Source organism: Bidens hawaiensis, unplaced genomic scaffold (assembly GCF_021521415.1).
Source record: "Bidens hawaiensis isolate Kalapana, Puna unplaced genomic scaffold, B.hawaiensis_p1.1 tig00012610_1, whole genome shotgun sequence".
Taxonomy (NCBI): domain Eukaryota; kingdom Viridiplantae; phylum Streptophyta; class Magnoliopsida; order Asterales; family Asteraceae; genus Bidens; species Bidens hawaiensis.
The window spans coordinates 385,215-518,565 of record NW_027492036.1 but is presented as its reverse complement, the minus strand read 5'-3'; the positions used below and the strand labels follow the sequence as shown (position 1 = coordinate 518,565).

At 37.1% G+C, this 133,351-nt stretch overlaps 2 protein-coding genes and 1 pseudogene across 3 annotated transcripts; 1 reads left to right on the top strand and 2 right to left on the bottom strand.

The window, feature by feature from the left end:
* Positions 1-22,479: 22,479 nt before the first annotated feature.
* Positions 22,480-91,120, top strand: LOC143541532 (uncharacterized). Its single transcript, XM_077034338.1, has 13 exons — positions 22,480-22,632; positions 34,139-34,211; positions 38,819-38,903; positions 38,974-39,022; positions 39,105-39,125; positions 39,208-39,261; positions 48,962-49,012; positions 65,954-66,016; positions 66,292-66,354; positions 90,314-90,352; positions 90,467-90,583; positions 90,683-90,775; positions 90,866-91,120. The coding sequence occupies exons 1-13, from the start codon at positions 22,480-22,482 to the stop codon at positions 91,118-91,120; spliced, it is 1,116 nt and encodes a 371-aa protein (XP_076890453.1).
* A 4,588-nt stretch (positions 91,121-95,708) lies between these two features.
* On the bottom strand, positions 95,709-104,008 carry LOC143541547 (plasma membrane ATPase 1-like). Its single transcript, XM_077034347.1, has 19 exons — positions 103,929-104,008; positions 103,720-103,839; positions 102,988-103,086; positions 102,759-102,896; positions 102,539-102,673; positions 101,066-101,245; positions 100,776-100,982; positions 99,932-100,171; positions 99,728-99,850; positions 99,186-99,290; positions 98,955-99,099; positions 97,994-98,155; positions 97,668-97,906; positions 97,539-97,571; positions 97,380-97,461; positions 97,144-97,304; positions 96,831-97,043; positions 96,560-96,742; positions 95,709-96,104 (listed from the first exon to the last, which is right to left on the bottom strand). Exons 1-19 carry the CDS (start codon positions 103,980-103,982, stop codon positions 95,826-95,828), a joined length of 2,898 nt encoding a protein of 965 aa, XP_076890462.1. The 5' UTR covers positions 103,983-104,008; the 3' UTR covers positions 95,709-95,825.
* A 20,493-nt stretch (positions 104,009-124,501) lies between these two features.
* On the bottom strand, positions 124,502-126,849 carry LOC143541520 (uncharacterized; annotated as a pseudogene). Its single transcript, XR_013136764.1, has 4 exons — positions 126,827-126,849; positions 126,031-126,148; positions 125,678-125,968; positions 124,502-125,186 (listed from the first exon to the last, which is right to left on the bottom strand). The product of XR_013136764.1 is annotated as an uncharacterized LOC143541520 (transcript).
* Between the last annotated feature and the right edge of the window lie 6,502 nt (positions 126,850-133,351).

Here is a 133,351-nt window from a genome sequence, read left to right as displayed (position 1 = left end):
CCAGTGTGACTCAACTAAGGGAAAACGTATGCTTTCTCACAATTAACAGGTCAAAACAATCCTATAAGCAATTATCATAGCAACTGGCACACTAATCGTTCTGATCGAAATAAACCTAAACTGACGTTGTGTACAATAATACTAGACATCAATACTCATAGATTAACATCAAGATAATTACAATCAATCGTTCTAGTACATGAGAAAATAACTGTTAAATACAATACTCTACATCCCGGGTATGACTCGAAGGGTCTAGCCGCGTCTCGGCATCTCTCGGTCTTCGATTCTGATGATTTGGATCATATCTATGGCCTTGAGATCAATGGGAATGAAGGTTTTCTCCTTTTGATGCCCTAGAAACTGCCTGGAACTGAATGGCATCCATTAGGGTCGTCAAAACATGTTTTAAACAAAAACCCTAACTTTCCCGTCTATGGGAATCATCGCGCCTTCCTAGGCCATCGCACTACGCGATGGTCCAAGATAACTTTATATTTGGATTCCTTTCGTCGAGAAACCCAAAATTCATATATTATGGGTCCCGTAACTCATTTTCTACCTCAAGATATGCTCGTTTTACTTCCTGGTCGCTTTTTGTGAACCCATCTTGTTCAGTTTTAGCATCGGCTTTAGGTTTCTCATCCAAACTCCCGAATCCTTCTAACACTTCTTAAGACTTCAATTTATGCTCCGGTCTTCCCGAGATATCATTCCATGCTCGTACAAGTCTCCAATTTAGCATCTTTAACGATCAATGACCTGAAATACAAAAGCACGTATGAAGTACCAAAATTCTAACAATATACTAAACAAAACTATATAATTAACACACTAATATATATACAAAATACCCGAACATCACATCCCCACACTTATCTTTTGCTTGCTCTCAAGCAAAACTCTAAAGCAAACATTAACCGCCATCATAGGTCAATCAATTATCACCATTAATACTAGCAAGGTTTAAGGTCATACCCAGTTTCCTAGACTGACACTTTCTAGATTGACAACCCACAAATAAAGTTAATGCTACAATAAAACTATATAACTGCCCAGACAAGTGTACTTTGTTTCCGGTTAGGGCATACATGTTCATACCCCTCACATTATCAACACTCCTCTCGGTTTAATATCTGGACTAGCAAAAGATATGCCAGTATATGTCTCTGCCATCAAAATACCTAATATGAGTTACAACTTAATACATTTGCAGGTCAGTCTTATCTCCACCCATTAACCACCGGTTGCATAAAGACTCGGACTAAGGTTTTGCTGAGGCTTAGGTTCGGGAGCGGATTGGGCTTATTTAGTGACTCAGGTGGATGAAACCCAGTTAAACAACCCAATATACAGACTCACAAATACAAACAAACTATTTACATACTTAACTGCTATTTACAACTGGAATACTAAACTGATAACTTCTTTTTGTCTTTTTTTTTTTGATTTTTCAATTTTTTTTGACATCAATAACTGATAATTACAACTCTGAACTTCACAACTTTACAACTCGTCTGACTAAGTACAACTCGATATATATACGACACGACAGCGAACTGGATTTCATCACACGGGTTAAAATAAAATAAAGGCCAAGGCTGCAATGGTATGTAATGTTCAGTTTAGCAAATGAAAAGGGAATATGGTCCAAATGTGCTCCTAAGGGATAATGTCGGGTAAGGAATTTATTTAGTAGGGAATTATGTACGGAACGGGTTTTCTAAAGTCCTAATCTCCATACAGGTGATGGTATTAAGATCTCGATAAGCATGTGACAAGCAAGTTCTAATTCTGTAAAACATACCGGTTTCCCTCAATAAATGACAAGACATGTTTTATATATATTATATAATAATATGGTGTATTAAGTATAGGGGGGCTAATCTCACAATATGTCTAGAAATAAGGGCTGACGATATGAAACATGTATACCCGTCCCCTTGACTCGTTATCCCCGCCTAAACGATTCCATTTTCAACTTTTCATTTTAAAAACATTTGTTAGGAAAACTATCGAGAAGCTGAAAAACTAACCATGACCAAAAACCTCTAACTTAACTTAGGTTTTTGAATACTCTTCGAGGTACTATTGGGCTAAAAATTTTCAACTTTCCTTCATCCCCACACTTGAGGTTGACATTGTCCTTAATGTTAAAATTTTAAAACAATTAACGAACATTTGAGGGATGGGGTTGAAACTGACTGTTTAACAATTTAAAACTCGGGGCACTAATGTGATGGGTCTAAAGCTATACTTATACAATTACACTTCTAACATTTAAACTAAAAATAACAAAATAAATTGTGAAACCGAAAGCACCTGATATGAATGATAATGCAATGCTAATGATGCTAGACTGTCACTATCTAGTAAAAAACAATTAAATCAAGGTCCTAATCACCTAAGCAAGCTAGGGTAAGTAGGGTGCCGAACCACGAGGAGTATGTTGTCAGTGTAAAGTGTAAACGATTCCTAACATTATAAAGTAATTTAATTAAAGTGCTGATCACACTAGCAAACAGTTTGGTTTTATAATAGCTAAACAAATAATCAAAGATTCAATCAATCAACAAAGCAAATCACACCCGGGAATCCAAGTACGTAACCTAACAGCAAACTCATGCAACTTAACAGATAAACTATCTTGTGTCAACTACAGACTGACTAACCGGTTAAACCTTAGGCATCCACGCTCGCTAACACACGGCACTGGTTATCAAACGGTCCCTGCTAGTGTGACTCAACTAAGGGCAAACATATGCTTTCTTGCAATTAACAAGTCAAAACAATCCTACAAGCAATTATCATAGCAACTAGCACACTAATCGTTCCGATCGAAATAAACCTAAACTGACGTTGTGCACAATAATACTAGACATCAATACTCATAGATTAACATCAAGATAGTTACAATCAATTCGTTCTTAATACATGAGAAAAACTGAAAGATACAATACTCTACATCCCGGGTATGACTCGAAGGAACTAGCCGCGCATCGGCATCTCTCGGGCCTCGGTTATGATCTGGTAGGCCATGTATGATGCTTAGAGATGATTGGAAGTGATGGGGGCTCTCTTTTCTGCTCTGAAAATCGCCTGGAAGGTGAAGAATGGCGTTTAGGGTCGTCAAAACGTAATATAAAACAAAACCCTAACTTTCACGATTCTGGGGACCATCGCATTGCGCGATGGTCCTCTCTCCTGGTCCATCACGCTACGCGATGGACCAAAGTCAACACAGTCATTTACAGGGCATCGCGTAGCGCGATGCCCCACCTTCAACACCCATCGCGCTAGGCGATGGGTCACTTCAATCAGCAAGTTCACATGATTGCCTCAGTAAGCATGCTGGACATATCGGGTCTTCATTCCATGCTCGTACAGGTCCAAATTAAGCGCGTTAAGTACCTGTGACCTGAAACACAATAAACATGTATGAAGTACCATAGTTCCTAAACTAAACGAGTAAAACAAGTAAGTTAACACACATAAATATGTACAAATAAACCGAACATCACATCCCCACACTTATCTTTTGCTTGCCCTCAAGCAAAACTCTAAAGTAAACATTAACCGCCATCATAGGTCAACCAATTATCACCATTAATACTAGCAAGGTTTAAGGTTATACCCAGTTTCCCAGACTGACACTTGTAGATTGACAACCCACAAATAAAATTAATGCTACCAACAAACTATAGAATCGCCCAGACAAGTGTACTTTGTTTCCGGTTAGAGCATACATGTTCACACCCCTCACACTATCAACCCTCCTCTTGGTTTAATATTTGGACTGAAAAAATATATGCCAGTATATGTCTCTGCCCTCAAATACCTAATATGAGTACAACTTAATATGCTTGCAAGTCAGTCTTATCTCCACCCATTAATCATCGGTTGCATAAAGACTCGGACTAAGGTTTTGCTGAGGCTTAGGTTTGGGTGCGGATTAGGCTTATTAAGTGACTCAGGTGGATGAAACCCAATTAAACAAACCAATGTACAGACTCACGAATACAAACAACTAATTACACAATCGACTGCTATTTACAACTGAAATGATAACTTCTTTTTGTCTTTTTATTGATTTTTCAATTTTTTTTATTTTTTTATTTTTATTTTTTTTACAATAATAACTGAAATGACTGATAATTACAACTCAGAACTTTACAAATTTACAACTCGTATAACTAAGTACCACTCGATATATATACAACTCGATAACGAACTGGATTTCATCACACGGGTAAAGATAAAATAAAGGCCAAGGTTGAAATGGTGTGTAATGTTCAGTTTAACAAACGAAAAAGGAATATGGTCCAAACGGGCTCCTAGGGGATAATGTCAGGTAAGGAATTTATTTAGTGAGGAAAATATGTACGGAATGGGCTTTCTAAAGTCCTAATCTCCATACAGGTGGTGATATTAAGATCTCGAAATGCATGTGACAAGCAAGTTCTAATTCTGTAAAATATACCGGTTTCCCTCAATAAATGACAAGACATGTTTTATATCTATTATATAATATGTGTATTAGGTATAGGGGCTAATCTCACAATATGTCTGGAAATATGGGCTGCTGATATGAAACATGTATACACGTCCCCTTGACTCGTTATCCCGGCCTAAACGATTCCATTTTCAACTTCTCATTTTAAAAACATTTGTCGGGAAAACTATCGAGAAGCTGAAAAACCAACCATGACCAAAAACCTCTAACTTGGCATTAATAGCAATAAGTGACAGTTAATAACTTAAGTTTCCGAATACTATTCGAGGTACTATTAGGCTAAAAATTTTCAATTTTCCCCCATCCCCAAACTTGAGGTTGACATTGTCCTCAATGTTAAAATAATAATAAAATAATTAATAATCATTTGGGGTACGGGGTTGAACTGACAGTTATACCACTTAAAAACTCGGGGAACAACTGTGATGAACTTATGCAAATTATACAAATACAATTCTAAAAACTAAAATAAAAATTGACAAAATAGTTTATGAAACTGAAATCACCTGATAGTAAAGACAATGCAATGCTAAACTCGGCTCACAACTCTCAACTCACTCGTGACACATGTCTCCCCCACTGACCAATTCTGTCTAACCAAATCTGCACAAATCTCGAGACATGTATAAGCAACCACTCACAAGTATAAGACTTAGGTCTTTCGAGAGTTAAAATTATTATTAGATTATAAAAACATTACCGAGCCGAGTTAATCAATTTCATAAAAAAAATTTGTTAATTAATTAACAATAATAAAATAATAAAAGACCTAACTCACTTTTGTAGGAATCACGGTTGTATTTAGCATATGCAACAAGCCCTTTAAACCCCCCGGTAGCCCGGGTGGACGAGTGAGGTCTCGTGAGGGTTTATAGTGAGCACACCTACAAAGTTCCAAAGCAACACAACCAAATATACAAATATATACAAATATACATATCAAACACAGCAGACAAACATCACAAGATATATACAAATGTTACCCAACCGGTTACCCATACATGTTTCCCAAATATAATATAATATTATACAGACCATATGAATAAAAACAAAATAAATGGAAAACAACCAAAAACGACAACCGGCGTCTGCTGAACTCCTGTCCTAATCTTAGAAAATCGAAACCCGACCCGGCACCCGAACATTTAAAACTTAACCCGAGACAAAATCCAATCCCGCCATAACTCAATAACACTAAAACCCGGCAACCAAAACCAACGCTCAAACTTTCGAACCTACGTGTCATAAACCATAACCAATCGACATCAAACCCGAAACACGACAATCAAAATGAACCGCAATTCCCAATTAACATCAACAGAAATATAAACTATTATGCTTACCTCGGAACTCGGAATTTAAATCAGAAAATGATGGTGGAAAATGATGACGGTGACAGAGACGATTGGTGGTAGCCGGCGGTGATGTGAAATGGTGATCCGCGGTGATTGATGGTGAGCAGTAGGTGGTGAACGGTGGTGGATGGTGAGAGGTGAAGATGATGATGATAATCGTTGGCCGACGATGATGGTAGAAGAGAGAGAAGAGAGAGATACGGTGATGTTAGAGAAGGGGAGGTGGGAAGGCGGTGGTGAGGGTGATAAATATAAAAAAAATTTGGATTATCCACGACCCATCGCGTAGCACGATGGGTCAAGCAAGCGAGGATCGCGCTATGTGACCCAAACATAATCAAATTAGGGTAGGACACCATCGCGTAGTGCGATGGTGTCTGGTCTGGCGTCATCGCACTACGCGATGACGCCAGACGTCAAGATTGCCCCAGCCACCATCGCGTAGCGCGATGGTGTGTTGTCCAGGGCCATCGCGCTATGCGATGGTCCCCAGTGAACAGAAAGTTTTTGCCATTTTTGCGTCGGGCATTTTCCGACCCGGTCACTTTTCGACATCCTGACATCACCGCGAACACGTTTCTGAAGTTGAAATTTGCAATGCGTACCTGGATTGACGTGAAATTGACCAAATGCTTACCGAACCTCCATGATGCACACTTCACCAAAAGCTTCCCCAAACTTGGGATTTGCTACACATAACTCGAGACAAAAGTAAAACAACGACTCAACAAACAGAAAATAAAATGGAACACACTTATAAACCCCGGGTTGCCTCCCGGTCAGCGTTGAATTGGGTGTCTACAGCTCGACAATGCTTCGAATGCTTCAAGTAGCTTCATAAACCGGTGAGGTCACCATAGAACTCACCGTTTTCTTTTTCTCTCAATCCCTTCCTTGCTGTCGGTTTCTCTCCATTTTTCATTTTAACGCCTCTCTCATTCCAACCTTTCTTCTCACTGCTACCTTTCAGCTCGTTCATGTCAGTTACAAAACATCCCTCTCTTGTATGATTTGTGCACGATGGTACACACTTGTCAACAAGAGGGTTAGTAGCATTTTCAAACAATAATAACCGCTTAACACGGTTCCCACACTTAATGCCCAAAAATCCCTCAGCACAATCAATTACCGCATGTGCTGTGGCAAGGAGCAGCCTGCCCAGTATGACTTCAGATTGTTTAATATTACCCTTAGCATAATCAAGTACCAGGAAGTCAACTGGGTAGCTAAAATCGTCCACTTGAACCATTACATTAGTGACCATGCCCCGAGGGTGTGTATGAGTTTGATTCGCCAACACCACAGTGGTGTTTTCACTCTCAAACGGGCCAAACTCATACTGATCATATAAACTGCCGGGCATGACACTAACACATGCTCTAAGATCTAGAAGTGCCAATCAGTTTTGAAATCTCCAATTTGAATTGATAAAAGTGGCACTCCCGGGTCTTGGAGTTTACTTGAGGTGGTATTATCCTCCACCGCCTCATCATCCGTGTTGGTCAATTTGACATTTATACACTTTTAACAAATCATTTTCACAAAAAGTTGATTCATTAGAGTTCGATTTCAATTCATTTTGAGAAATTGTTTCCTTTTGACCAACACATTTATTCTCATCATTAACATCATTCACCACCGCCTCAACAAACTACGGTGGTGACTCAACTTCAACACAAGTAATTTCAAAATGAGGTAAAAGACTTACCGCGTTGATGTGCACAATGTTACTCTTCTTCGAGCTTGAGCTGGCATGCTGTGGGTTTTCTGTGGTATCGCTTGGTAGCTGACCCGCGTTCTTCTGAAATCTTGCCACGTTTGCGGCGAGCTGACCAATCTGTTTTGACATCACTTCTGCTGACCTGTCTCTCAACTCGAACTGTTTCTGCGTTTCCTTCTGATTATCAGTCACGAGCTTCAACAACGCATCAAGTTTTGAATGAATTGACTCGTCTGAATTTCCTGAACTACCCTTCTGTTGGTCCTGATTTTGATTACCCGACGAACTGTTACCCCAGTAACCATCTCTGTTATACCCCCGACTGTTATACTGACTGTTCGAACCACCCTGACGGTAGCTGTTCTGCTGTCGGTTCTGACTGCACCCCTGGAAGTTCGGGTTCGATTGATTCGACGCGTTCCCGTATTTGAAATTCGGGCCGGGTGATAAGTATTCGAATTAAACTTTTGGCCCTTGGACTCCCCATACGCGTAACTGACTTCCTCTTCATCGGTATACTCGTCATCATCAACCCCGGGGCAATCTTCAACCTTATGCCCCAACTCGCCACAATCTGAACAAACCGGGAATTTAACCCCAACTTTACCAACCTCTTTCTTCTTCTCTTTTCGATAACTCGTGAGTTCGCATTCCAATTCTGCAATTCTGACTGACTCACTCGAAGCTGATTTAACTGTTCGGGTAACCCTGACTTTTCGACTTCGTTCAGCTGCTGCTTCTGACTTGGAATCCTCACACATAAACTCAAGGAAATCCCAGTCATCCTCTTCTGGTTGGTTCAACAACATCCCATTACATGACGATTTCAAATACAATCTATCCTCGTTAGTTAACCCGTCAACAAAACACTTCACTAACTCCCACAACTCAATCTGGTGGTGCGGGCATATCCTGATCATCTCCTTATAACGAATAATTGCCTCATGAAATAACTCACCAGGTGACTGTGCAAAATGTCGAATCTCCATCCGGGCTTCGTTAGTCTTCGACTGCGAATAATACTCGTTAAGGAAAACCTGCTGCATCTTGGCCTAGCTCTCAATACTGTGCATCGGTAGTGAGTTGAACCAGTGTTTTGCTTTGTCTTTTAATGAAAACTGGAACAACCGCAACCAAACCTCATCTTGATCATAAGTACCATCACCAATAGACCCGACAATAGCTGAAAAATCTGACAAGTGTGAATACGGGTCTTCTGATCCCAGTCCGTGAAAATGGGGAACTATGTTGATGTAGGACGGACGGGATTTAAATGTCGGCTGTCCCTGAACACGCACCTGTGGGACAATCGGTGATGCACCATCTGAAATAGCCGGTCTGAACCGACTGTTAACACCCTGAACCGGAGGCCTGTAATTCCTTTGTCTAGCCCTCGGTTCCTCAAAACCTCCCCGATTAACTTGAATCGGCTGTCTTTGTTCCTTCCGATACCTGCCTATGCCACCTCGATCAAGATTTTTGTTCTTCCACCTGTTACCTCTCACCTTAACCGGTACCTCAACCTCATCAACCTCTTCAACACGCAAACCCGCATTTTCATTTCTCGGGCCAAATTCCTCCTCATCTCCCTCTTCTTCATCTTCAGTGTGCATACTGACATGGTCAAACTCTTGAATAATCGTCTGTCGGTGACGAGGGGTATTGTTCGGGGCTGATGGCCCGGGTCTGTTCTGGTTTCGGTTTCGGTTTCTGGAGTGTCGGGCTGAATTTTGGGGTTGTTGATTGGTGTTTATTGGTGGTGGTAGGTCATTATTTGGTGGGTTTTGATTATTCGGTGGGTTTGGTTCGGGTTGGAAAACATTAATTTCGGGTGGTGGTTCTTGGTTTTGGTTCTGGTTCTGACCTTCCATATCTGGCTGTCTAATCTGAGCTTGGTTCTGCCGAGCTAACCGTTCAATTTCTGGCTCGTAAATCAATGGAGATTTTCTTCCTGAATAGCAGGTGTGCATAAACTTGTTACCTGGACAAATAACACACCCCGGGTAAAATGGGAAAATAAAACTAAACTAAAAATAAAAACAAAAACTAAATTAAACTTAACTAAACAAATAAATCAATTAATCACAAAAACACTAAGCGCACTAACTCCCCGGCAACGGCGCCATTTTGATGCTAGACTGTCGCTATCTAGTAAAAAACAATTAAATCAAGGTCCTAATCACCTAAGCAAGCTAGGGTAAGTAGGGTGTCGAACCACGAGGAGTATGTGGTCAGTGTAAAGTGTAAACGATTCCTAACATTATGAAGTAATTCAATTAAAGTGCTGATCACACTAGCAAACAGTTTGGTTTTATAATAGCTAAACAACTAATCAAAGATTCAATCAATCAACAAAGCAAATCACACCCGGGAATCCAAGTACGTAACCTAACAGCAAACTCATGCAACGTAACAAATCTTGTGTCAACTATAGACTGACTAACCGGTTAAACCTTAGGCATCCACGCTCGCTAACACACGACACTGGTTATCAAACGGTCCCTGCTAGTGTGACTCAACTAAGGGCAAACATATGCTTTCTTGCAATTAACAAGTCAAAAAAATCCTACAAGCAATTATCATAGCAACTAGCACACTAATCGTTCCGATCGAAATAAACCTAAACTGACGTTGTGCACAATAATACTAGACATCAATACTCATAGATTAACATCAAAGATAGTTACAATTAATTCGTTCTTAATACATGAGAAAAACTGAAAGATACAATACTCTACATCCCGGGTATGACTCGAAGGAACTAGCCGCGCATCGGCATCTCTCGGACCTCGGTTATGATCTGGTAGGCCATGTATGATGCTTAGAGATGATTGGAAGTGATGGGGGCTCTCTCTTCTGCTCTGAAAATCGCCTGGAAGGTGAAGAATGACGTTTAGGGTCGTCAAAACGTAATATAAAACAAAACCCTAACTTTCACGATTCTGGGGACCATCGCGTAGCACGATGGTCACGCGATGGACCAAAGTCAACACAGTCATTTACAGGGCATCGCGTAGCGCGATGCCCCACCTTTAACACCCATCGCGCTACGTGATGGGTCACTTCAATCAGCAAGTTCACATGATTGCCTCGGTAAGCATGCTGGACATATCGGGTCTTCATTCCATGCTCGTACAGGTCCAAATTAAGCGCGTTAAGTACCTGTGACCTGAAACACAATAAACATGTATGAAGTACCATAGTTCCTAAACTAAACGAGTAAAACAAGTAAGTTAACACACATAAATATGTACAAATAAACCGAACATCAGCTAACGTGGCCCGTAAACTCTAAACAACACTCGTCTCCGCCAAATACCAAAACTGACTAACCAAATCTGCAAAATCTCGAGACGTGTAGAAGCAAGCTTCTCACAAGTGTAAGACATAGGTCTTTTAAGAGTCATAAAAATGAGTTTTTATAGAAAAACTAATTACCGAGCCGAATTATGTAGTTTCATAATAAATTTTGTTAAACGAGTTAAAATGTTAAAAGACCTAACTCACTTTTGTAGGAATCACGGTTGCATTTAGCTTATGCAACAAGCCCTTTAAAACCCCCGGTAGCCCAGGTGGACGAGTGGGGTCTCGTGAGAGTTTATAGTGAACCACACCCACAAAGTTCCAATACAACAAAATATACATGTACCTAGATTAACCACAACAAAAAAGAACACGAAAGCACTTTGGGTAGCTTAACCAAAACCTCGTTTTCTGACATAAATTTACCGCACACATCAAAATCCCAACTTTTTCCTTGCAGTATCCCCACACTTAGCTTTTGCTATGATGGTACGCTTGAAATACAATTAGTAATATAAAAACAAAAAAAATTGCAAACTAAAAATATACAAAATGTACAATTACCGCCATTTTGAAAATTTTATGACATTCAAGGTGGGCGGCTGGCCCGCTCCCATGCGGCCATTTTATTACTTGCATGGTCCTCCTCAAGAGGTTGCTTCCAACTTTTTGACATGCCATAATCTGGCCCAAACCTTGTTAACCTCCATTTCGCATCACATTCAGGTGGTTTCTTTACCTCTTTCATTTTCTTCTTATTTCCCTTTCTTGTTGTTACTTCATCACCGTCTCTAACTCCATGCAATATCTCATTCTGTCCTTTCACCTCCATGCTACCCTTTAGCTCATTCCTGTCAATCACAAAACATTTCTCTTGTGTGTGATTCATGCATGATGGTACACACTTGTCAACAAGAGGGTTAGTAGCATTTTCAAACAATAATAACCGCTTAACACGGTTCCCACACTTAATGCCCAAAACTCCCTCAGCACAATCAATTACCGCATGTGCTGTTGCAAGGAATGGCCTACCTAGTATGACTTCAGATTGTTTAATATTCCCTTTAGCATAATCAAGTACAAGAAAGTCAACTAGGTAGCTAAATTCATCCACTTGCACCATTACATTAGTAACCATCCCCGAGGATGTGTATGAGTTTGACTCGCCAACACCACGGTGGTGTTCACACTTTCTAACGGGCCAAACTCATACTGATCATATAAACTGACGGGCATGACACTAACACAAGCTCCAAGATCCAGAAGTGCCTGATCAGTTTTAAATTCCCCAATTTGAATTGATATAAATGGCACTCCCGGGTCTTGGAGTTTAATTGAAGTGGTATTATCCTCCACCTCCTCATCTCCGCTCTCGGTCAATTTACCATTTAAACATTTTTCGCAAGTACAATTTTCACAAAAAGACATTTCATTCATTTTTAGTTTCGATTCATTTTGGAAAATTGTTTCATTTTGACCAACACAATCATTCTCATCACTAACATCTTTCACCACCGCCTCAACAAACTGCGGTGGTCAATCAACTTCAACACAGGTAATTTCAAAATGAGGTACAAGACTTACCGCATTGATGTGCACACTATTACCTTTCTTAGATGATCAAGATATGAGGTACAAGACCCAAAATTCATATATTATGGGTCCCGTAACTCATTTTCTAGCCCAGGATATGCTCGTTTTACTTCCTGGTTGCTTTTTGTGAACCTATCTTGTTCAGTTTTAGCATCGGATTTTGGTTTCTCATCCAAACTCTTCCCGAATCCTTCTAACACTTCCTAAGACTTCAATTTATGCTCTGGTCTTCCCGAGATATCATTCCATGATCGTACAAGTCTCCAATTTAGCATCTTTAACGATCAATGACCTGAAATACAAAAGCACGTATGAAGTACCAAAATTCTAACAATATACTAAACAAAACTACATAATTAACACACTAATATATATACAAAATACCCGAACATCAGTAGGTAGATTTGAGACAGTGAAGAAGATGATGTACAGGGAGACGTGAATGGTCACCATCGATTATAGTTGCTGCTTTCCTTATGCGAACTGGTGCTTCCTATTTCATAACATATCTCATGAGTTCTTTATGCCATCAATGGAGGAAAGTGGTTGCCTAAAGACCCTAAATTGTGAACTTTGAAAAACTAAAAGGGATCTCCAGTTTCCAACCCATTTAATAAATGCATTAATAAATTGTTATACAGTAAACATGCAAATTTGTAGAAAAGTAGGTAGGTAACGATTTTTTTAATATCGTAAGGTGTAGGGTGCGTATTTTCATGTTTCTTCAGATATTTATACGTATTTTGTTTGAAATTTAAATTTTAATACTAACCTAAAATATTGATTATTTAAGTTATTATTAAATTTAACTAAATTTTACATTTTGCAGTTTGATTGAAACTTAAAAAAAACTAAATTTATTGATATAATTAAACTTTTAAAGTAAAATATTAAATAAATGTCATCATAGTTATATAACTTGAAATGAAGACAATAATCCTAATTTATTATTAAAACGTTTTTTTCAATGCATCTAAATCATAGGCCTACTTACATTATTACTATACAAATTCTATTGGTATATCAGCATTTTTATTTAATATCAATGTTCACATATATTACTATTCAATATTTATTTTTAATACATATAGAAGAAGACAAACTCTCAAAAGCTGAGTGTTATAGAATCTATAAGACAATGTGGTGGAAGATGGTGGTGTGCTTGGAGCACCCATGACCCACCATTCTCCTCGCTAAGGAAACAGAAGAGCATGCCTAAGTTGTAGATGTAACACTATTCTTCTTCTTCTTATCATCTGCCCCACCAAGATTGTCGGTCTTGGTCTTATCTTGCTACCCGAAGCACCGATTTCGACAAAGACCGATACCTGAAAGCAGCTCACCGGTCCGGTCCTCGGTTCTGGATAATGGCGTCATCTCGATTTCGGGTCGGTCTGAGTTTTTTCTGTTGCACAGCCCTAGGACTTTGGGTGGATTATTGTTTCCAACCCATGTAATAAAATGAGACCACGCTTCTACTCGTTCTCGAACACGTATTTCTCCATGCATTCCCCCCAAGAGTTTCAAAACAGTTATATGAAAAAGGGGCCATGAGACTCACCTGATTCTCGAACATGCGTTAGATAATTTAAAGTCCAAGTCCCGACCTACGAGTGTCCTATAACATGTACATACAATTTAGGTCTAATATTTCATTTTCAACACTAAATCATTTCATGATCGCGTTTCACCCAACTAGTTAAACATTTTTTAACAGTGTGTCAACTTAAACTTTTTGACAACCCGTTGGTGATCAGTTTTGCGATTCTTTATTTATATAAATTGTATATTAAATATTCAAATACCTTTGTTGTCTCATAACACTATGCCGGGTTTTCATATCCGAGCACGTTTACTTGTGGCGTTAATATATATATATATATGTTGTTTATAGAGATTCACTTAACGCAAGCCTCATAGAATATAATATAAAACTTTCTATTATTTTAAAAATTCCGTTTCTGTTTGTTGAAGTTTCATAATTTTAACACCTATTTTATATATTTTCCATAAAAAAAACATATATGTATGCTTTTAACAAACTAATGCATTTTCAAATGTCTTTAACTCTTCTACACATATTTATACTTTATAACTATTCCTATCCATCCAAGCGAACGTTTTCATAATAACTATCCTATTAAATGGTTTATATGTTTTCCAAAACATATATATGCTCTTACATACCAATTCTTTTAAATCTCTATAAATTTCCAACTAAATTTTATAAGTCATGTTACTACACGAGTAATACCTAGGTTATGTTTTAATATAACTCCTTGAGGGATTATGGTCATGAACAAGGTATAAGATTTATAAAAATATGTTCGTATGGGTTTTACTTACTAGTGCTAGGTGAAGATAGAAGAAATGTTTCTTAACTCCATATGGCTTCAAGCTTGAGAAAGGGCTTCTAGTTACTTGTTTTCTTGAGTGATATACTTATGGAGTGAATAAATATGAGTCTATATATCTTTATCTTTATATTTATAAATTATTATTATTATTACCCTTTTCTCTCCGTACAATTCCCAGCCGTTCCCAAACGTTCACATCGTCAAGCGTCTCCGGCCGTATCACCGGTAGAGCTCCCCGCACCAGGTAAGTCTCTCTCTTCTCCACCCCTATCTTACCTCCATCACAGGTCTTCACAAAAAAAACCACCTTTTATGACCGCTTGAAAACCGAAGGAGCGAGCCAACGGGACTCTAAGACGGCCGGCAATTTTTACGTAAAGCTACTTTCAAGCTACCACCAGATTCCAAACAAATAAACCGTGACATCCCTAAACTCAGTCGCGACCACAACCACCATGACTGCACAACCACCGCGACTGCCACAACAACCGCTCGCCACCACCACCGCCGTCAATAATCTGCAGGTTAACATCTTCAGCAGCAGGATCTCTTTCTCTCTCTCTCCGACGGCTGTAACTCCAGCGACAAATCTCTCCGCTTGACTCTCACCACATATATACATATTTACATATATATATATATACACACACAGCTAGATCTATTCAATTACCTCAATTCTACCTTCACCTAACACTGTAACTATACTATACTATATCTTTCCAAGCCCTAATTTCATCAATTCCTCATTTAAGCTTATTATATATATCAACCTATCCGTTCTTCAATCACCGATCTGAACCTATTCATATTATTATTATATTATTCATTTCACCTAGGGTTTCTTGTAACCTGGCTGCCGTTGAGCTGTATCTGCCTTCATCATCTTCACGGTATACTCGTTCCTTTCTCACTATTATTATTATTATTATTATTATTAGTATTATTATTATTATCATTAGAACATACGTGATCCGGATCTTTGGAGTTTATTTTCATTTTAAGATCTCTTGACTATTATTGTTATTGCTACACACTATTATTATTATTATTATTATTATTATTATTATTATTATTATTATTATTAGTTTTTGTTACTATTATTATTATTATTATTATTATTATTGATTTGGTGTTCTATTGCTTGTGTTTGTGTGATTAGTTGCAACCATAGAGCGTAGGAACCATGACTATTACTTGAGACCATGTCCTGAAACGAGGGGTGTAGGAAAGAGTAAAGATAGGGAGCGTATATTGCGTTTGGCTTCTTGGAATGTAGGAACATTAAATGGTAAGTTGCTAGAATTGGTAGATGTGCTTAAAAGACGTAGGGTTCAGATAGCATGCCTCCAGGAGACTAAGTGGAAAGGACATAGAGGGGCTGAGTGTAATGGGTATAAGTTGTGGTACTCGGGGTCTGATGGAGCTAGGAATGGAGTGGGGTTTCTAGTGGCTAAGGAAATACACACTAGTGTGGTGGAGGTGATAAGACATAATGACAGGATTATGGTGTTGAAATTAGTACTAGGAGAGGAAGTAGTGGCAGTAGTCTCCGCCTACGCGCCTCATGTAGGCCTAGGGGATCAGGAAAAGAGAGAATTTTGGGATTGCCTAGACGCAGTGGTAGGGGGCATACCTAGGGGGGAGAGGATTTGCATAGGAGATGATTTTAATGGACACATTGGTAAGGCTAACGATGGTTTTCAAGTCGTACATGGGGGTTTCGGTTTTGGTGATAGGAATGAGACCGGAACAGATCTTCTAGAGTTTGCGGTGGCACATGACCTAGGTATTATAAATTCTTATTTTAGGAAACAAGATTCTCATTTAATCACTTTTAGCAGTGGCGGACGCGACACGCAAATTGACTACCTTTTGATGAGGCAAGGAGACCGACGTTGGTGGAAGAACTGCAAAGTCATACCTGGGGAGGCAGTTGTGACTCAACATCGACTACTAGTGACAGATATAGCCTTCAGAAATAAGCTGACTGTTCGAGAGAAGAAAGGTACACCGAGAATTCGATGGGGAAATTTGAAGGACGAAAATCTCCTATTGTTTAAGGATAAACTCATACTGCATACGCGGGCTCGACTAAATGGGGACTCAACTCATATATGGGAAGCTATGGAGACAAAGATCATCCAAGTAGCAAAGGAGACTCTCGGGGTCACAACAGGAAAGACAAGTGGGCATAAGGAGTCTTGGTGGTGGAATGACGCAGTGCAAGACAAGATAAGGGACAAACAAGGATGTTTTAGGGAGCTAATGAGGTGCACGAATGAGGAGGAGCGAGTGGAATTGAGGGACAACTACAAAACGGCCAAGATAGAGGCGAAGAAGGCAGTGGCGGAAGTAAAGAAGGCGGCCTTTAAACGGATGTATGAAAGTCTAGAAACAAAAAAGGGGGAACATGCTATGTTTAAGATTGCCAAAGCCAGGGAGCGTAGAAGGCAAGATCTAGGACAGGTGAAATTCATAAAGGATACAGATGGGCATGTACTGGTCAAGGAGCAGGACATCAAGCTAAGATAGCAAACCTACTTCCACAATCTTTTTAACAATGGGAGAGCTTACCAAGAAGAACATGACAACACATACTTTCAACGACAACAATCGAATAACTGCTACTGCCGACGGATCACACGAGAAGAGGTGAAGGATGCACTTAGGAGGATGGGAAGGTCTAAGGCGGTTGGCCCAGACAACATACCCATCGAGGTGTGGAAGTGTCTGGGGGAGGAAGGAGTCATGTGGTTAACTACTCTGTTCAATAGTATTCTCAAATCAGGTAAGATGCCAGACCAGTGGAGGAGCAGCGTTGTAGTTCCTATCTATAAGAACAAAGGAGACGCCCAATGTTGTGGTAACTACCGAGGAATCAAACTACTAAGTCATACTATGAAGCTATGGGAAAGAGTGATTGAGGGTAGACTTAGACGGGAAACTCAGGTTACGGTCAACCAATTTGGCTTCATGCCGGGGCGTTCCACCACAGAGACAATACACCTTATAAGAAGATTAATGGAAAAGTATAGGGAGAAGAAGCGTGATCTACATATGGTGTTTATTGACCTAGAAAATGCCTACGACAGTGTGCCACGACAGGTGCTCTGGGAGTGCTTGGAGGGTAGAAGAGTACCCAGGAAATACATAGAGATAATTATGGATATGTACACCAGGAGTGAAACAAGTGTCCGTGCGCCAGTGGGGGATACTGATTTCTTTTCTGTAGAGGTAGGTCTTTACCAGGGGTCAGCGTTGAGCCCGTTTCTTTTTGCAGTAGTCTTGGATGAGTTGTCAAAGTCGATTCAGGGGACTCTCCCGTGGTGCATGATGTTCGCAGACGATATTGTGTTACTTGCTGAGAAAAAACAAGATCTAAACATGAGGCTTGAGGAGTGGCGAACAACCTTAGAGACAAAAGGTTTAAAGATTAGCCGATCTAAGACGGAGTACCTCCACTGTGATTTTGGTGGGATAAACGACAATGAAGACGCACAGATCACAATTGAAGGGCAGGTGGTCCCGCAGGTAACGAAGTTCAAGTATTTAGGATCATTTGTACAGAGCGATGGGGAATTAGACAGTGATCTGACCCACCGAGTTCAGGTAGGATGGTGTAGATGGAAAGCAGCCACAGGTATATTGTGCGACAAGAGTTTCCCGAATAAACTAAAGGGAAAATTCTATAGGGTGGCAGTTAGACCTGCAATGCTATATGGAACAGATTGTTGGGCCATCAAGAAGGCACAAGTGCGGAAGATGGAGGTAGCAGAAATGAGAATGCTACGTTGGATGTGTGGGCACACAAGGCTAGACCGAATAAGAAACGTTGTGTTTCGCGAGAGATTAGGGGTGGCGAACATAGCAGACAAGATAAGAGAGTGGAGATTGAGATGGTTTGGACATGTAAAGAGAAGACAGACGACGAATCCTGTTAGATCCGTAGAAAACATTACTATAGAGGGGAGGAGGGGTAGAGGACGACCGAAATTGACTTGGGATGAGAGGATTAGGCATGATTTGATAGACCTAAACCTCTCCGAGGACATGGTTGAGGATAGGAATTCGTGGAGAAGTAGAATTAAAGTTAAGGATTTTTAGAGAGAATTGATTACCTTAGGGCTTAGACTTAACTTATTTAGGTCACATACCATAATGGTATTTCCCTTACATATATTATTATTATTATAATTATTATTAGCTTTTATATATCTGTTAAACTGTGATCTTATTATTAATATTATTATAATTAGTAGTAGTTTTTATATAACTGTTAAACTTTGATTTCCTTTATTTTGCTTCATACACATGTACTTAGAGCCGAGGGTCTCTCTGGAAGCCACCTCTTTATTCCTTTGGATAGAGGTACGGTGTGCCTACATCCCACCCTCCCCAGACCCTACTTATAGCTTTGCTGTTGGTGGGATTTTACTGGGCATGATTGATTGATTGATTGATTGAAATATGATTCTATATGTGTTGAGATGATGATAATGGCCAAGAGACCAAGGGTTCGGCCTTGGCTCTCCAAAATAAAAGAAAGAGGAAATGGAGGAATGAATGAGCATTTGATGTATGTTTGTTTACGTACTAGATCTCTCAATAAATGGATGGAAGCATGATATTTGTACTAAAAAAATAAAGTATGATGAGCTTGTGTGTTGTAGAAATCAAAAGATAAAAAGGATGGTGGGGTGGATCATGACGTCGGCCGAAATCAAGAGATATGAGAGTATGGTTTAGTTGATAACTTGTCTCCTAGGTTTGACTAACATGTTGTTGATATTTTTGTTGGTTTATATTAATTTTTTTAATAACTTGGCAAGTGTAAATTAGGTGCAACGAATGAGGTTCGGATTCGGTCTAGTGGTAGTCGGGTGTCGGTATGATGTTGGGTGGCGAAGGTTTGTATATTCTATAATAATCCATACATTTTACCGTACCTGTCTTGATAATCATCCCTACATTCTATCATACGTGCATACTTTACATATCTTCTAGTTATGCATATAATATCATCATCATCATCGTACTCAGTATATCCCACCAATAGCAATGCTATGGTAGGGTCTGAGGAGGGTAAGATGTAGACAGCCTTACCTCTATCCCATAGGGATAGAGAGGCTGCTTCCGGTGAGACCCCCGGCTCGATAGTAGTTTTGCATCAAGCCTTGGACGTAAGGCACATAACACTCAATCATCGGGACACCGGCTGATTGGTGCATGTGCCCTTGTCTTTCGGCTATCAACGCCACCACATGATGCCTGATTAACCTACCGCCACTTTTAACGTTATTTTCACGTGATTAGTAAAATAACGTCAAAATTAGTGCAATTTTACTTTTGCCCACCCAAGGGTTCACACATACATACATTATATGCACGCACCGCAAGCAGGGCGTAGTTATGCATATAATATATATATACATATTCATTCATATAAACATTCTATAATAATAACATTCAATACATAATCGTATACGTATCATACACTTGCCACTCTTAACTATCACATAGGAGTATGCACAAAGCCCTGAAAAACGTCACAGAGTAAAGGGGCTAGAACTCACCTGTAGTCGGTTTCTCTCTGAGTTAATGGTAATGCCCCTTCTTAGCTGTGCACGGCTAACTGTGTAATAATTATAAGTATTAATTAACTACTTTTAAACAAATCATACTTCTAGGTTAATGAAGTCCCTAACAAACGGGGGTCCGGGGACAGCGCCCCTGATAGCGGGGTCTAGGGGCGGCAACCCCTAGCAGGGTCCAAGGGGCAGAGCCCCTGGCTGGGGTCGAGTTGCCAGGTCAGCTTGGAAAAATTTTATTTTCCTTAATAAGCCTTTGTTAAAAATTCATCAGAAAAATGGGTCGAGTTAAGTTTTACAACAATTCGGATCGCATGTCAAACCATTCACATCACATGGCTAAAATGAATCGCATCGCATGGATGCAAACCGGTCGCATCGCATGGGAGCAACCAGTCGCATCACATAAGCAACCAATCCCATCGAATGAGCAACCAGTGGCATCGCATGAGCAACCAGTCGCATTGCATGAGCAACCAATCGCATCACATGGAAAATGATTCGCATCGCATTTCTTAAACGAATCGCATCGCATGGCTATGCGATGCGATTCTTCTGTGTGCGATCAGTTTTGGAGTTTTCTTCATTTTTACTATTTTTCAGCCATTTTCCTACGTGACCCTTCCTTATGACCTGATTTTACCCTTTTAATGGGTTTTAGGTCGTAACAACTTTGTCTACCTGCTTTTTACATAGCCCAAACGTCACTTGTTTGTTCCATATCGAACCTGCTAACTCGCGGCTTATCAAGTTTATATTTTTCTTGCTTCTTACAGCTCGATCTACTATTACACCATGTTTCATGGCAAAGCAACCCTAAATACTTAACCTTTTTACTTAAAACGTACCTTGTTGGATCCGGTTTTGCATCGGATCTGACTGGATACGGGACCAAGGCTTCGTTTCTTGTTCTTTGGATGAAGATATAACACAAACTTGCCTTGGTTGGATTCGGATCTTGCTGAAATAAGGAGAGGGTGTTTGTGTGTGTTTTGAGTGTGTGGAGGCAAGATGATATGAGGGTTTTAGGATTTTAGTGAATGTTTAGGACCTTAAATACTCTAGGCCCATAGGCTTTTAGGTTCATAATCACTCTTAGGCCCATGACATCCCTAATCTTATTCTTTCACATCATTATTATTTAATTAATTTAAATAACATTACACAACACATGCTTATATAAAACTTTATATTATTTTATTTAGTACTTTCTCAAAAGTGCGGACGTTACACTCCGATTGAATCTGTGAAGGTGAAATAATTGAATATGTGAATCTGATTACAAATGTTTGATAGTTACTTTGAGTACTGATGAATTTAAATGTAATAGGTAGATAGTGATTGTTAGGGTTAGAACATGTGAATTGGGATGAAAAAATTCTGAATATGATTAAAAATAATTGTTAGGCATCGCAAGTTTGATTTTGAAATTGAATTAAAGTAATTAAAAATAATTAAGAAATAACATGTTGCACTTTGAAAAAATTTGGTAAAAAATAAAAGGAGAATTTGATGAAAAACCCAGTTACCATGTGTCACTTTGAAGACTCTTTGTTAATTTAAAATAAAAAAAAGATACTAAGTTTTGAATTAAAATAATTAAAAAATAATAGGAATTGCAATATGAACTTTGAAGAATCTCTGTTAATTATAAAAAAAGAAATATTTCTTGAAAACCTAATCTTTTATTAGATAGATAGATATACTATTTGTTCTTTGGTGACACCAATAAAGTGACACGTAGACACAAAAATATTAAATACGATGTTGCTTTTTCTTAGCAACATAGTCATCTTTATTTATTAATGACAATAAAAATAGAAACTGAATCTCATACTCCTAGCTCCTCTCCTCCATTATTCTTACCTAAAACTTCTTATATCCTATCCGCATTCTTTGTGTGGCCGGTTAATTTATATATGTAAAAGGAAATGAAAATGTTTCTATTTTATTTTTATTAGATTAATATGCATGCCAAAGGAAGAGAAAAATGATAAGAATTGATTGTGTTTGGGTTGTAATAATGCTCGTGATCATCGTCCCGCTTGTAATGGCAGGACAAGATCGTGATCTAGAAAACGATGGAGAAATTGATGCTTATTTGAAAGAACGGGCAGATAAAGTTATAATCGAGGCCATGAAATCATATCAAACACACCCAGAGGAAGTCACGAGGACCTTCACGGAACAAGTTAGCGAGTGGGTAATTTTGTCCGAAACTTGATTTGCATATTCATTGCGTTGTGATTATCTTGACATAGATATGATCATTTTAGTAAAGGTCGCTGAAAAATGATCAACAAGCAGCGAGAAAGCAACTTAAAGAACCAAGCAACAGAAAGTAAACATGGAGAAGCCTCGCATGGATATTGTATTAATTATAGAAGAAAAATTGTTATAAGAGATGGTCAGTTTTTGTTGTAAAGATGATATTTTCGTTACACGCAAGTTCAAGCCTGGATCATTTTACTACCAAAATGCCATAAAGAAATCCTCTCAGCATCTGTCTTTTCCCAATATTCTATAAGAAATGGTCAACCAACTTGTTATTTTTCATTTATAATTGAAGGTGACGTATACAAAAGGATAGCTAAGATCAAGGCATAATTTATAGCCAAGATAAAGGAAAATAAATACAATTAATACAAGGAGGTTACATATTAATAAATGTTACGAAATTCAAAATTTGAACTTGGGGAGAAACCAAGTGAACTGCGGGTTGGGTATGATGTTAATCGGGTTATGTCTTAATATATTCATCGCCAATTGATTAATGGAACCTTGAAGGAATCCTGATCCAAACCGTGTTTACATAGACAAGAGCATGAATATTCAGTAAGGTGCTGTTTGTTTTTGCAGACATAAACTGTCTGCAAGCTGATTTCATCTGTTTTCATGTCTGCAACTGAAGATGTGGTCTGAAGATCTGCAAGCTGAAAATATAAGACTGTTTGTTTTTATAAGCTGATACTGTCTGCATAACTGTCAAACTTATCTCACAAGATAGAAGTCATTTATTCAAGTTACATAGAAAATATAATAATAAAATTGTGGCGGCGGACGGTGGGTAGTGGCGATGGATGGTGGTGGTGGACAGTGGGTGGTGGTAATGGACGGTTTTGGTGGGTGGTGGACGGTGGTAGTTGACGGTGATGGCGTCCGACAGTGGGTGGTGGTGGTGATGAACGGTTGTGGTGGGTGGTGGACGGTGGTGATTGGTGGTGGCTGTGATGGATGGTGGTGGTGGTGGTGGTGGCGGACGATGGGTAGTGGTGGTGGATGCTGGTAGTGGCGGCGGACGGTGGGTAGTGGCGGTGGATGGTGGTGGACGGTGGCAGTGGGGGATGGTGGTGGTGGCGTACGGTGGGTGGTGGTTGCGGACGGTGGTGGAAGGAGTGGATGAGAGGGTGGCTTCAAAGGGATAAGAGTATGATTTTTTTGCGAAGATGTTTTAAGCAAGATTTCTTTGCTTTTCTTTTAAGATGAAAGAAGATAACTTAAGATCTGTTTTAAGAAAAAAAACAAACAGTCTTCAAGGGTAATGTCTGCGCGCGTGCAGACATTAGCTCCCTTGAAGATGTTTGAAGAAAAAACAAACACCCCCTAAGATGTGCTTTAGGAAACTGCCAAGCATCACATACGACAAAAGAGAGCTTCAACTTACTGTTGTTGAGAAAGTATAGAAGTTACCAACTAACGACATACAACTAATTATATAAAGTTACCAACTACGACGTACAACTAGTTATTTTCCCCTTGTGTTAGTTTTGTCCTCCTTAAATGGCTGAGTAGCTGGATCAGCAAGACTAGGTAATCTTGAAACACTCCACTCCTAGTCAATTTTCATGAGCCTATAAGTCGCATTAGGGGTGTTCAAATTTCGATTCGTATTAGAAACATTCGAAATTTGATTCGAATTCGATTATTAAGATTCGAATCTGGTTTTTAAAAAATTCGAATTCGATTCGATTCGTATTCGAGTATATTAATCGAATACGAATTTATGATTTATTATTCGATTCTATTCGAAATTCGAATTCAAATTATATATATATATATATATAAATATTATATATATATATAATATTATATATATATAATATTTTTATTTTATTTGTGTCAAATCCATAAATAATAGATGCCATTACAAATTATTAAACCCAATATGCCATATTATTGTTTCCTAGCCAATATGGGTGTTACTTACCTGTCGTTTTGAATATTTTGAATTTATACTTTTTGTAGTTTAGTTTTGAATTTATTATCATGTGGTATTGTAGCTACTTTAAATTTATATGTTTCATTTGCAGTTATGATTATGGTTTTCGAATTTTTGGCATAGGTAAACTTGAGGTAGATTGTATTTATTCAAATTAAAATCGAATTTATTCGAATTCAATTCGAATTCGAATTTCAAATACGAATTCGAATCGAATTTTGAATTGGGCATATAATACGAATCGAAAAGTTCAACCTTTTAATCGAATACGAATACCGGCAAAAAAAAAACAATTATTCGGATTATTCGATTCGATTTAACTTGAAAATTCGTTATTCGATTCGATGAACACCCCTAAGTCGCATGACAATTTTAGCTAAGGCTCGTGTACCCAGGTATTGGGCAAAAGAACCAAAATTTTAAAGGACTCAAGGGTTAGGTCCAGGGCCTTCTCTTTGTTCCAATGCTACCTTAAGGTACTAATAGGGTCCGTAGACATCTCATAGTCAAGTTTCATGAGCCGATTCACAAGACCGAATCATATGACAATTAGCCAAGGCTCGTGTAGTTGGGTACTGGGCAAAAGTACCAAAATTTAGAAAGACTCGAGGGGTAGGTCCAGGGCCTTCTCTTAGTTCCAATGCTATCTTATAGTATTAGTAGAGTCCACAGACATATCCTAGTCAAATTTTATGAGCCGATTCAAAAGCCCGGGTTATACGAAAATTTTTAAATAAAGCAAAATATCCAAATCTTAACTCTCAGGTCGGATATGACTATCACGCAATAGAGAATCCAAGATTTGAATAAAAATAAAGAAAAAATAAAGTTGAATTTTTTTGCAAAATAAAATAAGAAAATAAGCTGGATTTCTTTGCAAAATTAACGCATGCACACACAGTAATCTTTAAAACTTTTTGTATTTCAAATTAGATATAGAACTATGCTTCTAGATGTTATACCATTAGATTCGAAAATTCTTTTATGTTTATATCTTATCAGCACCTATATAGTCTGTCAAGCTTATCTTACACATCATATAGCTGGTCTTACGGAAATTTTCAGTCTAATTTATTCATGTGTTAGGCCTGTTAGGTCAACGTACTATCATTTCCCCTTTATGTTTCAAGAACTTATTTTGAGGAGCAATTGTTCAATGTTTTTGGATTTCATCTGTACAAACAGAAAACACAATATTTTTGGATTTTTCTCGATTTTCTCCCCCTAAAACAAAAATAGAAAGTAAGAAATAAAAACAAATGAAAAACTGTACAAAAAAAATTGATTAACCAAGCGATTGAATTTCTTTTAAAATTTTTAAGCCATTTTTTCCAAGCAAATATTGAAAACGTGTTTTGTCAAATGCTTTGGTATAAAGGTCAGCTTTCTGAAAATCCGAGTGTATCTTATCAATACTAGTTAGTTTCTTTTCAAAACAGTCATGGATGAAATGATATCATATCTTGATGTGCTTAGTTTTCGAATGTTGAACGGGATTCTTGGTTATACTTATTGCAGCAGAATTATCAATATAAATAGGAGTAGTAAGAAACTTTAAACCGTAATCCTACAAGTGTCGCTGGATCCACAAAACCTGTGAACAGCAACTCGAGGCTGCCACATATTCGGCTTTGGAGGTTGATGTGGAGACCATTGTCTACTTCTTACACTGCCAGCAAACAAGTCAGTTTCCTAAGAATTGACATCCTGATGTTGTTGATTTGAAGTTGATTTTGCATCCTCCATAGTCCGAATCGGTGTAAGCGGTAAGATCAAAACTATCATCATTGGGATACCATAACCCAATGTCAGGATTACCCCTCATATAGTGCATGATACGCTTCACAGCGGCCATATGAGTCACTCTGGGACTCGACTGATATCTGGCACACAAGCAAACAACAAACATTATGTCAGGTCGAGAAGCAGTGAAATACATAAGAGATCCGATCATCGCTCGATACAGGGTCGGATCAAAGGTATCCTCTAATTCATCCAGTGATAAATTGTGACCCACGGGTAGAGGTGTCAAGGCGACTTTTTCGGCAGTTATCTTGAATCGGCTCAAGATGCTGTTCACATATTTGGTCTGATGAATGAATATTCCCGAATTAGACGTTAACCTGCAACCCCTAGAAGAAATTCATCTCCCCCATCGAACTCATCTCGAATTTCGTCTGTGTCGTTCTCTTGAACTCCTTACATTTCGTGTCGTTTATTGAGCCGAAAATGATATCGTAAACATAAATTTGGACGAGGAGCAGATCGTCACCAAGATTTTTGTAGAATAATGTACAATCTGTAGCCCCCCATTTGAAACCGAAAAAGATTGTCAGCAAGTGTACTGTACCAGGCTCTCAGGGCTTGATGCAAACCATACAGAGCCTTGTTTAAACGATAAACACACTCGAGATAGTCCGAGTCTTAAAAACCAGGAGGCTGCTTCACGTACACTTCCTCGTGAATCTCATCGTTCAAAAACGCACTTTTCACATCCATCTGATACACTTTAAAACCCGGAGGCTGCTTCACGTACACTTCCATCTGATACAACGAACTGTGCTTTAGTACACACGATCACCCCACGGTCGTCTTTCTTACCCTTATAAACCCATTTGGTAGGTATTACTTTCTTCACCCTATCAGGTTTATCAATAAGATCCCATAACACCTAGTCTTACAAACTGTTGCAGTTTCTCCTGCATCGCTTCAACCTAAGGCGGTTCCTTCAGTGCCATAGAAACACTGATAGGTTCTATCTGAGATAGAAAACATGTGTATTTGGTGATGTTAAGGATGGCCGTTGCATGCATGTCCGCATCTCACAAAATGCGGTATCATCAAATACTTTAACATTATCACTTAAGTTATCATCACATCATCACTTAAGCCAGTTGTTTTGATTAATTCACAATAAATGACTCATCAATTGGTATCAAAGCCAGTTGTTCTGATTGCAGCTTGATTCTTGTCCTAATCGTATTGATTTCAGTATTAATTGATTGATTAATTGGTCAATTGATTGAGTAATAGCATTCGGACTTAAATGTAATAGTAATTGATCAATTAACTTACAGATTGTGCTTAATTGACTTTAGAATTGATCTAGGGTTGATTACAATCATTAGTTAATCAGTTTTGAGTGGTGTATGTTTAGGTTGTTAATTGGATGAACTGTGAAAATGGCGGGAATGTTTTGTGTTTGTATTGAGGTTTGAATAGTGGATTGAGGTTTGAATTGAGGATTCGGACATGTTCGTGTGTGCCCGGATTGTGATTATGAGTGTATCGAATAAAATGATATTGTATCTTTGATACCAATTGAGAAACCATATGAGCATAGATGTTCATGATCAACATATTGTTATGGATCTAGTTCTTAGATATGTAAGCTTGATTCGTGTAGATATAATACAGTTATGGAAGTATGATATCTGGATTTGGTAGAGTAACAACGTCATTCTCAGAATACCTAACTTTGTTAATTTACAATAATAATACAGGGGTATATATTGGAAATGAGCTTCATTCGTTAAATAGTCCTTAACTAATGAACCCTCATTCGTTACACATACTTTAATGACTAACGAATGTACTCATTCGTTCCTCCTATACGTTATAACTCATAACGAATGAGATAATATATTAGCGAATGGCCACATTCGTGAAGGACTTAATGAATGTGCCTTACATTACTAACGAATGAGTCACATTCGTGACTATACAATTACCAAAATGCCCCTATACATTTATTCTAATATAATAATACATTAAACAAAGACGGAGACGGAAAACAGTGTACTAACAAACTCCCCCTCGTCTCGAGCTCTTTGTGTTTTCAAAAATACTTTATCTCTTGAGTTGGCATGTCTTCAAATCGTTGCAGCTATGAATCCCGAACGCATAGCAAACACGAACTACACGTTGGAAATGCATTGCCAAATCATAATCCTTAACGTCAGCCCATCTGATCTGATACGTATATAGCGCGTCGTTATCAGACTCAGATAAATTAACAAGCCACATCGGATCTATTACGCGAATAAATTCCGTCTTTAAGCCTAATCCTAATACAATAACAGCTTCTCTAGTTCTGTTTTCGTAATACCACCTGTTGAATGTAGTGAACAGACCTTGTGGAAACGACTTCACCGGCACCTTCTTCAAAGTTTTTGGTGGCTTGACCTGCAGAACCAGTTTCCTCCACCCAGTGTGAGGATAGATCTTAACCGTACCCGAAAAATGAACCTAACCCGAAGCGACCCGAGACTCGAATAATCCGACTCGAATTCATCAGAATCGATTAAACTCATAACCCGAACCCAAGATAAAATATTTGGGTCAGTATTTGGATTGAAATACCCAAATTTGAGTTAACCCAAATAACCCGAAGTATAATACATTAATGCATGCTTCCCTATTTTTAAAGGGTAGTTTAGCGGTGAAGTAACGCAGTGACCTTATGTATTATTGTTCGGCTGTCTCAAGACTCCAATTAATATTGGATGTATCACATCCCAATGTATTACTTACCATAAAGCATGTTGAGAATGTATCTTCAATTCAAAAACATAAAAAATAAAGTATTTAAACCAATATGTATTAAGCATGTTTCTTCAATCTACACACGTATTGATCCACAGGCTACAACACTCCTTCATCCCGTCTAATGCATGCTTGTATGATAAACTTCATGTTTTGCTAAATAATATATGTTATTGTTGAATATTGCGATATGTAATGGTTTTATAACGACTTGGAATATGGTTTTTTAATTTATGATATTGTTAAAGGTGGATAATTTTTTTTTTCAATTTGATAAACTCGATAGGCGATTAATCAACAATTCGAAGTGCTTTTCTTGCATCTTCTTGATAAACTAGCGATCTCTTTCCCTCTTTTTTTCAATTTTCTACTCTAATATCACTATCAATGTTGTAATCTTTGTTTCTACCCGACCCGAATTTACCCGGCCCATTCAACCCGAACAAACCGAACTTATTTGGGTTAGTTCTTAGGTCAATTTGTTTATAAGCTCAAATTCGAACAACCCGGAACCTGAATAAATAACCCGAAAAGCATCCCTATTTAGCATCAAAATACAATGAGTCTAGGACCACAAAAGATGCAGTACTGAATTGAATATTGGATTTAGTGTGTGCCAACAACTTTTAAATTTAATATATATATTATTGCCATGCATGAGTTCACCAACCCAAAATGAAGAACCATCTCCGTAGTATTAGATTATTTATCACATGTTAGTGGGCAAATCTCATAACAATAGAATGAGACGAGGACCACAAATATAGGATTTTGTGTAGAAAATAAAACACAACTAATTTTGTAGGCCACCACAATTTGTTAACATAGGTGATCTACCATGCATTATTGACGGGGAAATATTATCCATTTTCTATATTACAATTTTAAATTTTACAGATGAGTTCATTGCATGTGGCAATCAAGAGACACATGAGTTTCAAGAAATTTTCAGATAGACGCATAAATTGACAATAATCACTTGAAAGATGAAATTTCTGTAAAGAAACCCACATGTTTTGCACCTTGTGACATAACATAACAATTTAAATATAGCAACGACCCTTCTTCCGACCTTAAATGCTTTCCTCCCCCAATCCTATTCATTCCTAGGTTATCAGCATGATGCATGGAGGTGTTCGTATTAGCATATTTTAACTTATCCGCTCTTTATACGTCTTCTATAATTTATTAAAAACAAAATATTAAAGTGTTAGTTTATATAAATATTCAAAAACACTATTAAGAATGAGTAATCATAATACATAAAATAGTATATATTGTGTAGAAAACTGGAGGAGGTGAATAGGTTTTCTTAGATTTTAATACAGTTTTATTGAGTTAATTACCTTTTAAACTATTTTCACAACTTTTAAAAGCAAAAGCAAACAAGTAAAGAGTTTAGGGATAGATATGACACAACCGATTTATAGAGGTTCAAGTGGATACTATCTAATCCACTCTACGTCCTCTCCTGATCCATCAGTCGAGATTTTTCTTCACTATCGTCTCCCTAAACGGTAATTAAGGATCACCGCTACAATTGCCCACACTTAAAAAATAAAAATGAATTACCCTCTTCACTATATCAAGATAGTGAATTTTGTCGATCACAATATCAAGATAGTGTATTTCAACAAAGATAAACTTCATATCAAGATAGTGTTCCTCTCTCAAATCATCAACAAAATGATGATTCCTCACTTGCCAAAACACTAGAATAACATCTAGTGTTGACCCTCAAAATACAAGTAAGATGGTTGAATGATAGCTTTATAAAAGCTCTTCTTTTTGCTCGACACTTTAATCTCTCTTCTAGATAATTGAAGCTTTATTAGACTTAAATAATGGAAGAATTAAACTGTAAGTGTGTGTGTAAATGTTGTGGATAAAAGGGGTGAAGACTTAGTTTGAATAAGCCTTCTATTTAATCCAAGCATGTGAGATTCTAGGATAGGAACTGGGCACTCGACGGTCGATCCCACAATCGCTTCTAGTGATCGTGGACGCCTAGCCCACTTTGCATTGGCTTTCCAATATAAACTTTGTGTGTGATCATTGTCTTTAATTTTGGTTTCTTTAGGTTGACCAACACATGTGAAAAGCTATCCTTTTCACTTCCAATTCTTCATAGAGTGAAAACCAAGTTTTGCACCAAATTGGTTAAACATGCTTTAATGATTTAAAATTTTCAACCAAAGCTACATGCTTTGCCATCCGTTGATTTTGAATTCTTCGTTTGAAGACAAGGCAAGGTTTGAAACGAAGACATACCCAAAGGGGAATAAGCCTTTTTAAATAATATTTAAATTTCAAGTGTTGTATATTTAAACAATTGTGTTTAAATATATTTTTATAAACTTATCCTAAGTTAATAAAATCTAACAACTTAACTTTGACTAAGTTTGTAATTTATCTTCAATGGATTAGTCTTTTAATTTCTTTATTTTTATGTTGGTGTAGAAATATTGATTTAAGCCTCTGTAGACATAGACTTGATAATTTCAATAATCTTTGATCTTAAGTGTGCATTGTCTTGATTAAGTCATATGATTCTTAATTGTGACTAATTATGATCAATCAAGTGTTAAGGGACATGTGTGTGGCATATAGCATCAATGATGAACTAATACTATTTTATGTCGCATTGTTTTTTTTTTTTTTGGAACAACCAACTAAATAACGCCGGGTACTTCGTATGCGGCCCATTGGCTAAAGGTAGCCCGAGCCGGCCATGAGTCCGGACGGACGGAGCCCCTAGCGGTCCACCTATTGTGGGATTCCCTAGATAAAACCCGACCCCCACGTCCGCCAAACGGCACGACAGCGAGGAGCCGGTAAAACTGGGTGAGATCAGGACTCGAACCCTGGCAAGCCAGGGTCATCCCTCATATCTCCCATATAAATTGGTGATACTAAGGTTTGAACCCCTTACCTCTCACTAGTAAAGTGAGTGCTCAACCATTGAGCCACATCCAATTTATATGTCGCATTGTTTTAATTATATCATTATCAAAACATTAAGTTTAATTAAAGTTTAAATCATTATTTTCCCAACAATCTCCCCTTTTAATAATGACAAAACTCATTTAAAGACATTTTATTAAGAGAAATAAATTAGTTAAAATTTAACTACATTTATGACTATGTTAATAGTGTCACACACCTTTGATCATTTGTTATCATCAACAATCACAAGTCTTCAAGTGCTTGCTTTGAGTCTTCAAACTTCAACAAGTTGATCTTTGAACTTGATCTTCAAATCTTCAACATTGTAGATCTTGAATCTTCAATCTTGTTATTCTTTGTAGATTTAGAAATAATCTTCAATTCTTCTATTTTCTCCCCCTTTTGTAATTATCAAAAAGAAAGAACACCCCCCCCCCCCCCCGCGCAAAATATATCAAAGCATTACAAGATAACACAAAAATAGTCAAGCAATCAAGACAAATAACAGGCATAATAATGAAGCAAGCATGATAAGCAATCATACTAATGGTTAATTTCATAATCAAATTTGATCTTGAAACTCATGATCATTAATCATCACACGTCATAAGTTTTAAAACGAACTAAACATAAATGTCTTAGTCGGCCAGCATAAACCACATACATAAACATAATAATACTGTTTTTGAAACCTAAACACCAAACCATCATGAGCATGCAAGAACAGCCAACTTAATCTCGAGTTGGCGACGTAGCGCAATCCAGAATAGCCTTCTTTAGATACCCACAATCTTTTTCAACATATTTGTGTTGCGAGTAACCTTGTTATGATTGGGAAATTATCTGTTTTCTATATTGCAATTTTAATTTTACTGATAAATTTCATTACATGTTACATTTTGAAATATCGTGAAGTATAAACGTACAGCGTAATTTGTATTACACTAGTTAACCTTCGTACAAGGACGTTCATATTTCTTTTCAAAAATGATGCATGCATAAATGGTGGTCCACAATCAACACATTATATACCAACCTTGACTTGTAAAACTTGCACCGATTATAAAAGGTCTTTAATTGTTTAGCTTTTGATCATCTTTAATTGTTTAGCTTTTGATCATCCTCGTTTATACAAAGTTTCTAGTTTTATGGCTTCTGCTACACTTGCAAGATTCTTTATCATCTTCATTTTGCTCCCCCTAATCACGCATTGCATCCCCTTTGTGGTCTTTCATGGTAAGTCTTCTCTCCCCTCTTTGGTTATCTCCATGTATGCAAAGCCCGCAAGTTGTTCTATTGCTTGTGCTTGACATATCGTATTATGATAGCTGATTTGAGAGTATTAATAAAAACTTGTGGCACAAAGTTAGAATAAAGGCAAATTAACTGTTATTGCCCGATAATAATTCCAACTTTATTTATTGCCACTGGTGGCCCCAAATTTAAGAAAAATTGGCTCTTAACGGTCCCAAATTAAAAAAAAAAATTAACGACGTTAAGTTTTTCCCGAATTTAAAACTTATATTTTAGGGATTTTGATCGGAAGGAGGATATGAGTCGATTGATACAAAACGTAGCTTGAAACGATGCTCCAAATGGCTTGATTAGTGCTTTAAATCGGGTTTTTGTACTTCCAAATTGACAAAAATTAAGTTGTTTGGAGCATCGTTTCGAGCTATGTTTTACATCAATTGACTTGTATCCTCCTTCCGATCAAAAGCCCTAAAAAATAAGTTTGAAATTCGGAAAAAACTTAACGTCATTAAGTTTTTTTTAATGGGCGACAATTGAGAGCCAATGTTTTTAAATTTGAGACCACCAGTGGTAGTAAACAAAGTTGAGATTATTATCGACTAATAACAGTTAGCTGGGATTATTAAAATTCAATTTGCCTAGAATAAATCCATATTAGGGGTGGATTAATTAGGCCTAATAAAAAACGAACAAAAAGTTATGTCTTTAAATAATTCGTGTATTGCAAGGGTGAATAAATCCATAGACAGGGACAGATTTAGGCTTGGCTAGAGCGGGCCAATGCCCACCACCTGCCTACCGAAATGCCGTGTTTGAAGGTATGTGTTAGTATATGATGAGTCAACAATCAGTTAGCGCCCAAAGTTCGTTAACCCTCTGGCTGACCAAATGCCATACCGAACCGACGTCTGATGATATCACGACAAGATGCTTTTTCTCTGGCTGGTGCGGCGGTGGTTGGACTTACAACGTTCTCCGATAGCTGTTGTTTGGAGCTTGAACGATGAAGATGAAAGAGTAAAATAGATGTGTGCCCATTGCACGGGCTTTTAAAAGTTTATTTCTTGGCCCATCTAAATCTAAAAAACTAATAAAAATGGTTCTTTTTTGAAAATGTTGTTTGGCTTTAAATATTTCAACACATCAACGAATATCACTTTGTGCAAACTATATATATATATATATATATATATATATATATATAAGAAATCTTTAACTATAACTTACTAGCTTTTAATACGTGTATTATATGTGATTTGTCAAATAATAAAAATAAATAAATTCGTTATTTGAAATAAATGAAAAAAACTAAAGTTAAAAAAGAATTAAAATATATAGTATAAACAATAAGTCTAGAATTCAAATATATAAATTGAGAAAATCTCTTTATATATAACATTTTTTGTTTTATCACAAGTATTTCCATCGTCATCCAATATTAAAAATTTTAGACCACGTTTGCTAGTTACTCTGAATAATGCAACATATAGTGTCAATGGGATAAGACTGGACATCGAAGAACAAACCAACCCCTAGAAAAATGGTAGATTTTGATTTTTCAAGTTACTATTGATGGTTTGAAAATTGTTATACTTTTATTTATCAACAACTTAAATTAAAAAAAAAACACCTCTACCGGTTAGAAAATTCTAACCGGGAGGGAAAAAAAACAAGGTTATATTAAGTAATGAGTTTCTTAACCACACTACCCAATTAAAATTAACATTATGAGAAGAAAGCGATAAATAAGAAACTGAAAAAACAGAATTGAAAAGAAAATCGTTCTTATCAAGTTTCGTACCAAAAATCGTCCCATTTCGAGTATTCCATATAAACCACCAAGCAGTGAAAATAATCACCTCAATCGCATCCTTTTACTTCATCACCCATCTAGACGAATCCAACAAGTTTATAAGGTTTTTCAGCTCAAAACATGTAGAAAATCTAATTCTAATCAACGACCTATTGCTTTCCATAACCTGGACGCTATGAGAAACCCACCAAATACATGATCCAAAACCTCCACTGAGTTCAAGCAAACATGACAAAGAATGGAAGGAATATCCACACATTTGATCGTAAGGTTATATCTAGTTGGTAATTTATCCATTAACAATCGCCAACATAAAACGTTAACCTTTTCGGGAACAAATTTATTTCATCTAGTACAATAAGAGTGTAGGACGCACCCGGTAACTCTCTCCAATAAAGAAACATTCTAACACTTTTAAACAAAAAATTATTATCATGGTCTAATTACCACACCCAATGATCATTTAAGTTTGATAAAGTAATTACATACAAAACCCCGAGAAAATCATTTAGTTGCTTCAACTCCACCCCACTTCTCGGCTCTCTTCTCCAATTCAAAACCCAAGAACAATTAACCAACCTCTCACTTAAAAAACAATTTTCGTTAACTTCTAAGTTGAAGATTCTCAGAAATCTCGAAGATGAGGGTTTTCCAATCCAGATGTCTTTCCAAAACAATGTTTTATTTCCATTTCCCACCATTTTCGAATGACCGAGAGGGGCAAAAGTTTCTTATCATTTAAACTAGGTATATTGGTTTTTATTAATCCCAACTATCGTCTTTTGGTCACTGTCCTAACTAGTGAATTGGATGCTGACGGTCCCAACTTTTAACGTATTTATTCCTAACGGTTCGCGACTAACAGAATCCTAACGTCGTTAGTTTCAGGTCGCCGGGAAAACGTTTTTGGTCACAAAACTTAAATTTTTTTCCCAAAAACTCAACATTTTCGTCCCAAAACATCTTGGTAACTTTTTATCGGACCTTTAGGAACCCTTTTCTAGTAAAATCCCTAATTATTGAGGTCACTGGAAACTTAGAACCATCATCGGAATCGGTTGATGGTGCTCAAGTGGGGGTAGTTGGTTGGCAGTGGTTGCGGTGTTCAGGTGGTGTTTTCCGGAAACAAATTTGACTTTTCCTGCCAAAAACATTTTTCTGATGACCTGAAACTAACGACGTTTAGGATTCTATTAGTCGCGGACCATTAGGAACAAATACATTAAAAGTTGGGACCGTCAGCAGCCAATTCATTAGTTGGGACCGGCAGTGACCCAAAGACAATAGTTGGGATTAATAAAACCAATATACCTTTAAACTATTCATCTCTTTAATAATGATAGACCAAATACCACTCCCTTTCATATTACAAGACATACCATCTTGCTTAAGTTTCGAGCCATAAATCGCCTTTAAAACCCTCACCCATAAGGAATTTGGATTGTTAACGAATCTCCATCTACATTAAGGGAAGATTAAAATTCTTCAAACTACCTACACTCAAACCCCCTTTAGATTTATCGGCCAAAACATAATTCCACTTAAACCAATGCCATCTCCGTTTTTTCTCATTCCCTCCCCCAAAAAAACCTCACCCATAAAGATTCTATTTTTTTTTGTAACACCAACAGTTAACATGAAAAGAGATAAATAGTAAATCCCCAAGGATCAAAGTACAGAAGTGATTAAGGTCGATATGCCCACCGGATAAAAGATTAGCCTTCCATTTTGACAAGTTAGATTTAAACTTCTCCACAAGAAAATCCCAACTCCGAATACTTCCCATTGCCCCCACGGGAAGACCTAAATACAAAAAGGTAGATTATCCGGTTTCCAACCTTTAAAATTTGTAAAGGAGACCACCTCTCTCTAATCCAACCCCACCACATAAAGCTTTATTTTATGAATATTTAGCTTTAAACTTGAAGCCAAATAAAAACAATTTAAAGTCATAACCATATTCTTGATATTTCTTAGAGACCACTCTCCAAGAATAATAATATTATCGTCATAAAAAAGATGAGAAATTTCAAACTTGCATTTGCCTATCCGGGCACCTCTAAAAAAGCCATATATTCAATTGCCACATATAAACCTTTGATTGGTAAAATAAACAAAAAAGGAGATAACGAGTCTCGCTTATGGAGACCTCTTTCAAGTGAAAATTCTTCAGTAGGACTCCCATCTATTAGCGTAAAAGCCCTTGCAAAGAGCAAGCAAGCCCGAACCCACTTCAACCATTTGCTCCTAAAACTGAGGAAGTGCATGATAGAAAAAAGATAATCCCTATTGAGAGAGTCATGAGCCTTTGCGAAATCAAGTTTCAATAAAAGAAGATTACGATTTATACGTTTATAATCATCCAAAACCTCATTTAACATAAGTGGCCCATCAAGAATCCTCCCCCCCCCCCTCCCCTAATATAAGCAGATTCATTAACTTATATATAAATATATGTATGTTTAAACAAAATGAATCTTTTGTGGCCTAGTGGTAGGAGGTTTGGGTTCTCCAATGGAGACCCAAGTTCGAATCCCACTTGTGTTGCTTTTGGATGAATATTGGCAAAGAAGGATTTGAGCTAGTCCTTGTGCAAAGGCTGTCAGTTCGAACCCAGAGCCCACCCGGGTTTTCGTCCCTACGTGTGTTACGCTAGAGAATTCTGCTCTTGTGGTGGCTAGGGGTATTCAGATTTCGATTCGCATTCGAAACATTCGAAATTCGATTCGAATTCGGTTTTAAAAAATTCGAATTCGATTCGATTTGTATTCGAGTATATTAATCGAATATGAATTTATGATTTATTATTCGATTCGAAATTCGAATTCAAATTATTTATACATATATGTATATATATATTTTTTCATTTGTGTCAAATTCATAAATAATAAATATCCATTACAAATTATTATATCCAATATGCCATATTATTGTTTCCTAGCATATACTAATATGGGTGTTATTTACTTCTCGGTTAGAATATTTTGAATTTATACTATTTGTTGTTTAGTTTTGAATTTATTATCATGTGGTATTGTATCTACTTTAAGTTTATATGTTTTTTTTGTAATTATGATTATGGTTTTCAAAATTTTAGCATAGGTCAACTTGAGTTATATTGTATTTATTCGAATTAAAATCGAATTCGATTCGAATTCGAATTTCAAATACGAATTCGAATCGAATTTCGAATTGGGCATATAACATGAATACGAATATGAATCGAATAGTTCAACTTTTAATCGAATACGAATACCGGCAAAAAAAACAATTATTCAGATTATTCGATTCGATTTAACTTGAAAATTCGTTATTCGATGAACACCCCTAGTGGTGGCACAACGACTGTCAAGTGGCAGTCGGCAGTATGGTTTCCCGGGAAAGCCCAAGTAAAACTCTGAAGCCAGCGTGAGCCCGGTTAAGACAACATAGTCTGGCCAGAGTGTGACAACAGGGCTTTCCAAATTTGGAGAGTGTGGTAGCCTATATATAAGAAAGTCCCCCGTTCTAAGAAAAAGAAGGCAAATCTTCTAAATTGTATTATACAATTTGTATAATTAATGCAATTGCTTCAAGTTTCTAATTTGTCATGTTACTATTTGTTATTGATAGGGCTTGGAGATAGGTGCACCGGAACAGTAGCCACAATTTACACTGATCTTTTAAGCGAGTATTCTAATACTCAAGGATATTGCATGTATGCTTGTTTTTAATGTGTAATCCTAAAAATCTATTCGGAAAAGGGAAGGATGGATGAATAAGCAGAGAATTGGAAATGGTGAGTGGGATTCTTGGTTTATGCCCCTTGAGGACCAGGTACAGGTTTATGTTTATCAATATTTGTTTTGATAATATTTCATGTAATGAATAGTATTTGACTAGGGATTTTTGTGTTTAGGTTGAGATAGCTTGTGAGAAGGTAATGAAACTTATCAAAGTAATACATTTTCAATCGTTGATCCGTTTCTAAACTATGCACATATACTTTCTATGGTTATCAGGTGAAGAACATGGGCGAGCTCAGTCAAGGTTATAACATAGTTGGACTTTCCCAGGTCAGAATGATCAATTTCTACATATAATTGCATTTTTATAAAAAACTGGCTTCTCCAAGTACAAAAATGTGATCTCATTGGATTTTTTCAACAACAGAGATTTATAAAAGAACATAGAAATAACGATAAAAAGGTGATTAAAATATTTATTAGAAAATTAAACGCCTAAACCAAAAACACCACCAGCCCTGGAAGATTTCACACAAATTATGACTTCATTAATACAAGTAATGAACCAATAGTTATAATAAGAAGATTTAATCAAACAAGCAATAACAACGAATCTCGGATCAATCCTTAAACTTGGTGAGCGGAAATCACTAAGTTTATTCGGATCTCGGACCAAGAAAACAGACAAAACTCACACACTTTAGATAGAGAAATGGGTAGAGAAGATAGAATATTATTTTATTTAAAGTTGCTTAGTGTATGAAGTATAACATGATATTTATACTCCAAGCCTAGGTTAATTACATTATGGGCTCAAATGGGATTGCCCATTGGCTTGTTACACCCATAAGTGTCTTGAACCCATACAATAATTAGACGAAAGCAAAATTAAACGACATACAGTTAAAAACTATTTAATACATAAACCTTCTATATTTAGCCCTACAATCTTTATCTAGGCTTTTGTATAGATAGGTTCTTTCGTCTCTAGACACGCTTGGTTTTCATTCTTAGCATCTGCCATCTCGAAGTTCAATGGATCCAAACTCCTTTGGACTCGGGTGCTTCTCTATTTTCCATTCTTGGTGACTTAGTTCTCAGCCTTATTTGCTTTCTTATTTTCTGGGAAAGGTTAGCAGTAATAGATTTATGAACATCAGGTGTGGAAGGCTCGACATCCTATTCCCTCCTTTTATTAACTTTCTTGAGCCGAGTGGTTTTGTTTCCTTTCGTATCAGCGGGTCTTCAGGCACGATAGATCATCTTTAGGTTCAACCACCAGCTTTTCACATTTCGTTTTCTTTTGCATGCTTTAGCATCAGCATCTGCAACTTCAACCTTTTCAAACAGATGCTTGTTCATGATCTGACTAAACGGTCAACTGCACAACACTTAAAAGATAAGATGCATTCGCTCCCTATCTTAGGGTCAATGAAATTTTAAGTTTTCAAAACGCACCCTTTGTTTTTAAAATTTTAAAAAATATCCCATGTTTTTCAAAAATTTGCACTTTAGGTCTCTAAACTTTGTAAAATTAACTTGTTGACCTCTTAAGCTTATAAAGTCTTTAAAATCCCAAAAGTTCTAATGTTTAAAAAATAAAACAAAATTAAAAATAAATAGGATTCTTTAAACCTTTTGATAAAACATAAATATTTACACACAATTTCAGAATTTTCTAATTTGCCTACAATATTGTGAGATTTCCAACAGAGAATCATATTGATTTTGACGAGTCAACACATGCCAAATTTTCATATATATATATATATATATATATATATATATATATATATATATATAAATTTACACAAGAATGAGTAGTCTACGACAATCATTGATATTGATGTTCGCTTAAGCTTACGAATCCAAGTTTGCTTACCGGCATTAGATATGTTAAGATATAAGTTTAATTAGACTATCAAGCTAGTGTTCCCCACATACATGACATACCTCCATAATCAAAATATGCGCAAGCTTTCATCATACAAGGTGAATATACATGTTTGTTATATGTAGGGTCTACATATGTTGTGTCTCAGTTTGGATCCGACGATTCTCTACAAGGGACAACATATGGCTGATAGCGGGAGTTGTAACACCCCGGCTTAAAGCGGAAACGCCCGAGTGTGACGTACAGATTGTTCAAACACACGTGACACTATTTGTTAACAATAATAACATTAATTCATTTAAAGCATCATGTAACACAATGTTTGAAAGTAACCATACAAATCCAAATTACAATCAAAATGATAATTTTGTTTATTAAATAACTTAAATATTCTAAGTGTTTTCTCGTCTTCAGCCTCTAACAATGGTACCTATAACATATATATAAAATACGGTCAACTAACTTAATAGTTGGTGAGTTTCCCACAAGTTTGAATAAATACATAAAAACCTTGCAATTCCATGAAACTTGTGATAATTAAACTAATTCGCATGCAATGTCCTTTCCAGTTGGCAACAGCTAACGTACTTGGATCGGGGGTCCCTTTTCCACTCATAATAAAATGGTCTTGAGTGCAAAGGGGGGCGTATGATCATACTTATTGAGGCAACCACTTGCTGAGCACATAATCAAGTAAGCACATATAACACACAAGTCCACGATATGAATTTCAGTTTAATAGCTGAGTATAAAATCGATTTGCGTTTAATAGGATATATATGCTACCCCTAAAAGTAAAAGCTTTAAAGGGGGGGGGGGGTGTGAGGAACTCACCTTAGTAATTGAGGTAAAAACGGAAATCCGAAAACGTTGATAAGATTAATAACAACCAAAGAACCGAACGCGTCATGAACTTCGAGATGAGCGATCCGCACTAACTATGATAAAGAAATACAAGACTTAATCGCTAATCTTACGGGGTTATTTATTGTGTAAACTCATATCGAAAATTAATTAGTATTATAGCTTTTGATTATTATATTAATGTTTATGTTTTAACAGCAACTTGATTAATATTATGGTATATATATTTAAACGACAAAGGTACGAGGTTTGCATGTTCGAATTACTTAAACTAAGGATTGTAAGTTGGTATTAAAATTATTGTTTAAGTGAAATGAATTTTTAAAGAATTAAAGTTTACTTTTATCATTAAGAAATGATTTTTAATTACGGTTTACGAAAACGAAAATTTTGGTTTTTAAGTGTAAAAAGGTGAGATATATTTTGTATTTAATTTATATAATTTTTATTTAATTTATAAATAATTTTATAGTTTTATTATGATTTTTAATTGATTAATATAAATATTAAATTATTGTTTTATAGTATCTAATAAACAAATGGTGTCTGACCCGGGTTTCGAACCCGTGTCTCTAGGTTACAAGGTCCAAGTGTTAACCAACTGTTCTGAAGCTTATATTCGTTAAAGTTATGGTTTTTATTACTTAAATATAATAACACATCATGATATTTTGATTAATTATATATAACAAAAAAATATGTTTAAAAACCGTCTGACCCGGGTTTCGAACCCGGGCCCCGCGTATAGCACCAACATAGTCTAACCAGTGAACCATAATCTTAATTCGTTTACATTATGAAAACAATTACATATATATGTTACTACAGATTCATCTTCAAGGTTAAAAAACCATATATTTTGATTCTCTGATCTGGTTCAATGATCGATCAAATTATGTTAGGGGTTTTGATCAGTGGTTAAACGCCGTTAATATACATATTTTACTTACCTTTAATTATCTCTAATTCGCCGGAGTAGGTCTCGATGGAAAACGAACACCAAGAGATTAATTACGGCCAACAGAGTGTGATAGAGAGAAAAAGAATGGTATGAGCAAGTTTAGATGAACACAAAGGTCGTATTTATAATGATTATTGGAGCGTATGAGTCTTAATTGTTTTAATTTGATTATCATATTTTTCGGAGAATGTCAAGGGGAATAAATCGCGGCTACATGACGTTATAACGTAATTAGTCGGTTAATTATAATATAATAATGATGACTTAAGGCCGTTAGAATGATTATTTGAGTTAATTTGCGTGAATTATGGCTTGAATTGGGTGGCCGGAGCCGCCGGACCTCCATCGCCGGAAAAACGGGAATCTAGAGGGGTTGGGGCTAGGTATAATTAAAATAATATAATTTTAATTGAAAATATTCATTTTAGTCCCTGGAGTATTGACTAACATCAAAGTTGGTTTTAATATTTGATTTAATATTTAACAATTTCGTTTCTACCCTAAACTTTTAGGATGTTATAATTTCTGACTTAATATAAGACTTTTGAGTATTTACGTGTTAACCAGTAAGCTTGATTAACGATTAAGTTCGGGATTCCATAATTGAATATAGAATTAAATGGACGAACGTTGAACATAAACTTCGGGGAAACTTTATTAATGAATAAAAAAATAATAATAATGATAGTATATCAACATGACCCAACGGGTCGGGTTTACAAATACAAATACAAGTCGAAATTTGACGAATGTCACAGGAGTGATCTACTCAAAGTTTAAGATTATCGTAAGATATCTTGTTGATCATTAATGAACACATCACTATTTTGAATTATTGAGTTTTAGCAATGGTGATTGCGGGATTAGCACACGGCTTTAATGAAATATCTGTTATGCCCACCTAGAATGGACAAATGTGATACCCAGATAAAAAACAGCATATATACCCGGAATTTCAGAATTTGGCAAGTCTCTCAATACAAGATTTAAGACCATGAAATCATACGCCGATAAAGCAGTAAGCCACTTATGTTTGTAGCTAAGAGAATTAAGTTTATATAGCAGTCTAGCAAGCATACTTAAACGTTATACCTAATGCATCATATAATAGGTCTACCCAGATTTTCCTTTTTAAGAGCATAAAATTAACATAGGCAAGGTTAACCATCTAGTCAACTATCATTTTCTACTTAGGCCAGACAAACTCATTTTCTAACAGCTTAACTTGCATTGGTCCCTCTAAAACCAAGAACATTAAAATCTTTTTGGAGAGTTATAAACTCATTTTAGTTTTTGTTAAGAACAAATCTAAAATATTTTTGGTGAGTTTGACAATTCATTTTCCCTCTAAATTTGTGAGATATATGAAAATATTTACAAATTTATATACAAAAAAATGTTTTTGTTGGGATTTCAAACACTAATCATGTCAAGCTATCCAACAAAATAGTCAAATTGGGCATGATCAAAAGATTTAGCGAAGAGGTAAGCAAAGTTGTTGTCAATATTGACCTTTTCAAACGTGCATTATCATAGTGTATAACTATGTTGAAGAAATTTAAACCGAACCCCAACAGCTGATGTTGGATTCATCACTTGAGAGAAGCCGTTGGATGCAGTGAGTTTGAGAAACACCTGAGGAGTTGTGGTTGAGCCAACTAAACCTGGCAGTCGTTGAAGCACAAAGTAACCTATGAAACCTTTCCTTCTTTAAAAGTTGTCCTCCCATGTTGCTTGTGAAAGACCGGAATCCACCATCGACTGGTTTAACATCAAACATCAAGGATTCCTCCCGCCATATGCCGGGTGCAGCCACTATCTAAGTACCAAATAATGTTGATAGTCCTCTTTAACTGACCCTGCATGCACTAAGTAATTAATTAGACATGGGTTCCTGAGACATCTCTGTCTCGAGAAGGTCAACAGTATATTGACCAAACATGATTTTATTTTCATGGAATCATTTATTTTTAGCAGATGAGTCACTAGAATATGAATAACCCTTGGAACACGAACCAAAAGAAACAACCCTTGGAACACGAACCAAAAGCTTGTTTCCTAGATTTTAAAGATTTAGGCCTCTTGATCTTCCCTTTTGAAACTGTTTTTGACGGATTTTTAGATTTTTCAATCTTAGAATCCTTTTTTCATTTTATATTTTTGATTTCCCCAAAAAGGATTTCTTTTACGGTTGATTTTATTTTCTTTGAATCTCACATCCATATCAACGGCCATGCTGCTAGCTTAATCAGTCCAAGAGTCGGAGCCACTTAAAGCTCCTTTATGGGTGCGATTAAGCTGCCTTTTGAGGTCAAACTGTTGCTTTGACCAGTGCTTTCAATGCTCTGCAAAGTGAGAAGGGTGACTACACACATAATAACACTTTGTTTTGAAGTGCCCATAATACTCATCAGCACAGTGAGACTGACAAAATGATGACCAAGAAGGGGATGAGAAGTTAAAGAAATTGCCATGTCTCACGTTTGCAAAACAACCATGATCATCAAATAAATTAGCATAGTATGTCTCAACATTTCCATATCCATAACTCATGTTCCCATAATAGTTCCTATCTACGTAATTATAAGACTGAGGATGATTAAATTGATTTGTTGTTTAAGAAAATACTTGTCTATTATGAGGTGAAGCATACTTACTAGAAGTACTTGCTTGATTAATCTTTTCAAAAATGTTGGTTTTATTTAAATCATCCCCGATCTCACAATTTGTAGCCAAACGTTTCCCATTATCAACATCAACATTCAAATTATCACAAATATTTTCAACCAAACCATCACAATCAATGGCATTCAAAGAGTCACAAACATTAGCAACTTGTTTTGGTTTTTGAAAATTTTATTTTGTTTTCTAAAAAATGTTAGTTTCTTTATCGTTAAGTTCACTATTCACAACCACATCACAAGTCCTTCTGCCAGTCTTATCTAATGAAGACTGTCCAGGATGCAAAGAAATAACATCTTTAACAGAAGGAGTTTGATCATCAATTGCCGAATGAAAGGGAACAAAATCAACAGAGTCAGAAACATTATCCAAATTATTACAATCCAAAACAAAATTAAAGTTTAATGCATCAAAGCATTCCACAACACGAGGACCACACTCCTTAGCCTCACCACTACTTACTCCACTGGCTTCACAAGATGAAATATTGTTAGCACTGATGGTCTCAACAATGGAGTGAACATGACAAGATGATTAAGGATCAGATGGTTTTTGCATAGGTACATGACCAATGCCATAAACCACAAGAAATTCATTTCATGCAAATATGGGATATGGAGTATAATTAATATTAAACGGAAGTGGTATAGTTGCATGATTAAATCCAATCCTCCTTTTTTGTTTGACTCCCAAATGAGAGTCAATAATTCCTCCTAGAGTCTTAGAGGCAATCTCAAATTTGTCAACTTGGTTTATCTTGTCAAGAAATTCTATCTTGAGAGTGTCTAAAATCATAGCGGGTAGTTAAACGAATATGTTTTTGTTTAGCTGGTTTGCTATTGTACTAAGGCCATAATACCAATATGTTAGTTTATATTAAACGCATATCACTTATAGATGGCCCCCTCGGTATATCTGGGTCATAACCAGACCCGTTTGGTTATTCGTTTGTTCTATACGCTATAAGCGGTTAATCGTTTAATCGGTAAATACATATTAAGATGTACCTGGTTTTGTCATGAATATCACAAATTCCCTTCTAGCAATTTTGATAGGAACCATAAGCTCACTTAACTGAGTATCCCAGTCCGGTTCTCCAATATATGTCAGCATGGTCTTTCACCCAAAACTTGAACTTCCCTGCTCAATCCTCTTCGTTACCTGATTCTTCACCATCTTATCATCATTTACATCCACCATTTTCAACTCATTAACAGGCTTGACCACATTTGCATTCATAAATTTCCTACCAATGTGCCGTGGTTCATTGCAATTTTAACACCTCAAATTTTCTTTGTTGAAGCCAATTGAGTTGTTCTGCCCTGTTCTCTAGATGTTGTTTTTGCCATACTTTTTGATGAATTTTGTGGCTTTGTGGACTGCCATAGGCATTTGATACTTGATATCCATCTCTTCTAGGCCTTGCTGGTTGATCTCAGGAGGATCACCTTATGTGAAGTTAGGTGGCATTAAATTTACTTTCATCAACTCCTCATGGCAAGCCAGGAAAGCATGGACGAGACTTATGTGACAATCATCAACAGGAATGGTCCGAGGAGTAACTAGAGTAGCTATACCATGAGAATTTAAAGCTTGATTCACCATGTTCTGTACTGATCCCTAAAAAGTCTTATCACTATAACCTGCAGATGGCATAAAGGCTGATTACCGGTTTCCTAAACGGTGGTGTAAAAGTCCTTACGACCGTCAGCAATGTGGACACTCGGATGTGCCGGACTAAGAAATGTTGTCCTATCTTGGTTCCATGGACATGCCTGGTTGATTCAATGATCTAACATGATTGGACATTCTGAGTTTATCATCCATAGCATATGACCAAATGATTGAGATCAAATAAGTGAGAGTGTGGTATACATATCTCTGGTATGCTTTATAGTGGTTACATTATTGTTCCAAGTGTAAAGAAGGAATTTAGTAGTTTCTTGTTAATCTCTCCAACACAGTTTATCCCCTCACTTCTCATTTTTGTGTTCCCCATTTAGCATTTTTCTCTTGATTTTCTCATGTTAAGGTTTCCTTCAAATTTTTTGATAAGTGCATTCCAAAGATCTTTGACTGTGGTGTACTCTTTCACAATTTGAGTAATCTTTTTGTCAAGACACACTGTTAAGTACCCGGAAGCTTTTTGAACAACCACCATGTTTTCAAGTTCATCAGTTTCAAAGTGCTTAATGGCTTTTTGATCTCAACACCGGCATCATTGTGAATCATTGGTTGATAAGGGCCCTCTTGTACAGATCGAATCATTCTCATGTCTTGAATACGAGCAAAGTTCATGAAACGGTACTTTGAATCGTTAAATACCTTAAAACGGCCAACTTTGGTTGTTTGTTGTTTGAACCCGATTAACTGTCCATAAGGAGATAGTGTTTTAGAAGAGACTCTCCTTCGGAAGCCATCTTAAAAGGTGTACAAAGATGTGTCAGACGCTTGAGAAGTTTCTAAGTGTTGGAACTTGCAAAAACTGTTTGCAAATGAGAGAATAATCACGCGATTTGAGAGTTTGAGGGTTTTTGCAAGTTATTGTAGTAATTTACAAGACGGGACATATTTGAGAGATGGGACTGATTTGCAAGATGGAACAGATTTGCGAGATGCAACTGATTTGCGAGATGGGACTGATTTGCTAGATGGGCTGATTTTGCAAGATAGGCTGATCTTTAAATCTTCAAAACTTAAAAACTTCAAAAGCACTAACTTTCTTGATCAAAACCCAAAGGAGAAATATATGAGAACCTTAATAGTTGAGCCGATGCTCTAATACCAATTGTAGGTCTTGTGATGGATCTAACAACTAATCCCGGATCCCCATAAACTTAGTAAGCGGAAATCACCAAGTTTATCTAGATCTCAAATCAAGAAAACAAACAAAACTCACACACTTTAGAGAGAGAAATGTGTAGAGAAGATGTAATATTATTTTCTTCAAAGTTGCCTAGTGTATGGAGTATAACATGATATTCATACTCCATACCTTGTTTAATTACATCATAGGCTTGCCCATTGGGCTTGTTACACCCTTTAGTGTCTTGTACCCATACAATGATTGAATGAAACAAAAATAAACGACAAATTGCATTTAAAAACTATCTAATACATAAGCCTCCTATATTTAGCCCTACAAATCCATATAAAAATAAATCAACACAAATAATACCGACCAAAGATGATGAGTATCAAATAAAGATGATATACATCACACCAAGTGAAGACTGATCAGATATGTTACTGAGCGATTAAACCATTGATACATTGAAGAAGAACAATCATAGAAGAAGCTGTCGTGTACTTGACAACGCACAGATCTTGAGTGAATAGATTAGCGGGTTAACAAAAAATATCTTCTAGTTCTTCACAGTGATATAAGAACAGATGAAACTTAAGCCCATAAACATTGCTCCAGATCCAATCCTCTATCTTGCATCCAATCCTAATTGCACCCATTCATCATCAAACAAGCCCAAATGCAAAAATACACAAATAAGCGAAAATATATTTTTGAATACAAATTGAAAGAATATTAAGAATACTTGACACTTTTAACAATTTCCTAACAATATTATAACTTCATGTAACAAAATCTTTGAAGCGTCGTGGTCTTTTTGCAGGGTAACATGATCGGTAGAGGAGTTCTTGAGTTTTGTGATGGAGCACCTCCGGTAAGTCTCTTTTTATTCATTTATTGAACCCCTTATTCAAATATCGCTTTGTTTAATAAGAACATCTACAGACTTTTATGAACATGGATCTTTATTAATTTAAAATCACAACCACAAGGGAAATCGTTGGCATATGTGTGTGTATAGATTGGCTAATTCTGAACCCACATGACTTTTGGGATATGACGGTTAAGATGAAAGTCTCAATTTTTAAACGAACATGGACACGCACACTTAATTAGATAGAAATTTGTTTTCATCTTCATTCGTTTTAAAAAAGGAATATGCTTGTGTTCGTTTGCTACAAATCTAAATGAACGGTTTATGAATATAAATGAACACAAATGAAGAAATGTAAATGAAAACAAACAAATATAAATGAACACCATTTTGATTATTTTCTAGTAATAAGTAAAATAGAGTTTGTAAAACATAAATACTGCTTAATTTTTTTATTAACATGTAAACACACACACACACACACACACACACACACATATATAAACCTCTCTATCCTTAGGAATAGAGGTAAGGTTTGTCTACAGATAGCTTTAGTTATTTGTGGGATATGCTGGGTATGATTGTTGTTTATATATATATATATATATATATATATATATATATATATATATATATATATATATAGGAAGTATAAAATGAAAACCCACTTGAGTTGTGAAAACCCGTGAAAACCCTATGTAACATCGTTTTTTTTGTTACACACGTAATATATGTTGTAACATTTAATACAAAACATCGAAAACTAAAAAAAAAATTGTTTTGCTATTTTTTTAACATTTTTTTACTAATTTTTATATATGTTTTCAGGAGAGAGAAAAAGTTATATTTATATTTACATTTTTTATTAACTTTAATTGTGGATCACAAGTTTCAAACTTTAATTAAAAACATTTGGTTGAAAATGAGTTTCTAGAGTTTTCACAACTCAAGTGGGTTTTTATTTTAACCTTAACTTATACATATATATATATATATATATATATATATGAACATGTTGGGTTTCAGTGGCGATCATTCAAACTTTATTATCAAAACCGGTTTCGATAATAGTTACTAAATTAATTAATCCGACTGATTAATATAAAATGCAGCAGAATAAAACGAGTAATCAACACCGAAAAAAACTGACAGGATCCGGTTATATTCAATACGAGCACAGTAAATATAATAAACAATTTATTATACTATCTACCAATGAGAAAAATTATACCATGGTTAATGATTAACCAACTGAGACACCAAGATATACGAACTTTGCTAGGTGACTAAGTGAGCCAAAACCTCGATAGTATGGTGCATGGTAGCAGCGATAGCAAGTGCAGCAGCTATGGAGGTGACTCTCACACCCTAACCTACGGCGGAACATGTCGAGGAGCGACATAATTTATATCATAGCTCAAAAGACACTAATTAAACTGCACATGTCAATATCTAAATTATTCATTTCAGATCTCAAGTACACAAAAACAAACATTTTTCTCAAAGAAAATAAATTGACAATACAAACAAGACTTAAAAGTAAACTTTGTTAATTATTCGTCATGCAACCGAAGGTCCAATCTATTCTTGCTTTATCCCGTATAGCTACCTGTGTCATGCATGAAAGTTTAATAGTTTATCAATATAAAGTTAAGCAAATAATCACAATTTTTGTATATAATAATATTGAAAATGACAATTCTTGCAATAAACATGAATCACTAAAACTAGCATAATAATAAATAACCTCGTCCCAACGAGTCGAGTTAACCCGGCGGCGTATGATCATACTAAATGAGGATGAGGATGAGACACCACCAACCATAATTCAAAAATAAACACATAGTCACATTCACACACATCACTAATTGAGCAATTGCATATCTATGCAAATAGTGGAATTGCACCATCTAAAACGAATTCATTTAACTTGCGAACGCATACGCCCCCAAAACGTAAAACGGTAATAAAAAGGGGATGCGAATTACTCACCTTAACGAGTGGGATTATGTGATGAGACGGGGGGTAAAAAGTTAGGATAGAGACGGTCGAGCTCCTCGAGACACGTCGACAAAAGTTCCTAATTGTTAACGATAATATTCATCAAGTATAAACGAAATAATCATAATAACGAGACTACGACGGGCTTGGGATTCGGTAGGGTTTTAAGTAAGATTAAATCAAAATATTATTAACGTAATTATCATAATTATTGTGGTTATTATTATTATTATTGTTACTACTATTAATTTTCATTTATGTTTGGTAAATAAAATAAATATTAATTATTGATAAATAAATAAACATTAATATATATATATATATATATATATTAACGGGAAAGTTAAAAGAAAATTTATTTTGGACATATAAGAAAATTTTGGTTTGTTAAGCGAGTGGAAAAAAAATATTATTTTTGTCTTATTTATTGAATGTATGTGTGTGTGTGTGTGTGTATTAATGAGGAAACAAGGGTTCAAAACAAGAAGGAAACAAACCGGGGTTCGGTTTGTCAAATTAGTGCTTATCCAAGTTTATTAATAAGAAAGTTTTTTTTTTTAAAAAAACCCAAAACCGGTATGGGAGACTCGAACCTGTGCCCCAGGCCGGCTCTCAAACCTTAATGAATCACGCGCTAGCCATCAGGACAGCGCCTTAGCTCGTTTGTAAGATGAAAACGGAAAAGGATATGCATAATAGCTCGTTCATCCCTAATTGCAAAAACAAACCCTAGATTCCCAATTCGGGTTAATTGATTAGTATGGATCGAAATTAGTTTCGGTTTTTGATTAAACAGTATAAACCGACCAAAAATCACATGCCAATTACTTGAAATGGTGGCAGGTTGAAGGTGAATGACGAGTTAGGGTTCACGGTATGAACTTTATATTCAACTGATATGCACGACTTTGTATAGAGAAATTGAGTTAGGGCTTAGAGTTGGCTAGTAGTAGGGATGGTGTGTACTCGTTTAATTGAGTTATAATGTGTTTATATAGTGTAATAAGGTTGATTAAATCCGTGGTTTGTTAAGTTTTAAAAACGAGTCAATAGCTGTCAAATCGTCATAGTTTACCATGATAGAGTATCAGTGTGATTCGTTTAAGGTAAATAAACGACTTGGTAAGGTCGATTCCATTGATTTTGGCTGAGAGTTGAGGAACAAGAAGGAGGAGGGGGTAGGGTATGGCGTCGTGAAGGGAAGAAAAGGAGAGGAGGGAAGGATTTTTTCTATTTAATTGCAACATGGTCCACGGTCTTTAGTTATGGGTGCAAGAGTTGGAAAAAGGTAAGTTAGAGGTAGTTTTTGCACATGTTCATAGTTTTATCAATAAATAAATAAAACAATTAAATTTACTTAAACAAATGTGACGTTTTTATTAATAATATACCCGAATATAATTCGGGTCGGGTTGATAATACAATACAAGGAAAAGAAAATATGAAATGTTATAGTGACCGGCAGGCAAGGGTGGCGACGATGGCGGGACTACAACGACGGTGGTGACCAGCGGGCAGAAGTGGGCCGATAGCGGCGACGGTTGGGTGAGTTGAGAGAGAACTTCTTTGGTGGCTAGGTTTATCTTGTGATTAGCCTATTTGATTAGGTTAAATAGATTAACTAATATGCTAGTTAATCCAAGCCGGGCCAAAAAAGCCCATCTCTAACTCAAAAGGCTGGTCCATGTTTATTTGATAAATAAACATTACTATCTCGTTATTATATGCCAATACCAGTTAACTAACTTAAGCGGATTTGATGTTCGTTACCCAAGGTGTAACTCTTATGTGTCATGACTCGGTCGGCAGCACTGACATAGCTGAACTGGTCCATAATATCAATAGTCTCCCACTTGGACGGTTTCTGATTAAGTTCCTTAACGCTAATAGCCAGCGGTGCTCTAGCCACACATGGCTACCCCCCACCACCAACAAGTTATGATACTTTAAAGTAATTAACCAAAACATCTTGGAATACACTATTGCAAGATAATGAGCTTATGGTAATCGTTGCCATCTATTCTTTCTGTATATGACATCAATTGAACAATGAGACATGAATCAAATTCAATCTCACATGGCGTTCAATTATTATTGTTCTCGATATAGAATCAAAGTTATCAATCAAACATATAGTAAGTTTGGGTAAGGCCTCACATTTGACCAGTTTAAATCAACGAGAGCGCCACGATGTCTACCTGTTACATATAAGGTAAGAGTACAGAATCCCATCTTGAACACATACAACTCACAATGAACTTCAGAATATTCCAAGCCAATGCCTTTATGACTTGCAGTTACGCGACAACGATTGATACTGATCAAAGAATAGTCTTTGGTAAACGAAATTTCTAATATGCATTTCAGGTCTAAGGATACTAAATGAGTATACATATATCAAAACATCTTATGACTAAGATCCATGATGATGATTTGAAGCGAGTTACATCCAACTTCATTCAAAATGAGGTCTCATTGAGTCCAAAGTCATAATAGGCTTAGTTCAGAGTCGTTCCCACGAGTCTGACCGACAATGAATAATTTAGAATACAGTATTCATCGATTAAACGCATTAAAATTGAACACAATTACAATATTCAGCATTTACATTTAACCATTAAATTAAAAGTGAACTTAAAAGTATAACCATTTAAATGTTCGTACATCCAAATACTAAATCAAAACAAATGCCTAGCTAATCTAAGACCAATAGCATCCTTGTGTTGGTCATGCTTGTCTTGAGTCATCGGCTTAGTGAACGGGTCTTCTAGGTTTTTATCTGTGTCTACTTTGCTTATAATGATATCTCCTTGTTCCAGTATTCCGGTATAAGGTGTAAGTTCCTTAGAATGTTCTTGGCTCTGTGATGAGATATGGGCTCTTTGTCTTGAGCAATGGCACCTGCATTATCACAGAACACCTTGATTGGTTTATGAATACTCGGAACCACATCGAGGTTAGTGATGAATTTCTTCATCCAATAAGCCTTCTTAGCAGCATCTGATGCAACTATATGTTCAGATCGGTGTAGAGTTCGCCACTACACACTGCTTGTAGCTATTCCAATAAATATCTACTCCATTGAGAGTGAATACGAAGCCTGAATATGAGCAAGAATCATCTCCATCCATTTGGAAGCTAGCATTAGTGTAACATTTCACAGTGAGATCTTCTTCCACTCTCTAAACACTAACAACATATCCTTGTTCCTTTTCAGGTCCTTTGAATGTTCTTTACTGCAATCCAATGGGCAACGCCCGGACTTTGCCGAAAACGAATAGTCATGCTTAAAGCATATGAGATGTCAGTTCTAGTGCATAACATAGCATACATGATAGAACCAATCGCTGAAGCATATGGAATTGCTTTCATATGCTTAGCTTCAATGTACGTTGATGGGGATTGTCATTTGTTCAACATGGTTCCTTTAACAATAAGAACTCCTCCTTTCTTGGAGTTATCCATCGAGAAGCATGCCATTACTTTGCCTATGTATGTACTTTGACTTAGCCCTAGAGGCCGCTTAGATCTATCTCGGTAGATCTTGATTCCTAGAATACAAGAAGCTTCACCGAGATCTTTCATTTGCGAAACAAGATCCCAACCGGTGATTGACTTCTTTAAGCATAGGAATGTTGCTTTCAATGATCAGTATATCATCCACATACAAGATGAGGAATGATATAGTGCTCCCACTAGCCTTTCTATAAACACAAGGCTCATCTTCATTTTAGATAAAACCAAACTCTTTGATTTTCTCATCAAAATGAAGATTCCAGCTATGAGATGATTGTTTGAGTCCATAAATAGACTTATTCAGTTTGCACAATCTATTAGGATATTTGGGACCAACAAAACCTTCAGGCTGAACCATATAGACATCTTTAGAAAGGTGTCCATTAAGAATACGCGGCTATGGCAAGCAATATCCTTATCGATTTGATCATAGAAACGGGCGAGAAGGTTTCATCATAGTCAATACCCTGAGTTTGAGTAAAACCTTTCACGATAGCCATGCTTTATAGGTCTGTACATTTCCATGAATGTCGGTTTTTCTTTTGAATATCCACTTGCTCCCCACTGCCCAACCTTCGGAGGGTAGCTTAACCAAGTTCCAAACTTTATTGTCGTGCATAGTTTGCATCTCGGCGTTCATGACTTTTTGCCATTTCTCATATTCCAGATTTAAGACATCAGATTTGTAGTTAGCATATTCATCATTAGATTTAGCTACTAATAGGACTTCGGGACCATCTAGATGCCATAGGTATTTATTTGGTTTTTTTCGATTCCTACTACTTCTGAGAACGCTCGTGTTTATGTCTAATGTATCAGCAACAACATCTTGTTGATCAGACATTCCAACTTCCTCAACGGTTGTTTGTGGTTCTCGAATTTCTTCAAGATCGATGATGTGCAAAAAGTAGTTATATAATTTATTAATTAAAATACGCTAATCTAGACACTAAATAATAATTCTATATTCTTAAAACTTAACTAAAACTACTAGTCGACAAGTGTAACGGCCAACTCTAGTATAGTTTAGTAAGCCCTGATATCAAACCCACAGACTCTTTAAATTACATTAACTAGCTAACTAAATTCAACTAACTGACATGAATATTTATTAGGGGGGGGGGGGGTTACTTAAATTTAAACTAATTAATAAAACTACACACGACTTAACTTAAAAATCGGATTTAATTCAAATAATGACAAATAACCACCTAGGCCAGAATCCATAATATATCAGTTATCAAATAGTTAGAAAATGGTATGTAACAGAACCGGTATCTTAAAGTATTTACTTAATCGGAAACCAAACAAGGCCCTCGACCATTCTCAATGAGACACCTATGGAACCCTAATAAGTGATTAAAATTACCGGTTTAATTAGACCCCCTTACGGTCGCTAATTTATTTTATGACAAGTAGCTCTATACAAAATCCTACCTTACAACTATTTAGTTTAGCAACGCACTTAGGTCTACTTAATTAATTATTATTGTTTCTATTGTTTTAATGCATATCAACCACAAATTAGTCAAAAACATACAGTAGATGACTTAACAGAATCCTATTATATGAAACAATCACCAGAGACTTTGTAAAACAATAAAACTCATCAAACAATCCGAAGCACACAAATGTATCAAAAGAATAACAATAAACCTTTTACTTAATCACAAGCCATGAACAAAATCATAATCCAAAATAAAATCAAACGTCACAATCATACTCAAGAACAAACCAAATAAATAAGGTTTAAAAACTGAATTCATAAAGAAAATAATAAAATCAAACCGAATAATATATGAGTAGAAGTTGAACCCAAACGCTCTATGCTCGAACCGATGACTTGCTCTCTCTTTTTTGCGGCTGCCCTCCATAATTCTCGACCCTCTGTCGATCTCCTACTTCTTTCTTTTGAACTCCAAAACCTAAAAATAATTCGTGAGTCTTCTGTCTCAAAGTCTTATTTTTATTGCAAACCCCTAATTGCCGACTTCAACAATTTCTTCTCATCTGGGCTACTAAATCCAACAAATAATGGGCCAGCCATCATCTTATGAGCTATGAACTTAAAACACTTGATGGGTCAAAAGTCAAAACACTAAGTAATTTATATGTTCTATTATATCTGAAACACTAAAATAATATTATTTAATTTATGATAAACCCACGAAAGTGGGTTTCTTATTTTTACCATTTATGTTTCTTCCTTTTTTATAATTTCCATAACATGAATTTAGTGTAAGAATGATAAAAAAATAATTTATATGAGGTTCTCATTTAACTAAATTGTATATTTTTTTTTCATTAATTAACAATCATATTATTTTAGCTTGTGGTCTTTTAAAACCTTCAAAATCCAAATATAAACCAATTTATAATAATATTGTATAAAACCGAAACTAAACACTATTAAAATTGTAGGAAATATTTATATAACAATATATATTTTCTAGACCATGTCAATCGACAATATTATTTTCAGTTCCTCGATTGAACATTTCCTTCTCAAGGAAGTGACCCTTTCTTTTGGTAGAAATCAAATTTATATTAGAATGGGGAAAATTATATGCGCTTTGGTTATATATCTGACAAAAACAACATTTATGCCGTGAGGATCAAGCTTCTCATCAGAATCACTGGTGACATATGCATCACATCTCCAAACTCTAAGGTAAGGCAAATTGGGTTTACGCATGCCATATCTCATATGGGTTTGTTTACCTTTTTAGTTGGAATCAGATTGGCAATACGGGTGACGGTCATAAGGGCAAAGCTCCAAAGGAGTGAGGCAAGTTATTTCTACAGATCATCGATCGGACCATGTTTAGCAAGGTTCGATTTCTCCTCTCGTTCACGCCATTATGTTGGGGTGTGCCGGGTGGAGTGAGCTGTGAAATAATTGCACGCTCTTTTAGATGATTGATGAACTCCGAGCTGAGATGTTCTCCACTGCGATCTAATCAAGTATTTTAATCGTTTGACCGAGTTGGTTTTCCACTTCGTTTTCAAACTCTTTGAACCTTTCAAAAATTTCATGCTTGTGTTTCATAAGATAGACATAAGCATATCGACTATAATCGTCAATACAAGAAACGAAGTATCTTTCATTATTTCTAAACATGGTTCTGAAAGGGCCGCAAACTTCAAGTATGCATGAGTCATGGTAGATACTTTGCTCGTTTATTTTTATTAGTGAAGGAGTCTTTGGAGAGTTTTCCAGCTAAGCACGATTCACATTCGTCAAAGGAGTCCAGTCCTGTTGATTCAAGAACCCCTTCGTATTTGAGTCTCTTAACTCATGCCTTGATTATATGACCAAGTAGGCAATGCCATAGAAATACATCATTGATGCTAGATCTGATATGCTTTGACAAATTATATGTCACACCCCAACCTACAGCGGAACATGCCGGTGCATGACATAATTTGTATCATAGCTCAAAAGACACTAAAGTAATTACACGTGTCTATATCTAAATTATTTCATTTCATATATCAAGTACGCAAAGCACAAACATTTTCTCAAAGTAAATAACATTACAACGATAATAAAAATCCATCTTTATTTGTCATGCAACCTAAAGTCCAATCCATTCGTTATTCTCTTGCTTCATCCAATATAGCTACCTACATCATGCGTGAAAATATATGGTTTGTCAACATAAAGTTGAGCAAGTAATCATGATTTTTGTATATAGTAATATTGAAATAAGAGGGCTATTTCTGTCGTCCCAAACAGGTCGAGTTACTCCGATGGCGTATGATCATACTAATGAATACTAATGAAGATGAGGATGCGGACGAGAATGCGATACTAGCAACCATAACTCAAAGATAAGCATATAGTCACATTCGCACGTATTAACTAATTGAGCAATTGCATATCTACGCAAGTAGTGGAATTGTAGTGAAAATTATAATCTATTTAACTTGTGAAACGCATAACGACCACAAAATGTAAAACAGTAAAAAAAAGGGGGACGTGGATTACTCATCTTAGAATATAGATATTAACGAGGAAAATGTTTAAGCGAGCTGGTTAGTTCCGCGAGGACTCAAGACTACTTTGCCTATAATTAAATTTATAAACAATATCAATAAACTAAAGATTATAAACGAATAAAAATAATAGAAAATGACATAGCGGTTATTAATTGGTTTAAAAGGATTTAGAGTCTTTTAAAGTTTAAAAATATTATAAGATTAAGTATTATTATTATTATTATTATTATTAATATTTGGTTTTATAAATACAATAAAATAGAAGTATTTATAATTATATATATATATATACATACAGGAAATTAAATGAAAATTTTTTAGTGAAAGTTAATAGGTCATTAGCTCGGTTTATTAAGCGAGTGGTAACAAAAAATTTATTTCTTTTTCTTTATATATATATATATATATATAGGGGAAGTTTCATGTACATTTTAATCTTAACATGAGAATGTAGGAAATAATACCAATTTATAAAAAAAAAAATGAGAGCATAAGAAGCAATACCAACTACAATACCAAGCTACATAAACAATGATTTATAATAACAAAGAAAAAAATCTAAAAATTCCAACAAAAGAATCAAAATCAAGAAAAAAATAATAACAGCAAATACCATGTAAGACCCCGAATCCCGGGAATCCTACAGTTGGTAATCACATCCACAATTTCACAAAAATTTAAAACCAAACAATTCGTTTTATTTAAAACAAGTTCAGAGGAAATAACAGTGGAAAAGTTTAAGTATTAAAAATCTCAAACACAGGTACAAGTGTCCAAAATCAAATGTAAATAAAATATCTGTTTTATTTGAAATCCTTGACCAGAAAATGCCTTCAACCTTCCGAGTAGTCTCCAGCACGTCCAAGCGATAACCTCCAATCCTTAACCTGAAAGTCAATCTAACATACACACAAAGTCAGCTAGAGCTGAGTGAGTTCAAGTTTTCATAAACAATAATAATAATTTGTTTCAAAGTTATAGCTCTAAATCAGTAGTGAGAATAATAATAAAATAAATAAGTATATTCCACCAAATAATACATTCATCGTCGAACACGCGTACACGGGCCTCTTCACCACGAGTCAAGACTCGAGTAATATATTTGACCCGGACACGGTAAGACCTAAGCACATGACACGAGCCTCTCCACCACGAGTCAAACCCGAGTAATATATTTGACTCGGTCACGGCTTACACATCCAAAAACGTGATACGGGCCTCTTCACCACGAGTATAACCCGAGTAATATATTTGACCCGATCACGGTTTAACATACAACAGGCCTCTTCACCACGGGATTTTAAAACCCGAGTAATATATTTGACCCGCCAAAATGATGATCACACCACACGGGCCTTTTCACCACGGGATTTGAAATCCCGAGTAATATATTTGACCCGGTCGTAATCACCATGCACACACACATCAATAAGCCTACTTACATCATTCTTAGCCACAAGGAACTAAATATCATCACACAACCGTAGGCTATAAGGTTGCACATGCTCATACCTATATATATAGATGAATATATATATATATATATATAATCCCAAAATATACCATATCACAAGTAAGCCATCCTTAGTCACGAATGACTAACTAACATCACTAATCATAGGCCATAGGGTTACGCATGCACATACATATATATATATATATATATATATATATATATATATATATATATATATATCATCCCAAAATATAACATATTACAAATAAGCCTATGGGCCATAAGGTAATATGTAATAGTCAGTCCAAAATACGAACTAAGTAAATAAGTCTACTCGTATTCAATTACTACCAAGCCCATCAACATCCTCGAGTCTAGACCATAACCATTTATATAACCTTAAGGAATTTCTGACCAAACGAGTCTAAAATATCCTAAGGCTCAGAATATAACCTACACCGGATTTTCATAATTGCACAAACATTATCAAAACAATACAATGACCTTCAAATTGTTTTAACGAGTAAAATCGGGTAAAACTGTAATTGAGTGTGTATGCCAGCCCAAAACGTAAAAAGAGTTAAAAAGGGGCATCATGAACTCACCTGACACAAGGCACGAAATCACCACGAGCTAGAGAACCCCTAAGTATGCCCACAACTCAAACGCCTGTCGGTTTACATACAATCATTACTAACGATACCGAAAGGACTCGTTTATCCTACGAGGCGTTCTAACATGGTTCGAGTTACCTAAAGCCTCGACCTCATCAAGTTCAATTATAACAGCCCCCGGGGCCTCAATTGGTTAGCCTGGTGTTAAGTCCTAAACCGAAAGAATTGATCAATGTCGAGTATAAGGAGCAGATTTTAGCATACAAAAGTGTATTTTATTTCATAGGAAAACCATAGAAATAAATTATGAAATTTTTACCAAGGTTTAATAAATGTCTTAGGTTTATAAAGCTATTTTTATTATATTTTTATAGTGCACATAAAAATCATAAAAATTCCTCCAACACAGAAAGGTACGTGCAGCTATTTCAGTGCACAACAAAATGGTTTTATTTTTATAAAAATCATTACCAAACCAATTTAAACGATTCCAATTGGGTTCGATTCCTAACTCAAAGTATTAAGTTCCAGAAGTGGAACCAACCAATTTGAACTTGTCGAAAAAGAGTTATGATGTCAGGAAGACAGACCAGAATCCGTCATCCCGCATCAGCTTTGACACTCAATCTTATAAAATCATAAAAAGCATTCAAATCTCGTCCAAAAATTACATATTATAGAACATCATAGAAACAAGAATCGATCAAAAACAATAAATTTTAATCAAGTTACAGACCGAGCAATAAACAAGTACGAATATGTCAGAAACTGTTTTAATCAAAACTCAAACCCTAACATGATTTTGACAACTCTAGGGTTCAATAAAAGGTTTAATGGTGAAAAACTCAATCCTTGATGTAATACTAACCTTGAATTAGTCGAGAGAGGACCGGGACTTGGCTGAAGTGGCTCAAAAATCGAGATGGAGCTGCTGTGATTAGCAGCGATCGGACCAGCACAAGGAAAAAGAATATTAGGGTTTAAAATATTAAAATGTTACACTTTGGTCCTCCAACTTGTGAAATGTGATATCTTGGTTCAAAGGTTAAATAAATTGACTTACAAGAAACACAAAAAAGTCCCTGATGAATGCCAGATCGGGTCTCGGTTAAAATAAAAACTTTACAAGGCTTGATTCCCTTTTAGCGAAATTTACGGGTGTTACATACCAGCAAATAGTTATAATAGCAAAAGAAAAAAATTAATAATGATAATAACAAAATATAAATCAGCAAATACTTATAACGTCTCATAATCGAAAATTAGCAAATACGAACAAAAAATAACAGCAAGCACATATAAAAATAAACCTAATAATAATAGCAAATTGGTTCTCACTGTTTTCATATTAAGAATAAAATGTATTTGATCCTATTTCTATATAAATTATATATATATATATATATATATAATTTATTTAAGAAAGAAAAGAAAGAAAAATAAAGAAAAAAATAAAACAAAACCAAATCCAGGGGGTTCGAACTCGCGCCCTGGCCGGTTTCCATGTTCTAAACCTTATGCACCATCCATTGGGCTGGTGCTTGAACTTGCGAATGAAGTTGGATAGGAAAATACTTATACAAACTTCTAGAACTGAATACCCAAATTCAAAGAGAAACCCTAAATCCGATTCATTCCAATTGAACAGCAATATGCCGACGATGATAAAAATTGACATGGTGTTATGATTACCAGTTAAAAAAAATGAACTCAATTCATCATTCAATTGCCTTTTTGAATATAGGATTAAGGGATAATGAGGTCTAGGGTTTATGGCTTCAAACCCGAACTTGATATAAGTCTTGACAACTTCTTATGTTGCAATTAACTTAGGGTTTAGCGTCGTGAGATTAAGATGAGTGTGTGGTATAGTTTAATTGCATTTTGAACGTGTGTATATAGTGTATTAGGGATGAGTTAGCTGTGGCTTAACCTTAAATGAATTAGCTGTCAATTTATTATCATTTTCTATAATTAGAGTGTCGGTAGACGCGTTTTATGGTCAAGAATGATTTGCTAATGTCAATTACATTAATCCATGAATTGAGAAACAATAAACAGGGGGGGTGGATGGCGTCGGTGGTAAGGATGGAGAAGGAGGGAAGAAAAATAATTTTGATAAGTTTTGCAATTAGGTCCTTAGATTTTGATGGTAGATGCAAAGAGGTTTAAAGTTTAGTTTAGGGCCACTTGTGCAATATACTCATTGATAATTACCAAATAATAAATATTCTAATAAATTATGGGATTTTTATTAATGAAATACCCAAATATGAACCGGGTCAAGTAGAGATTACAAATACAAGAAAATTAAAACCGAAATGTTACATTATATACGTTATTCTTTATTTAAACATCAATCTCATAAATACCGTTTCGAGGTTTGGCCTCATACTAAAAGACATCATTTAAGTAGGAAGAAATAGCAATACCATAAAAAGCATACTTAATCCTTGTTAAAAAAGTAATTACGCTGAATTAATGTTTTTGGACAACCCATATGCAAACAAACAGTTATTCAAAGTAACTATAAGGCTAGATAGACAAACAAAATGATGTGTTCTAGTCGCAAGAACTGGAATTCTCTTCCGATTACCAATGATGAGTTCCATGTCTCCTTGTTTCAGCTTCTTCCAGTTTTCAGGTTCCTGCAATACATTAATGATGTGGTAAACACATCTAGTATCAAATACCCATGTGTTGCTAGAAACAATGAAAATTTCAATAACGTATATAGAAATACCTTTAGAGGAGCCTTCACCATTGGCCCTCTATTTCTTCAACTTGGCAAGATAGTCCAGACAGTTACGTTTCCAGTGTCCATTTTATTGCCTTTACCTTTATGACCCTGGTTCTTTGGTTTTGGCAGCAACAATAGCCCTTTTCTTGCCTTTACCTTTATGACCCTGGTTCTTTGGTTTTGGGCTTCTTGACACCAGCAGATCTATCCATCAGAACTTGAGTCGTTTTATTTGGAATATTCATCTCAGCCGTTTTGAGCATTCCATGAAGCCCCAACGCTGTCTTCACCCAGGCATTCATATTGAAATTCATTACTAACTGGTCGTAGGAGCTGGGGAGAGAGTTCAAGATGAAGTCCGCTAAACATTTCATCTAGCAGGGGATAATCCAGTTTCTTCAGTTGGTCGACGTACCCTTTCATCTTAACGGCATGCGCACTAACAGGGGATCCCTATTCCATTCTATAGCTAACTAGTTGTTTCATGGTGTCGAAGTGCTCTTGACGGGCTTGTTTCTAGAACATGCCCTTAAGTTGCTAAATCATCTCATAAGCACCTAAATCTTCCAAGCCCTTAGCGAGATCAGAAGACATGGTGGCTAGCATAATCCAGGCTACTTACAGAGTCCTCATTATACTTTTCAAGAGTTCTACTAGTAGCAGATGTAGCGTTTTTGGGCTCAGTTGGAACTGTTCCTTCGAGAACATAGAGCTTCTTTGCCATTATGAGAACAAGTCTTAGATTATGGTGCCATTCAAGAAAGTTGGTTCCATTCAGCTTTTTATTCTCAAGTATGGTCTTGAGAGCGAAAGAAGAGTTCTTATCAGTTGGCATCTGTTAAATAAGCAAAGATAAATTATTAGTATTTTCGATTATTTAATTCCTTTTATTAATGACCTAAATATAAGAATAGAAAAGGAATTTGGAGAATCTGGGTAGCAGCTGTAGCACGCAACATTAGTAAGTGGTTAGGCAGACTGACAACAATTGCCAATTTTGGACAAGCACAACTCTCGATTATGAGGCCTTCTAAGACAGCACTTGCCTAATTAAATACGTTTAGCCTCATCTATGCTCACCTTAGTCTCAGACGGCTGTGGCACGTAAGAGAAGAGTAAAGTAATAGTTGCCCTAGTATAGCTACTTGTTAAAGATCCGGATGTGTCAACAAAACCCTTTCAACTTGAAATGATAGGCTAAAAATTAAGTGTTGTGCTATGGTTCCGAACACTTAAAGTTTCGCAGTATGCCCCAAGTGTAGCTTATAGTAGGATAACATAGACTACTGATTTAAAAATTATGTTTTAATTTTAATATTTACGAAACAGAGCAAAATTTAATTTTAATGTATTTAATCAGGATAATATGACGAACTTTTTCATTTCTCAGGACACTTAGTTTTAGTAACCTATTAAAACTAAGTTTATCATGATATATATAGATATGACCAATTTTAAGTTAATAGAAAATCTATTAAGTTATAAAATTTATGAGAATTTAATTTAGAGTAATTCACAAAAAGATAACTGGTTATTATTTGTTTTAAAACAAGATTGCCAAGATGTAAAACTCTTTTTAGAACTTGTTTTTAAAAGATTGTTTTAATATTTTAAAAGTCCTTTTAAAATATATATGTATTGGAATGAGGTCGATTATGATATAACATTTATAAAATACAAGCAACCACAAAAGCAATAGAAATATGTAAATCATTTTGACCGAAATTTGTTCGATCTTGCTAGAGCCTATTAGCAAGACTGAATGGACTTGAGTGCATCCAATTGTCGTCTTAAGCAACTCCCACTGACTTCGCGATTCTTGTTTAGCTTCATTGGTCTTTGTCTTTGGGTCTTCATTTATTACATTATTTGTAAAGGAAATACAATATTTACAAAAGAAATACAATAAAGGAAAAGCCCTAAGTATTACAACTTTGAACCATCAATATGGCCAAAACCATAAAAAACAAAAACCAAATTAACACAAACAACCACAAAACAAGGTCAGGCCAGATTTATATATTTGATAACAATCGCAAAATAAATCGGGCAAGCTTTTGGTCAAACAAAACAAACAAAATTTTGACCAAAAAATATATAATTTTGTGTTCTAACTTAAGCGGTTAACTAACTTAAGCGGATTTAATATTCGTTACCCAAGGTGTAACTCTCACGAGTCATAGTTCGGTCGACTGCGTTGACTTAACTGAATCAGTCCATAAAATTCAACATAACGAACTCAAACGAACTTCGATGATCGAACGAAACATGGTGTTGTTTGATCGTTTAATTAATGCACAAAAAGTTATGTTTGTGTTTGTTCATTTAGTAAATAAACAATCTTCCAGCCGAACGATTCACAAATAGTTCACTGATTTTCGGTTCATTTATAGGCCTAATAGCCTAAATCCTATTATCAAGTTATATATTCACCACTATAAAAGATGTGATGGTCAGTGGTGTCTTTTGTTTAGTATAAGTATGAATGTTTTCTAATCAAACATTCGATGATGATCTTTTATCAATTGTGTTTATATATTGTCTTCCAATTCCTTGACTCGTATATAAGTATCCGATTCATTGATTCTATTATTATCGTCTTTCTGTAACAGGTGAAAAACTTCATATCAGTAGCAGGTTCTCATGCTGGATTAGCATCAATTCCATTTTGTAATGTAAGTTTCAAATGTTCAAAGAAATGCACCATATGCGTACTTATTAATTGTCCATGTTTTTTTTCTCTTTATAACCGAAAATGTTTTACAACCTTCAGTTTGTATATGTTAAATATAGATTATTACTGGTCAATATCATTTGTTAGGTTAACCTATGGACTTGTTATAGGCTTGTCTAGGTTTATGGTTTCCTATATATTAAGAGTTCTCCCCATTGTATTTAGAACATTGAGAAATTATATCCGTTGTCTTTTACAATTTATATCTTGTTTTAGGATAAGGTGCCTGGTTTAGTGTGTCTTTTGCTGGAGAGTGTGATTTACAACAAGACTGTCCAGGTTAGATTTCACATCATAATGCATCATAATTTGTACTACAATTATCCTATAACCTTAGTCATTCAAGGGTATATTAGTATTTGATCACTAATGCAACATTTATACTAATTTGTGTTCAATTAGATTCAAAATAAATTCAAATCTTCATTAAATCTCTTGTTAATCATGTTGGCATTTCCTTGAAACATACGAGTAGCAATTTCGACACGAACACTACAAAACACCAAAATTATCAAGTTTTGGGTTGACATGATATCTTATAAATTATAAATGTTTGGATATTTAGAACGAATATTGGAAAAGTGGAGGGCTTTAAATAGCCGATGACAACAATTGTAAAGAGATGATCTAGGAAAGATGAAGGATACATCAAAGTCTTTGATCAAAGTTGGTGGAATGGACCCTGGTTGATAGGTTTAGTGAGCACATTAGCAAGTTGATTAGCGTAATGAATATACAGATCCTGCAATGAACCATTAGCTATTTTTCCCCCGAACAAAGTGTCAAGAATGAATTGATAACGAAAACACAAACGAGCACACGATATTTAGGGTAAACCTCTCGTATTATTATAATCAAGAAACTAACTCAAAACTTGAATACAATAATCCCTCTCATAATATGCAATAACCTTGTCATGGCTATGTATTTATACGGTGACCCAAACTTGGCAAACAAGTAACTACCAAATATAATAAACCCATTACAACATTAATAAATTCCATATGCCCAATAGGTCCAACCCAGTCACCTACATGTGATGGGCCTAATAAGATGAAAATTACCAATAATCACCCCTAATTTCTGACTCGAAACTAGGAGATCTTCAACGCCGAGCAATCTTCTCATCTCGTCAAGCTTGATTCTCGCAAGTGCTTTCGTAAGAATGTCAGCTCGTTGTTCCTTGCCACTAATGTTCTCCACCACTAACAATGCTGACTTTACATCCAGATGATGTAATTGCCATCCTTCGGTAGCTGCAATGGCAATGAGCATACGTACGTTTCAAGACTCGCCACCAGAGCAAAGACGTCATCAAAATCAACTCTGGGTTGTTGCACGTAACCCTTTACCATAAGTCATTCTTTATATTTATTAATTGAACCATCTGCATTTCTATTCACCTTGAAAACCCACTTCAATCCGATAGCTTTGGCCCCTCTTGGTAACTCGGTCAACTTCCATGTGTTATTTCGTTTAATGGATTCGAGTTCCGTTTGCATAGCCTTTACCCACTCCAGTTTGGATTTTGTTTCACCAAAATTCCTTGGTTCACCTTCTTTTAACAAAAGAAGTTCAATGTCCTCCACTTCCGAACATAGGACATAATCATTGAACTTAATCGGTGCGATCAGAACATATGTAGTTCTTAGTAGGGTAATTTCTGGTTCGTCAAGTGCTAGTGTCGCTAAACTAGTTGCTTCTGGTGTTGTTAAACTAGTTGCCGAGTTTCTGGAATTAGCGACTAGAGTATCAGAATCTGTTGTTAAAGGTGCTGATGGGATGTTTGAATTAGCGACAGAAGCTGTCGCTGATTCTATTGTTGAATTTGGTGACAAAGCTGAATTTTCATCGCTAATCCTGTTGCTTCCCATAGGCTCGGTTACAACTTGCCCAACTCCGGTATCATTAACCCCGTTCCAATCAAACAAAACAAACCTAGTGCTAACTTCGTTTCTTCATTGTTTGGCATTGAATTAGACCAAACCCAAGTCTTCTTCTTGTCAAAAACCACATCACGAGCTATCACAACCTTCTGGGTCTTAGGATCGAACAACCAGTAAGCTTGGACCCGGTCTTGATTCCGATATACATTAAACTCCTCGAATGGTTGACGAGCCTTTTCAAGTGAGTTCCCACTATCTTTGCATACGCCACACAACCAAATACTTTAAAATAAGTAATATTCAGCTTCTTTTGTTTTAACATCTCGTATGGCATTTTCTCTTTTAGGGCACGAGTAGGAATCTGATTCTTGATGTACATGGTATGTCGGGTTGCCTCATCCCATAAGTAATTCAGAACACCTGATGTGCTAAAAGTAGTCTTAATAATTATTAATTAAAATTACGCTAATCTAGACACTAAGTAATAAATTCTAGACTCTTAAACTTAACTAAACTACTAACCGGCAAGTGAACCGATCGACTCTAGTACAGCTAAGTCCGGATATCGAACCCACGAGACTCTTTTAATTACGTATACTAGCTAAATTAGACTCAACTACAGACACGACTATTTATTTATTATTTATGTAAGGGGGGTTTTACTAATAAAGTAATTTTAAACTAATTTAAACTAATTAAGAAAACTAAAGACGACTAAATTTAGAACTTGGACTTAATTCAGATGATGATGAGATAACTACCTAGGCTAGAATCCCCTAAATTTCGGTTGTTAATTAATCGGGAAAATATTTAGTTATGGACTGGGATTGTATAATAGACACCTAAGAGAAAACCCGAACAGGACCCCTGACCCTTCTCAAGAGACACCTACAGGTTTCTAATAAGTTTTAACGCACACCAGTATCAAAAATCAAGTTTCCTTACGGTCACCTAATTATTTATGACCTAATTCCTTTATACAAAATCCTATCTTACAGCGCGGAAATCAAATGCAGTTTAAAATATTTAATTGATTCAATAGACAATAATTAAATAATCAAACCTAGACGGACTCCTTACGAAAAACTAAATCTCGCAAGATCAAATAATAAAGATCTATCAATAACCTAGCACTTTACAGATTTAGGTCAGCAATACACTTAGGTTTAATTAATTAATAATTATTATTCCTATGATCTAATCGCGAATCAATCATAAAATAGTCAAAAACACAAAGTAGATGACCTAATAGCAACCTATCATAATGACAATCAATAATCCAGACAACTATGGAATAATAATAATTAATCAAACAATCCTAAATATCCATACACATCAATTTAATATAATTAAACCTTTTACTAAATCATAAAACCATAACGCTAAATAAATCCCAAATCAAAACACAACGTCAAAGTAGGTTCATCATAAGCCTAGGTAGTCTATAATGTTAAGCCTAACATCATAAAATAAAACAAAACAATAATAAAGGAATTCATGGTGAAAGATAAAAGAAACAAAAGATTAAAGGCGATAAAACCCGTGGTCTTTGTTCTTGATCAATATGTTCGCCACCGTATGATTCCAAGCCTTCAAAACCTCCAAAAGATCTCCTCTTGAGCTCTCCAAATCGTATGGCTCTTCAGGTTATGATTAGGGTTAAGTTTTGGGTGTTTATATAGACTTTCAAGGCCCATAAACTTAAAATTAGTAGAAGATTCTGGAAATCTGAACCCATAAATTAAATCTTGTAAAAGATTCTAGAAATCTTAGCCTATAGACTTAATATTTGTAGAAGATTCTAGAAAACTGAGCCCAAAATGCCGCGCGACGGGCCTTCTCCCATTTTGCTTATTTTCGCCCTCTTTTCGACATGATTGTAACCCGGAACCTAAAATATTCAAATGAATTGGTAATATACAAATTCTAATAAAAACCAAACGAAAACTAATAAAATATTATATTAAATATACAAGGGATTTATATATATTTAGCCTTATATCAACACCCATTTCTTTTAACATACTCCGTGTTACGCCAATAAGGTTCAGTTCCATCTTTCAACCACCTCGTTTTGTTGAGGTGTATACGGTTCTGTTAGATGTATTTGAATGCCTTCCATATCAGAAAATTGGCTAAACTCATGTAAGGTAAAATCACCACCTCGGTCGGTACGAAACGTCTTGATCTTTTTCCCAACATCATTTTCATCCAATTTCTTAAACTTCTTGAAAGCTTCAAACGCCTCATCTTTAGCCTTAAACGAATATGTCCAAACAAATCGTGAGTAATCATCGATTAAAACAAAAATGTACGTGTTACCCGCTATTGTTGTTGGTGTAATCGGTCCAAACAAATCAACAAGCACAAGTTCTAGGGCTCGAGTTGCCCTAAACACCGCTGAATTAGGAAAGGATTGCCTTGCTTGCTTCCCGACCAAACAAGATTCACATAACTTGTTTTCATTGGTAACGCCGCACATCCTTTCAATCATTTCCCTCCTAGCCATTAGCTTTATTGACTCGATGTTCAACTGGCCAAGCCTAGCATTCCATAACCAACTTGTTTCTTCAATATGGCTAAGTAAACTAACCGGTTTACCAATTTTTAATTGTATCCGATATAGCCGATTAGGGGAACGAGTCACCTTCATTAACAACCTACGGTGCCTATCATGCATCGTAAGATAGTTATTTTTATATGAATATCCCACCCGTGTTCCGAGGCTTGACCGAGACTAATAATATTTCTTTGAAGACTCAATACAAAATAAGCATCCGTAAATAAATGATGTTCACCAGTTTTAGCCTCAAATAATATCGACCCCTTATCGCATATATCAGCGTAAGAGTCATCCCCAAACTTAACATTTCCCATGACATGATTGTTAGGTTCTGAAAAGAAAGACTTGTTACCCGTCATGTGGTTACTCGCACCATTGTCTAGGTACCATTCATCACCAGCTTTTGACTCATTGCTTCCGGGTATAACCTTCTTTTCATTCAAGAGCACCATTTCCTGAACACTATTCATTAACAGTGCATGATCCATTTTCTCGTTTGCTTCAGCTAACTTTGTTTCGCCTTAAACTTTGTGTTTTCGGTTGGGACACTTGTGGACAAAGTGTCCAAACTCATCGTACTGATAACATTGAACCTTTGAGAGGTCCCAGGTTTTGCCCTTATGTTCACAGTTTTCCTGGTTCATGGCGCTCTCTTGATGACCACGGTTTTGACCCGACCCACGACCACTTCGCCCTCTCCCTCCTCCTTATCCACGACCTCTAAGGACTATGATCATTGTACCAACTACTTGAGGATTCATACCTTTGAAAGATAAGCTTACCTTGGGTTTCAGTATGCATGTCTTCTTCCCGAATCTGCTCCTCGTATGCTTTTAAACGTCCCACCACGTCTTCAAACCCAACTGTTTTGAGATCCAAAGTTTGTTCAAGAGAGACAACAATTTGTATAAACTTACTTCGGGATATACTTGAAAGGAATTTCTTAACCATCTTAGTTTCCTCGATCACCTCCCCTAAACTTTCCGCCTTCGACGCTGTACACAAAAGTTTCGCCACAAACTCATCAATGGTTTCCATATCTTTCATCCTCAGACCATCAAACTCGTTCATAGGTTTGCAATCTTGCCTCCTTAACCCGATCAGCCCCAGGATTATGGGTCTTAATCGCGTTCCAAATCTCCTCGGCAGACTCAAGATTACCCACTTGCATGATTGTTGCTTCGAGAATCGACTGATAAAACAATGAATCGAGATGTTGTTTTTATCAACATCGATTGTACCTGGGTCAATGGTATCCCAAACCTTATGCACGTTCAAGAGTACCTTCATTTGAATAGCCCATACTGTGTAATTGGTAGAGGTAAGCATTGGTTTGGAACACATCGGGTTCCCACTCCTGCTCATGCCACTCGTCTTTGCTGTTTCCTTATCACTCATCGTTCTTTGTTAAACTCTAACCACGAAAACAAGTTGATCATACTTTGTTGAACCAAAAAAAAAATAATAACAAAAATATACGAACTTTTATTATTATTTTTCCTTCTCGATCTCTCGTCACCAACTAACAACAGAACTCAAGGTTTGTTGAGCTTTGACTTATTCTCCTAACCAATCAACCAGGCGCTTCCTAATCACGTTGAATGGTGGAAAACGTTATTTTTTTTTCTTGCATATTCGAACAGTGGCTGAACAATAAGTCATGGCTTCATTGACGGTGATATTGAATTCGACGATGTAATATATCAATCACGACTTTAATTGATTGGTAAACACCAGCACAATGCTCTGATACCAATTCAAAAACGAATTGATAACGGAACCACAAAGGAGCACACGATATTTAGGGTAGACCTCTCATATTATTATAATCAAGAAACTAACTCAAAACTTGAATACAATATTCTCTCTCCTAATATGCAATAACCCTATCATGGCTACATATTTATAGGGTGACCCAAACTTGGCCAACAAGTAATTACCAAATATAATAAACCCTAATTGCGACACCATTAACCCATTACAAGATTAATTAATTCCACAGGCCCAATAGGTTCAACCCGGTCACCTACACGTGATGGGCCTAATAAGATGGAAATTACCAACAAATTGATAATCTAGCACGGGTGATAAACCGGGTTGGCACACAAGTAAGTAGTGCTAGTATTATCACAAAATAGTGTAGGGTTTTTGTAAGATACAAACCAAGTTCTAGAAGTAGGTTCTGGACCCTTGAAAGTCCAGTTGCTCATTGGCTAACACCTTACTCAACCTCGGCTGACGATCAAGAGATGATGCGATTGAAATGTATATATAGTAATAAATACGAATCATCCTACGTATAGTAAGTGCCGAACATGTATAGATGAATCAAGGACACGTATGTATAGTAATAAGCATATATCGGGTAGTAGCATAGTATAGAAAGTTTGGATATCCAACTCAAGGATACGTTGTGATGGCTCTTGATACTAAACCTTCGCTAAGTCGCGACAAACAATTGATTTTTATTTTGAAATCTACTTAAATAACTAACTTAACTAAACAACTTATAAAACTAGATAGACAACATAAATGCACTCATGAACTTCCAAATATGAGAATGAGACTATCTAGACTTGGAATCCTGAAAAACAACTAACCGGCCTCGGGAATCCCATGAACTATATGACACCGGGTTTTTATGGGTAATGACTCTTGGTAACGTTAAGGGAACTAGATCACATGGTCAGTCTCACCAATCCTCTTGAAAAAACCTAAAGGTGGGATAAAACTTACCGATGGTAAGGTCTACTAAGGTATCCAAATGATACATTACATGGTCAGTCTCAATGTGACAACTAGCATGCTAAAGTTGATCCTAACAACTAAAATGATAGTCAGGATAACCAAGTCTAAATCTTCTAAAACTCCAAGAAACAAGCAATCTAAACCGAACTAGGAACTGATCGATGGTTACGTAACAGAACACCTAACAAGATGTAAAGCCTCGAATCCGAGCACATTACATTTAGTTGGGTTTATGCATCAACTCAAGTTTTTTATTAGAGATTAACACCTTCAAATATAAAGAAACTAAAAATTTTACACATCAACTCCCTTCTCTAAAAAATCTTCATATGGAAAGTCTCGTGTGCACTCTAAGCTCACCACATTCATATACAATACCTGCACGCATATTAAAAGTCAACTACACGTTAGGTAAGTTATATAGTTTACGTAATCATTAGGTAATTCTTCAACATTTCTTTACACACAATATGAGTCGTAAAGTAAGTATAATGTTCAAACATTCATGTATAACCTAGCATTACCCATTTGTTCTTTACTCATTTCTATGTCACTTTATGGCTTAGTCTCTAACTGGACTCTTCTATACCTTCCCATGACTAGGCCTCCTATGCTTGCCCTTGACTTGGCCACCTATGCTTGCTCGTGACTTGCTTGCCCGTGTCTAATAGTTAGAGTGATTTGTAATCCTAACTACTGTAACACACGTAAGACCCAAAGGCTGTATGCATAACAACGTACCTGCATCTTTATGCGTTACAAAGCATACACCTATACATTTTATCATGCCAACGTTCTTCGCAAATATTTGTAGGGCTTCCCCCTTAGTTCTTCCGATTATAACAATCATACATACGAATATATATATAATATAATTTATAAAGATAATCATACAAAATATACATTACTAGTTAAAGTCATGTATATTAATATGCACATACGAGTATGCATAGGCTAGAACTCACCTGATTCACTTAACCTTGTTGAGCTTTGCTGATGGATTTCCTTCTCTTGAACTGGTCTTTCGAAACTTTTGTTAAACAAATAACTACTAAGGTTAATGGCTAACTGGGATTAACCGATATCTCGCATGATCCTTAAACAGTGTCACTGGAACTATCGCTTGACTAGCATTGCCTAACTTTCGTTAGGTCTTAATGTCGCATTGATTCTAACAAAGACATTAGTTAATGTCACTATTATTGAAATTGTTACATTAGTAAATGTTACTGCAAGTCTAACTAAGACATTAGTTAATGTTGCCACAAGTCTTATTGTGAAATTAGTTAATGTCTCTCTTATTGTCGCAATAACCTTCGTTGGGGATACTTAGGGGTGGCAAATGTGACCATGGATTGAATTAAAATGTATATAATGGGTTAGAATGAGTCAAGCTAAAAAAAGAAAATTATCGAAACGGGTCAAAACAGGTTGACATCTTAGGGTTTTTTTTTTTTTTTTTGGATCGAGAAAAACGGAGGAAATTTTTAGTTTTTTTACTTTTTTAGTTTTAGATTTATATTTCGAGTTATGATTTTTTAATTATTTTTTTTTTATTTTTTAATGACGGGTTTCTTAAATCTCAACCCATTTTGACCCATTTCAAAAACCCCTCATTAAAAAATTCAAAAAAATAATTAAAAAATCATAACTCGAAATATAAATTTAAAAGTAAAAAAAAACTAAAAAGCTTCCTCCGTTTTTCTCGTTCTCTAAAAAAAAAAAAGACCCTTAAGATGTCAACCCATTTCAATCCTTTTCTTTTTTAGCTTGACCCATTATATACATTTTAATACAACCCGTGGGTCACATTTGCCACCCCTAGGAATACTCTACTGTCGCAATTTATGCCTTAATGTCGCCTTTTGAAGGAATAATGTCACATTATGAAGATCTTGTGTCATGGTATGAACACGAGCTTCAATCCGTTTCTTAACCAAAAATTCCAACTTTCCACGTCCAAATAATTTGTTTAACATCCAAATTACTAGATCTATGATTTATATCCATAAACGCATGCAAAATATCTGTTTTTAGGTGAAACCCTTAACTTTTCATAAAACCCCAAAACCCATAACTTTAAATCTTGAAATTGAGATCCGGGATGAATTCTTACCTTACTTTTGTCATGTAATGTTCCAAAGCATTTCTCCTTCAATTTAAAACTTGTTCTGTTCCAAGCTTGTAAATATGGAGATGATTCTTGCACTTTCTCTCCCTACTTTATCTTTCTATGGTTTCTCTCTAGGGTGAGAAGATAGTCAAAGAAAAATGGCTAGATTTCTCCATGGGGTTTATATACTTATCCAACTTCAATTATTTTACATAATGACCCCCTTGGTTTCCATAATTAACGATTGAGTCTTAAATCCATAAAAATACCCACCTATATTATCGAACATTATATGTTACTAGGTGACTCGTGAAACCGGATGTTACACTGATAAAGAAAACTAGACAACCATGCCTCGTATCTCCTGGTCAGACTTAAGAGGGTAAAAGCATCAACTATCTATAGTTAACTAATCTAAATCCTATGGTGGATCCTACCATAAAATAACCAAAAACACAAGTAATCGATCTACGCTTAACTTAACCGACACGAACACAATCATGCAATCAAGAAACACAGGATTTAAATATGAAATCAATATAATATTCAACACATAAACATGGATCAATTAATAAAGATTCATAATCTCAATAGCAAACATGTCACATGCTCGTTAAAAACCTAAAAACTTGTCAAACATCGTAAATAGTCATCCTTGTCCAAATAGTTTAAATGTTTAGCTACTCATCACAATAAAATAAAGATCAACCAGCAGTAGCAAACATCTCATAAACAAAGAAACAACGATAACTGAAAGTTTTAACAAACCAAATCAAATATGCTCCAAATCTTTAAACCTACTCGGGGCTCCAAAACCTTCCCCAAACCCCCTCTAGGTGTTCTATAGTGTTTAAAGTTGTCCTGGGTCGAATATTGGTGAAGGAAAGCCGTCAAAATGCATTTAATAGTGATTTTTAGGGTTCTAGCCGCGATCAAATTCCCAACGATCCGATGGAGTGCTGCTGAGGTTAGCACACTAAAATTACTCAAATCAATGTCGGTGGTCGGTCGACGATGCGTTGGGGAAACATTTCATGGATAAAGTTTAGCTACTCATGACAATAAACAAAGATAAATCAGATCCATAGCAGTAGCAAACATCTCATAAACAAATAAACAAGAATAACAAAAATTCTAAACGAATATGATCCAAATCTTCAATTGTAGGGTCTCTGTTTGATACCACAGCCTCCAAAACATCCCCCAAACTCCCTCTAGGTATTCTTCAGTGTTAGAAGTTGTCCCGGGTTGAAGAAATTAGTCAAAACACATTTTATAGTGAATTTTAGGGTTCTGACGCGGTTGGATTCCCGACGGCCTGTTGGGGTGTCACAGATGTCAAACATATTAAAATTAGTCAAATCAGTGTCGGTGGTTAGCTGACGGTCCGTTTGGGAAAGTGACTTCATTTTTGGATTTCTCTCGAAATATGAGATCCATGTATTATGAGCCCCGCAACTCTTTCTAGTATAGATATGCTCGTTTTACGCTTTCAGTGTAATTTGTCGGCCTGCCTCGTTCAACTTTGACATTCCACTTCATGTTTCCATCCAATCTTCCTTAGAGTTCTTCATGTCTTTTTTATAACTATAAGCTCATCAAATAATAACGGCACGCTCGTTTCATGGACTTCTTTTAAAGGATTTAAAATTGGAATTGGAATGGGAATGGAATGGAATGAAATGGAATGTTTGAGAATCCCTATCATGTGTTTGGTTGGTTAATATGTATTGGAATTGGTTTCGAGCTAACACGAGTTTTCGCATTGGACGGGTTGGGTTTCGGTTTCCTTTGTTTCTTTTTGGTCGGTTTCGGAGCACTGGACGGATTAGGTTTCGGTTTCTTTTGTTTGTTTTTGGTCGGTTATAGATTCGTCTTCGGCCTTTTGTTTCGTCGTGGTCGGTTTTTTCAGTTTCATTTCTATTTAGTTTCAATTTTTTTTTGTTTCGTTTTGATCGGTTTTTTCGGTTTCCATCAATTTGGTTCAGTTTTGGTTTGTGTTTCGTTTTCGTCGACTTTCGGTTTCGGTCCTTTTCTCGTTTTTTTTAAGAATGAGGGCAAAGACAGAAACGTTTTAGTTTTTTTTACATTTTTCGTTCTTTATTTATATTTTGACTTATGATTTTTTTATTAATTTTTTTGAATTTTTTTTTTTGAAGGGGTTTTTATTGTTAATAAGAAAATCCTTTATTTTCCATAATAATCCTTTAAAATATGGACAGAATTACAAATTTTGTCCTTTAAAAATAGCCAAAAACCGGTTCGTGTCCTTTTCTAAGTTTCCTTGCAGGCGGTGTACTTTAAACTTTTTTTTTCTACACGTTATGTCCTTTACGCTAACTGGGTTAGAAAAACTCAGTTAAATGACAACATGTGCATAGCATGTGAGGGCATATTGGTCTTTTCGTCTACTGGTAGTTATTTATAATTAAAAAATAAATTAATATATTATAACAAAAATAAATAATAGATATTAAATATATACTCTCTCTCTCTCTTCCCGTCTTCTTTCTCTCTCTCTACTCTCTCCCTCCCTCTCACTACAGCAACACCACCACTGCCTAACCACCAAACCAACCACCGTTCTCAGCCGTGACCACCACAACTACCATCACCACCAAACCAGTGATCTATGGAGTTGGGTCACTTAAAATAAATGACCAAAACAACTACCATCACCACCAAACCAGTGATCTATGGACCAAAACAAATCAGGTGACCCAACTCCATACAATTAACTGTTTCAGCTTTCACCACCATCTTCCACACAACACCATCTCCATCCTTCACACCACCAAGAAAACCCAAACCCAGGTTTTTGACCCGACCCCCAATTTCCGCCCTATCCGACCCGTTTGTCCTCCAAATCGCAGAATCACTAGAAGACTCCGTACCCACTTCACCAAATCTTGAAAAGCTTCGATCTTTATCTTCAGAAACCCTTCTCAACACCCCATGGCCTTCACGCAAAGACAAGCCTTTCAGGTTCACAGACACGTCTTTCATCAAGCAATCGGATATCACACCGGTTTCGTATCCTCCAATTCATCAATCTTTAACCAATTCGAGTGTTTTATAACAAACCCATTTGCCCAATTTGACTATAATTGATGGGTACTTGGTTGATTCCTTATCCCAGTTGTCGGGTTTACCGAAAGGGGTTTTTGTTGGGAGCTTGTCGGGTATCAATTCAAGTGAAATTACGAAAAGGGTGTTTGAGTTTTTGCCGGTTTCGGTACAGGGGGACTTGTTTTGGTCACTTAATGGAGTTGGGTCACCTGATTTGGTGGTGACTTAAGAAGAAAGGGAGTTGGTTTGGTGGTGATGGTAGTTGTGGTGGTCACGGCTGAGAACGGTGGTTGGTTTGGTGGTTAGGCAGTGGTGGTGTTGCTGTAGTGAGAGGGAGGGAGAGAGTAGAGAGAGAGAAAGAAGACGGGAAGAGAGAGAGAGAGTATATATTTAATATCTATTATTTATTTTTGTTATAATATATTAATTTATTTTTTAATTATAAATAACTACCAGTAGACGAAAAGACCAATATGCCCTCACATGCTATGCACATGTTGTCATTTAACTGAGTTTTTCTAACCCAGTTAGCGTAAAGGACATAACGTGTAGAAAAAAAAAGTTTAAAGTACACCGCCTGCAAGAAAACTTAGAAAAGGACACGAACCGGTTTTTGGCTATTTTTAAAGGACAAAATTTGTAATTCTGTCTAAAATATGTGGAATTTTAAAATCTCATGAAATGTGGGATTTGATGGGATTTAGTTTCCATTCTCATTCTTTCATTTAGTGAAACCAGCATATCAATTCATGAGATTTAAAATCTCATTCCTTAGAATTCCTTCCAAATCCTTGAAACGAACAGGACTTAAGTACCAATATCTATCGAATTTATAGCAAAAACTGACAAAAGTTAACGTGCAAGTGCGTTCACTTAGAAATTAAGCAATTTAGTTCATATTTCACGGTAAAATTGGGTTAAAAGCATGGAATATTCGTAGTAAAATATGCAATTTCAATCACATAAAGAGAACAATTTTTGACCCAAGAGAGGATATTTGACCCAAGATAGATAAGGGCCGTTTTCGAACGCCCCATATATAGCCGATTCTATCACAACCAGAATTAGTGAAGGCTTGAAGATCAATGGGAGAGAACAGTTGAGAAACAAACTGTGATGAATTTCATGTTTTTTAGGTACCAGAGAATCCGTTTTAATGCTTGCCAATAAAGTTGAGTTGGTGCATGTACGTATTGAGAAAGCATGTTGACAATGACAGTGAAAGAAATATATCGGGTCAACTAAAGGCGAGATAATGGAGAGAGCCTACCTGTTGTTAGTATGGTGTAGGGTCAATGATGGGTGAGCCCAACAACGAGAGAAAGTGACTTGGTCGAGCTAAGAGGTGTAGCTGGTTTAGCACCATCCATATTAAACTTGGTGAGCGCATATTTTACAAATGTGCGTGATGAGACAAGATCTTTAATGGACAACTTCTCAAATAATTCTCGAATGACATGTTGCTCATAGGAATTGGTTTTACCGATCAAAACAATATCGTCAACATATACCAAAAAAATATGGGGAAAATTACCAAAATGTCCTATTTGATCACACAATTTCCTTGACTAACACCACCCCCCCCCCCCCAAATAATAATACCCAAAACGACCCTTTTCTAAATGAAAGGATCCACCATAATAGAACTGACATCCGACATATCTATCTAAGATCTGACACCCTTCCGTTCTTGAATCAACCATGTCTTGACGCGTATACACTTAAACGGTCGGCCCGACCGTTTTTCAGAAAACCGGTCTTTTTGTTTTGGCACTGACTGCTTAGTTTTGGCCCAACGAAATAGATGTGAAGGCCGCCAGAATAGATATGTTGGTCGAAGGAGTAGATATGATGGCTCGACGAAATAAATCCATAGGCTTGCAATTTATTAAACGATCGGACCGACTGTTTAATAAATGGTCGATGTCAAAACTAAACGGTCTGTATTTTAAAAAACGGTCTGCCCGATCGTTTAAGTGTATACGTGTCAAGATATGGTTGGTTCAAAGACGGAAGGGTGTCGGACAAATCAATCGGATGTCAGTTATATCATAGTGGATCCTTCCTTTTAGAAAATATAGTCATTTTGGGATTAATTAGTTTGAAGGTTAGTCAAAGAATTTGTGTGGTTAAATGGGCCATTTTAGTCATTTTTCCAAAAATATAAGACAATGCCATCCAAATTATAGATGACTAGAGATGGGTCGGCCAAGTTCTAGAATAAACGTGGCAACTTCTAAGTACCGCATGTCACACCCCGACCAAAGGCGGCGGAACATGTCAAGGTGTAACGATTGTCCATAAGCACATGACACTAATTAAAGTGACAGTATTTAATAAACTCATTTTATTTCACAACATCGAAAATGTCACATAACAATTATCCATAAAATAATCATAAACAAGATATCACAAAATATGGCAAATTTGATATTGTTCATTTTTACTAATATCCTAAGGTCTTTAATGTCGTTTTTTTCACAATCATAAATCAACCAAGATACAAACCTGCAACATTTCATAAAATAAAGTTTGTCAACACAAAGGTTGGTGAGCAATTCATAAGTTTAATCATATTAGTATATAATAAAGATAACCACAAAACTTGCATACGAAACGATAAATAAAAGCGGTAATTTGGATAAATAGATATCGCTAGACACATTAGCGACACCTAGCTATAAGGGGATGCCAAATAGTCTAAGATTTTATAGTTATCGTTAATCGCATTACGTTAACGACACCTTACTATAAGGGGATGCCAAATAGTCTAGGATTTTATAGTTCGACCAGCCAAAAGCGATAAACACATAGGCATATAAGCATAGAACACCAAATCGAGCAATTATTTAGGTAAAGTATACAACTACGTTTGTGGTTTAAGATTCAAATATAAAGCATTTTGTTGAATAAGTACGAAATGTCACCCCCAAAATAAAAGATGGAAAATGGGGTATGAAGTACTCACCTTCAAGTAGTAAACTTGAAAGATGATAATTTGAAGATTTGTAGGAACGGCGAGTTTAACGCACAATGCTTAAAAAGAAAAGAAGTCTTGAATTTAGAAAGGTTGTCTTGAAGGTCTTTAAACAAAATAAATGTTGAGAAATGTAATTAATTAAAGTTCAAGGTTTTAAAATGTAACTATTTAAGAATTTATAATAATAACCCTTTAAAAATGTAAGTTTGCTCGAAACCGGGTTAAAGTATCTAACCTTAATATTTACTCAACCTATATTAAGTAATAAGGTGGGTAAAATGCAAGAATGCAAATCCATTTGGAATAAAGATACTAAAACAGTTTTTTTTTTATCGAGTGTTCGGGTCTTGATAATTGGTCAAACCCAAAGTCAACTTTCCAAAATATTGAATGTTATGAGATAACTCAATAAAATTTAATAAGACTTAACCAAGTATGTAGTTCCATTGTTTTAGAACTAAAAACACACGTTAAGCGAGTGTTCGGTTTTGTCGATCCAAACTTTGTTATGAGATCAAGTTGGATCCAACATTTCCAAGTACTTAAGAAAATATTTAAAAATCAATTTGTAACTATTTTTTAAAGAAATATACAAGTCTTGATGGCTAAAAAAAACACTTGTGTGTCTTAAGCGAGAAAGAATCGGTTTGGTTCGGTTTCCATCTCACAACAAGTTCATAGATGGTTTCCACATGTCCAAACACTAAAGAACTTGTATAATAATGTACAAATAAAAATACTTTAAGTTTTACAACTAAAAGTTAACAATAAAGTCTTTAAACAAAAGTTCAGTTTTCGGTTCGGATCGTGTTTCGGGTTAAGATCGAGGTAAGATTCTACAAACCCATAACCATAGAATTTGTAAAAATGATTTTAGAAACTTAGATCTAACAATAAGTATGTTTAAACAATTATTTAATAAAACTAGTAACAAAGTTCGGTTTACGGTTTAGAGCTATTTACGGTTAAACCGAAGCATAGGCTCTTAAAAACCCATAACCATGGAACTTGTAAACATGACCAACAAACTAAAATAAGCAAGATTAATATGTATGAACAAGTTATGTAGATGTATATATATCAAGAACACGAAGTCCTCCATAACGTCTTGCCTTATGAGGTCCGAAACCTCACCGACCGGAATCGGAGAAGTAACCACCAAAGGTAAACAAGGGGTGTATATTATATATATGTTGCACAACCATAAACAAGTATTAATAAAACTATATAAACTAATTAAGATGAAAGACTAAAAACCTTCAAGAACACTTAAGAAGATAACCTTGAATCTTTGATGTTTGAGAGAGTTTTTTTTTTATTTTGGAGTTGTAGCAAGGGAAAATAAAGAGGAAAGGTGGTGTATATATAGGGTAATGTTGGTGGTCAAATATGGGTGTGAGCCACAAGAGTTTTCATGAAAAATGGATCAAGACAAAAACACAAAACAACAAAAAATAAATAAATAAATAAATAAATAATAAATAAATAAATAATAAATAAATAAATAAAAATAAAAATAGGATGTTTTCAAGACCCAACAGTGTGAAACAATATTGTAACATAAATCCATCATTTTGATTATAACATAAGCTTCGGTTTACAAATCGGGTCGGTTTACATAATAAACAAATACAAAATCGAATACAAACACGACCCGAAATTGACGAATGTCACACCGCACATGTGTGGTTATTTGATCCCGTAAAGGGATTTCAAAAGTCTAAAAACATGATGAGGGGGATCGATAATCAAACACGAAAGTAAATGACTAACTCTCGTTTATACTAATCAGAAAATATCTCTCAAAAAACTGATTACAACTCTCAAACCCTAACTCGGTTTAACTCTTGATGAACCCTAACTTGGTTGCACCAACTTCTCTTATTCTAATGTCTAACCATAACTCGGCTTATATAGACTAACCAAACTTGCTAGTCAAGACATTACCAAATGTAATAAACCTTAATAATTCTTGGGCTGGGCTTTACACTTGGGCCAAACAACAATTGTGCCAACAATCAACCCCTCAATTGTTGTATCCGACTCACCCAACTCACCCCCTAATTTCCTACTCGAAATTGGCGGATCTTCAACTTCACGCTTGTTATCTTTTTCTTGATTCTCCCGAGGCTTTTCTTGATCTTTTGCAATGTTCTTTAGGCTCCACTTAGCTTGAAGTAACACTTGCTTCGTTTGATCATTAGACGCCTTCCCTTGAGCTTAAATCTCTTCCTTGACCATGCGTTTAAGTTCTTGAACACTTTTCTTTGGACTTTGAATTTTGGAACTTGGATCATTGATTGGAATCTGACTCGCAACCGACTTATCTTCTTTCAGTCCAACACTTTGAAGATCCTGACCTGCAAAATTCTTCATTCCAATGCTATCTCGTTTACCGGGACTTGCTATCTTGAGGCTAATCTTGTACAATCGGTCCTTGGTCCTTGTCACCTTCATCAAAATCTTACCTGCATCATCTTTAATGGTTAACAAATCATGTTTCATGTGAATCTCGCATCCACCTTCCGTTGCTTGACCAAGACTTATGATATTGCATTGTAAGCTCAGGATGTAGTAAACATCGGTCAACAGGCGCTGCCCCCCCCCCCCCCCCCCGTTTTTCCTTCAATTAGGACCGACCCTTTTCCCCGAATATCAATACAAGATTCATCTCCAAACTTCACTGTTCCCGTTTCTTGTTCATTCAATTCATAAAATTACGCTTTATTACCCGTCATGTGATTCGATGCTCCGTTGTCGAGATACCAAACATCTTTCTCCATCAGCTCAGTTTCGAAACGCTTTGGAATCACACCGTTTTCATTCAGTAAAACTGTCTTTTGATCACCTTTAATCATAAATAAAGATGGATCAATATCATCAACTTTGTTCAAATTAGATTCTTCCTTTATCTTCATACGTTCCGGGCACATAGACGCAAAGTACCGAACTCATCACAACGGTAACACTGAACCTGTGATCTATCCTTTCTTCCCCTTTGACGATCATTGGTTCTTCTTTGTCCCTTATGACTTGACCCACGATCTTGACCACCTTGGTTTTCGTAACCATCTTGGTCCTCATCGTCTCGGTCTTGACCTCCAGTTTCATGGCCTCTTCCACGCCCCTGTGAACTCGGCCAACCCTTACCTCGGCTACCGGATTGATCATACGACTTGCCTTTGTGATTACCTTTCGATCGATTGAAAAGTAACTGACCTTGTGAATTTGAAGCGCACTCTCTCCCTCGTAAATGTTCCTCAAATGCCTTAAGTCTTCCAATAGCATCCTCAAACATCAAACTATCAAGATTAACACTTTGCTCAATTGAGGCTACGAGTTGGAAGTACTTATCTGGAACCTCATCCAGTAACTTCTTCACCAAGACATATTGCTCGAACACGTGACCTAGACTCATTGCCTTTGAAACCATACTTGTTATTTTTCCTGCAAACTCGTCAACAGTCTCGTTTTCCGCCATCTTGAGTTTCTCAAATTCACTTTTCAATGTTGGCAGTCGAGCCTTTTGAACTCGCTCGGCCCCAACATACCGTGCCTTCAAAGCCGTCCATATATCTCGGGCATTCTTGTATTGAGAAATCTGAAGAAGAATATCACCATCCACCACTTGAAACAAAAACGATCTTGCCGTTTTATTCTTCTTTGCATCAATAACCGTACCCTCTTCTGGTTGAACAACATCCCATAGGTCTTGATCATCCAATATCGCTTCCACCACGATCACCCATGTGATGTAATTAGTTCCATTCAGCTTTGGAACCTGTAACGAAATCCCCCAACTCACTTTGGGTTGGATTACCGGTCTTTCTTCGTCACCTGCCATTGACGTCGAACCCTTTTTGCCCCACTTCTTTGGAACAAATACAAACAGCTCAGTCTAAACAACTTTTTAGAACCGAACCCACTTTTTCACAGAATAAATCAAACTTTGGTTAAAACCTTACTCGTTTAACCCAACAAAATACGAACTCTGAATTGAACCGTCTTGTTCAACCCAAATAAAATACAAGTCAACAAAAAAGAAAAAAACCTAAACAACTTGTTTCCCTTTTTTTCTCGTTTATCAGAAGGAAAATCAAGTATGATTTAGCTTTTGACTTTTCCTTCTTCAAAATCCTCCTCGTCACACCAATTAATACCAAAAATAACTTCAGCACCAATTAACTTTGTGAGCACTAATTGCAAAGAATTTCGAAGACCCACAGTTTGCTTTCTTTGTTAAACCGCAAAACAAAGAACCAAAACAAAAGTCTACGAACACCTTGTTTAATCCTAAAACAAGAAACTGACGACAAGAACCCGGTGACGCGAGAACGGCGATGGCGACCCGATGAACTTGGTCGTCGGTCACGATTTCTTCCCCGCGTGGCTTGGTCTTGAGGTGAGTGGGTGGCGACGGTCTTCTTCCCGTTAGCGGCTGTGTCCAACTCACACAACAGCGGCGGGTTATTCTTCCGGCGGCGGCTTTGTCGATTATCGATTTCTTGAACTTGGCTCTGATACCAATTCAAGTCCCAGATCGATAATCAAACACGAAAGTAAATGACTAACTCTCGTTTATACTAATCAGAAAATATAACTCAAAAAACTGATTACAACTCTAAAACCCTAACTCGGTTTGACTCTTGATGAACCCTAACTTGGTTGCACCAACTTCTCTTATTCTAATGTTTAACCATAACTCGGCTTATAAAGACTAACCAAACTTGCTAGTCAAGACATTACCAAATATAATAAACCCTAATAATTCTTGGGTTGGGCTTTACACTTGGGCCAAACAACAATTGTGCCAACAGAGGGAGGTTCGGATTAACATAGTTCGGAGGTTGGAATATATAACATCTTCGTGTAAGGTGCCATGCAAGAATGCATTATTAACGTCGAGTTGCCGAATGGGCCATTTTTTAGATAAAGCAATAGAATTGACCGTATGGATAGTCATGCGTTTAGTGGTAGGATTAAGCATTTCAAAGTAATCCTTGCCATATCCTTGAAGAAACCCCTTCGTGACTAGGCGAGCCTTGTATATGTCTATAGAGCCATCTGTGCAGCATTTGATACGTAAAACCCACTTGCAACCGATTGGTTTGTGTTGTGACGGAGAAACAAGCTCCCACGTGGCATTTTTATGGAGGGCATTAAACTTTTTGCCCATTGCCTTGTGCCACTCGGGATCTTTCAATGCTTGAGTGTGAGTGGTTGGTTCAACAACAAAAGGAATGGGGTGAAGTGTAGTGTGGTTAACAAATTGTCGATTGTATAATAGGAATTCGATTTACGTGTTTGTGGAGCTAGAGGTGAACATAAAGTGTTGTGGAAGCCGATTGAGGTGCCATATGAAATTTAGAGATGAATGGCGAAGAGGGTGAGCGGGTTTGGGAAGTGGTGTATGATTCAGTAGAAGACAGGGTGGGGTGCGTAAGTGACTATGTGAAATAGGAGTGAATTTCTTGGAATGTGCTGACCAGGGGAAGGGAGGCTTTTCGGCCTGTGAAGTAGAAGGGTGGGTGTGGGTTTGGACAGTACGTTGGGTCGATAAGTCGATTAGTGGGAATGTGGAAATGGAGTATGTGATGGAGACATTTTGAAAAGCTTTGAATATAAAATACTAGCATAAGTATAAAGAAAGCAAACAAATGATTGTGGTCAATTATTTCATTCAATAACTAAGGGCTGATACATGTACAGAAGCTAAGAGAAGTGAAAAGAGATTTACATGGAGTCTACAGCAAACTAGTTGACTATGTAAATACAATTCAATATTCAAATAACAAAGATAAACTAAATTAAATAAATGTGCACGAATGATTAATAGTCATTCTTTAATATGTCCTCGCAAGATATACACTCCCTGCCTAATCTTGGATGATAACAAGTTAAAACGTGAACGTGGTAACCCGTAAGGTTCCAGCTTGAACTTTTTCTCTAATGAAATGAAAGTCTAATGCCAAATGTTTTATACGTGAATGGAAGACGGGATTCCCATAATACATAATAGCACTTAAATTATCACAGAATATGGTGGGCATGATTGATTAATTGAACCCGAGTTCTTACAGCAGTGAGTTGATCCATGAAAGTTCAGTAGTAGTTGAGGCGACCGCTCGAAATTCAGCTTCCGTGTCTTTTTGAGCTCCAAGATTTGGGATTTGAACCAAGATTAACGACATATCCGGTTGTGCTTCGGTAGTTGTCTTTATCTCCCGCCCAATAAGCATCGGTAAAAGCATGTAAATGTAAGCGGGAGCTATGACGAAGAAGTATGCCATGATGTAGTGTGCCTTTAAAATAGCGTATAAGCCGTTTCAAGGCTACCCAGTGTAAAGATGTAGGTGCATGCATAAACTATGACAACCTGTTAGCAGTGAATGATATACCGGAACGTATAATAGATAAGTATTGTAGACTCGTAGAGAACCAACAAGTGTGCGAGATATTCGGTGGGTCCGCGATGTATGTGGAGTACCACCCCGTATAGTTAAAGAGAGATTCACAACATGTTATAGGTGTTTATATTGGCTTACGCTAACTCATTTTGGCTTTAAGGAGGATGTCAATGATGTATTTCCTTTGAGAAAGGAACAAGCCTCGTGAATGAGGATGACTGATCCATTCCAAGAAAGTGGGAGAGGGGGGCCAAATCTTTAAGAGAGAATTTAGAAGCAAGGTTATTGAAGAAGTGGTTTATGAGAGAGTGTGAGGGACCAGTAATAATTATATAGTCTACGTATATTATTACAGATACAGGGGAAGTACCGATGGTGAGAGTAAATAAGGAAGAATCAGAGATGGTAGGCTTGAATCCTTGAGTCTTGAGAGATTAGGTATGACTTTAATTCCTCATACCAAGCACGAGACACTTGTTGAAGGCCTTAAATGGCTTTGTTAAGTTTGCATATGTGATAGGAATGATTGACAAACCCAGGAGGTTGGGCCATGTAAACGTCTTCATTCAAGTTACCATGTACGAAGGCGTTATTAATATCGAGTTTTCAAAGACACCATTTGTGAGAGCTTGCTAGAGAGAGTACGGGGAGAAGAGTAGCGGGCTTAATAACATGGCTAAAGGTTTTGATATAATCGATGTCGGGTCTTTGGTGAAAACCTTTGGCGGCAAGCGTGCTTTTAGGCATTCAACAAGCCCGTCTGAAATATTGTACTTGGTTCGAAAAACCCACTTGCAACCAAATAGATTAGGTGCGAGAGAAGAGGGTACAAGCGGCCAAGTTTTGTTTCTTTCAAGAGCATCGAATTCATCTTGCATCGCTTTACGCTATGATGGATGTTTGAGTGCATGGGTGATAGTAGGCGGTTGAGTAATGGGAGACGAAGAGGATGTAAAGAGCAAATATTTAGAGTTATGATAACGAGGGTTAAGTTTTGGGTTGGTTCGTGTGGATGGTGTGGTGTGGTGTGGTGTTAGAGGGGATAATCGGTGACATTGAATTGTTAGTTTGGGAGTTTGATGAATGAGATATTTGATTTGATGAGGAAGATGTGTGTGTGGGTGGGGGGGGGGGGGGGAAACATGTGATAATGATCCAGATGATAGTGGTTGGTCAACAGAATGTGTTGGAATTTTAGTAATTGAGTTTGAGGATGTTACAATGTTGGATGGAGGTGGATTTGATACGGTTAGGGATATGGGGAGCCAAGCATCATGATCAATGGGTGGGGATGGGGTTGGAAGCAGTGAGTTTCTCGAATGGAAACTCATGTTCTACAAAACCCACATGTTGTGATTTGTGAAACATATGTTTTGTGGTTGATCGGATTAAAAGTATAGTAAGCATTTTGAGTAGGGTAAGAACTAGAGATGTTTGTGAGGTGCGAAGAATAACAAATAATTGTAATCAATTATTTCATTAAATAACTAGGACTGTTACATGTACAAAAGCTAAGAGAAGTGAAAAGAGATTTACATGGAGTCTACAACAAACTAGTTGCTTACGTAAATGCAATTCAAAATTCAAATAACAAAGATAAACTAAATTAAATAAATGAGCAGAAATGATTAATAGTCATTCTGTAGTATAATATAAGTTACTACAACTCCTTATTGTTATCAATAATCGGTCATCGGATTAATATGAAAATATGGTTCAATTTTCATTGTTAGCTGAAAACTGTTTTGCATTAATTAAGAAATAAAACAATAAACAAAAGAACGTCAAAAAAATCCCATTATAAGTGGAAAGCAAGAATCAAGGATTTGGGGTAGTCTACCAACATCATTATGGATCGGAATAGATTGTATATGGTGCTTAGATTTTAGAACACCGATGATTATTAACGAATTATGATAAATAGTGAAGGGATGTATCGATCCATAATGGTGTGTACGTAACAATTTAGGGACGAGAGTTAAGAAATTAATGAGAAAAAAGTAGGAATATAATATATAAAATTCAATTTTTATTGATTTGATTTGAAACTACTTAGTTTTGAAGGATTTTACATCTAATCTTAGATACCTTAACAGCCCCTTACTTACTTCCCACGTATCTAAAATGGTTAAAAGATATTTTATGGTTGACCAGTTTAACCCGTTAATAAAACATGGACTTGCCAACTTGTTAAGCTAAACTGATTGACCCACTAACCTTTTTATGACTTTGTTAACCCATTTTTCTATTATTAACCAACCCGACTAAAACATTTATAACATGATTATTACCACGGAAAAATTTGATACGTTTAGATAAATTGTTTAAATTTGAAGTTACACAATTCTAAGTGTATATATTGGTTAGTATTGACGTTTTATAAGAATAAAAATATGGGTCATGTTTGGGGTTGAACATCTTAGCCGATAAACCCAACACAATTGAAACCTAAACATGATGTTGCTTGTACAGGAACACTTCGCTCCAGCAAGTTGCATCAAGATCCCAACTGTGAGTAAAAATCGATTTCGATCTACACATTAATCGCAACTATACGAACTTGTGGTGAATAATCAGATATTGATACCATTCTTTTTTTTTTGGGGGGGGGGAGTGGTTATGTAGGATCTTGATGCGTATCGCAAAGGGTGTAAATTCCTCCCAAAGCTAAATAATGAGTTTGAAAAAAATGCTACATATAAAGTAAGATTCTCTAGTTTGCAAAACTTGGTGCTTATAAAGGTAAGATTTCAAGTCCTGAAGTACAAATTTCATTGCATTAATTAAAAGTGACATATTTTTATGCATTTTTTTCTTTTTTTTTTTTGTTTGGAATGTTAGTTTGATAGCGATCCTGTTTTGGTACCAAAAGAAACCTCATGGTTTGGATATTTTCCTGATGGAGCCTTGGATCCAATACTTCCACCACAAGAGGTACATGATCATGCATTCATGTATTGTATGATATAACTTATTAATAAGTTCATAGAGTCTTAATTTTATTTCTGCATGTACATTGTATAGACAAAACTATATATTGAAGATTGGATTGGTTTGAGGATGTTGGATGAAGCGGGGAGGGTCAAATTTGTAAATGTGACCGGAGAGCATCTTGACATTACTAAACAAGATATGATGGAACACATTGTGCCATATTTAAGTGACAAAAATACCCTTGGAAATCCGGTTCTTAAAAAATCAAATCGTTATCAACCTTCATTGTCTTCTTTGGATGCCTCCGGTTTCATGAGAAAACTAGTTGGACAGCAAGATCATTGAGCGAATGTTATTCCTCATCTATAACACGATATTGTTGTTTATTATTCATGAATGTTTTTCGTGTTTGAAAAGCATGTGTAAATCTACACGATTTGTAGGTTTCGCATTTCAGTAAGACACGTATAGTGTCTAGATCACTTTCACTTTAAAGTATTTAGTATTTATGTGAAAATAATAGCAGAGAATGCAAACGTTTTTATATATGAAAAATAATTTGTAATCTATATGTTAAACAGACCGAACTCTTAGTAAACAAATATCTTTGGAAATTATATTATATCGATTTGTATTTGTCACACCCGGCTCCATGGGCCTAGGTGTGGGGACCAATAGTGAGTATTTGTTTTGTAAATATATCAGAGTTGTGGGATGTTTTTAATAAAAGACATTATTTAAAATATAATATTTATTTATACTAAAACTCTTTGGATATTAAGTACCCGAATGCTTGATTTATAAAAGTGTTTCATGTGATTTTGAATATATTTGTAATAGTCATCTTTATGTATCGAGCATCTAACTTCATTAATAACTCGAATTTCTTGCTACTGTTGCTTAACTTGTTTCCCTGAAATGTGGGAGGAAATACGTCAGCTATGTGCTGGTGAACTCGTTGACTCCAAAAATTATTGATACGAACCTATGTATCTCCTCGGGTATCTTATGACATGGCCCGTCATGGCAAAGGAAATAATCAAGTTAAACATATAAATCTTTAGCTCAAACTCGATACAATCAGCGGCCCTCTAGACCGGCGTACCAATTATATCACATAATCCAGCCCTCACACAGGCTTATAGACTGGCTCAATGAGACAGGGACAGATACTAAGTGTGGTGGGCTATGCGTACCCTCTACCTACATATACAAGGATCAAGACACACGTATAACTAGCTTAAATATCAGCAGATACGAAAGTTTTAGGGATCGTAAACCCATGCAAGCTTTTATGTAAATGACTCATTTTAGTAGTATGTAAAGATTAAGCATATTCACCTTTGTTATGATCAGTGTAGTCCAAAGATTTATGTCACGTCCCGAAAATCTTAATTAAACAGTGGAAGACTTTGACTAAGTCGTTTCGGGTGATGACAGATGCCATTTCAGCCAATCACAATCAAATTTACATATAATACATAAGTTGGACTTTATTCAACCATCAGAGTTTTTACACGTGTCATAATACATGATTTTATTCAAATACAAGTTCAAACTTTGAAAATTCAACAGTTTCCATTCAAACACCCACACCATCTTTTCCCGCGCCTTCCACGAAGCTTCCACTTTTCATTTACCTGAAAGACACATTTAAAATATTTTGTCAATACAAGGTTGGTGAGTTCTCGGTTTCTAAAACCATGTATTTTGAAACAAAGCTTTTCTTGGTTTAATTATTTCCATAAATACCACTTCGTCCATACGGCCCGAAGTCAACTTTCGTTGAAATAACGAAAATCGCGTTAACAACTCACAGTCGTATCAATATATATAATCCTCTTCGAACGCTTATGAAGGTAATTCGTAATTCAAACTTTGTCCAACATTTTATTATTATAGCAAGTGTATTAGTCATAAGTTTTCAAGAAATATGACACATGCAAGGAATTTAAATCTATAACCCGACACATACCAAACTCAAAATATTTGCCCCCAACATTTAACTAGAGCGACTGGTCGGCAGGCAGGGCGTCACCCCGATAGATCTATCAATATTTCTACGTCCTAATACAAGGTTAACGGTTATAACGACCGGGTAGTTGTTTCCTTACCTTCGTGTTCATACTAAATTTAGGCAGTTGTTTCCTTACCCAAGTATTTCACGCAATCTGATTTAACCCATTACATTTAATATAATTGTAAAATAAAGTGCTTAAGAAATGTGTCCCCCCATTATAAAACATTTAATTATTAAAACAAAGGGATTTGTGAGAAACTCATCTTCAGTAGGTACAACACTAGATATGTCCAAACACCTCATGTGGTTAGAATTCGCCTGATAAGGTGAGAAGATGATGATTTTTCTCTTGAGTGTGTGCTTCAAATGGGTGTTTCTACTTCTTTGAATGCCTCCTAATATCTCTATTTGGTCTTGAAAAGATTATACTTCATGGTGGTTTATGTTAGTTGTGAGAAAAATGGTGATGCAGAAAAGTGGTGGGATGGTCGACGGAATTTTAAAGAAGGAAGGAAGAAGAAAATTTTAGGATGGTGAGTGCGCAATATAGCTTTGAAAGGTGGAGATATCATGTGATGGTAGACTTAGTTGTCATGTTCTTATTCCACCAACAATCTAAGCTTATGATGAGTATGTGGTTTGGTTACAAAACAATGGGGTGGGGTACGGTTGGGTTGGATGTGTGAAGACGGTTTTGGGTTTTGTAGGTAAATTAATTAAAGTCTTAAGCTTCCTAGTTTATGTTTTATGAATTTTAACTAAACAAACAAACTCCATTTCTAATAAATTTTATCATATTTGATCCGATATTGAATTCCTGACAATATGAGCTAAAGAAACTAAATTTGGTGGTGGTTAATTTTGGGTTCATACAATGTCCGACACTGGCTCTTGAACAGCTAACTTTTAAATATTCCAAACCGAACCTTCTAAAAATAAGTTTATAACTTATTACTAATATTTTTATCATAATAATGATTTTTCGAGTTGTTCCGGATACTTTGGAAATTTAACCTTTATTTTTAAGTCGTCGCTGGTTTTTGTTTCGCGTAGTGTTCGATACGTGACACAATTGAACTTTTTAAACGTAAATAAATATATCACGCATATTTGAAGTTTTTGGACTAAAATAATGTCACTTTGTTTATTATATTATTTTATTTACATAAGCACGGTTACATTAGTCATGGGATTAGGCTAATTTTTAGCCGGGTGTCACATTCTCCCATTCTTTAAGAATTTTCGTCCCGAAAATTTAGAAGTTGGGGCTGGTTTCGGATTATAAAGGGAATAGGTGAGGGTAGTTCTGTTTCATTTGGTCTTGACATTCCCAGGTGAACTCGGATCCAAGTCTTGAATTCTAACTGACCTTGACTATATATATATATATATCTATATACATACTATGTAAATGTGCGTGAGAAATACTATATATATATACACACACACACACACACACTATGTGGTACTTGTTTAGTTACTTGGAACCTATTGTGGGCGGAAGGGGGGCCACATGGGTTGATTTTACGTGGAAAATGGAGGTACGTAATACGAATGAACAGTCACAATCTCATCATAGTTTTTCATACTTATATCATAAACATACATACATACAAACATACAGATGTACATACGTACAAACGTAAATATATTTTTACATACGCACGTACATACAAGCTATGATTGTGTGGTACGTTGTATTGATTTTGTTAAAACTTATGAAACTCACCAACTACTCGTAGTTGACCAGTTTTCAACATGCTTTTCAGGTGTACAGATATTTGAAGTAGATTGATAATGTGCTACGTGTCTGGATTGTGATTGAGGCCGTGTAAACTGATGCGAGTATGAAGTAAAGTAGTTAACGGACTAGTTTTGATTGTATCACCTAGCTTGTAAAAGATGTTAGAACAATGTAATATATTGTAAATTATTTAGTAATGTTTTATTGTAAACAATGCGTTTGATACCAGTGATGTCTATTACATTTATGTTTTACGCTTTCACAAATTGCTTAACGGGGTGTGACATAAGATGCCAACTAATACTATTACCATTTATAGAATTACTAATAAAGTTACAAATATAGCTTTAAGTGTTGTATTAAATGACATTTTTAGATATTTATGAATTATAAATTTTTATTTATCATTATTTATATCTTATGAATTCAAAAAGTATCTTACTATTAATATTATTAAATTTAACTTTTTTTATTATATTTTTTTAACCATTTGTGTATTACACAGGCTATATCATAGTATTATATAAGCGAGGAGAAGACTGCGGCTACATTATTGTTTATTATTCTTGGCTGTAGACGTATGGTTGGAAAAAGAAAAGAAAGAAGGCGGAATTGATTTTTGAAAGCCAATATTATTATTTCTTGGGAGTTCATCGCAATACAGAGAAGGTGAACAATTAATTATACGAAAGCAAGCTAGCAAGCAGGGTGGAGAACTTGTTTTTGCTACTGTTCGTGGAATTATTAACACGTAGGCAAGCTAGCTACTCAATTAATTTAAGCTACGTACCAATGTTATTTTCTACGAAAACGGAGTTGCAATTCGTACGTTAAACAGACCAAATCCCTCACAATGATATTGAAATGAAACATAACATTTCTTGGTGAAAAAGTGAAGTAGAAGGATTAGTAAACAAGAGCCAAACGCCTAAACTAGAGATTTTACCTTGACTTTCGTACGTTGAAAAGGTTTGATATCATTATACGTAAGACTTAGGAGAGATATCGTTAGTTAACGGGATTTGATTCGTATGCTTCTACGCATCATTAAATTTATCGTGTGTTATTTATACATCGTGTTTTTTTAGATGTGAATTTAATGATGTGCAAATCATCAAAACAAAACTAGTGACGGGAATAACAAAAGAATAAACATACATAGAATTCTCTCAAGATACATTTTTTGGTCTCAAGGGAACAAAAGTGATAGATAATATTAAGAAATTTCGATTAATCAAGGAAAGGAAAAACAATATGAAAATGAAAATGCAAAATTAGGAATCCAGTCAAACTGTGTAGTGTTGGTTGGCTGCATCAATGTCTAATCCTCTTAGCTTAGCAAAAGACTCCACTTTTCCCTTAAGTGTATGAAGCTCTCTGAGCCGTGCGATCTCAGCTCTTCGTCTTGCTTCGTCGGCCATCACACTAATCTCCCTGAATGTCCCTTGATCTCCGAACATTCTTGGCTCAGCCGATGACTGGAGCCCGTGCAACGTTCGTTGCTCTGTGGCCCATGCTGCCTCTCGAGCTTCCCTCCCAAAGTCTTTCTTCGTTGTAAATGCGGTCTACAAAATCGACAACGCTGAATCAGTATATGGGTGTTAAACGGGTCGTGCACGTGGGCTGGCATGTCAAACTTGTGAGCTTGAATAAGAAACTAATATATTTAAGTTGACACGAACACGGCCTGTTTATCCCAAGTTTTGATTCTTAATTTTGTGTTGATTAATATACTCAAAAGTTTCAAATTGAAAAGAAAAAAAAAACGAATTGCGTTAAAACCATAAAAGTTCACTCGAATTCTCTTTCATCCTTTAAAATTTGGAATAAATTATAAAATATCCAACCACATTTAATTAATAAAGATAGATGGGCAACACTTGAAATTGCCAAGTCAATACGAACCCAACCCGTTTAGCAAAACGTCTACGCCCGCTTAGACTAAAAACCTACCCCGTGAATTTTATGCTAGATCGTGTCACGTCATAACGACTTAAGCCCAAAGAAACTAAAAACTTACTCTTTTCTCCACAACTAGACCCCAAGCTCTTCCACTCAGTGCATATTGAACACCAAACTTGAGAGGATCAAGTAACATGTAAGTCAAGATGTTATACAACCAGATCACCCCGGTCCACCCCCACCCGATCTTCCGGATTCCGGCCAGTTCCCAACTAACATGAGCAGAAATAATCGACGCCACCTGGAAACATAAAAAGGTATTAAAAGGAAACAAATGAGGCTTAAAAGTTGAAAGTTATAATGTTAAAAGTAAGTTTTAAGTGTTTTACCAGTTGAGCAATAAAAAATGCAGTTACAAGCAAAAACCCGGGCCTCTCGGTAAAGGACCAGCCCCGAGATCTTGTCACGAAGATCAACGCCTGGCTGATGGTGCTGACTTGCAGATAAACAGCCGATGCCATCATCTCGGTTAGCTCCTTTGACTCAGCTTTGACCGACATGTTACGATGATGTGAGTTGAAATCCTTGACACTAAACATGTTCTGCATAAGAAGTTGGTAAAGTCATACCAATGTTTGAAAACTTGCCTCACTGGTTCACTGGTTAGACCGGTTATAAAAAACGCTTAGTCAAAGAGCATACCGGGAAGAAGTTAGTTTCATATGCTAACCAGAAGAAAATAACTGTCATTAGTGCCAAGTAAGCACCAAGAACCACCCCGGTCGCAAAGATTTCCGTGAGCTTCCAACTGTCGGGAATTGGAGACGGCTTTACTCTATCTTTTGATATGGTCATGATCGTACCTGGACGATAAAAAAAGTCAACGTATGTTTGACTAGACAAAGTGATCACGATTCACGAATGCTTATTCGATATACCATCGTTTAGGACGGCTATCACGAGAACCATGAACGGAGGGAAATCAAACTTCCAGAAAACACACAGCAACATAAAACCTAGCTGCATGCGAAAAAAGTCAACCCTTGGAAGTCAAGGTCAAACATGCAACTTGTTAAAGTTAAAACCGAGACACTCACCACAATACGAATGGTGATAGAAACCGCATATATCTACAAAAGAAAATTAAAAAAAAAACATTATTAGTTTGAAAGACTAAACTACAAAACAGAAGACTTTTAATGACTGAGAAACAGATAGACAGTTACCGTGTAATTTTTCATTCTTTGAAAAATTGACCGGCTAGTTAAGACCGCGCTAATAATCACACTTAACCCAGGCTCGGTTAGAACAATATCCGAAGCACTACGAGCTGCATCGGTGGAATCCGCCACTGCAATCCCGATATCCGCTTTCTTTAGAGCGGGCGCATCATTTACACCGTCACCCGTCATTCCACAAATGTGGTTTCGGGCTTGTAATCTTCTAACTATCTCGTATTTATGTTCTGCATGTAAAAAACATGGTACGTTATATAATCATGTTATGTTTTAGTAAGTTATGAAGATTGTTATTTGTTGTTCTTAGTTCTTACCAGGAAAGACACCCGCAAAACCGTCGGCTTTCTCGATTAGTTCATCGACCGGCAAAGCTCCAAACCCGTCTTTACTGTCACCGAGCAGTGCTGAAGACGGGTACATGTTGGTCCCCATTCCGAGTCGTCTTCCGGTTTCCTTGCCAATTGCCAGTTGGTCACCTGGAATCATAATTTAAATAGGGGCGTCAATCGAGTCAGCTTGGAGGGTTGAAACCCTGATCCGACCCACATACTTTGAGCATGTTTGGGATTGGGTTTGAAAAATGCTTATTGGCTTATTGACTTTTTCAAAAAGTCATTTCGAAAAGCCAGAATTTGAGGCTTTTGGAAAACTGCTTTTTAACCCTTTCAAAAAGCTAAAATAAAAAAGATTTTTGTGATTGCCAAACACATTTTAACTTACTGGCTTTTTGAAAACACCAATAAGCCAATAAGCATTTTTCAAACTAAATCCCAAACATGCTCTTTTTGTGTCATGTCATGTCAAACCCCTCTTAAAACCTTAAAAGTTCATGTCATGTTTCATGTCAAACCATTCTATAGTTATATATGAATACTAGTGACATCCTTTTCATTTAGTAACAAATTAAACAATTAATTACTTCGACTCAATTTAAACATTTTATCTATAACTCCCAATTAACAAACTTTGTTTATATATTTAGTTCAAGACTAGAAGAAGTGAATTTAAAGGATCAAATAATGGGTAGTTAAAATTAATAAATAAATTGTTAAGAATGAAGAGTTGATAAAATGGTTCTAAATGGGTTAACAAGTCAACCCACTTATTAAACGGGTCATGTTTGAGTTGACATTTTTGTAAACGGGTTGTGTTCAAGTTGACTTGCCCAATAAATGGGTATGTCAGCCGATCCAAACCCTGTTCTTTTTCATGTCGTGTTCCGGAACGTGTCATTAATTGTTCAATCATAAACTAATGTCACATATTTAGAAGTACCTGTTATCATTTTAACGCTCACGCCAAGATCTAAAGCTCTCCGGATCGTTTCAGCACTATCATGGCGTGGAGGGTCGAATAGCGGAAGAAGGCCCACAAACTCCCACGGGCCACCCGGACTCTCTTTGGTTCCGGCTGGCACTTCCTGAAACAAAATCCAAGCAATATTAACAAAAGAGATGGATTTTAATAAAGGAAGTTAAGATAACAATGATGAAACAACTGATTCACCTGGCGAGCGACTCCAAGGGACCGAAGCCCACGCTCTGCAAACTTGTCGATTATCGAATGTACCCTGTTTGCAATCTCTGATTTGTTGTGTGCAAGATTGAGTATCTGCACAATGTTATCAAATGATTTGGTTATATTTTAGTAGGGGTGTGCATGCATCAATTCTGGATTCACAGCCTCACACCGAAGCAAGAACCGAAAATTTAGTTATTGGGTTTTTTTAACACTGTTCGGTTTTGGGCTTTTCAGTTTTCGTTTTTCACAATGGATTCGGTTCTACTCATAACTTTGGGCCTAGACCATCTATTAATTAATTTCTGGTTACATGTTTGGGCTTAACGTGCATTTTCGGGCTACTTGTTAATTTACAAAAAATTACTTAGCATTCAAAACTAATTATAATAGATAAATTCAATAACAAAAGTCAGATGAATTTTTACTTTTACGGGTTGGGTTCGGTTAGCTTGTAAAAGTCGGTTTGGTTTTTGGTTTTTGGTTTTTGGTACAATTTTTTCCCCTTACTTTTAGAACAATGTTTGTACCTGCTCAGGTGCGCCTTTGCTAACTCTATGCATTTTACCGGCTTTATCTGTATACGTAAGCGCAGTCCTTTTGTCGGTTGGATTAAACGGTAGAAAATGGACCTCCTTAATCCCAGCTCGGGCCTAAATTTATTACAAAAAATCAAAATCCAATGACCAAATTATGTACTTTTCTTGTTTACAAAAACCCATAAGCGACAGTACCTCCTTCGGGTCACCAAGCATAGCAACGATAGCTCCATCGATCGCATCCTGGTTCTCGAGCCGTGAGGCCCGTGCAGCCATTAACACAACCATATCCTTGTCAACGTCTTTCGCAAAGACCTCGATCATGTTTTTGTCAACCGTAAGCTTGTTGAGTGTCAGTGTACCAGTTTTGTCACTGCATAGCACATCCATGCCGGCCATTTCTTCAATCGCGGTCATTCTTTTCGTGATCGCTCCCTGTTCAAATCATGTTCAAGTAAATGATTAGATCATGATCTTTAAAACAATACCACTTTGTCATTTTCTTTCGAAATGCACATCCAAATAGCGATGTAATCAAGCTAAGCCGCTCATGAGCTGCTTGAGATTGAGTCACTAAAATCTCAAATTGAGCTGAGCTTAAACGAGTTCGGGCTTGAGTCTGGAAATAAGCCTGTTTAATAACCGAGCTCAAGCTTGGCATCAATAATCGAGCTGGAGCTCAAGCTGGCTCGCGAGCTTAAACAATCCTGCTATTTATACAGTTTTTATTTATAGTATTTATTATATATTTGTATTAAATTTATTATTAGATATAAAATTACGAGAAAAGTAACTAAATAATATATATTACGGTATACGTAAATTTTAAATCAACAGATAATATTAGAAATAAATAAAATTGCATATAAATTAATTATTAAGTAATAAATAAGTCTAGCAGGGCTTGAGATTGAGAAATAAAGCTTGAAACAAGCCAAGCTCAAGCTCATGCTCATGTAAGTAAAGCAAGCTGAGCTCGGCTCTGCTCGTTTACACCCCTGCATCCAAACACCCGTAGTTTTGAAGCCACTCGTTTTACCTGTTGAGACAAACGATGTGAACCGATCGCCATGGTAACAGAAAGAACCGTTGGCATCGCGATGGGTATCCCGCCAATCAGCAGAACAAGAAGGTTATCAATTCCAACACGATATTCCCGCTGGTGAATACCGTAGACAACAATAACCTCGATTATCATACCGACAGCAATCGAACAAATGCAAAAGTTTCCAATCGACGTTAGAACCTGCAGGTACAAACAAAATCATAAAGACTATGCACTATGTTGTAACCACTAAAGAACTGAACTGTGTTCATGACATGACAGACCTTCTGAAAGTGTCCAACATGAGTCGTGTTTTCGACAAGATGAGCCGCTTTACCAAAGAAAGTATGAACCCCGGTTGCGATAACAATGGCTTCAATCTCTCCTTGCTTACAAGTGGAACCGGAGTAAACACCGTCTCCCGGATTCTTTGTCACTGGTAGTGATTCTCCAGTGAGTGCAGACTACGCATTTCAATATAATATGCATGGCATGGTTAGAAAAATTAACTTTTACTTTTAAAAATAGTGGTGGTATTTTCCTTCTCTTTATTTATTTATTATTCTAAACACTGAAGCTGATCTAAGAGTTAGCAGCTGACAAAGAGAGCATGACATAACTTGGGCTATTAGTAGAGTTACGAGGCCATGAGCTGTGGACGGGAAGGTCACAACAAGCTGGATCATGTGGTCCAGGTGCCGGACCCGAATTTCTTCAATTTGAGCTTCAATTTCGTTACTGAAGATTAATTTTCCCTTAAATTTAGTGATAAATCTTTTTTTTTTTTTGTGTGTGTGTAAATTAAGGGGTGTTTAGGATTCCTTATTTTACCTCGATATGACTTATTATGTGAGAGGATAAGTTATAAACTTTTAGCTTATAACTTACTGCTATAAGTCATAAGGAGGTAAAAATAAGGAATCACAAAACACCCCTAATGTTTGTTTTTGTTTTATATTTCGGGATATAATTGACAGTTTCAGTTTCAAAATTTTTCAAACATGTCAAATTTATATTCCCCTTTTGAAAGTGTCATGTCTTAACGTATTTTAATTCTAAAATATTGCTTTCTTTGAATTGTGTTTGTTTAATGTATGAGTCAGGTCAAATTCAATCCGGCACGTTTTGATCGATTTAATGACAGAAGGTTATTGAAAATTAATTTTGAAACGAGTTATATGAACGTTGAAGGGATTAAAGTTGCAAATTAGGTTAATTAGTATTTTGAATGTTTAGAGATCTAGTGTGGTTTAAAATAGATAGATAAGATTTAGTTTATTTGAGTCATAGTATTCGTTATTTTTATAGTATATATAGAGAGTCTGGGGTAATTGTAATGCATTTAGAGCATTCTCATTTCACCTCCTATCTCCAAACTAAAAATTACAATAAAACTCACTTTATTTTCTCCCTTCATTTCAATTAAATAATACTTTTTATACATTTTATCGTTACCTTTTCTCTTTCCTTCACTCACAACCAGTTTCAAAATATATTAAAAATTATAGAGGATGAACAGTAACTTTTCAAATATACAGAAAAATAACTACTTTTTCTAAAATATAAAAACTCTTCACTCACACCACCCTGAATCACTCTCTAAATTATAAAAACACCCCTCACATAATATAATGGTTGGATGAGAATGCTCTTATGCATGGTTTTTCTTAATAAAAGTGTCGACGTTTGTCATTAATTTTCTTTTCGTTCATAAAGTTTTCATTGCGTTTTCTGATCCAATATCCAACAAAGATTACCTGATCAATCTTCAAAGGATCACCTTCTAAAAGACGAGCATCAGCAGGAACAATATCTCCTAATTTGATACTGATAATGTCGCCTGGAACCAACAACGAAGCATCTTCTTCGCTCCATTTTCCATCACGAAGAACCTAAACCACAAGAGTTCAAAACCCAGATCAAGATTCATACTTCTTGAAAAAAAACACAATTAAACAAGTTGATGAATCAAGAAACCTTTGCTTTTGGAGCTAAACGAGCCATCAATGCAGCAGCTGCATTTCCCGCATTATTTTCCTCAATGAAACTTATCGTTGAGTTTATTACAAGCAAGACGATGATCCCCACAAAGTCATGATAATCAGCAGCCTTGCCCTGAGTTGAATCAAGAATCATATGAATACGAAAACAAAGTGACTGACCGTATTCAAAAGATCAAGAAAATGAAAGTTAAATGAGAAGTTACCCCTCCACGTGCAAGCGCGATAGACATGATAGCTGCAGCTTCCATCACCCATGACAATGGATTCCACATGAATCCCAAAAATTTCAAAATTTTACTTTCCTGTAAAAAAAAAAAAAAAAAAAACAGAATTTGAGTTTTGAAGCTTAAAATAGTAGTACCAACAGCGACATGACTCTAAACAAAGTCAAACAGGTTATTGTTTGTGGTAAACAAGTTTCTAGTCATAAACAGGTTCAACTTGCTTAACCTTGGCATGCATTGCTCGCTTAACATATTGTGTTAAATACGTCGGCACGACAAAGTTTATGATCAGATTATTAAAACAGCATAGTTTTACAAGTATTTAAATATATAATAATGAAATATAGATCATAATATTCAGTAACTTTTATTTTATCATGTTAATCGTGTCTTATTATTCCTTAACCATGTTTAGAGAATCTTGTTAAACGTGGCATGCAATTGGTGTTATTGAACAACTTATAATTAATTGCGTTAAACATGGCGCAACGTTTCATGTCATTGGAGTTTATGGCTGGTTACATTTAATCGTGTTAAAGTGTCATGTTCTGTAACCTATTTAATAAACATGTCAGTGTTATTGTTTAACAATATGACACATTTATTTAAGCGTGTTGTATTTAGGTTCAATTGTCATACCAAACACGGTCTGTTTAGCACAACACGACATGCTTTGTCAGCTCTAATATATAATTGTATTGTTAAAAGTACCTTCTTTTCTTCAAGTTTATTGTACCCAAACAAATCCAAGCGCTCTTGAACTTCACTAAAGTTCAAACCTTCTCTTGTACATTTCAGGTGTTGAAACACTTCTTCTATTGGTGCATTCTCCTGCAATAAATAAGCATTGAGAGTTTGCATCAATGATGTGATCAAAGCATTGAAGATCGTAGATTTAATATAATAAATCTTAGCAATACCAAATCAATGGCTTCTCGGATGACTGCACTTAGCGCGATTGACATGTCATCCATTTTTTCGACTTTGTTTTGCTCTGGTATCTGCATTGTGCAAATTACTAGCTTAGATCATGAACATAATTTGAATCCGTATCTTTGTTGTTTTTTAACCGAATTTTTATATTTTACACTATAAATTCTTCGAAATGAAGCAAATAATGTAGTTGATACCTTAGAACTCTGAAGCTTCAAAAGATGGTGTAGAAGACAAGACACAAATTTGTTAACATGAAAAGTTGAATGAATGAATATGGATAGATGTATGTGTTTTTGTGTTTGTGTTTGTGTTTGTGTTTGTGTTTGTGTTTGTTTTGAAGCAGGCCAACTATATATACACGCATATCATTCTTGCTTTCATCCCATTTGTTAACAATTAGCTTTTAAAAAAATACATATTTCTTAATTCTATATTTTTTTTAATCTTTAAAAATGAATTTTTTAACAAGGACAAGAAAAGGGACCAAGACCCATATTTTCTAATGGCTATTAAAATATTTTTCCTAAGTATATATTAATTATAAAAGAGTATTAAATTATTTAATCTGATTTTTAACTTATGCAGTGTAATGTGACAAGTGGCCGTACATGTACTTGTTTATTCTTAAAAGCCGGCAAAGTGAACATAACACCGGCAAACAAACCAGTTCAAATGAAGCCGGTTTTGAAGGTTAGTGAACTTGGCGCCATTTGACAACCTTAGAATACAACGATATTTTTCGGTTATTACTATACTTCTGTTGTTGTTTGATTATTCGATGTAGGGGTATGGTACTAAAACCCGGTTCTACGACCCTAAATCTATTATGTTTGGCTTATTTTATTACATGGACTAATACAATGTTATTGGGCTGAGGGGGTTTTGTGGAGGTAACCCTAACTGGGCTAGGCCCATTAGGGTATCATGATGGTGGCCATGAGGCTCTCTATATAAGGAGGTCTCCACCTCTTTATTAGGGGGTCATGCTCAATAAGAGCCACCACCACTTTTTTGTGTCTGTAAACAAGAGATCTCAGGATTTCTTAGCAGTCACCTCCACTCCCCCAAAAAGCCATCGCATGTCTCAAGCAGCTGAAGAAGAAGATCAAGACGTGGTTCGTTCATCTCGAAAATCCGTGGAAACATCGTCATGGATCAGGTTAGATTCATTTCACGCCTCGACATTGGCGCCATCCGTGGGACGGCAACGAACTGCCCTTCGATCTTCATCTCGGCTGTCGGATCTCTCCCAGGAAAAACCCAGATCTGGAAGTTTACAGAAAAAAGCTTCAAGGCTTGTTCTATTAAAGCTCAAAAAGATCCATAGATCTAAAAAGAGGCTTCCAGATCTGGGCAAGAAGAAACGGCCTGATTCAAATGATCAGGTCTCCGGATCTGTGATGGTTTTAAATCTGCTCCGAGCTTCAGATCTACCTAGATCTGATTTACAGATCTAGATCTAGATTACAGACCTGGATTTTAGGTCTAAAGTTGCAGGTCTGACTCTAAAATTGCAGATCCAGAAATTACTAGACTTCCGCCGCCATGTACGCGCGCCCGCGGATTCTCACTCCGCAGCCGTGCATGTGCCGCCGCGGAAACCACCATCTGGGTTTTGCGCAAGAGACCTCCGCCATGCACACGCATTCACGAGTCACCACTCCATCGCCGTGCATGCGCGCATCAGGCCACGCGCCAAACTTAAAGGTTGGGAATCCTCATAATATCCCATATGGCTACGCGCCAAGCTTCAAGGTTGGGAATCCTCATAATATCCCATATGGCTACGCGCCAAGGATGGGAATCCTCATAATATCCCATATGGCTACGCGCCAAACTTCAAGGCTGGGAATCCTTATAATATCCCATATGGCTACGTGCCAAACTTCAAGGTTGGGAATCCTCATAATATCCCATATGGCTACGCGCCAAACTTCAAGGTTGGGAATCCTCATAATATCCCATATGGCTACGCGTCAAACTTCAAGGTTGGGAATCCTCATAATATCCCATATGGCTACGCGCCAAGGTTGGGAATCCTCATAATGTCCCATATGGCTACGCGCCAAACTTCAAGGTTGGGAATCCTCATAATATCCCATATGGCTACGCGCCAAGGTTGGGAATCCTCATAATGTCCCATATGGCTACGCGCCAAACTTCAAGGCTGGGAATCCTTATAATATCCCATATGGCTACGCGCCAAACTTAAAGGTTGGGAATCCTCATAATATCCCATATGGCTAAGCGCCAAGCTTCAAGGTTGGGAATCCTCATAATATCCCATATGGCTACGCGCCAAGGATGGGAATCCTCATAATATCCCATATGGCTACGCGTCAAGGTTGGGAATCCTCATAATATCCCATATGGCTACGCGCCAAGGTTGGGAATCCTCATAATATCCCATAAGGCTACGCGCCAAGCTTCAAGGTTGGGAATCCTCATAATATCCCATATGGCTACGCGCCAAACTTAAGGGTTGGGAATCCTCATACCATATGCTCACGCATCACATATGCTCACGCATATTACACATGCTTACGCATCACATGCTCACACATATCACAGTCTACACGCACGCGCATGCAACATCTGCGCGTGGCGCATAACACAAAACCAAAGTCTACGCGCACGCGCATGCAACATCTGCGCGTGGCGCATAACACAAAACCAAAGTCTACGCGCACGCGCATGCAACATCTGCGCGTGGCGCATAACACAAAACCAAAGTCTACGCGCACGCGCATGCAACATCTGCACGTGGCGCGGGACATAAAGTAGCTCGTAAGCCGCCTCACGCGGAAGCTCCACTATTATTACAGCTCATAAGACGCCTCGCGCAAGCTGTTATTATTCTTACAGCTCGTAAGACGCCTCACGCGCAAGCTTTATTATTCACACAGCTCATTAGACGTCTCGCGCGCAAGCTGTTATTATTCTTACAGCCCGTAAGTCGCCTCACGCGCAGGCTTTATTATTCACACAGCTCATAAGACGCCTCGCGCGCAAGCTGTTATTATTCTTACAGCCCGTAAGTCGCCTCACGCGCAGGCTTTATTATTCACACAGCTCATAAGACGCCTCGCGCGCAAGCTGTTATTATTCTTACAGCCCGTAAGTCGCCTCACGCGCAGGCTTTATTATTCACACAGCTCATAAGACGCCTCGCGCGCAAGCTGTTATTATTCTTAAAGCTCGTAAGACGCCTCGCGCGCAAGCTTTTATTATTCATACAGCTCATAAGACGCCTCGCGCGCAAACTGTTATTATTCTTTTAGCTCGTAAGACGCCTCGCGCGCAAGCTCTATTATTATAGCTCATAAGTCGCCTTGCGCGCAAGCTTCATTATTCTTACAGCCCGTAAGTCGCCTCGCGCGCAAGCTGTTATTATTCACACAGCCCGTAAGTCGCCTCGCGCGCAAGCTGTTTTTATTCTTACAGCCCGTAAGTCGCCTCACGCGCAGGCTTTATTATTCACACAGCTCATAAGACGCCTCGCGCGCAAGCTGTTATTATTCTTACAGCCCATAAGTCTCCTCACACGCAGGCTTTATTATTCATACAGCTCATAAGACGCCTCGCGCGCAAGCTGTTATTATTCTTATAGCTCGTAAGACGCCTCGCGCGCAAGCTTTTATCATTCATACAGCTCATAAGACGCCTCGCGCGCAAGCTGTTATTATTCTTTTAGCTCGTAAGACGCCTCGCGCGCAAGCTCTATTATTATAGCTCATAAGTCGCCTTGCGCGCAAGCTTCATTATTCTTGCAGCCCGTAAGTCGCCTCGCGCGCAAGCTTTTATTATTCATACAGCTCATAAGACACCTCGCGCGCAAGCTGTTATTATTCTTTTAGCTCGTAAGACGCCTCGCGCGCAAGCTCTATTATTATAGCTCGTAAGCCGCCTCACGCGCAAGCTTCATTATTCTTACAGCCCGTAAGTCGCCTCACGCGCAGGCTTTATTATTCATACGGCTCATAGGACGCCTCGCGCGCAAGCTGTTATTATTCTTATAGCTCGTAAGAAACCTCGCGCGCAAGCTTTTATTATTCATACAGCTCATAAGACGCCTCGCGCGCAAGCTGTCATTATTCTTATAGCTCGTAAGTCGCCTCACGCGCCAGCTTCATTATTATTACAGATCATAAGTCGCCTTGCGCGCAGGCTCCATTATTATTATAGCTCATAAGTCGCCTTGCGCGCAGGCTCCATTATTATTATAGCTCGTAAGCCGCAACTCGCGCAAGCTGTCATTATTCTTATAGCTCGTAAGACGCCACGCGCGCAGGCTGCATTATTCTCATAGATCCGTAAGTCGCCTCGCGCGCAGGCTATTATTACAACATGTCACCATCATGAAGTCACCTCCCAAAACTCAAAAGACAATAAAGACAAGGCCAAAGAAAAGGGAAAAAACCGCCTCACACCTTATAAAGTCCAGCGCTCCACCTAGACGCTTGCGCGCCCAGGAGCAACGCTGGACTTGGGGGGCCTGTAGGGGTATGGTACTAAAACCCGGTTCTACGACCCTAAATCTATTATGTTTGGCTTATTTTATTACATGGACTAATACAATGTTATTGGGCTGAGGGGGTTTTGTGGAGGTAACCCTAACTGGGCTAGGCCCATTAGGGTATCATGATGGTGGCCATGAGGCTCTCTATATAAGGAGGTCTCCACCTCTTTATTAGGGGGTCATGCTCAATAAGAGCCACCACCACTTTTTTGTGTCTGTAAACAAGAGATCTCAGGATTTCTTAGCAGTCACCTCCACTCCCCCAAAAAGCCATCGCAGGTCTCAAGCAGCTGAAGAAGAAGATCAAGACGTGGTTCGTTCATCTCGAAAATCCGTGGAAACATCGTCATGGATCAGGTTAGATTCATTTCACGCCTCGACAGTTAACAATTAGCTTTTAAAAAATACATATTTCTTAATTCTATATTTTTTTTAATCTTTAAAAATGAATTTTTTAACAAGGACAAGAAAAGGGACCAAGACCCATATTTTCTAATGGCTATTAAAATATTTTTCCTAAGTATATATTAATTATAAAAGAGTATTAAATTATTTAATCTGATTTTTAACTTATGCAGTGTAATGTGACAAGTGGCCGTACATGTACTTGTTTATTCTTAAAAGCCGGCAAAGTGAACATAACACCGGCAAACAAACCAGTTCAAATGAATCCGGTTTTGAAGGTTAGTGAACTTGGCGCCATTTGACAACCTTAGAATACAACGATATTTTTCGGTTATTACTATAATTCTGTTGTTGTTTGATTATTCGATGTTTGACATATGTATTTGACATTTTTTAATCCTTTTGTTATCATTTTCCTTTTTATAAAATGAATTGTTAACAGTAATAAATGTTATAACGTATTAGTATGTCATTTAAGCATTAAAAATGTTCCACTAAAGTTACGAAAACAACGTAAATAAATGTGTTCAAAGTGTTGGTATGATTTCGCTTTGTCTCATTTAAAGTTTTATAGGGTATGGGTCTAGCAATCCCTTAGTTTTTCAATTTTATGTTTAACGTATATATTAGAGGTGACAATATGAGTGGGTTGGGTTGGATTTGGGTGATGGGTTTGGGTCAGGATGAATTTTTAAAATAGAGAGTTAGGATAGATATGAATAAAGTTAATCTATCTTGACCCAAGTAAAGGTTAAAATGCATAGGGTTTCAAAAACCCCTCAAAAAAATATTCAAAAAATTTAATAAAAAATTAATAACTCAAAATATAAATCAAAAACGCAAAATGTAAAATAACTAAAATGTCATCGCCGTTGTCCTCGATTCTTAAAAAAAAACTCGGTTTTGTCTTGGTTTAGGCTTGGTTTTTTTTTCGGTTCATTTTTGCTTTTTTTTTGTTTTGGTATCTATTCAGTTTCAATGTTTTTGGTTTTTGTTCGGTTTCGATTTCTCGGTTTCATTCAGTTTAGGATGGATATAGGTCAAGATGGGTAAATTTAACTCATATCTTGAACTAAGTAAAGGTTAAAATACAAAGAATTCAAAAACCCCTCAAAAAAATTAATAAAAAAATAATAACTCAAAATATAAATCGAAAACGCAAAAAGTAAAATAACTAAAATGTTTCCCCCGTCTTCCTCGTTCATTAAAATAAAATAAAATAAAAACTCGGTTTTGTCTCGGTTCAGGTTCGTTTTTTTCGCTTCGGTTTTGCTTTTTTTCATTTCGGTCGGTTTCGGTATATGTTCGGTTTCGACGATTTTGGTTTTGATTTCTCGGTTTCAATTCGATTCCATGGGTTTTGTTTGAAATAAAATTGGATAAAACTTGCTTTAGCCCATTCTAACCCATAAACAAACCCATTCTAACCTATAACCAAAAGTCACTAGTATTTTCCTAACTCATCTTGACCTTCTTGCAAAATTCTTTTGATCCATCCTGACCTATCTTAGTTTTAAAAGTTATCCAAATTGACCCAAAACAACTCAAATGAGTTTATTTTGCCACCCTTAGTATATATAGTTTGAAACGGCCGTGAGGTTTTTAAAACTTCATCCCCTAATTTAAAATTACTTAGAAAAGATCAATCTATAAATTTTGCATATAAAAATCAAGTAAATGCAAAAAAAAAAATACATAAATAAGAGTTGAATATGATTAAATACTTCTGTTATTCTTTCTAAATGGTTATTGAACGGTGCATTACCTTTACGAGGTTATGATTACCTTAACACCACATTGTATCTCTTACTTTTACGATTGTAATGCCAAGTTATCACCATTTATGTGGCCCTATCCGATCCGAAAATTCTAAGGTCGACTTAAGAAATATCCAAGCATTAAAAAACATCCAGCCCAAAAGAAAACTTTGGATCCGCCTATATAACTATTGTAAAAAGTCATCAAACAAAATAGAAAAATTCAACTATAAAAAAATCATTAAATAAATATAAACGAAATGATTGATTTAGGCCCCTCTTAAGTTATAATAAACTTGTGATAAATTTGGCCCTTATCGCGATCTTTTAGAAAAAAAATATATAATAAGGCTCATTTTTCATACTCATTTTGGGCATTTGAAATCTTGAAGACGGGCATGTTCATTGGTTCAAATTTGTGCCCCTTCGTACATTTCCTTGGTAGAATAGTCCATAGCTCAATATACGTAATTTGGGTCTCTCAGTTTTAACCAAATTGGGTTATCTAGAACCAAAAGCTAATTACCTAATTCGGCCTCAACTTAAAGCCGAATCAAAATGCAAATATGTGAATCGAGTTTGTTTTAAGTAGTTTTATTCAGTCCAATTTTTGCTTCACTCGGTTTGAAACCGAATATTAAACACCCCTAGCAAACTCCTTTGCAAATGTTACACATTAAATATTAGATCACATATATTCAGTTATGTGCTTACTTGGGTGGGTTTATGGATACTCTTACATATATTTATGTAGAGCCTTGATGATTAATTAAGAGTGTACCCCAAAGGTGCTTATCTTTCTCGGGTCCTACTAGTCGAGAGTTTTGGCCACTCTCCTAATAAATCCATGACAGTACCCATGATCATAAATGGGATTGGCGAGCTCATCCTCGGGTTCCAAAGGATGCTAAGTAGAGCCTCGTAAGACAGCTCTATGACAAGTCAAAGCCATTATCAAAAGCTTCCTAAGCAATGGTGGTGGAAGAAAATCAAATAGTGGTGCTCATGACTAGTTGCTAAGGTGCTCACTGTTAAACCTTAGACAAGTGAATCAAGAACACCAAACAATGATATTGTATAAAACGTTTATGCGACTCTTTTGTATCAATAATAAACAAGAACAGAATGCATAATACTAACTAAAAATAAAACTTTTGATAGGTTTATATAACACCCATAATTCAAATCCTACTCAAACTAGGAAACATAATCATACTATACTTCTAATTTATTTAATAATAAATAAAAATATAACTTTCACTTGGTCCATGAACTTTAGGTCTCCACCAAACCGCCCATTGAGATCTTCCTTACCACCCATATACTTTTCATATTAACCATTAGGGTCCTTCAAGTTGGTATTGCTCCAAGTTTTACACTCCCTCTCAATGTCAACTTCCATTGTTCCTCCAAGATCGTTCACACATTTTAATGCTCGCACCTTTTGAGCTTTATTTTTGCATTCGGCTTCATCACACTACCTTCGGGTTTCTTCTTCCCGGTCACACATGAGCTACGTTCGAGATTACCACTATTTAAAACAGTATTACCAAGTTTTGGATGGGAAACAACTTTTACTTTTTCAACTTCATGACCAACTATCATTGTACTCAAAGCAAATCTTCCATCCCCACTTGATGCATGCTCCCTCTCAAACTCAACTCCTTTATTTGTTCGTTCATTCGGATCACCCGAACTATGCATGATCCTCATGCAAACTCCAACATCAACTTTGTTGGTTTGTTGAACTTCAGCCTTTTCTATTCCATCATGACGACCCTGCAACATGAGACAAAACTACCTCCTCGTGCACTTCATCCAACACGGTTTTTTTTCTTGTCTTGTTTGGTTACTGTCACGGTTACATCTTGTTTAACCGTACTTACTTCTTCGACTAGAGTTTCCTCATCATCTAGATTCAAAATAACAATAGATAATTCCATAGTTACCTCTAAAGGATTCGACTCTGGCACTACTTCTTGACTTGTCCACCAACATGAGCCTACTTCAAAACATTTGTCTACAAGATTCGATTTGAATTCGGTGATGACTTTAAATGCATATTCTTTTTGAACCTTGGTCATATTAGCCTCCACATCTCACGGTTCTTCTTATTTTACAACAGCGGCATTACCTTCCTCCGTAGGTCCTCGACAGTATTTTACCATATGTCATTTTCGTTCACAATTATAGCACCTAAAAGGAAACTGCTTTGGTTGGTACCTTGATTCCCTGTCACGGTTCTCTTCGTCCGATGACACTTCTTCAGAGTTGTCATCTCGACCCTTTCTAATCCATTAATTCTTCTTCGATTGGTGACGTTTCTCGTTTTCCCAGTACTTACTCTTGCCTTTCTCAACGTCACGGTTTGGTTTTTTATTGGACCAACGCTTCTCCTTTCTTCCGACATGCAAGGCTTCACTCTCGGTTTTAATCGACACATCGACTAACTGTTTTTCCAAGACTTCTTGTCCGGCAAGGATATTTTCAAACTCCGTAATACTCGGTTGGGTCGCCCACCCTTGAATAGCAGGAATGAAACTATGATACTCCGGCCTTAGACCGTGGATGAGTATCCGCTTCATACGAGCATCGCTAACCCTAGATTGTGGATCGAGTTCTCCAATTTCATGACACAAATTCTTTGTCTTGCGAAAATATTGTGCGATGGGAAGATCACCTTGGGACGTTGTCATTAGTTCACTTTCAACTAGTTGCAATCGAACATCGTTCTTTTTCGTGAATAAGGTAAAAGACAATCGAACAAATTTCTCACAATCGCATTTTACCTTCTTAATCAATTAACTCTTCTGCAACTGTGTTTCTTCCTTCAATCGAATTTAACTACGTCCGGATTCTTGGCTTCTTATGCCTTTGATTGGAAACTACTACTGCAATCAAGACTTGTCGTTGACTAGAAACACGAGCTTGGATCGTTAGGCTCTGATACCACTTGTTAAACCATAGACAAGTGAATCAAGAACACCAAACAAGATATTGCATAAAACGTTTATGCAACTCTTTTCGATTAATAATAAACAAGAACTGAATACATACTACTAACTAAAAATAAAACTTTTGATGGGTTTATATATAAACCCGTAATTCTAATCCTACTCAAAACTATGAAAAATAATCATACTAGACTTCAAATTTATTTAATAATAAATAAAAAGATAACTTTGGTACCAAGTTATTCAACTTTGTCCATGAACTTTAGATCTCCACCAAACCACCCTTTGAGATCTTCCGAACCACCCTTATACTTTTCGTATTAACCATTCGGGTCATTCAAGTTGGCATTGCTCCAAGTTTTACACCCACGACTAGTAGTAGCTAAAGTAAAATGTACGGTGAAATTTCTCAAGACAGCAAGTCAAGATACAGAGTAAGATCTTTGTTTCCGAGAGGGTCATGGCGACAAGTAACCACTAAAAATTGTGTGTTCCGCTTATCTGGTTGCCAGAACACAGAGGGAAGGCTAATCCAAGTTAATGACCGCATTTGAATTTGTTTTTCAACGTCAAAAGTTAAGGGACAAACAGGAGTTTTCTCGATGGAAGGTGTTTTCACTAAACTGGTTTAGGGGAAAACTGTTTGTTGTAATTTGGAACCAACTTGGTATTTGGGAAGGGTAATAGACCATCCCAAATGTGAGAGATCAGGATAGGATGTGAAGAAACACTAAGTGACCCCGGCAGATTACGGATAATCTTAGGGTCAAGTAGATGTTTCCCACGAGGGTTAGGTCCGGCAAAGATGGTTATTCTTCTGATGACCTGCAAAACAGACACCGTGAGCTCGTCACTGAGAAGGGGGGGCGTGAGAATCAGACTAGATTGCTCTGAATATAAGTGTATATTAAGAGAAATAGCTAGAGCAGATAAGATATGTGATAATGATGGTATAAGATGATGATACCGTTCCAAGGTGTTGGAGTATTTATAGCCGAAGGTAGGTTTCCAAGCAGGTACAACCAGCTGTGTAATATTCCTTTTTTACCAACTGTGGGCTACGCACGTGCCATGCTGGTGGTTGGTGGGTAGGCAGCGGCTGATAGTGACATGGCCGGCTGTGTACTATTCCTTTTCCACCAACTGCAGGCTATGTACGTGCCACGATGAGGGTTGGTGAGTAGGCAGCGGCTGATAGTGACATTTTGTACTAGAGCGTGCTCCTCCTCGTACTGTTGTCAGTGAGCTGTCACCCTGTGATTGGTTCATGGGCTGCTTTGGTCAGATCTTGTCTATTTTGTCCATACCTTGGCAGGTATAGTACAAAAGATCCTCCAGAAGCGTACGGACTGGCTCATTTGGGCGGGAGTATTCCCGCCTTGCTCATTCCTTCTTCAGGTGACATTACTGAATTATTGAGAGTTAGTGCCTTGTGCGTGTGGCCTTACTATTAGTGCGGGTAGCCTTCCCTGATGGCGTGTATCCGCAGCTGCGGGAACAGGCGGGGTACTTCACCATTGGGAGGCTTTTCCTGCAGGAACAGCTGGCGTACTGCGCGTAAGGTCTTCATCTCTCTGAGCATGGTGGGTCCTGCGGAACCAGTTGGTCTTTGCGCAGACGTCCCTCTTCAAGGTGAGTCTTGCGGGTCCAACTGGGCTCTGCTGGGACCTACCTCTTCAAGTCCCCCCAGTCCAATGTTCTTCTCATGAATTGTTAATAAGTGAGGTGAACTTTTGGACTTAAGCAAGGGGTTTTGAAAAGGGTTTTTAGTTTTAAGGTTTTCCGTGGGGATTCTTCCCGCGGTTTCCCTAATGTCACGTGCAGAAATTCCCGACTTTTCTTCTTGATCTTTGGGTATGATGCGGGTAGGTGTGTAACTTCCTCGCAAGTCAGGAGCGTTGAGTTTCACTTGTGTAGATTCTCCACGAGGTTTTGGTAGTTTTAGACATAGTGATCAATTATGTTAAACAACCAATTCCATCTTGGAGCTTCAAACAATCTAGTTCTCAACGTTCCCGCTATGCGGGGATGTTATTTCCCTTTCCACAAGCATGGCCCATAAGATCCTTCTTGGTTTTAATTCCCTTCAAGTGCTAAGTATGTGAAGGGTTTCGCCTTGACACTGTACCCGCACTCGTCTTATAGTTACTTGACTTCCAAGGTATTCTTGGCTTCAATTCCCTGCAGGTGCTAAGTATGTGAAGGGTTTCGCCTTGACACTGTACCCGCACTTGTCTTACGGTTTCTTGGTTACCAAGGTATTCTTGGCTTCAATTCCCTGCAGGTGCTAAGTATGTGAAGGGTTTCGCCTTGACACTGTACCCGCACTTGTCTTACGGTTTCTCGCTTTCCAAGGTAAAGGGGTATATTCCCTCTTATTTTTGAATCTTTGAATCTTTTTGAATCTTTTTGAAATTCGAAGAGTTGGTGAAAGGATAAGAACAGTCCAAACTGTTGAAGGGACGTTAGCGTCGTCTAACGGTTTCTTCTGACAGTTTCAGGACGTGCAGGAAGTTATGGCGACGTGACAGTATATGGTCATTCCAGACGCTTTTTCAGGCGCGTGGGCGCGAGTTTTCGGGCGCGTGGGCGCGAATTTTACGGCACGCGTCCTGTCGACCGCTGTTGCCAGCTTGCTTTCCACGTGTCATCGTCTCATTGCGCCTGCGCTTTCTCTCTCCTCCGCATTAAATTCATCGCATTCATTGCGATGAGTATATAAAGGGGGAGAGGGTGTATCTTAATTCACACCTTCACTTCACTCTTCTTCTTCTAAACGATTTCTGGCGAATACCCTAACTTTTCCGTCGAGCATTCTCCTGAAATCGTTCTCTTTCATACCTCCAAAATGTCTTCTACTCATGATCCTGAGGTTACTGCCGAAGAGTCCGACGTATACCCTGAGAACCCGATGTCCGCGTCTGACAAAGACGACAAGAGTACTGCTGGCGAGTGCCAGTGTGCTCTCTCTGTCGATCTATATAACTATATCGTCAAGAAGTTCATGCTCGATCCTTACGAGCCTGAGTTTCCGGAGCCTCACCAGACGGTGTATGATGCCCCCAAGGGTAAGATAGGGGTTTATGCCTCATCCTTCATATATGGGAATCTCAGATTCCCATTAACGAAGTCCGTATACCGTGTTCTGGAGAAACACGGTGTACATTTGACGGAGGTGCACCCGATGGCGATCGCAAAGGTTCGCCACTTTGAATGGGTGTGCCACATTCTGGGCATTGAGCCCCGCGTCGACCGCCTGATGACCTTCTATTCCTGGAGGTGCATCCAGGGCTGGTATACCTTGGTCACTCGGATCAAGGGTTTGAAGATCTGCGCTACCGAGCGTAGTCTTCGGTCTTGGAAGCGGGAGTTTTTCTATATCTCCGCTCGCGTCGTCCCCATAGCGATGGCGTTCAAGAACGGGAGAGCACTCCCCAACCTTCACGCCTCCAACTACCAGGAGACTGAATGGTTTACCAAGATCTCCCAGATCCAGACTCCGGTTTACCGCTTTGCGGAGTCTGGGATGGTGATGCTTGGGATGAGCCGGGTATGGAAGGATGCCGGTTCTGGGACGCCGCAAGTACCTATCATCCTCGAATACGGTTTGAATTCTACTCCCTACGGTATGCTCCGTCTTTTTTGCAGATTTAGGGTTTTTCTTCTAAATGTTTCTTTCTTTTTATTTTCAGAGGGAAACAACTTGCAGTCGCTTCTGCAACCGCGTGAGAGCGGTGGTCCCGCTCGGCTGGGTACTCGTGCTCTTGATGAGAACGAGTTGCCCATCCTGGAGCAAACGGCGGATAGGTTCGTGGAGGTCTACCCGCCGGGCCACGAGATTTTGAGCGCCACGCGGCCAGGTAAGGGATTCTTTAACCCTCGCCCTTTTCATGCTCAAACCTCTGCTGGAGTTTCCCTAATTTTATCATCTTCTGATGAGGGATCCGCAGATGGACCTTTCTTCGTGAGGAGGAAGAAAGCTGCCGGCGTGAAGGGCAAGGTGAAGGTCGCCTCCACCGCCGATCAGGGAAATCGGTCCGACTCGGAGACCGAAAGTGAGGAGGCGGCGGGGAACCCTGGTGAGACCATTGTCACGGGGGTTGGGACAGCTGTCACCTCCGAGCAGCCAAGCGTTACGACGGTGACTGGCATGAAGAGGCCAGTTCCGTCGGGTTCGTCCCCGCCCGTCAGAACCTTCAAGATTAAGAAAACCCGTAAGTATACTTTTTATTTATTTTACCCGCAATTCTTTCCGCCATTGTTTTTAATATTTTGTTATCTTCATGCAGGCGTGGATGCAACCGCATTCCAAAGTGGTGCGGGAAGAAGCAGTTCTAGACCGACGACGGTAGGTTTGGTCAACCTACCCGAGGCGATGACCCAGGCAGCTGCGCCTGTTTGCAGTGTTGGTTCAGTTGCTCATCCCGTTGAGGCAACTGTTCCAATTGTGACGTCATCTCCGCCGGCTATCAGTGCCATCTTCACGGAATCCTTCACTGAGCCGGCGGTGATTTTTTCTGCAGGCTCCTCCGCAGCGGCGGCCACGGTTGTGAGTTCACCTCTAGTGAGTTCACCTCCGATGGTCTCTACCGCGGCGGCTTCAACCGTGCCTCCGGCACCGGCGACTACCTCGTCCCCGGCCGGTTCATCAGGTATGTTCAGGGTTGGGGCTTCTAGCCAATCTCTGCCTCATTCCCATCTGCCTGACCTCTTGGATGGATATCCCTTAGGTTCGGGTGATGGGTTTGGCGGCTACCGGCTTGTTGTCGACCCTACAGGTGCGTAGGGTTATTTTGGCCTATTATCTTTTTTTTTATCACTTTTTCCTAACCGTTTTTTGTTTTTGCAGTTTCGGATTCCAATGAGGTGTATGTTCCACGGTGGAACATCCGCCGGGGAACAACCCTTCGAACGGCTGTGGACTGCGTCGAGTGGGCGCGTCACGCAGCCCCAAGCGGTGCGTTGGGGGAGGCCATGTCTAGCTACCAAGAGGGTAGGCTAACGAATGAGCTTCGGATTCTCCTTGCCCGGATGCAGCCGCGCGTCGAGTTGCTTTGTCGTGAAAACGACAAGTTAAAGGCGGCGCGTAGCCAGGAAGTGGCTCAAGCGCGGGCTATCCGGGAGGAGAACAGGAGACTTGCCGCCATTGCTGTGGAGAAGGCAAAGGCCTTCAAGGCCCTCGAGGTTGAAGTTCAGGCCCGGCTCGAGGCCCGTTCCAAGACTACCCAAGCTGTTAACGAACAGCTTAGGTTGGTTAAGGAAACTGCGCGGAACGCGACCGAGAGGGCCACCAAAGCTGAAGCCATTGCTGAGCCTCTGCGCGCCGAGAATGAGGAGCTTAAAGCCAAACTAGAGAGGCTCCAGCAGGCTCATGATGCCTTGGCCATGGAAGACGCCAAGAAGCTCCAAGAGATCTTGGATCAGAGGGGTATGCTTGACCACACTGAGCGTAAGCTAAAGGGCGTTGAAGAGGCTGCTGCTAAGGAAGTGTTGCTTGCCAACCTTAACCAAAATGAAGCCGAACGCGCCCGTGACCAAGCTCAAGCTGCCCTCCAGGAAGCTCTGATCACCAAGGAATGGCTTCTACGAGAAGCGTTGTCGCAGGTATGCGTAGCTTCATAATATCTTTACGCTTTTCTTTATACTTAAAAAAGTTTTTGATACATATATTTTTTTTTGTAGGTTGTGCATCGGATCTTCACGAACACATCTTATGACGATGTCATGAGCGCAGCCCTCAACGCTTCCCATGAGGATGGGGAAAAGGCTGGTTTCCTGCTTGGTCTGGGGTTTGTTGAAAAGGGCATCCCGCCTTCCAACTTCCATCTTTATGACGTGGACACTTAAGCTGCTTACGACCAAGCAGTGAACCAGTATGCTGCCTTCCCGCATCCGGTGGTGGAGAAGGTGAACGAAATTGCTGCTGCTGATGATGGGCTAACTATTCTCAAGGCTTTCCTTGAACCGCCACAGCCAATTGATGTTGCGGGTTCAAGTGGGTTTGGGTGGAGTGGTCCAGAAGTTTGAACCTTGAGATCCCTTCCCACCGTTAGGATAGATTTACATTACTGTAGGCGGGTAGATACCTGGCCATTCTTGTAACGTTTGAATTTTTTATGAAATATAAATGTTTGTGCGGGTAGGACCGTCACTTTCACTTAATGACTTGCTTTATAAACGTTATATGACTTGCTCATGCATATTATAGTTTAATTTGGCACTTGTTTTGCCTCATAAACAATATATGATTCGCTCATGCATACTTTAGTTTAACTTAGCAATTTTCCAAGTGTTTTGAATAAGTTAACCTTTCGACGCGTGGTTGTCAATAAGTTAGTGTTCAGTTTCCTCTATCATGATTGTGCGGGTAGGACCGTCACTTTCATTTAGTGGGATGACCAAACTTCACCTATAACTGACCTGCGTGGAGGTTTTCCTCATCTTTTTAGAAATTTTCTAAGTGTTTTGAATAAGTTAACCTTTCGACGCGCGGTTGTCAATAGGTTAATGTTCAGTTTCCTCTATCATGATTGTGCGGGTAGGACCGTCACTTTCATTTAGTGGGATGACCAAACTTCACCTATAACTGACTTGCGTGAAGGTTTTCCTCATCTTTTCCTTAGAAATTTTTGCCGTTTTTTGTGTTTATGCGGGTTTTGCCGCCTTCCACACGCAACGACTTACTTCCCCACTTATTTATGCGGTGAATACCGGCATATCAGTGTGGTCAGATCATAAGTATAAATGTAAGACCATCAGCGTCAATGTGATAAGGAGAATCATTTCCATTAGAAGTGGCTCTAGGCCTTTTCTTTACAAGTTTGGAATTGATCTATATGCAGCCTGTGTAATTGAGCTCCCTTCCATGTTCTTGGGATGGGGGTGTCATCGAGCCTTTCGAGCCGATATGCACCTGGTTCGAAATCTCGTTGTTTACGCAGTATGTAGTCTCCAACATTGAAGCTGCAGTTTCATCCGTGTTTTCCCCAACTGGGGTTCTACACGCATTAGCCTGCTTAGCGTCCATTACGCCACGAGGTGAGTGAGTTTCCCATTTCTGACGAATGCTTCGACAACGTCCTTCAAGGATACGCATTCCTCCGTGGTGTGGCCTTTTGTCCTGTGGAAGCCACAGGATTTGCTCTGATCAGCGCTGTGACGCTGTCGGATTATTGGAGCCTTTGGCCATGGGAGCCTCTCGGTGGCAAATATTTCGGTGACGCTTTTAGTGAGTGGCGTCCATCTGGAGTTCCGGTTCGACGACTGCAAGTTATCCCTTCCGCCTAACCGAGGGTGCGAGCCGGATGAGGTGTCAAAGTTTACCCTTGACTGCCAAATACCAAGCTTCCTCTTTTTGTTTTGTCGGGCGGTAAGGACGTTGTTTTCTCTTGTTTTTTGAGTGTAGAGGTTTGTGCTCTGGGGAAGATCTCTACCCAGTTGCTTTTCCGTTTCCGCGAAGCGTTTAGCTGCTGTCATGATGGCATCCCACGTGGATGGCATGCCATCTTTACCCGTTAAGGTGCGGATGAGCTCTGGGTCTTCCGCGCCCTGGATGAAAGCAGCGCGAACAAGATCTTCGCTAATAGTGCCCAGACTTAGCTTCTTTGAATTGAAGCGCGTGATGAAGTTTAGTAAAGACTCATCTTCCTCTCGGATGCAGTTGAGGATCGTCCATTGCTCTTCGGTATACTTTCTTTGTTGACTGAAGTGTTGGCTGAACTTCTGCTGGAAGTCTGCCCAATCGTAGATGTGGTGGACCGGTAGACGGTCAAACCACGCTCTGGCAGCCCCAACAAGCGTCATTTGGAACATGTAACACCACGTGGGTTCCGTCCAATTGCCGGCGGTTGCCCCCGCTATGAATCTGTTCAAATGATCGTCTGGGTCAGATATACCATCATATGTGCCTATGTTGGACATTTGTTTGGCACTTTTCGGGGCAATTGCTTCCGCAATGTCCCTTGCAAATTTGGACGTTCCCGCATTTGCAACAGTTGGTCTGAAGGTTTTAGAGAAGTCACGTGGGTTTCCACCCGCGTTTTTTGGTTTAAAGGTTTCTCCAAAATTTTCTTCTGTGGAAATCTGCTTGTTCACGCTTCCCTTTCGCCTTATGGCGCGGGTTTGCGTCACTGTCAGATTCTTCCCAATCTTCATCATACTCGCACTCATTAGTCATGTTGAGCTGTTGTCGAGTGCTTCCGAATTCGTCAGCCTGTTGGAGTGAACGTAAGCGTTCATCCAACTCAGCTTGGAATTCCTTCTGACGTGCTTCCGCCCACGCTTTAACTTGATCAAGTGTTTGGCGGGGGAGCCTCGTCTGTTGTTTCTCCAACTGGGTATCAATGAATCCCAGGGGAGGATTGTTTACTGCACTTGCCCCGGCTTGGGTAACCGGGGTAGTGTTCGTAAAAATTGTGTACTCGCCGGTGTTCCCCCCAGTAGCTGGGGTTGTGGTTACCGGAGTTTCTTGGTCACTCATTGGCCTTGGCATCGGAGTAACCTTAACCATCTTTCCAGAGGTTTTGAAAAAACTGAGAAAATTAGTTCTAGCTTCTATGCACGGATGGCGCCAATGAAGAAACACTAAGTGACCCCGGCAGATTACGGATAATCTTAGGGTCAAGTAGATGTTTCCCACGAGGGTTAGGTCCGGCAAAGATGGTTATTCTTCTGATGACCTGCAAAACAGACACCGTGAGCTCGTCACTGAGAAGGGGGGCGTGAGAATCAGACTAGATTGCTCTGAATATAAGTGTATATTAAGAGAAATAGCTAGAGCAGATAAGATATGTGATAATGATGGTATAAGATGATGATACCGTTCCAAGGTGTTGGAGTTTTTATAGCCGAAGGTAGGTTTCCAAGCAGGTACAGCCAGCTGTGTAATATTCCTTTTCTACCAACTGTGGGCTACGCACGTGCCATGCTGGTGGTTGGTGGGTAGGCAGCGGCTGATAGTGACATGGCCGGCTGTGTACTATTCATTTTCCACCAACTGCAGGCTATGTACGTGCCACGATGAGGGTTGGTGAGTAGGCAGCGGCTGATAGTGACATTTTGTACTAGAGCGTGCTCCTCCTCGTACTGTTGTCAGTGAGCTGCCACCCTGTGATTGGTTCATGGGCTGCTTTGGTCAGATCTTGTCTATTTTGTCCATACCTTGGCAGGTATAGTACAAAAGATCCTCCAGAAGCGTACGGACTGGCTCATTTGGGCGGGAGTATTCCCGCCTTGCTCATTCCTTCTTCAGGTGACATTACTGAATTATTGAGTTAGTGCCTTGTGCGTGTAGCCTTACTATTAGTGCGGGTAGCCTTCCCTGATGGCTTGTATCCGCAGCTGCGGGAACAGGCGGGGTACTTCACCATTGGGAGGCTTTTCCTGCGGGAACAGCTGGCGTACTGCGCGTAAGGTCTTCATCTCTCTAAGCATGGTGGGTCCTGCGGAACCAGTTGGTCTTTGCGCAAACGTCCCTCTTCAAGGTGAGTCTTGCGGGTTCAACTGGGCTCTGCTGGGACCTACCTCTTCAGGATGTTAAGTCACAGAGAGTCGACATGGAGGCAAGGGACCAGTCAAGGGTATGAATGGTTGTTGAGAGCTGAGTTCAATACTAATGAACACCCCTTTAGCCAAGAATCCAACGTAGATACTTCATTTCATGGTGTTTTAGCGAACAAGCAACGATGCGCGAAGACATGTATTTTTTTGTTGGTGGGAAAATGTGGCAAGCCAAACGTTTGAAGATCATATCTACTTAATGTTGTGCTTAATCCCGTGGAGGTTTTCGTATACTCTTACAGGTATCTAGGGATTGCCTCAACAATTAAGTAAAGAGTGCACATTAAAAGTACTTGCATCTCTCGATTATTGTTGGTCGGGAGTTGGGACAACTTCCCTAATGAACCCACGAAGAGACGATGCCAATGACTCGTGTTTATAGATATGTTTTTCTTATACAAATCAACATAGAAATACATACATTTCTGAAATCCAATTACTACATACCAAAAGGGCAATTCAAATGTCCAGTTATTGTCACTTTATACAAGCATTTCATGTTCAAAATAGTTGAATTATTCAAATATAGACACATGTCAATGTAATTGTTTAATGAATATAGCTTCTTTTCGTCCTTATGCATTTAACAACTTATAATCATCGTCGATCTCCATCAACAAAATTAAGTTTAACATAAACGTTACAAGAAAGTAGTCAATGACAAAAAGAAAGAGGCTATTCTAAATCCAAATTTAAAAAAGGTGTATTGGTTTTTATTAATCTCAACTATCATCTTTTGGTCGCTGGCGGTCCCAACTAACGAATTAGTTGTTGATGGTCCCAACTTTTAACTTATTTCTTCTCAACGGTTCACGACTAACAGAATCCTAACTCTGTAACTTGCAGGTCGCCGGAAAAACATTTTTGGCCGGAAAACTCACATTTTTCAGGAAAACCCAACATTTTCGTCCCAAATATCTTTGTAACCTTATAACAGACCTTTAGGAACATTTTTCTAGTAAAAAACCCAATTATTAAGGTCGTCGGAACTCTAAAACCATTGTCGGAATTGATTGGTGGTGCTCAAATGGTGGTGGTCTGGTCGTGAGTCAGTTGGTGGTGGTGGTGTTCAGATTGAGTTTATCGGCAAAATATGTGACTTTCTCTGGCTAAAATTGTTTTCCCGGCGACCTACGAGTAACGGCGTTAGAATTATGTTAGTCACGGACCGTTGGGAACAGATACGTTAAAAGTTGGGACCGTCGACAGCCAATTCCTTAGTTAGGACCAGCAGCGACCAAAAGATAATAATTGGGATTAATAAAACCAATACATCTTTGAAAAAACAAATAAATATTTACAAAATGGGCCCTGAACATTTTTATACTAGTGTGGGCCAAAACAAAACTGGGCGGGTTAAAAAACTATATTAAACCATAAGATAATTAAAAGTTTTATTTGAATATAGTTTTCTTCTAAATAATAGTTAACTGACTTTAACTAACTAATCTAATACACTAAAAAAGTGATCAATGCATCAGGTAAACAAGATGAGTTCACTCAACTAACATCCATGCTTTCAATCACTTCAAAGTGCATCTGCATATTAGCCATCTTATCACCAAAATAAAACCTTTCACAAAAACTCAACTTACTGCCACTTTTTCGAGACTCAACATCAAGCAAATTGGCCATTGTGTCCTTCTCCTTCCCCACCCAAGCGCGCATGCTATCCCGCCATTGTCTCGGTGTTCCATGAAGCACAAAGCGAAGCCCCAATGTGCGTTCTGAAACACGTTTAGCAATTCTTTTAATAACATCTTGGTCGGTAATGTATGCTCCACTAGAGTTTAATCCAACATCCACATAATGGATTTAGGCTATGCTGTTTAAAAGGCTTTCTTTTGAAGTCGGTATAATATCGGGCTTGTGTTCGGAGGAGGCTATGTTTGACTTTATTTCAGAGAAAGCGAGCTCAGTGACTAGCTGGTTAATTACTGCTCCGCCCTTGCTAAATCCGAAGAGTAATGTTTTCGGTTTGGAAAAACATGACCCGAAGGCTTCATCGACACATGGTTCCTCGGGTTTACTCAAAAGGGTATTTTTGACCTGTGATTAAAAGAAAACTAAGATTCCATAAGCCTGTTGTCCATTTTTTTTAAATAATAGTATAAGTAAATCTTTGAATAAAATGATTAAAAGAAAAATAAGATTTGATAAGCTTGATTATTATCACAAAAACAATATATTTAGATTAATTATCCAAACTCTTTGAATAAAATGCTTCAGGAGGCTGTATGCAATTAAGTATAGGGCTGTTCAAAAAGCTCACAGCCCGTGACTCACTCGAAATCGGCTCGTTCGTAAACCAGCAGAGCCGACTTGGTTTGTAAACGACCCGAGCCCTAGCCAAGGTAAGCTCAGCTCGTTGGCTTGCACGTTCGGCTCAGCCCAAATTTTAATATATATAAACTATAACCCGAAAGCATATACCAAATTTAAATTGACCCAATCATAAGCAAAACGCTTAAAACTACCACCTCTAATAACATGTAATAATTACAGTATTAAAACTTTTGAAGTTGTTAACTTGCATTTACCTCTTTGAGGCAACTTGACAACAATGAAACTATTGACGTAGAAGCCGGATCTCCAGTCGTGTCATATGACGTGGGCTCACCCCACTGATTTACTGATTGTATAAAGTCCTTATAAACAGCAAAAGGCCCGTTAAACTTGGAGGCTTCAATAACCCAAACGTTACAATTTTCACCAAGTTTTGAAACAATAATCTCAGCAATCTTTTCAAGATCCGACAGTTTTTCAATCACTGGATTCCCTGTTCCTCTGACTCTGTCACCATTGAAGAATATAGCATTCATAGAAGGTACCTGCGTAGATTAACGGTTAATAATAGCGCATAAATAAGCATGTAACAATGTTGAAGACTTACAATTGGATTTTGGGAAGAAGATGATACACAAAGAGATGTTGCAACTTTGTAATGACTTCTGCTACCGGGACACAAAGGAACTTTTAATATTCCACTCCAACGGGCCATGATTTCTGACCTGTTAGATAGTATTATTCGCGCTCAAAACTCATATACGAGCACTTCACTAACTTTGCAGTGTTGTTGACTTGTTGGCTGATAAATAATCTTTTCAATACTTTAAATATCCTTTGTTTCGTTTTTTTTTCATTTATCATAGTATATCGATTTGTTTCATCAACAATTGGTGTGATGTTTGTGGAATCAGTAAAGTGTAAGTTTCGTATTTCCAAATAGCTTTCTGAATTGTGGATGTTGCACTATCAGATTTAGGTATTCGTTTGTTCGAAATTTTATTCGAATAAGACAAGACAGAAAGTTTTGTAAAAACGGGAACGGAATTCTCTTTGAAAACGAAGTTGTAAGTTGGTGTGTTAAACCTACCTACCAAACGAACTCCTTCATATCAACGGTCAGTAGTTACTTATACTACCTACCACTGATGATCAAAGTTGTGTGCTTTAGTAATAATCTTGAACCGGTGTGTACTCCATACCGCGTAACTTGTATCAATGTTTATTCCAAGTTCTCATTTGGTCTTAAATAAATAAATAAATCCGATTACACTAAAATGACATTGACGACACGAAAATCGCCCAATCGGGTGACGAATTCTCAAATTGATTATTATAAGATCAATGAGTAGCAGTCAATAGTGATTATAGCAATTTAAAGCACAAATAAAACTGAAGGAGACATACCAGAGCAGAGCACAAGGCAGTTTCGATTAACAAAGATCGCTGCTTGTTCACAACCAGATTTCCAGAAACGGTGATGGTTAACTGGCCTTTATTTTTTGGCCCATAAAGTTTTCGGATCTTTCATTTTAACCACCAAACTTTCACTTTCTAACTTAGGCATCTATAGACTTTTTCTCAGGTTATTCTCGATGTCTTTTTATGGGGAGATACTATTTTAACCAGGGGTGGCAAATGGCTTGGGATGAGTTGAAACGGGTCATGGGTTAGAATATTGAAAAAAAGGTTATTTTAGTTTGGGTCGGAGCGGGTCAGAGTCAACAGATCAAGTTAGAACGGGTTCGAGTCGGAATGGATCCGAGTCAAAATGGGTTTCGAGTCCTTTTTTTTAACCTAAACAATGGAAGATTCATTTTAGTTTTTCTTACTTTTTTTAATTTTGATTTATATTTTGAGTTATGATTTTTTTATTATTTTTTTAAAATTTTCTTTGAGGGGGTTTCTATTAAACATCCCTAAAAATAATAAAAAAAATCATGACTCAAAATATAAATCAAAAACAAAAAAAAGTAAAAAAACTAAAATGCTTCATCTGTTTACCTCATTTAAAAAAAAAAAACCCGAGAAATTAACTGAAACCGAAACCAAAAAATCAACGAAAATGAAACAAGAAATCAAAATTGAACTAATCGAAGTCGAAAAAAATCGATCAAAACAAAACTAAAAAACTGAAACCTAACAAAAATTAAACTGAAAAAACTGACTAGAACAAAACAAAATGCCGAAATCGACCAAAAAGAAACTAAAGAAACCGAAACCCAACTTGTAACGTGTGAAAACTAGTGTCGGCTTGAAACCTGATCCTAGCTAAAACATGAACTGAACTCATTTCAATCCAAAACCCGTTTTGTTGTCAGGCAAATCGTGTTGAATGCGGGATCAGGAAAAATTGCTAAGCATGAGAAAGCTTGTGTCGAGGACCAACACTGTAACACCCACAAAATTTTGGTTCAAAATTGACAAGTTTATAAAGTTAAAGGACTAAAATATTCATGAAATAGGTGATGGGAAAAATATGATAAATAAAAGAACGCATTGTATGATAAGGGAATACACAAGGAAAACTCCATCCCACATGGAAAGTGGGAAAGAAATGAAAGCACTTTATAAGGAATGAGTTTTCCATTATAATATTCTTGTATGGCTAAACACTTTCACTAGTCCTAGCGGAGGGTGCGAAGCACCCGACGCGCACGCGCTCGGACTCGGGTGAAGGGCAATGGACGCAATGTGGCGCTTTGATGGCGCACTTTGCACGCTCGCATCGCCGCGAGTCGCTTAAGAGCCACCTTTGTATTTTTAGATGATAAGACGAAATCGAGATGTGGCAAGTTACCAAAAGATCAAGGACTAAAAATGAGCATATTTGAAATTTTGCATCTTTGCGATACGTGAAGAATCTGAGTTGCATCTTCGCGATACGCGAAGATGCAGGACACGTCACGGGACACGTGGCAAACCGGAGTGACACTTGGCGACACATGGCAAGCCTACTCGATGACTCACCTAAGCTAATGCACCTTCGCGATACGTGAAGATGCACATATTCAAGCTATAAATAGGCAGCCATGGGGATGAAGTCTCCATCACATCACCCACACTCTACCTCGATTTTCGTGCCGAAATCCCGTCATTTCTGATACGATAGTTGTCTAGAAGTACAAGCAAATAGAAGTTCTGTCCACGTGAAGTTTTAGCGTTTCACATAAGCAAGCCATACAAGGTAAGGGTTCTACCCGATTATTTTATTATATATGGCTAAGACCCTAGTCAGAGGTATAGTCTATACCTTGATCAGATAATAAATGAAATGTAGCTTTCACAAGATAAGGTTACGAATAAAATATTAATCTTTATTATAAAGATATATCTTATGGATGAGGAAATGGAATATATATATACGTTTCTTCATGATAAAGGAACGTAGTATATAAATGTTTTATAAAATAAAATGAATATCAAGGGAAAGGTTATGTAAATAGACTTAAGGTCTATAGCTAGATTATAGATCTAGTTATTTATAGAATGTTATTCTCGTACTATAGGTCCGAGATAAAGATCAGACATCTATTGGTGAGAAATCTTGAAATCAACAAAAGGTGAATACGTCCAACCTTTTTATAGTGTGAAATGTTTTATGACGTGAATACGTCTATGTGCTGTCTTTTTATAGAGATATTTACTCTTATAAACTATGGACTGTTATACATATGTAAAGAGTTATGAAAGTATTTGCATGAGGGTTGATTCAAATCCTCTAAAACGTTTTGATACAAGGTAGTACTAAACACTCAGACTAAAATACACATGTGTCTGGATCCTTACATATCTGTAGTGGGCACACTACAGACATGACCATGAGGCAAGTGACTGTCTCTAAGGGCGAGTGAAGTCCAATTATGTGGTCTATGGGTATTTTTAGTTCCGATGAGATGGGATTGAGACCCACTGAGTCGTTGAACGCTATTGGTGTTGTGTCATAACGAATTGTGAAAACATTTTTGAGTCAGCGTGTTCACCAGCATATAGCTGACGTATTTTGAAATTGTTTTCATGTAACCAGGAGTAAGGAATAGTGATGGATATGCCAGTGGAGATAGAAGAACGCTAGGTATAGTATACATCTGGTGGCTCAACTAATTTTGTAATGAAGCATATATATTAAACTTGTTTTTAAACAAGTAATTTTGTAAAACAATCAAGGGTATTTAATTCCCTTTGTTATGAAAGTAAATATTTTAAATTAACATTTTCCGCTGCAAACTTTGATAAATTGACAGAAACGGTACCAACTGTGAGTCACACGCCTAGGCCCGAAGGCAGGGTGTGACAAACACGTCTTAATTTCTTTTGCTTTTGACACATTTTGGTCCCTCACCCCCGAAGCTATTACATTTCTGAAAAGAGTTCAGCGGGTCGTGTACACTAACTTATCTACGCCAAAGAACTATAACTTTGTTTTCAGTAGGATAGGTTTTGCTATTCAAAAGGGGGTGGCGGCACAGCTTGTTGTCCGCTTACCCACCTCTCTATTGTAATTGGATCCTTTTTGTTCAGTATATATGAACGAAACACCTCAGATAAAAAAAATAAAAAATAAAATATAAAATCGTTTGTGGCGAAACTTATCTCATGTGGAAATATGTGCCACTCCAAAACCCGTTTTGACCCGAACCTGCCACATTTTCTTAGGACACTAACCCATATCGACCCATTTCTTTAAATTGTTAACTCATTTTTCCCCGGAAAATAAGAATGTGGAATTTCAAGTGACCTATTTTGACCATTTTAGTTAAAAGTATGTGACCCAAACTAACTCATATAATTTTTTAAAATCAACACAATCTGATCCATTTGAAATGCTTTAGGTTAAAATTGTCACCTCTAATTTTAACAATCGAGTCACAGGTATTTAACATATTCATACCTAATGTTTTTCCACAAAGTGGTGACAAAACGTATAACTTATACAAATCTTTCAATTTTCTAACTTGATCCAATCCATTCGTTTATAGAACTATTTACCTGATCACCGAAATGGCACCTCTAAGTGAGGGACAAATAGTCCATTATGAAAGAACTCATTGTCAACCTTTTTTCAAATATGAATCTATCTTATTCGAAAGGAAAGAGCTTGTATCAGTATATCCATTTCAATTCAAACATAGCAGTATGTCCATTTCAATTCAAACATAGGTTTGGTTCACACTTCATGTTCTGAGAAATCTTTAGCATTTGAAAAGAGAAAAAATGGAGTCTTTATCCAAAGAAATGTGTTTAGAAATGGTAGATGTATAAAACTTTTCAACAAGATGGTGCTTATTCAACTTTTTCAAAATGAAATCTATTCCAAACATATATATCATAGTTTCTTACTTTGACAGGGTGCATATATCTAAAGTTTTATTTTTATATACGTTTAGGATGATATTATAGATACATCATACAATCGTATGAGATTATAAAGGCTGAATGTTTTTATAGATATGTGATATCTGTCATATCATCTTGGTCGTCTAAAATAAACTTGTATATCATACGGTTTGTTTGACTTTTGGCACATCCAACTATTATATCAATCAGCTCAATAAAGTTATGCATGATCATATAAACAGAGGAATGTTCATGTACATTTTAATTTTAACATGAGAAAGTAGGAAATAATACTAATTTATAAAAAAATGAGAGCGTAAAAAATAATACTAATGTACATAAATAATGATTTATAATAACAAAGAAAAAAACCTAAAAATTACAACAAAATACTCAAAATCAAGAACAAAATAATAACAACAAAAGAAAAAATCTAATAATAACGACAAAATATAAATCAGCAAATACTTATAACGTCTCATAATTGAAAATTAGCAAATACGAACAAAAAATAACAGCAAATACCTATAAAATTAAACCTAATAATAACAGCAAATTGGTTCTCACTGTATTCATGTTAATAATAAAATATATTTGATTATGTTTCCATATAAACAAATAGTAAAACATGTTACATAATATATACATATATAGAGAGACACATTTTCGCTATATCACACTAGCCATGAAGTGATGAAACTCTTAGCAGCAAATTAATGGTATTCGATTATTTATATTCAGCGTCCAAGATATTTAACGCTTTATAAAATTTCTTTTTTTATGCATATATTTTTGTTTCATCTTATTTAAAATTAGTTACTCAATTTCCAAACCCCAGCATACCCTCTAGAATGAAAAGAAAAGGCAAACCCATATAAAATCATTTTTATTTTAGTATTCAACAGCGTGTTTCTATAAATTATTTAATATTATTTCCTTATCTTGTTGTATGTAATTAAAATAAAGAAGTAAGTTATAGAAAATTATTAAACTTGAAACGAAATATTTTATTAGTGTAATATAAAAAAAATAAAAACTAGAGTATTGGTATTGTTTTTAAATTTCAAATTATTAATTAGTATTACTAATAAAGTTCAAGCATTATCCTATCATTAACTTTTGCTTATTTTACAAATAATAGCTGCAGGAAATTAACCTTTTGCGTACTGAATGCATAAAGCCATAAACTATTTTAAATTTATCTAATGTTACTTGATAGGTGAAGAAACAGAGTCTAAACCGACGTTTATATGGATACTTTTTAAAAGGAACTGTGAATTGAGAACCCTGAATCCTGTTGAAGCATGTCAACAAAGTTAACGTCGTTAGTATCGTTAAAGGAAATTACGGGTATAGTGTAATCATCATTTGGCGTGAAAATCATTATGGTAAGTGATGCATAATAAGGAAAAAGTTGGCAGAACGAGGGTCGTTTAATGGAGTCTTCTATTTATAGCCGAAGATATGAAATTTTTGTTGGGCCATGTGTCATGGGAATATCTGGCTTGTCCCTTCTGTACTCGTCATAGTGGAGATCATGAAGACCGTTTTGCACGGGTCACACTGTGCCATACTATTGCCTCCCTTGTGCAGTTGCCATAGAGGTCCTGTGTGTACTTTATGTACAGGTGGCGCCACCCTTTTGATGCTTATTCCTGCAGAATCTGGTAAAGACGGTGGTCCTCAGGTGTACCTTTATTTATATGGTATCTCCAGACTGGCTGCTCTAGGGTGCACCTGTGAGCTTGTTTCCTTTTGACGTTTTTCCCTTTTGATGAGTTGGCATTTTTAGTTTCGACCCGGATCCTGAATCATATCTCTTCAATAGTAAATTTTAAATTATTATTTATTCTATCCATATATGTACAAATAAATAAACTAACTAGTTACAAGATATCGAAAACAAATAAGTGCTTAAAAATACGGTAAACTGACCGAGATTGGGTTGTAGATGAAAAATTTGTTAAAATGCGTTTGCTATTAGATGAACGAATATGTGCAATACCTATCAGTTTTACTAGTATACTAGCTACTTAAACATTTTAGTGGGTAATTAGTATTAGTTAAATCAGAAGTCAGAAAAGGCCAAAGTGAACACCCTATAGCTTCAATCCATCATATGTACTAGTGTAGCAAAGACTACGATTAAACGTGCAACCTTAAATGCGCACCAACCTTCATCAAGTAAAACCAGATATAATGAGAATGTGATAGTCTATACTTAATTTGTCAATGAAGCTAGAATAGTTCTGCTTGAAATTTATGAGCATTTAATGATAATTGACTCAAAAGATAGGAAAAAATATTCATGCTCATCTGAGCGTGTATATATTAGCCTTTCAGAAAATAAAATAAAGAATAACAATTCAAATAATAAAATGTGATATTTTTTGTAAAAAGAAAAAAAAAGCTAATATATCATAATTTGCAGAAATAAAATTTCTTCAAAAGTTATGGAACAGAAGTACTTAGAGCATTCTCATCCCACCCCCTATCGCTAAACCAAAAATTAAACTAAGGGCGCGTTTGTTTCACGGAATGGAATGAGAATTGGAATTTGCATAGGATTTGTAATTGGAAGGATTTGGATT

What these genes read in the sequence shown, in the direction of transcription:
- LOC143541532 (XM_077034338.1), top strand. Translation starts at nt 22,480, where the DNA reads ATGGCAGGACAAGATCGTGATCTAGAAAACGATGGAGAAATTGATGCT. An exon ending in TTTGTGATGGAGCACCTCCG is followed by an intron (nt 49,013 to 65,953) that starts GTAAGTCTCTTT and finishes TTTCTGTAACAG; the next exon opens with GTGAAAAACTTCATATCAGT. An exon ending in GTTGCATCAAGATCCCAACT is followed by an intron (nt 90,353 to 90,466) that starts GTGAGTAAAAAT and finishes GTGGTTATGTAG; the next exon opens with GATCTTGATGCGTATCGCAA.
- LOC143541547 (XM_077034347.1), bottom strand. Translation starts at nt 103,982, where the DNA reads ATGGATGACATGTCAATCGCGCTAAGTGCAGTCATCCGAGAAGCCATT. An exon ending in GTTTAGCTCCAAAAGCAAAG is followed by an intron (nt 102,674 to 102,758) that starts GTTTCTTGATTC and finishes CTTGTGGTTTAG; the next exon opens with GTTCTTCGTGATGGAAAATG. An exon ending in CCCTTGGAGTCGCTCGCCAG is followed by an intron (nt 99,100 to 99,185) that starts GTGAATCAGTTG and finishes ATTTTGTTTCAG; the next exon opens with GAAGTGCCAGCCGGAACCAA.